Source organism: Gymnogyps californianus, chromosome 12 (genome assembly GCF_018139145.2).
Source record: "Gymnogyps californianus isolate 813 chromosome 12, ASM1813914v2, whole genome shotgun sequence".
In the NCBI taxonomy this organism is placed as follows: Eukaryota; Metazoa; Chordata; class Aves; order Accipitriformes; family Cathartidae; genus Gymnogyps; species Gymnogyps californianus.
In genome coordinates this window covers 10,236,831-10,358,263 of record NC_059482.1, presented here as the reverse complement: position 1 = coordinate 10,358,263, position 121,433 = coordinate 10,236,831, and the positions used below count along the sequence as shown (strand labels likewise).

General features: G+C 39.1%; 2 protein-coding genes across 3 annotated transcripts; both read right to left on the bottom strand.

Moving 5' to 3' along the window:
* Window positions 1-5,994: 5,994 nt before the first annotated feature.
* Window positions 5,995-66,073, bottom strand: BEAN1 (brain expressed associated with NEDD4 1). The gene is made up of 6 exons (XM_050903864.1): window positions 66,023-66,073; window positions 64,881-64,955; window positions 52,731-52,865; window positions 24,330-24,539; window positions 21,571-21,712; window positions 5,995-6,444 (listed from the first exon to the last, which is right to left on the bottom strand). Exons 1-6 carry the CDS (start codon window positions 66,051-66,053, stop codon window positions 6,096-6,098), a joined length of 942 nt encoding a protein of 313 aa, XP_050759821.1. The 5' UTR covers window positions 66,054-66,073; the 3' UTR covers window positions 5,995-6,095.
* A 23,332-nt stretch (window positions 66,074-89,405) lies between these two features.
* CDH5 (cadherin 5) lies at window positions 89,406-120,017 on the bottom strand. 2 transcript variants are annotated; one of them, XM_050903862.1, is made up of 12 exons: window positions 119,944-120,017; window positions 102,620-102,821; window positions 99,990-100,278; window positions 99,784-99,900; window positions 98,869-99,033; window positions 98,266-98,453; window positions 96,249-96,502; window positions 95,531-95,673; window positions 94,578-94,702; window positions 93,406-93,514; window positions 92,883-93,128; window positions 89,406-92,064 (listed from the first exon to the last, which is right to left on the bottom strand). In XM_050903862.1, exons 2-12 carry the CDS (start codon window positions 102,806-102,808, stop codon window positions 91,571-91,573), a joined length of 2,319 nt encoding a protein of 772 aa, XP_050759819.1. In that variant the 5' UTR covers window positions 102,809-102,821; window positions 119,944-120,017; the 3' UTR covers window positions 89,406-91,570. The 2 variants fall into 2 exon arrangements, with proteins under 2 accessions (XP_050759819.1, XP_050759820.1); XM_050903863.1 differs by lacking the exon at window positions 119,944-120,017 and adding an exon at window positions 109,210-109,262.
* Window positions 120,018-121,433: the final 1,416 nt, after the last annotated feature.

The following is a 121,433-nucleotide window of genomic DNA, read 5'->3' as shown; positions in this document are numbered from 1 at the left end:
CTGTTCTCTAAAAGGGAAGCTTAATCACTTCCCTGGCATGTGTGTGTGGTACCAATCCCATCCCTGCCAACAGGGCTGAGTACTCGCCTATGACCCAAGTGCCCAAAAGTCCAATTGCAGTTCCCTGAGCTATGTGGTCTCCCATCTTGCTCCTCCCTATTCAATGAGATTTTGAAATGTTTTGCAAAGAAGTTTTACTCTTTTCTGGGTGTGTTAATTTTGTTTATTACTGATTTCAGTCTCTTGCAGAAATATAAAATCCTGCTAGGAGCAAAGCTGTGACAACATAATTTTTACACGGTTCTTTCACTGCTTCATTGTCATTTGAATTTAAATTAAAAAAAAGTCTCTCCTTTGTGAATGTATTAGGTTCATTTGGAGTGTAACAGAAGACAGAATCTATCAAAAAGATTTTTTTTTTTTTTTTTTTTAAGACTACAGCAAGGCAAAAGCCTGGTCATTAGTCCTAGGAGAGAAGAGGAATTTAGTAGAAAGGAATGGCCACTTCCAGCTGTGCATGCAAACTGTTGCTATGTCCCTGGAGCTCAAAAGACACAATGCCAATATCTGGTGAATTGCTATACACCTGACCTTTTTTCCCGCCCCCCCCCCCTCGCAGTTGGGCTGATTTAGGCAGAAGAGAGTTATTGAAACAATATTGATAGGAGATGCAGGAGAACAAATAAGAGAATCAAGGCATCAAACTCAAAACATGAATAGACCACCATGGATGCCTCTAGGTTCCTTAAAGCTTTAACTTTGTTTGTGCCTCTGCTGGACATGGAAGCTAATTTGCTTGTTACTTTTTCTTGCTTTAATGGAAGTGAGAATATGTACACATATGGACCTGTCTGAAATCCAAGCTGTGAATTTATTGGACGCTTATGAGTTCAGTAGCTAGTGTTCAAGCATACATTACTGTGAGCTGAGGAAATGGGAAATGAATATGAACTTTGCTAGCTGACGAGAAGTTTTAATGCGTGAGATGCTGTTGGGGATTCAGAAAACACAGATTTAGTTTCTGATCTATCTACAATTCCCACTTCACATGTAGCACATCACTTCAGTGGAGCTAGAGCTGGAGGTGCTTGGATATAATTGTGGTGATGAGTATTTTCACCAAAAGCTTTTTGCTGTGACAACAGTATGGTGTTAGAAATCACGTAGTTCTCAGTGGGTCACTGATGTGGTCTGGGCTAAGAGAGTCCTCTTTTCCCAGAGGGCATTGGCAGAACGTCTAGGGTTTGGAGAGCTGCTAATATTAAGTGACAAAAGTACAACTGCCAATTCCCAGGCTGTGAAGCAGCACCAGACACTGTCAGATAGTGATAAAGAGAGGACATGGAAAGTTCCACTAGAAGGAGAGGACTGAAACTTGGCCTTTCCTTTCCCAGTAACGTGGAATCTTTCTTTCTTTCTCTACAGTGTATAAAATACTAATTCTCCATTTCCCCTCAGTTCTAATATTGCACTTCTATGTGGCAGTGGAGAACAGCTTTCTATTCTCTGTCATGCAAAACCAAGAAAAAAATAACCAGGCCTTCTAACTTGCTTGTTCCTTTTCTCTAGGCAGTCAGGTTTGTCAGCCTCCTTGACTTGTAGAGCCTCAGCCTGGACTCTTGTTTCCTAACAGAGCAGTAGCGAGTAGAGAGCTATTTTGAATGTTTTAAGAATAATAGCGCTGCTTATATTCCCAGGCTGTTGTTGTTCATTTTGCTTCTTTTTTCCTAGTAGTATGACATTATTGGCTCATAGTTAAGCCCATATTTGTCTCAGTCTAATTCTCAGACATTCTCCTGCAGTCTAATAGCTCACTCTGTGTCATGCGTTTGTGAATTTGAGCCTACATTTCTCAAGTGCAGGAATTGTATTTGCGTTCACTGAATTGTACCTCGTTCTTTCCAGGCTGTTTCTGTGTCTCTTCAAATTCCAGTCCTGCTCTCCTTACATACTCCTGCCTCTCCTAGTTTAATGTAATTTGCTGGTTTTAATAGGTCCATTCTCTCTCAAAGCTCTGAAATCTAGCAAGACTCAGTATTTTCATTAGGACCTAGGTGATGCCACCTGACACATCCTTTCAAACTAACAGAGCAATTGATAAGTACTCTCCTGTATGATGATTATTATTTTAATTTACAGAAGTCTGTGGTTATAATTTTAGGTAGAGAATATTTCTCTAGTTTAAGGAGAGGAATGATTTGTCAGACTGTACCATGACCAGTTAGATCAGTTTGATGTGGTTTCCATTCAGGAAATACACTGTTACTCACCTTGCTGTGCTAAAAAATTATCTGTTTGAGTGTTTCTGGGAAGATTGGCCTGTTATTTCCTGAATTTTCCTCTTTTTCCTTGGCGGTATGTTGCCATTTTCCAGTCTCCTGACCTTAGTAATTTTCAGAGGTACCTATGAAAGTGTTTGTGAGGGTTTCTGATGCTTCTTGAAATGCCTGAGAGTATTTCAAGGGTAGCAATTTTCACTGCACCAGACTTTGCAGACTCTTCCCTTCCTGCTCTTGCTGAGCTGGGCTGATCCTGGTTGGGCACACACTGACTCGTCCCCCTGAGCAGGAGAGACCTGACTGCTCTGATGGTTGCTTATTCCTGTGATCTCTGACAAATGTAAAATCCAAATGTAAGTGGCTGAAGTACGATGTTGCTTAGTCAACAGTTGCCTAATTGCCTGATTAACAGGAGGCTAAAGGCTGTGGGTAGTCCCAAAGTGATACTGATGCAATAAAAAGCACAGAAGCTATAATGAATACATGTATGTTCTTTACTAAAAGTTTTGTGTAAAGATCAGTATACTACAAATTGAAGCAAAGGAGATGACTACAGAAATACAGTATTGTTATCACATAGCAAGAAACGGCATGTCCAAACAATTTTCTTTCTGATATTAATCATGTAATAAATGAAAAGCCTGTGTTAAGCCTGTTTAGGACTGGCATTAAAATTATGCAAGAGTTTAGGATAAAATCTGATAGGAGGAAATGAATTTCTTACGAGGAGCATCAGGAGACATTCTGTCAGCTTTGCTGAGATTTATTTAAAATATTCTCCAAGAAATGAAAACAAGTTCTTACTGCATCATTACAAGAAATGTCAACACTGTTCCAGTAGTAGCAGCGGAAGCTGTTAGAGCAGCTTTCGAGCTATAAACTTCTCTTTCTAGTATTGTCTGTTTGCAGAGGTATATGGGTTGGATTTATAAGCTTTTTCCCCACAACTTTGTTGGATATCACCTAGTTAAAAAGATTAACAAGAGTAGAAAAGTCTAAGCCCCTCTTGCAAGTGATCGTGGTAAGGTATCACTGAAGGTAGCATACTCTACTTTTAATTCATAGTTTGTTTTTTAAAGATATTTGTTTATAATGAATGACATAACCTATGCATTTAGTGGTAACTTAGAAAAATGCTGCAGTATGGAAGTGTATGTTTTGGTTGGCTTCCATATCTGTGTGACAGAGAAGCTGGGATGATTTTGATGGACGAGTCCCTCATTGTGAACTCTGTGTAGCATGATAAATAGATGACTTGACTTTATAAAGTGGTATACCACAAGAGGGAGTAGATAGCTATTTGTAAGTAATGCTGCTACATACAATCCAGATCGCAATGCGAAGGATGCGTAACTGTTATCAAATGAAGAAAGACTTTGATTAGTTTTCTATAATCTTAGTGATGCATTTCTATCATGAGGTAAAATACAAATCTCCCATTTTCATCAGAGGCCTACTTAGAATTAGTGTATTTTTTAAACCACGGATAGAAAGTTAGTGGAAGGGCATGAAATCCCTGTCAGGTTAAAAGCCAAGCAGGTTGAAAGGATTCCCCAAAATGCACAGAAAATGTAATTATCTGTAACAGAGTAGAGGCTTGCCTTCCAGACGTGAAAAGCCCTCTGTACTTGTCTTCAGAAGAACCTTCAGGTTTGCCATGTTACAAGTAAAAGAGACTCGCTTTCAGAAAAAAAAATATAAAAATCACATTTGCCTTCTAATGTTTATTAGATTTCCCCCTCCACCTCCCTAATAGCAGCCTGAAGTAAGCAGGGTCTGGTCCCAGTGCCTTACCCTGGTCTAGGCAGGTCTCCAAGAGCTGCAGGAAGACACAGCTATGAAAGCATGTCCTATTCTGCATAAATAAACCTCTGTGCTTTCCTTCACTTCTTAATTTCCTGCCAATAAAACTGACTGGTACATTAGTATGTGGGTTTTCATTTCGAGCCCCTAATAGATGGTGTAAAGTTTTGTCTCTCTTATTGCAGGATACTTTGCACATCTCAAAACTGTGTACACTAGTACTTTATACAGAGGAATAGTTCTGTCTGTTAAAAATACAAATGTGAAATATAGCCTACATTCTGGCAATGCCTGCCAGCAGTTTTGCAAAGCAAAATTGTGAATTTTTGTTGTTTTTGGTATAGTATACTGAGAATATTGAAAATCTTGCTGAACTGCAAAAGAGTTCTGTTATTTTAGCAAAATACATATTTACTCTCATCTACTTAGCAAAAAATGCATACTTACCTTATCTCATCATGTGCATATGAGTCAGTAATGGTATAATTTATACAGCAGTAAGAACCATATAATTACTTCCCATCTAAGTGTTAATTATAATTGTGTCAATCTTTGGAGTGTTGAATGATGATTACAGTTGAAAATTATTTAGTATTTACAGAAAGTCTAAGTGCATTTTTATTAATTTGGATGATGCTTCCTTTTAAACACAGTTATATATTTACTATACTCATTTTTATATATCCTTCAGTGGGGGTAGTAAACTGAAGTCCATTTTATCAGTGTAAAAAATTTTTCTTTTTTCAGTGAAAATACCTTTAAGAGATTCAGTGGAGATGAGCCTCTGATAACTCTGCTAACTAGTACTGGTTGAAGATGTAGTTTAGTCCTTATGTGGAGACAGGGTGCTTGTATACCATGCAAGATTAAACTCTCACATCTGCATTTTACCTCTAGCTGTTACCATTTAGCTGTTCCTACTAGTGCGCATCTCCAATTTGTATGCAGTTATCAAATGAATGTGTGAGAAGTCCAGGTCTACGAACAAAGGCTAGATTTGTGGGTAACAAAATTTTGGTGAAAAGGATCATGCCTACTAAAAGACGTTTCTGCACAAAGTGAGGTTCTCTGTTACTATGCATGCCAAGTCCAGCATCTATTATTTACATCACACTAATGCAATTACTAGAGGTCAAGGTCCTTTGTAACACTACAGACTCCTTACTGAAGAAAGAGACCAGTTAGTGCCTGGAAATGCAGTCATGCATGGGAATTGGCATGAAGCATCTTCTGGGATTCCAGACACTGCCCTTCCCTTGGCTGTAGCAAGTCCCCGTGAAGGGCATGCAGCTCCCAGACCTGCACACAGCTGTAGTACAGCTTCTGTAAGTAAAGCCAACTGGTCTTTGGGGATCCACTGCCACCTCTCCATCACTTGCTGCTGGTTTCTTTTGAGGAAGACTTACAGCAGGCTTTGCAATGGTCTGGAAAGCCTGGTACTGGCCAGGCTTTCCAAAGGAAAAATGTGACTATCAAAGTATTATTTTCCTTTTTCATTTGCTCCTATATGGTACTGATGGCCATGTTTTGCAGGCAGTGTTCTGTCTCTGTCTACTGAAATACATATTTAGACAAAGAATTATCTAATTCTTTGTTGCCAAGACACTGAATGAAATGTACTAGTGACACCTACAAAGACAACAAAATGCTGCTCTTCTTCCTTCTGCTCTAAAACATGCAAAGTATCATAAAATCAACAAGTAGGCTTGACTGGATAACATCTATCTACATTAAGAGTGGCTGATTTCAATGTGTTTTGAAATGCTTCAAAAGTCAGATGCACTGCTTGTCACTGCTGCTCTTTTATGCTGTGTGATGTCATGGAACACTTTGAAGCACAAAGAGGCAATTTTAGGTAAACTTTCAAAATTCACTGTAAAAAATAAAATCCCATTGCATCGCTGTTTAAAGATATAAAATAGGTAAAACTTTCAGAGGTTTTATTCTTCCATTTAAATGTTTTTGTTGGTCTGAGTTCTTCAGAAGAATTGAAGGAGAGCGCCACTTTTATATTCACATGATTTGGTTCAGAAGGGTCTGATAGTCAGTGGAAGAATTTTTCAGTACTTCCATTGGAACAAGTGGGATGGGGATATTCTGTTCACACACCACCGTCTCGTACAGGGGAGCAGCCTCCAGAGTGAGAGACGACAGAGAGATGGATGAAATGGGCTGCTGCAAGTCCTGCAGCCTGACTGCATAATTTGCAGCCTGTCCTGTAGTCCCAGATGCTGCTTCCTCTTCCACGCTAATGTTTATAGATATTTCGTTTCTTTGATAAGGGTCCATAAGAGAATATGGGGGGGGATCATCTGTGGGAATATATATTTGTGTTGCTCCTGGCCCCACGCATTCATCGTAGCTGAAAGAAAAAAATAATTTTTCATTAGAGTCCTGTGAAAAATGCCACAGTACAGTATTTTCAGCATAACGGGCAGATAAAGTGAGAAGAAAAGGATCGTCTGGTGTTTTGTTCCTCAGCCCACATCCTTGCTTACCCTGCCATGTGAGACACTCGAGAGCATAATACTTAAAAGCACATCTCCAAATGCCCAAAGATAATCCTAGTGGTCTCAGTGAAAGTTCAGACCCCATCCTCCTGCATGAAAGTAACATCTGTGGCAGCACCGTTCAGCTGAGGTGCCCGAAGATAAGCCCAGCTCCTTACAGCTGGTTACGCAGGAGCGGGAGGAATAACACTGCTGGCTCACACAAAGCTGTGCATGCTGCACCAGTCGCCGTAAGTGCAACACAGCGGGGGTTCATTCCTGCTTTCAACTGCTTGTAAGTAGCTAAGTTAGAAAATGGCTGGGGAGAAAGGAAGTGGTGTTGCCATTTCAGTTATGAAATAAGGTATAGAGAGCTTTAGATGGAGTCTATAAAGACTTTAGATGGATCACATCAAATGCTGTCCTCCTGAATCAGGTGTCTGGTGCTCAGTCTGCAGTTACATGTGGTAGGTTGTCTGGGTTGCAGATATGTGCTGGCAGGGGCAGCAGGACTTCTTGCTGAGGTGCAGAGCTGTGATGAATAATCTTGACAGACTCATGCTGGTCATTCTGAGACTCGGCAGACTACCCGTCACGCTCCTCCCGCAAAGGAGGAATGCAAGACAGACCGATTTGTGGGTTTCTGTGAGGAGCCAGCCAGGACTATGCAGGCTTCATAGTTCTGTCTGTGCCACCAAGCTAGAGCCAGGGGAAACTATTACCTCCTCGCTCCACTACCATGCTCAGTGCTTGCTGTCTCGGTGTGAATGCAGACAGGCACCTTAGATTGGAGCTTGCACTGCACAGCCTAGGGAGGCGCACAAGGTAAATAATCAGCCTGGATAGACCTACGTGTCTTTGTCCTTGTGTCTTCCCATGTTCTGTGCTGCAGGAAGGGGATGGGAATGGATGGAGTGGACATAAGCAGGCTCTATGCATTTGTACAGTGCTGCGCTGGCACTGCCCAGCCCTCTGAGCCTAAGGGCTCTGCAGAGATTGCACTGTGGTCCCAAGGAGGGCTGAACCAGAACTGGTGAATCTTGTCTGTTATCTGGGTGGTCCACTGTCTGGCTATCCTAGCATCACCTGTTTGTCCACAAACTAAAGCTAACTCCACTTTTGCTATCAAACCAGCCCAGGTCTAGTGGTCTGAAGGAAGGTCCTGTTTTCCTGCCTCATTGGCTACAGGCAAAAGCGAGGAAGAGTCATAACATCATGATCTTAAATGTTGGACCTGCTTTGTTTGTGGCTGCCTTGTTTAACTGTTTCAGGATCATTTAAAATCCAATTCTGAAGAAGGGTATGTTTCCTGTAAAAAATCTTCACCTACTCAGTTAACCTGAAAAACAATTCTGCCAGAGCCAGACAAATTAAAAACCTATTTCCTCAACCACACTAACTGCAGAGCTATTAAGATCTAGGATATTTCCTGAAACTTAGGATATTTAGCATATGTCTCCCCAGTAGACTGCAGGCAGTCATTCTGCCCCCTGTAATTGCATTACAGCCAGGCTAAACCCAAGCTAATAAACCCTACTTGTAGATTATAAGTGGCTTGCAGCAGGGCAGCTTGCATTGGTTAGAGTGAGCTCAAATCTGCTGCAATCAACCATGGAGGCCCTGCCTTAGAAAAATACTTGGTTCTGCTGCACTCGTTCATACCTTTCCCTCAGAGCGCTCCTGATGATTTTGATGGTATTGTTCCTAGTCCGGGTGATGGCAGTGGTTTTTGGGGAAGGGAAAGGTAAGAAAGTGAAATCCTAGTACTAGGTTACTAAGTAACTCAAATATCCACAGGTGTTTTTATTTTTACCTCCTTTTATCTTATTTTTATATTCATAAGGACAATGGTTTTAAATTCAGACTAGAAAATTTTGATTTCCCCATCAGAAAGAGTGGTATTTAAAAACATAATTCTGTTCTGAAGATCCTGAATAGGGCTGCTAGATACTTCAGAAACAAGTCCCAGCACGTGGGAGGTCCAATTGTTGTATAGCATGTGGAAAAGATTTCAGTCCAGCCTCTACTAAGCCCACTGAAGCTTTCAAGCATACCTGATATTCTTTTAAAAGGTCTTAGACCTCACTCGGAGATCGAGGACCTGATGTCGTCATGTCCTCAACTCAACTCTTCATGAACTCAGTGAGAGTAAAGGAACAGCCGTTCTTTGCAGGATTACTTACTATGAGCTGCATCTTTAATTTATATTTTGCTGACCCAATGCCCAGTGAATTTATTTAAAATCTTTCCACGGATTTTGACTGACTTAATCAGGCTAATGAAGAGCACCTACTGGGTCCTGTTACCATAGTAAAAGAGCTTCAGTTTTGAAAAGCCCACAGTAATGTGAGTTTCAAGGTGGAAAATTTTGAATCCTTTTGCTGAGACACGAAAGGGAAGAAGCTTTGATCTCCTGATTCTGGGCCTGGGCCCAGCGCAAGGGAAATCTGCCACTCACCTACAGGAGAAATGGGCACAGTATGAACCTTCTACTTACTGTTGTTATCTGATCATCTGCACTTCTTTCCCTTGGATTTAATTTAATATCTTTCATGGACTGTAGCTCAGCTCTGTAGAACTAAAATGCTCGGTGGGATAAATAGCGAAATGATGTTTTGTGAAGGAGACTTTTAAGCATCAAGACAAATGGGTAGCAAATTATGGAATTCAAGACCTGGCATTTCAGTGTTTATTTCCAAATATCAATATATTAGTGTTAGGGCACTTTTTCTTCATACATACGATGGTTAAAAAAATAATTCTCTCTTTTTCTCCAAACTCCAATGCAAGTTATGTTCCCCCCTCTCATTTTTGGCAATTAAGATCACATTTTAAAAATTGAACAGGGCAGTGAAGAACACATGCCAGATTTTCAATTAAATAACTTTTTGGCACCTTCACAGCTGTACAGTTTGTTGTGGCCAAGGAGGCAACTACAAATCACTCAAATAGCTTTTTTAAAAAATAACTTCTTGTATTTCATTAGCAATTTATGATCTTGATACTCAGTTTCCCATACTGTCTTCTAAGCATGGTATCTTTGCTCGTAATGCTGACATTGCAAACAGCTATTGCTATGATACTAGTAGTGGAGGCTACAGATAAGGTTCCTAGCATTTTCTGTTGAGGATAGAAAGGAGATGAATTAAGGTCATACAAGCAACTTTAACTTTGCATTTTTTTCCCTAGCTTCCAAGGGTTTTGTGGTGTGGGTTTTTGTCTTGTTTTGTTGGTTTTTTTTTTTTTTACCCCTCCTCTGTTTGAAAGCACAACCAAATTACTGAGGCTGTTAGAGTGCTGTTATAGAGGTATTCCTGTAGTATAACTAATGAATTATCAACACTACAAGCATGAATTTTATTTTGCAGTTTCTCTTTGAAAGAGACCATAATATGTAAACATATACCTCTAGTCTTTACCAGATCTTTTTTTATTAGAGGATTCTAAGCAAGTATTATAAGAAGTAATACACAGTTTGACAGGCACCTGCTGTCTGTGTATGTTGGTGGCTGGAAAAATCATTCCTCAAAAGACTTAAAGGATTACTTATAAAAAAAATTGTAATAGCAGTTGTTTCTTGCAGTTAATTACCATGTATTGATGTGAGTGATACTGGACTAAATCCTTACTGTTGTCTTAAAATAAAGCTTCACGTTTGAGGAGAAGAGGCGAATGGACTCTTGCATTTTACTGCAGTGAGGTGTGTATCACGAACTAAGTGGTACTGTTAAGTTGTCCTACAGTGGGAGGTCTGCATCTTTGACACAGCTTTTAGGTTTCTTTCTTTTTACTTGCAAACAGCGCAAACTAGAATAGAATGAAGGACCTGCTTTCTCATCAGCTAGTATGAAGACCTCGATACCAGAGGGGCCAAGAGGTACTATATAATGATGGCTACCACTAAAAAGAACCAGCGCATCCATAACAATCAGTAATGATGATTCCTAATATTAAAATTATACTGTTACATTAAAGTCACTTAAGTATGGTAACTAATGCTGTTGATTTTGTCTGAGATGGTGGCAGCTGTAAAGCTCAGTGATGTGTAAAGCTGTGGTTTCAACATGAGCCAATGTCCATGTCATTGAAAGGAAGTGTCCCCTGCCCTGTTGAATACTCCCACTGTGTTCCTTGCACTACTTCCTCCAAACCATGATCCCCAATCTGGAGCTAAATAGGCAAAAAGGTTGTGTGCATGTTTTTTGTGTGTGTGTGTGGTTTTTTGGAAGTTTTTCTTGGTTTGTTTTGGGTTTTTTTTCTGGGCCGGATTTCTACTGATTTAGCTACCTGAGGTGGAAGCCCACGGTGTAGTCAGATGGGCATCACTGCAACACAAGGGAAATAGAAGTATAAGAGATGGAGGAAGTGTGGTAGGTCTTAGACCACAGCTCACAGGCAGCACTTCTTAGCCATATCATAAAAGTGCAGCCTCAGTAACTGCTAAGGGAATGACACCTACATATATATGTGTGTGTGTATATATATATGTCTTGCAACTGAAAATGCAAGAGCGTGGAGCTTACATAAGTGGAAAAACAAAAATACTTGCTAGTCTCTTGCAAAAAAATACGACAGTTATGTTTTACCTGAGAGATTCAGTTCTGTGAAATTATTGTACATGTAAAAAGTAGCTGATGCTTGAAGTTCAGTGAAGCAGTCACAGGAAAATCCTTTTAGATAAGAAAGCAAATGCTTTGAGAAGTATTATGTTACCGTAACTTAATAATGGACCACAGGAACTCATTACACCGCATCTCATGAATATTGTGCGTCTCAGCCCTGAAGAAAAATCCTTGGTTACAGTACTTGTGGTGAATTAACTTTAATCCATTATTTTTTAAAATTATATTATCTTAAGGTTCAGTGTATCTTACAGGCAGTCATGAGAAGGAAGGGGTTACTGACCATGAAATGTGCTGTTGTCTACGTTTTTTTAAATTTTTTTTGGCCTTGTTTCTTGTCAGAATAACTTCATTGTCATTGTAGACTATGCTATTGAGTTTTTAAGGGATATTTATACTAGGAAGGCAAGGAGGGCTGAAGTCTGTTAACATCATCTTACCGCATGTAAATGTGATACGCAAAGAGAAGAATGTTGCTTAAAAAATACAGCAGCTCTTCAAGCTGACCTTTTTGACTCAGAATGTTGGGTAGGGGGGAATAACTTCATGAATTTGTCAGGTCTCATTGCAGTAAGTATTAGGGTAGGTTTGTTGCTAAGGAAACCCAAAAGAACTTATTTAACTAGCTGTCATTCATAAATTATGACCTACTCTCTGGGGAAAGAAGAAGGTTCTACTTCCAGAATTTTTTAAGATGCAAAGAGTAGCTAGTGGAAAAAAAGGCAAATCTGGGGAATGAAGAATTCTTCTTTGTGAAATAGATGTCTTTTTGTTTACTTCGTTCTTTTGTGATATGTTACAACTCTACTAAAATTGCTCCTGTTGCATTGTTTCCATTTTGCTGATGACCTACTGTCTTCTTTTAATAATGGTAAACAGAATCACTAAATCTGGAAAATACATGTGCTGACAGGTTTAAGCTATGATGAAAACAACCCTAAGGATGTTGATATGATGTTGTTACCTAAGAAAGAAAAGCTGAAATTCGAACAAATATACTGTAACTCTCCAAAAGGAGGATCAAAGGAAAAATATAACGATGGGTTTGATGATCATGTAAGTAGTTCAGCTATCTCTGCTATCTCTAGTATCATGCTATCTCTGATCATGCAATCTACTAACAGCTGGGTTTGTAGGACAGCAGCTTGGAAATCTGTCAGTGTTTCCTTTGAGGTGTTTTTTCATAGAATACATATATTCTTTGGTGATGTGGAACTACCATGAGGAAATGTATTGTTTTTGACAGAACTGCTCTTATAGTGACACATCATGAGACAGGATATTTTTCTAGGTTTATTTTTGATACTGACAGTTTCCATTTGAGATACTAGGTGCATTTATTACCTGTATTTTGACTTTTCTTTTGCATGCTTTGTCAGTGATTTATTAAGCATTAGTTTAATATTTTCATATAATAGCAATCCATTCCATGTTACTGATTGTCTCAGTCATTTACTTAGTTTAACTCTTGGACAGTGACTTAGAATGAAGAGCTAAAACATCTTTCTTTATTAAAAAAGAAACACCCCGAACTGTTGGAGCCTAGTAATTAGGAGAATGATAGTGCAAGAACAAGCAAATGTAGTTAAGTCGCACCTCCTCCTATGTAGTTTCAGTCCTCCTAGTTATTGTGTTCATATGAAATCAAAATCCATCTGTCTCTGGGCCTGGATAATATTACGTGAGAATTTTTTACTATGACTGATCCCAAATTACAGTGGGTGAGGGGGTAAGTAACAAACACGTAACACCTAGAGATAACAGCCTGCAGTGTCAGCCAAGCCAGGGCCCTGAAGGAATGATCCAAGCATCCATAAAAATCACTGGACTATTTTCTGGGAATGTTTTGTCACATATGTTTGAAATGTGGCTATTTAAACAAGGGGGAGACTCTGGAGGTACCTGTCTCTTTTTATTAGCTGTAGAGCGATGCTGATCTCCTAACTTAATTGACTTTTAAGCTCCCAGAGGTGTGGTAAATGCACCTCTAAGGTGCCTGCCTGATCTTGGAGTAGGTAACCGTGAACAAATAACACCTTTTTTTTTTCTATTTTAATGTTTTTAAATAGTAAAAAAGGTAACCCAAGGTATTGTTCAAGGAAACATCTAAGGCTTAAGTAACTTAACCCTTGAAGAGACAGGAAACCTGACATTAATTTTTTTTCTGCCTTTTTTCTGTTCATAGTTATTTCTGGAATTTCCCATTGCCCACAACTACAATAGGAATATTTGTGTTAATAAGCACTAAAGTCTGGATCTTTGTTCTGCACTATGTGTCACGATAATCTTGAGGAAGTTGTGACTCTCTGATGAATAAATATTCCAGATGAAAAAAAGAAATTAAATGTAAACAATGTTTTCATGAGAACATATACCAGATAGCTTTTGAAACTGATATAATACAGTTTAAACATAATTGTGCAGCTTTGAACAATTAAAATAAATGTTTTAAATAAAACAAGTCATTCTCTGATGAAGATGTTATATGATACATTTTAGCTTGGCATTAATTTTATATATAATAAGAACCACTTGATCATAAGCAGTGTTTAGTCTCTGGATTTCTGTACCCATTATACAGTAAATGACAATGAAGCTATGGGCACTGGTTGCGCAATAATAGTCAGTTAAGACAAATTTATTTCAAAATAATGTCTTGTAGCCTCCCAAGCCATGGAGTTAATCCACAAACAGGGTTCTAAACAACAATACCAATTTTTGCATGTCAGCAGGAATGCTTAGGATCTGCTAATATTTGAGGAAGTTTGCCACGTGACATGTTTTAGGATCATATTCCTAGAAAGGGCTTTGCTTTAGTTGTTCTAGAAATGAATTCTGAGCAGGTGAAGGAAATACTAGCTGCAATATGCAACAGAAAGTCTAACTACTGGGAAATTAGAGAAAAATATTCCTTTTTTTCAGTACTGTTATCAATGACTTAACAGCTTTAAGTTGTAATTGTTCCGCATGGCACAATAGATTTCTAGTTAGAAATGCTTGGTGCCTCTCTTTCATCAGGTTTTTCTGCTTTCACTGCTGCAGGGGTTTTCTTTAATACGCAGCAGTAGTTTGCACTTCTAGAGTGAAACTGGGACAGGTGTAGAGCAAGGCTGGTCAGACAATACAGCATCCCAACAAATATTTTTGATGACAGAAAGCTAAGAGAACTTTGTGCCTTAGCCTCACAACATGCAGGCTGAGGTGTGAGAAGATTTTTTTCGACTACAAATACAAGAAGCAAGTAAAGAGAAAAGCATGGGTATTTAAGAGGAATGGAAATGCCACAAAAAGAAACTATCATAAAATGGCTGTAAACAAATTTAACCTGGAAATAAGAAAGTTGCCATAATAATTAGGAATGAGGTCTGTCCTTAGGTATTCTGGAATGATTATAATGGGGGCAAAAGATCCTTGCAAACTCTGTTATGGAATAGGTAAATTTCTATTAAAAATTATTATTTGCAGGAACAGGGGTGGGACTGGGTAACTGCAGAAGATCCTTTCAAGCCTATGTTCCTCTGACTGAAACCACTTCCTGAAGGACGATCTGTTAGTAGAAAATAGCAAGATGAAGGCAGTTTGAGGGAAAACCTGTCCATACAGCAGATATAACTTGATGGTGCTGCCACTGGTGTGGTGGCATTCACGTCAGTTGAGAACCTCACTAGGGCAGGGCTCTGTTTAGAGATACACCAGAGGCATCTGAAATACTAGTCTAGATACACTTGTTGGGATCTCACTTGCAGACTCTGACCTCTCAAGGGCTGGCTTAATGTCAGGCACTAAGGCAATCTCCCTGTGCTCACTAGATGGGCTGTGATGTGGGTGTCTTGTAAAAATCCCTTCACAGCAGAGAGCAACTAACTAATCAGAAAGCAATTAACTTGTTTCTATATCTAACAATAATTAGGAATAGCACTAGGATGTGAAGGGAGGGGTTTTTGAGGGTCTAGTTGCTCAGAATTTGGAGTTGAACAAATTGAGAGTTTTATCTCGTCATGATTTCCAGTGGATTTAATACTATCCTATTTTCAATGTTTTTTTTTACTTTACTGACTGAAAATCTCAGTGAGGGTATTCAAGTGAGATCTGAACTTAACCACAAATGTCCATCTCATGCTTTGCCAACTGTCATTGTAATGTGCCAAAAGCTACTTACCTTGCACGCTTGCAGGAAAAGTGGCCTTGGCAAAGGAATACAGCACGACATAGCAAGTCTTTGTTAGTTTCCTGCAAGCCTAATTCTGTCTTTCAAGAAAATCTAGGAAGCTGGTTCAAGCCTTCTTCCCTCTGATACAGCTAACTTTCTTCCTCTGAAGTGGGGGATGGAAAAGAATGTCTTAGAAAAGAAAGTACCTTAAGTAGTTTGGTTTTTTTGGTTTTCACATTTAGAGGGAAATTAGGGTCTGTCTTTAAGACATGAGCATTTCCTTTTGCCACTTTAAAGTAATTTTTAAATGGATTTGCCCGTTTAAACAATGCAGACTGAACACGGGTATTAAAAGCACTGGAATTTATCAAGACCATTTTCTCTAGAATTGATCCTGTATAGATTAGGCAAGATGACCAGATGAGGTAGAGTGAGCACACTTAAAACAAACAAGCAAAAAAACCCCCAGTGTGTTCTAATGTGAATACTAGGGATAATGGGTGACTAACAGGTTTTTATCATAGTGCGCCCTGCAGGACATGTTTCAGTGCGAAATACAGAGAGGACTTTTGTGGCTTCCATTAAAACTATTCCTGAAGCTAAATCTCTCCATGTTGCTCAAGAGTCATTCATTCCACAATGATGTTCTGTATTAGACAATCATGAGTCACAGATGAAAAAGGCGATAACCTTGGTTGCCTAAAGCTGTGTACATACCATTAATATCCAATCACTAAGGAGTGAAAAAGCACTTAGTCGAGTAGGGTGAAATGCATTTCCTCTGGCCAGAAGGTGAAAAGTTGATAAAATTCCTTTCATGCAGGGAACCTCAAATCTCCTCATTGTTAGGATTTCTGAGACTCTCATCAAGAAAATGCAATCATTTTAAATTTATTTGGTCCTTGATTGGTACTGTACTTCAAGCCATTTAAAACATGTAAGCTCAAATTATTTTTAAACAGCTTTCTTATTACATATATATATAAAGATAATTAGGAAAGCTCACTATAAGTGCATGTGTTATAATGAACTCTGGGCACAGTGAACATGAGCATGAGCCCGTGATTTCTATCTATAAAGGTATTATCCACACAGTGTCAACAGCATGTGTTTGGGAATGTGTAAAATGACAACTACAGCCATCTTGATCAAACTCCAGAAGACTCTTTTGATTAAAGGTCTGCTGCCTGCCGTATAATTCCAAATAATACTCTTGATTTTTTTTCTTCTTTGATTCTTCTTAAAAGGTTAAAGATACTAAAAATTCAATTAGATTATTTTACTCATACCATCACAGTGAATGTTGAACAAATTGGCAAATATTGGATTTACAGGCTTTCCAGTATTCCTTTCAAAGTCATATTTACTATGATGATAGTTAAGCTGTGGCAGGGAGATTGTTCTTATATGTCGTCCTGGTTCAATTTGTTCAAGTTTCCTAATTTGGAGGGAGGAGAATTCTGTGGTTTAGAATTGTTGCTAGATCACCTGGATCATTTTTCTCAGATGACTGAAGTTTCTTAGAAACAAATACTTTGCCATCTCTGGTAACACAGACTATGAAACATTAACTTAACTTCCAGCACTGCTACAAGTATATGTACGTGTTAGAAATAGGCTCTAAAATACAGACCCCAAATACCTTGAAACTGCTTAGTTCATACCCACTGTATTTTGGTTTTGTATTTCCCTTCTACACCTCATGTAAAATGAGTCTGACAGATGCTGACACAGATCTGAGATTCATTAGAAAGTCATTAATTATCCTAAAGGGATGTTTATGGATAGGAGCACTGTATCTTTTGGGCTGTCAAGACAAATTGACCAAATGGCTTCTCTGTAACCACCCTGCAACTATGGCAGGCTAGTGACAAAACTCTGTGCATGGTATTCCTCTAAATCGAATGTAAAATCTAATGTAAGAAGGTGGTTAGTGGAAGTGTCTATGGTGATAATCAAATTGAGCCTCAAATGAAATTTGTGATTTAGATATCAAAGCAATTAAATTATTAACATCCCAGGGCATTCTTCATAAATTAATTTCCCAATTAAAGTTTTTACATAAATAGTATTTTGTATTGGACCTCCAACTGGCGAGTCGAGAGCGGGCAGTCCTGAACAGTTAGCTCTCCCTCAGCCATAGAAATGGGTACTCTTAACTCTCTTTGTTTTATCAACCTTCCCCTAAAATTCCTTTTCCACTTATTTCATGGTTTAAAGCCCAACTGTAAAATCTAATGAAAACATTCTAGACTGATTATAATTACCCCCTTGGTGAAATAGAGGTGTCGTGCTTTCTACTGAAATCACTTCAGAAAGTATGGTTTTAGCAAAAATGGTATGTTCAAGAATGCTCAGCTCTGCAGCACCTAATATGCAGTGATGTAATGCTGTTGCCTCTTGCAGGCTGTATTAGAGCAATGCGGTTAAAGGAAGCTAATGCCTTGGTGTCTGCCTGTGGCAGCAGGACACTAGTTTTCACTCACTGAATTCTTTCACTTCAAATATGTGTTGAGAGTTACTTTCCAATGCAGTTGCTTTCCTCGCTGCTCTTCATTTCTGTTCTGTTTATGCTACAGTTGCATTATTAGCTTTTGGGCATGCTAGTTTAGCTTTAAATTACATTTTGCACTGCATGAATTAGGAGGAGGAACTGCATTAATTTAGCCAGTGCTATATTTCAGTAAACCCACTCTTCAAAACATTATCATATGTAACAAGATTGATCCCACTGAGTTAATATTTTAAATGCATAAGGTCAAGTATGTCTTGTTTATGCTTCAAGGCCGTGTCTGACAGTCAGTTTTCCTGCTGTTAGCACCCATCAGTCCAAATGATCTCCACGCTCTACTAATTAGAAAAAATACACTTCAGTGTTATGCCATGGAGGAGAATGTAAAGGTAGCTATAAAGAAATTTTTCAAGCTCTTACATAATGCAATGTATTCATACAATGCTTCTCAACCAACGCTCTTAACAGAAAGTTACAATGGACTATACAATGTATTAATAGTAAGTTTAAACATCTCTCTCCGTAGCTTTGCTTTCAGCCATCTGCTAAGCTCTACTTTTCCTGAAGTTTTCTCCAAGTTGGGTTGCTAAGATGTAAAACTTAGTAAGATTTTAATGATTTGCCAAAGCTACTTTTTCTAAAAGTTAACTATGGTAGCAGTGAGAAAACAGCAAAGCCATTAACAATAATCTTTACTTTTGACCTGTGATGCAGAACTGCACTTAATGGGATGAGCAGTGTTTCCTTGTGTATGCAGTCAGATCTTGGGCCCCTCAGGGACACAGTCCACTCAGCCCAGAATGGAATCTTGAGGAGGCAGTGGTTGGACACCTTTATGTTTCTCTGATCCTAGTATTGATGTCCCAGAATAGTTTCTTAAAACAAGGTAGGACACAAGACCGTTAACTTATGCCAGGCTTATTACACAAGTAGCTGGAAAATTTACAGGAAAGCACAGATCATCTAGTGCTATCCTGTATCACTCATGTATCTCCTTCCAAACAGAGAACTCCATAGGGGTGGAACATCCTTCACTGGGCCTGTTTCAAACTGGAAATGGAAGCAACTTTTTGGTTTAATCTTAGGAGACCTGTCTGCTAAAGAAATATGTTCTCAGAGCTTGTTCACAGGAGCCTGAGCTTGTTCTCAGAAATCTGGCCAAGTGCCCACTCAAGCTGTTGCTTGAGTGTCAGCTGGCTGGCTTTTATTAGTAAAGACCTGTAGGTGTGGGTCCAAAAAAACAGCTGAAATTTTAAAGTGGGTTTATGTGAAGTTCTACATATTTAGATGCCAGGCTCAGAATAATTTTTCACATGTGAGCTTTCCGCTAAAATATTTACACCATCTCTAAAAGCCCATTTATTATATAGTATGACTTTGTAATACATAAAGGGTTGCTTGTACAACATGCATAGAATAGAAAAAGCAAAGATCTGTATATTGTATGTTCATACTACTGACTTGCTCTATATTGCATATGTATACAAGCAGTCAGAAAAGAGCTGGTCTTATATCTGGTTTAACTCAAAACAGATGTATTGGGTTTGCGTGGCAAGGTTTTGGTAGCGGGGGGGCTACAGGGGTGGCTTCTGTGAGAAGCTGCCAGAAGCTTCCCCTGTGTCCGATAGAGCTAATGCCAGCCGGCTCCAAGACAGACCCGCCGCTGGCCAAGGCCGAGCCCGTCAGCGATGGTGGTAGTGCCTCTGGGATAATGTATTTAAGAAGGGGGAAAAAAAACTGCACAATTGCAGCTGGAGAAGAGAGGAGTGAGAATATGTGAGAGAAACAACTCTGCAGACACCAAGGTCAGTGAAGAAGGAGGGGGAGGAGGTGCTCCAGGTGTTGGAGCAGAGATTCTCCTGCAGCCCGTGGTGAAGACCATGGTGATGAGGCAGGCTGTCCCCCTGCAGCCCATGGAGGTGAACAGTGGAGCAGATATCCACCTGCAGCCCGTGGAGGACCCCATGCCAGAGCAGGGGGATGCCCGAAGGAGGCTGTGACCCCGTGGGAAGCCCACGCTGGAGCAGGCTCCTGGCAGGACCTGTGGACCCATGGAGAGAGGAGCCCATGCTGGAGCAGGTTTGCTGGCAGGACTTGTAACCCTGCGGGGGACCCACGCTGGAGCAGTCTGTTCCTGAGGGACTGCACCCTGTGGGAGGGACCCCACGCTGGAGCAGGGGAAGAGTGTGAGGAGTCCTTCCCCTAAGGAGGAAGGAGCGGCAAAAACGATGTGTGATGAACTGACCGCAACCCCCATTCCCTGTCCCCCTGCACTGCTGGGTGGGAGGAGGTAGAGAACTCGGCAGTAAAGTTAAGCTCGGGAACAAGGGAGGGGTGGGGGGGAAGGTGTTATTTTAAGATTTGGTTTTATTTCTCATTATCCTGCTCTGATTTGATTGGTAATAAATTAAACTAATTTCCCCAAGTTGAGTCTGTTTTGCCCACTGTGACAGTAATTGGTGAGTGATCTCTCCCTGTCCTTATCCCGACCCATGAGCCTTTTGTTCTATTTTCTCCCCCTTGTCCAGCTGAGGAGGGGAGTGACAGAGCAGCTTTGGTGGGCACCTGGCGTCCAGCCACGGTCAACCCACCACAACAGAGTCTGCTTAAAAGGAAGAAAAGAAGAGGAAAAAAAAAGGGGGGGGGGGGGGAGCACGGCTGTTCAACTATTATTTGCTTTTTGTAAGATACAGCACTACAGAAAGCCTGAAGTGATGTTCTGTTTAAAATGATTTCTGTTGGTTCATTGGAGGCAGTAACTGAATTCCTTCATTTATTAACCTCAAGGTGCATGAGGCACACAAAGGAGATATAGATGGCCTGAAGTGCAACTCTTGTCACTCATGATGGCTGTTCTTGTATCCTGTGAATGCAGGCACACAAACGTGGAAGGAACGGCTATATAATTTCTGGAATAACTGTCTTTGGAAAGAGCCTCTTCTGGCAACGTTACCTCCCCAGGCAATTAGAACTGCCTGATATCTGAAGGACACTTTTCTCCAAAGGTGCTACTACAATCCAGGCAACTATGGCTCTCCAGAGCAGGTTTAGGTTAAACAGCTAAAATGGTAGTTGTCCCCCTTCACAGATTACTGATATAAGATGAACAATCCCAAACAATTTTCTCCCTATCCTAAATTAGGAGGTTATGTACAATTACTAGGTACATCAGAATGGTATGTTTTCTTCAGTTCTGCTAATAGAATACTGGGATTAAGAAAGCTGAGAAGTGAGACTTGCTGAATAATATGGAAAGGTTTAAAGGCTTCTTGCACTTTTTTTCTTTTCCCCTTTTGTTTTTTCTGTTTACTCTGATCTGAACAGTCTCAAGGTCAGTAATAAATGTAACCTGAAGGTTCTTGAAAAAAGTATATTTTTCTCCTGGAAGTGAAACTTTGACTTGTAAAATAATTTCTTTCAAAGAAAGATGTTCATAAGTAATTTAACTTGTGTGTTTCATTAGTATGCCATCAACATGATACATTCTAGTGTGAATATTAGTAAATGAGAATTGGCTGTACACATGCCTTTATTTAGTAAAGATATATTCTGCTAAGGAAAACTTGAACTTAAACTAAACAAAGTCTGTCTGTATTTAGAGTTTGTGTGACTTGCATTTTTGTAGTGGGTATAGGTCTAGCAGTTTTATTTTCTTCTTTAACAGGGTTTTGCAAGTGCAGGACTATAACACTTAGAATCTTAGAAAAGTGCTTACCGTGGAGGTGAATCGGGATACATGACGTTGACCTGAGAAAGTGTATCCAGATAGGACCCAAAATCAAAAGCTGGGGGAAACTCCTCCATGCAGGTGGATCTCAGCTCTCCAAAAGAACCACCATAAGAGAAGCCATCGGGAGCTAGAAAACAAGCAATTAATACTTGCTACTCTTTTCCTCCATGGTGGATTCTCTGAGACAATATCACTGTTTATAACACTACCATAAATCAGAAAATAAAACCTATCTGAGGCAGAGGAATTACTGGTATTCTGGAACAATCAGATTTCACAGGACATTTCTATTCCTTTAAGAGCAAGTTTCAGGCTGTGGCACAGGGACTATATATTTAGTGCTGCCCTACAAGATGCAAGTGTCTAAAGCTTTTCTTGTGCCTCAAAGGTTGAAAAGGAGTGTCGGTTGTGCTGCATGGAGCTTCAAACATTAGCAGGATTGCTGAAGTTCCCAGGAGTCGCATACATTGAAACCTTGCCAATTCTGTGAAAGTTTTTGAAAAGAGGCTTAGGTGTTTGATTGTAGGTATGTGTCTTGAGAAAATACTGTTCTCAATAAAACACTCACAAAAAGGGGAAAAACTGGAAAATAGTAGAGAAAATCATCTTGCTGCCTGCTCCAGGGCTTGCTTAATGCTTTCACACAAGAGTTTCATAGCTCCAGAAATACAAAGAAGTTAGTGCTATTTTCTGTCTTTGAGGATAGTTAGTTAATGCTCAACATTCTGGGGTAAATTTTGATAAGAATGTCCCAAATTGTGGAAATGCAGCAATTCCCCCCCCAACCCCCCCCAATTGTCTTCCAAATAGTGATCCCTCCTTTTTCACTTGATGCATTAAAATAGTACCTGGAGAGAAGGGCCAACTTCTAAACTGACATTGAAGTACTGTCTCTCTCAAGAAAGGGTAAAGGGCAGGACTCACTTGAACTGCCTGTTCCTCCTTCTGGCAATTTTCACCTCTGCCAATTTATTCTCAAGGAATTTACCAGGACTAATCCAGTCTATCATGCACTGTGCTTTCCTTTTGCTTGAGAAGTGAAGGAAGCCAACTTCACAGTGACTCCCGCTGTTCCCATGCTGGCCACTGGAAGCATGCTGAGATATTAGGATGGCGTGTGCTAATGTAAAATTTTCACTTGGGTGGACTGGCACAATTTAGTTAAGATTATTCTTTTGAATTTCTCTGAAAATATCACCATGCTTTTCTTTTTCTCTGGCATTGTTATTTCTAACAAGCAGTTTGAAAATTGTCCGTTATGTTTTCGCCTGGCTTCAGGATTTTTAAAGGACCTGAAATTAACATAGCAGTAGATTTAAATGTAGTGATTGAATCTTAATGGTCAGTATTTTATCATGCCAAAATATTGCTGTTCATGGGTAAAACAGTAACTACAATTTGGGTTTAACTACTTAATCCCAAATTTAGCTGTTGAAAAGTAAGAAAAATAAATGTTACAATAATAGTTGACATTAGTTTTTTGATTTTTTTTTTTTTTAATTCCTTTTTCCCCTCTGTATGTTACCATGGGAGTTTGCATTTCACTGGAGTCTAAAATTTATTCCCAAAACATAGACGTTATTCACTTATCTGGATAAATGTTTCTAAGAAAGCCAAAAATAATTATTCCTGGCTCCAGGTGGACAAACCGATTATAGGAAATGTGTTTCTTGTAGACATGAAAATTCCTGGTCCAAATAATTAAATGAAGTCCAATTGACTTCAGTGGATACTTGATTTACCTCAGTGAAATCAAGATTTGAGCCAATGCATTTTTATGTGGCTCACTATTATTATCTTTATCTAGAAAAGAAAAAAACCCTCAACAATATGCAAAGAACTATACTCTCATAATAAACTGCAGATATAGGAGCTTAACCACAGATGACAAAAATTGTTGATGCTCCACTCAATTCATTAATCCATTTATCATTTGAATTTTTACTAGCTGAAGACTTACAAAGTAACTTTTTGTAACTGTTTTTTCCTTAAATATAGAAATTATCACATTCTGTCATTTCCTTGACAAAGTGGCTTTTAACTTCTGGTCAGCAAACCCAAAATTGGCCAAAAATATAATTCTACAATTAACTCCTTCATATTCCCAAATCCTTCTAAAGTATGGGGGATTTGTGTCAGGGAATAGGGCGATAGGAATTGGCACTTTTTTGATAGCAAACCAGTCTCTTTAATGATGATGACAGTTGTAATAACGTTGATGTCATTAATGACATCATTAATGATGATGACAGTTGTGATGACATTTTGATGCCCTGTTGTTCTGTTTATATCCAGTTATTAACTTTTGTGGTCAGAATAGCAGTGATTGCCCAGTCATTGTTGTAGGTTGGTGCACACTGCAGAAGTGAAAAGATTCCTGGCTTTCCAACAAACAGAAATTACATTATATGCTATACCAAGGCTATAACAGCATATGAAAATAAACTATCAGGAGTCTAGCAATGGAGAAGAGATCTTATACCGTATCAAGGGAAAATAAGCTGTTTAAGAAATGCTGTTGGCATTGGCCTTGTTTATGTTAACCATTAACTGTGGAGCTTGTACTATGTGAACTCAGTGCCAGCACAAAGATGCTACTAAACTACAAAGCTGCCTGTGACCTACTTATGCTATTTTTTAATTTTTTTTTTATTCCTTGCACAGCGGCCAGATGCTTTTTGTTGCCTGTAGCACCAGATTATTAATAAAGTTAAGCATTATCTTGCTATAACTAGCTATCTTACCATAAACAGCGTCTCTTCTCAGATGTGGGTGTCTTAACCGTCCGTCCTTTCGCAGACTGCCAACAATGATTGTAACACAGGATAGAAATAGCACGAGTCCAATCACTACTCCAGCCACCAGAAGGGGTGAAACAAGTAAACTGGTATCATTTCCGTTTTCACCGTAGCTGGGGAATTCACTGGTGGGGCTGCTCTGGTTCAAGTGAACTTCTGTACAGCAGAGAGAGAAAGAAAGAACATGTCAGTTGTGAAAAGAGAGGTTTACAAAGTGTGGTTATACAGATGCCAAAACTAAAGGCTTTCAAAGCCCTAAGAGACAGCCTGAGACAGATCCATTGTATGAATTCATGCTCTTATGGACAACCTATTTATTAGACTGATTTCTAGAGCTGTTGGTAACTGACCCTGGGGGAGTCACTCAGCAATTGTTTCCCTGTTATTGGGGAGTATTCTGCTGGAGTCAGTGATGTATGTTGTATAATTTTGATTTCTTATTCCTGGAAAGATTCTTTGTATCATGAATTGATTGATGCTGGAAGAACTTCCAGTGCACAAGGAGGAATGTGAAAACTCAAAAATCTGGGCTCCGAGCAGAACAGAGGAATTGCGTGTTGTTACTAGGTGTGAAAAGACTCCAAGGTTTTGCAGAGAAAGTTTTGGGCAAGAGTGAAACTGAGGAGCATGCTTTTGTAGCATAGGGCATGCTTTAGTTTGTGTGATGAGTCAGCATCCCAAGAAACTGATTTGGAGCAGAGAGGGGAAGAGACTCACTCAGAGTGGGATTCTTAGAGAGGCCCTGGATTTTCATCGAAGACATGGCTTTTTATTAGGCAGAAGCTTGGGCAATATGGCGGTTCTCTTGGCCATAATATCTAATAAATTGTTGAAATAGAAAACCATCACAATGAGCACTTAAAATTTACTCATTAAAAACCTGAAAGTAAAAAAACTTAATTTATTGCCCTTTGGGCTCCCCTGTGTGCTTAAACAGTAACCCAAGGATGGTGCCAAACCTGTGCTTCAGTCCAGGCTTTCCTAGTGTTCGAACTGGCTACATGCCTTGCGGAGAGGTTAGGTTTGGTGCAGTCATTCTTATTTCATCCTCCCTAGTTTGGCCTGATACTGTGTAAGGAAGGAGCTGTGTGGGTAGGCAGACGTCACCTTAAAACAGTGTGGAAGTATTGTGGTGCAGTAGGTATACCCTGCGTTTCACCATGTGACTACAGACTGAGCTCTATCTGGCTTCTGTGCCTTTGTTCCAGGCAAGCGGTTCTACACAGCAATATTACTACTCTTACTTCCACCCCATTTTGATTTTTTCAGTTGAAATGCACTCACATTGTATGTGGCAAAAACTATAACTGCTTTCCTCTGTGTTAAAAAAAAAAATAGTAAAACTCTCATTTAAGTTCAATAATAAATCTGCTTAAGGGAGAGAAGTGGAAAATGCAGGAATATCCCAAACTATGAAAAGTCAGAATAACTCCAGTAATTTATTCCCAAGTCAAATACCCTTTTGCAATAAGCTAAAAAGAGAGTACCAAAAGTTAAACAATAGGTTTCCTCTAGAAAAGCAATGGATGACATATGATTACATGTGAATTAGTTGCCCATAGATGTATTTATGGGGGATTGTACTACTAATGGAGAGGAGGTGAATGTTAGAAATGATGGGATAAAGGATTCAGGATTTCAGCAGATAGAATCCCTGCTTAAGTAAAAGGCTCCATAGGTTTATTTGTGGACAAAAGTTTGAGCATGCAGTAAAGGTAACCAAATTTGGGCGTAGGCCTTGAAAACAAGTTGCAATAAGCATCCATTTTCCTATCCTTAATCCACAGCTTATTAAAAAGTAAAGAAACAAACACCCCCCTGCCCCCCCGGCCCCAACTTAAAAACAAATCTCCCATTAGCTGCACAGGATCAGACTATGTACCGAGTAAACCAGAATTTTATTGATGCAAGAAATTATTGGAGATGCATATATACCAAGACTAGCTTTCAGATATGGCATGGATATATTTTTATATCTGGCTATATGGCAGTTGAACAGATAAATAATTTGTTTCCTACAGAAACTAAGCCTAACAAAATCTTGCTCCTTTGAATGTACGTGCTTTTGGAAGCGCAAGTGCTTTTGACGTGGATAGATGTTAGTAGATAGTTTTCAGCAATGTTTCTCCCCACTCTTTTCCTTTGGGATATACCACTTAGTGTCTTGCAGTCACAATAAACTTAAAAAGAAGATGATGGCTTCAAGCCAATGTATATTAGCATTGGCTAACGCTTGACATTGAGAGAACTGACTAGAAATATAAAAAAAAATGGGGAATTAGCATGTAATAAGGTTTTTGTTAATTTTTTTAGAAGTACTTGACTGTTGGCTGAGAATCTTTACGAGCAATTAAGATAGACAGCCAAGAAATGTGCTGAGCTTTTACACAGCATTTTATGCCAAAAGAGAAAACTGAATTTTCTGAAAATTAAACTGATTCTGTAGCATTAAATCAAAAGGGTATGGAAAACTGTCCTACTTAATACTCTTAGCGCAAAGTGTTTTCGGGTGTGGGATATATGTTTGAGGGGTAGATTCCGCTGATCTTATGGCCCTTGCATTAGAACTAAACTTCCTTAAAGTTTACAAAATTCTAATTGTGTTTCTCATTTGTACAGTTTTTTTAACTATCTCTGTTGGTAATGTGTCCAACAAGCGTGTACTCCCGCTGGCTTTCCATAGCCTTGTTTATTCAGATTTTTGCAAATTCTGTCTTTGAAAGATGCAAATATCACAGCAGAGCCAGTTAGTTTAAACCACAATTGCAGGGAATTGACACCTGAACTGAAAGTACTGGCAGATAATTTATTGGTAATTTTGGCTGACTTGCAAAGATAAAAAGGAAGAATCAACTTTGTTGCCATCATGATGAGAACATGAGCCTGAGGTGTGAGGCTGCTCCATGCACTGTCAGGCTTGTGGTCCTTGTGGTCTTCAAACTGAAGTCAAGTAGTACTGAAACTGGAGTTGGTGATAAACTTCCTGTCAAGTTCAGTGGGAAAGAAAAGAGGCCACAGGGAATGCTTTTGGATCTTTTGAAACTTGGACAACTTCTAAATAATCCTCTTAACAGGAAGGGACTGTCTAAAGAAGAGAAGACTAGATTTTTTTCTTTTTAATTTTTTTTTTTTAGTTGTGTATTGTTTAGCTATGGAAGCCAGCTGGTATCTTAACACATTGACTGTTTTGGAGATTCCTGTGGTGCCACCCAGTGTGAGCACTAATATTTGGTCCTATTTTGCTTTATAGAAATTTAACAGGTTAGCAGTGACTTCAAATAGAAAGCACTCTCTCTTATACTCTCCACTTGTACTTGAGGTGTTATTTTTTATTTCAAGACAGCCCATTTATCTAGCATGTTCTCAGGGCTTCCTTAGCTGTTCCAAATCTTGTCTATTTTATCTCTTGTTTCTCACCATCATGAATCTTTCTCTTTTTTTATGCTCTTAATCTAATTGAACCCAGTCTCTAGTAAAGACAAGATATATTGCAATATTGCTCTTATTAGAAGGAATGAATAACTCCCCTTAGCCTAGCTCCTAAAACAATATGCAGTTGATAAACTTCTCTTATGGTATTATTTTCAATTTGACACTGTGAGTCTAGTCCTCCAGACTTTACAGACTGACTTACTACTATAGGAATTGCTCAAGTGACTAACAGCTACAGAATGAGATGCTATGTTGATATAAATTCTTTGGTTTTGAATTTTTGGGGGCAAAAGAAGTTTACATTACTTTTGGCAAAAGAACGTCTTATAAATTTTTCTCCTCTTATCCAAATACATCTTTTGATAAACTGTACATTTCTGTATATAAAAATGCTATGTTTTTTCATTCAGAATAGAAGTACCTGGAAATTTATGTAAAGCCCATAAATAGACCAGCAATAGTAGAGTGCTAAGTTGTTTTTTTTTTTGAGGTAAGCTGTATTTTTTTCTATGAAACTGCAAATTGTAAACAATACATGCATAAATATGAATACTTTAGTCCTCTAAATATGAATTATATTGGATGCACAAACCATTGCTTTTATCTGGTGATGGGAGTTGTGTAACTAACCAGACACGGCACAAACGGAACATGGTGGCTGTTGCAGCCCTGAATACAATGCAAGGGGCACATACAGCTGAGTGAACACTTAATTTAGAATGAGAGTACTAGTGGAAAATTGCCTACACTATCCATTCAGTGTTAGACAATAAACTATCAATCTACAAAATCCCTTAAATATCACATTATATTTTACCCAGTGGTCCTGCATCTCAACAGACCAACTTGTAAAATAACTCCATGTAACTGAAGGAGGTGTAGTACAACTTGACTTTTTTGGCGTATGTTGTGCTTTCTCCTTCTCATTAACCTGTCTTTGAAGGGACACTTCTTATCCCTTTCTAACTTGGCAGTAAGTAATGTTGAAGTTTCAGCTGGGTCAGATCCTGTCAGAGTGAAATGTCTTGGTGTACACATGTCATGGGAGCTTGGTTCATCCAAGATATAGCCCTTTATTAGGAGTGGCTTCTCTCTTCTTCACTGGCTTTTACCTGCTTGTTTCCCAGATGAGACAGAAGGGAAGCACCACATATAAATGAAAATCACTTCTCTCCATACTGAAATAGTTGTGGTTTTTTGTTTGTTGTTTTTTTTTTTTTTTCCTGAAGGCACATCAGCTCTAGCCAAGCCACAATGGTCTCTGTAATTGATAGGGTTTTCTTTGTTCCCTTTAAAAACCAGAGATGATTTTAAGGTTGAATCTTACTAAGATAACCAAATCTCTTCCCCTGGTTTAAAATCTATCATCTTAATAAAGATGATAATTCATGTTATCACTGGTGGAGAGGATGAGACATGGAGTGGTTTGTTTCCCAGACTGAAATGTGCATGAACAGCTCATGAAGAAGTGCTGATGTGTTGTACTGGAAGGATTTTTTGTGCAGAATTATACATCTCTACATCCCTGCCAGCCTCAGTTAAGCCTTGCCTGAGGACAGAATGGGCTTAGTGATTACGTGCTGAAGCACACTGACAGGACGATGTTGTATTACATGTACGCCCTGGGTTAGTACAAGTTGTTTGGGGTTGATGATCTAGCACCTCCTATTATCTTTAAATATACTATATTAATAAAGCGTACAGGACTGGAAATGTGTAGGAGGAAGCTCAGTATAGGATAGTGCATAGTATGCTTTGATTTTTAAATAATCACAACCAAGTGTCTCAAACACTGAAGCAATTTAAAGCATGTTTCTGATATCCTTATTTTTTTAATCCCTGGTTGGGACAGTGTTGGAATATGCAGTCTCTTTATCAAGGGGAGGAGACCGACAGATGGCAGGAAGGAGTTGAGAGGTCCCAGCGAGGCACACAGGTAAGCTAAATTAGTGGAACTGATGAAGATTTTGTTGATTCTGCCTTTATGAACAGTTCCTGTTCAAAGATGATTTAGTCTGGCCAAGAGTGACCAATTGGATTCTGCACTTGCTGCTGTACTGTGAAATAAGCCTCTGGCTGCAGCTGCTATCAGGCTGCTATCACCCTGCGTGTTTCTGTAGCTCCCAGGCAGGAGTTCACAAAATGAGTAAGGCAGGTGCATTACAAAAACAAGCTGAAAAAGGTTTTGGATCACAGGCGCCGGCTTTCTACAGAGCATCACTGTAGCAAGGGAGAGAGGGATATTATTCAAGTCATTGAATGCAAAGGCCCCATAGGAGCTAAATCTTTAAAAAAAAAAAAAAAAAGTCTCTGGATTCAAAGCTATTCCATCTGGATCCTGAGGAAGGTTCTCACTTAGGCTAGATAAACGCCAGGATGTCATCTGCTTATGGGACTTATCTTGGTTATCCCAAGTATACATCAGGAGTGGCTTCAGACCAAAATCTGGCCTGTATTTGATTTACATTTATACCTTTTTTTTTTGTGTGTGTGTGCAAACAACCTGCCAGTTTTAAATGGAATGGCAATTTAACAAGTTTTGATACTACTTTTTTTTTTAACCTTTCCAATCCTTAGGTGTCATCAAAGTATTAAACAAATTTCAGTAATTCCATAAAAGGAAAAGCTTATGAGAACAGCTCAGCTCTGTCAGACATGATACTGAAATCAGCACATTTTCCATGGAACACTTTGGATGGATCTATGCTTTCTTCTGACTCCCTGGTTAAGAGTCCCACTTAATGATAAAACTGGAACCGAATGCTCCTCCTCCCCCCCTTATTAAAAAAAAAAAGAGGAAAATACTGTGCTTTTTACTAATTCTGACCAGTTTGGATAGGGAAGAAACTAGGTATGTTCTCCTCAAATAGCGTCTTGCAATCTACTTTTTGTCTTCTCACAAGACTACCTTCTGTGCCTCTGGTAAAAAGATTAATCTTGGCACACCTATTGTTGAGTGCTCCATCACGTAAGATCTACAGCAGCTGTGATGGCAACTTATTAAGGTAGGAATAACTAGGGACCTAGAAAGACTTAAAAGCTCAGCAAGTACAGGGAGTTTGTAGCTATCGTTAAAGTATGGAAGATGGAAAATTGGTCACTGAAGAAAGGGTTTTGTACATCTGGCTATGGCAATGGCCTGTGTAAAGTGTAATGAATTAGGTGGCACTGCCTTAATATTTGAATGCATTGAATGTTTGGGTTCTTGCCCTCTAAAACAGCTATACAGTAGCACGGACTGTCATGCTACAATGCAAACTCATATCTGTGCGTTTTTAACACCAAAAGAATAAAACCACTCAGCTCACCAGTTATACTCATTCAGCTATGGAAACACTGCGCATCAGATTCTTCCTATATTCTAGAGAGATATAGGAAGCAGATAAGAACTGCTACCTGAGCATGTTTAATGTTTAAATAGTGTTTAAAAGAAACTGATGATGCTAAGAACAGGCAAGGCTAGTGGTCCTTTTGCATTTACCTTATTATCTTGTAGCAAAGTTGAGCAAATGAGTGGAAGACTAGAATAATTTGAGAAATGTCCTCTCTATAAATCAGTTTTACAAGAGCCATACAAATAGTACGGAGAAAGAAATTTTCAGTTCAGGAGGCCCAGGAGCATATTTAATTCTCTCACACTGTTTGCCTCTGCTACCTACAGCCTAGGGGCCAGTCACGTGTTGTTCTCCTGTTGTGTATGCTTTTCTGATTTGTACACATAAAATTAAACTACCTCTTAAGCTACAACTGATATTCAATAATAACCATATAGAGATTGCTTCAAACTTTTACCTTAATGTGGCTTGTGAAGGGCATTGTATGGTGTACATATTCATACATTAAAGATTGGTTGATCTAGTTTAGCTCATGTATATTGCAGCTCAAACTTTCATCCACTTACTGCTTATGAGAGCCCATTAACTTGTGCTTGATGGTAGCTTATCTTCTGGAATGGTACTTAGTAGTTATTTGACAAAGTCGATGAATAAATTTATTTTTGCTGTCAATTGCTGCAACTGTGACATTTAAACAGCTCCCCAAACCAGATGATATTCATTATTATTCTTAAATTTGAGGTAAAAATCTTTCTATACCAATGGTTAACTAGTCTTGCCTGATTATTGCTACTGTGGGAGATACTTCAGCATAATCCAAACCCATATGAATGCCATTAACCAGGCAGGTCCCACAAATTTAGACTAAGTTTCTCTGCAGCTCACATTGCCTCTTTGATCTTTCTCACTGCATATATATGTTCTACTTATAATTAAAACTTTTTACTGATTAATAGTAAAAAATAAAAATCTTATTCAGACATGAGATTGTGATAGGGACATTTCAGTTTTATCTGATGCACTCGGCTTAAAGTGAATTTGGAGCATACTTACAGGTACAAAAGCCGTCCATGACCTTGAGAAGCTCATCCAAGGCAGAAAGGGTGGCCTTTCCTCTGAGATGCCTAACTCTGCCTTTTTATCATGTCTGCTGGCTATCAGATAATGACTTTTCTCTTCTTGCTTGACATCCTTATTATAGAGCCAGAATGAATAAGATTGGATCACCAGCAGCCTGCAAATTGAGAATGTCAGAAGCAAAGAGAATGTGGCTGCATAAGGGCTCAGAAAATAAATCTTTTCAGATGCTGTGGCTTTAGGGTATTATGTTGATGTCACAGCAGCATGTATAGGTGCTGTTTCAAATTAACAGGAAAAATCTTCCAATTTTCAGATCCATGGTCTATTTTATCAACATGATAAATACCACTGCAGTGAAACAAATCACTCTGGAAGTGTAACAGCCCACTTTGTGATGGACAATATATTTCTTCCCCTATTTTCTCATATACAAACAACTTTGAACTAATACAATTTTATAAGCAAGACTCGAACCTATTACTTTTTTTCAGAAACTCTGTATTAGGGCTTGGAAATAAGTATGATGAGAATCCTATTTTATCCATTAAAGTAAAATTACCTTCATAAGTTCAGATCCAACTTAGGTTGGTAGTGACTTGACCAGGGCAAAAGCTTTTTTTTTTTTTTTTTTTTATTGTGAGAAACTCTGGTATTTTCGCACATAAGCTTCTCATATAGAATTTGGAAAAAAAATGTAGCAATATAAGAATTTTTCTTTTTATTCTGAGACGGAAAGTTTTGAAAAAATGTAATTGGCAAATAATTCTATATTTTACCTCAGCAGTCTGTCTGCTTTAACTGTGATCTAGATGTCTCATGTCTTGTCTTTAGGAGGTTGAGCTCTGTCTGTACTATATCTAATGTGACCTAAAGAGGTAGCTATAGGGCAGATGACAGCTCATCGAAGAATTAGCTGAGGCAGGAAACCTAATCTATATTGGGGGGAAAAAAAAAAACCCAGAAGCCAAAACTTTCCACAGAAAAGTTCCATTCTTTACAAACTTTACTTTCCACCTCCACAGAGAAAATGAGAAGGCAATGATGAAATTCTTGCTAGCTCTTAACAGTAACAACTGGTGAGCAGCTGACTTCTGTTCTGTTGCCTGCTATATGCATTTATGAATCTGTAAAACAGCTATCCACTTCTGATTATTATTAAATTGGCTCAAATTTATGAGACTTTTTAAATTATGAAGTTTTGTATTTCCCTTGTGTTGCACTGAACTATTCAATTGGCTCTATTAACCAGCATCTTTCAGCAATCGTTAACCTGCTCACATGATTTGAATCTCTGGAAAAGAGCTAATAAAGATGATATCTGCAACAAAATTCTGAGATGGAACTACTAACTGAGCTTCAGGAATCATATCCACCTTATATATACCTCGAACACTCCTAGAGTGCTTTGGCTTCTTTAGGACTTTTCCTATCAAAATAATCCTATTTCTTTTTCCATCCTCATCTCCAGTCTTCAATAGTAGTAATCTACTAAAAAAAACCATGTAGAGGAATGATTGACATTTGCTGCTTAGAAAATAATGACAACTGAAATAGTGATCTAGCTAGTTATGTAAGGAACCGGGCACTAAGATAGAAACCTGTTAACAAATGCTGGAATCCAAAGATCTTTCTTTAAGTTGAAGTGATATCATATGTGATATATCTCAGTGTTTTGTTTCAAGGTGACTTGAATTTTTTAAATAATTAAAATGGCTTTGCAGTGGTGTTATGCACTTCCATAGGAATTATGGTGTTGATGTCACAGAGTATACAAAGCCTGTAGTATGACTTACATTATCATTTGTATCTGTAAAAGCTACAGCAGTATCTGCCTGCATAAATCAAGGATTTTTCTCATACTATTAAGAAGTGATTTCATTCCCTCAGATTTTGTCTGAATAGGACTAGAACTTCTGCGTAGACAGCTGCAGGAATGTCAGTAATAGCAAAACAGATATTGATTCTTGGGATGATTTCCATCACCTAGTTTCTTTGTTGCTAAAGGAGCCACCAAAATTCAAGGACACTGAAAGATCTATAGAAATTAAATTACTCAAATGTTACTATTCAAAAAACTGGGGGGGAAAAATCCCTTTCTTTAAAATCCCTATTGCTTACTATAGAAGACCTGTTTGGTGAAAGGATTGGTAGTTCGGAGTACAGGACTTGCCATACAGCTAAACACCATTCCATATATACGCTGTGCAGTGTCTAGGGGCTGCTTGGTACACATAAAGTATTCTGCCCTCTCCCATATTTATGTTTGGCTGGCAGAGCTGAGTCAGGCTTAAAGAGGAGATAAGACTCACACCACTGAAGGGCTGGAGAAAGTAACTTCCACCCAGCTGACAGGCAGTGGTGTTTCTCCAGGAGCAGCATAACATTCTGCTGCCTTACACATATAGCTTATTTTATAGGTTCCACATAGTTCCTTCTTATAAATAATATGATGTTGGTTGCTCTTCCATTTGAGATGGCAGAGGAAGGACTGAAAAACAAACAAACCCCCCCCCCCCCCCCCACCAAGTGTAGCCTTTAGGAAAGTACATTTATTCACCTTTCTATATAAACCACAGTGTGTATATGTGTGTATTTTAAGTATAAAATGTAGTTTCCACTTAAAGGCTAGTTTCAGCATAGAGTAAAAATTGATAGCTGCTAGAGATGAAGTACTTCCTACTTGCTGGGAAGTCAGAAGAGGTCCTGGGTTGTTCCCCAAACAGAAGACATATGCTAAGAAGGACTGATATTTACAGATGCCCTGAGAAACATCTGTGTATGCTGCACCATTTTCTCTCCAGGCAATTAGAAGTCTAGGCTGTGGGTATTCCTCCCTGTTCTTAAACCTAAGCTATTTATTATTTGCAAAGAGGATTTAAAAAAAAAATATTTCTAAAGGAAACAAATTGCAGTGTGCCTTGTTCTGCATTGCTACTGAATGAGATTGAGTAAGAATAATAATAGAAAGATGCAGAGTAAGGTTAGAACAGGAACTTTGACTTTTTCTGTGAGCACACTGTTTCTTAGATTAGACTCCATTTAAATAATTATATGTTATAGCAAATTTGATTAAATTTTGAATTACAAAGGTTTTATAAATCCCTTCGTAATGAACGGTGTTGCATGTAGGTTAGAACCTCTGCGATGCCCACAGAGCACCCTTGACAATGTCTTAACCTGGAATACTGACTGTTTTTAAGGCTAGCTAGTTTTTGTGGCCTTTTGAACAAAAGAGAGCAGAAAATGGTTCAGTCCAGAAAATGAGTGTACCCTGCAGGGGTGGTTCTAATAAGATTACCTAAATGAAAGCTCTTTTAGGAATACTGCCTGGAACAACAGGGAGAGAGAAATACCATCCACCTTCCACCTTCTTGCAGTAGTGGTGTTCACATCAAAGAGATGTGCTTGGTATGTTTAGTCTAATGTTAAAGGTCACTAACTTGTTCTTGCAGTTTATCAGATAACTGTGATTTCATCTCTGGACACAATTTACTATTTCGGATGAGGCAGAATGATCTGCCTTTGACTATTAACCCACCACTGTAGCACAAATTGACCCTGGATTGTTTCCTGAGCCCTGCTATTAACTCCTAACATGCCTGTATGCAAACCATCCTACCTCTCTTACTTCTATTTATATTCATAGTGGAAATGTGTTTGTTAAATTGTTCCCATTTACCAACTGGAGAAGAAAAGAGATTGTTTTGAAAAAAAGCTATGAGATATTTGGTGGAGAAACTAGTATCTAGGCTGATGTAAAATCCTCTTCTATCCCCTTTCAAGTGCATGGGCAAATATATGGAGGAAGATATAAACAACTTTGTAACAGAAAAGGAAGTTATTTCTGTCCCTGGTTATCCTGATCACACATGACTGCAAAGGGATTTTCATCTACATACTTGCTAACAGAATGGACTTTTACAATTGTAGATTAACAAATTAAAAAAGAATCACCAAAAAAAAAAGGGAACCCCTTCTTCAGTTTTCTCTTATCTGCCTTAATTATTCATTTTAACTATGTGCTGGCAGGTAAGAGTTACACTGTTAGGCTCATAATGAGGCCAAGTGGATTCACATGGTGTGGTCAGTTAAGGTGTTTCTATTCAAATTAATTAAACATACTACTTCACTACCAAAAAGGTACATATTACATTATAGTTTTGCAATACAGGAGAATTCAGAATGTCCTTCAATATGAGTGCAATGTAAAGAGTTCACATTAGAAGAATTTATCACCCTCTCAAAGAGATCGCTCAACTTAGATTTGTAAATTGTATGCACCTGCTCTTACGTGGACTAATATTTGCATGAGATAGCTGGATACGCTGCTACTTCAATTCTGGTGTGAACATATGAACATCTTCAGTTTCTTATGTGTGAACAATCAGATTAAAAGACATTTGAAGATTAAAAGAAAGCTGAAATTTTATATTCTTCGCATTAGCAGACAATGAATTTTTTTGTGAAGAAACTGACAGCATGAAAATAGCTTCTATTTTATACAACAGTAGAAATACAATGTGTGAGCTGGAGAAAAGTGAATGCTGTTCTGAAAAAGGCTTATTCATGAAAGTGAAGTAGCACTGAAAGTATTAAAAGGGGAAAAATGGTGCTCCAGGGTTACTAGAGAAATATCAAATCCTAGCAAAATACAGTGGGATAGGTATTGTCTGTGCTGGACACCATCTTCATGATGACTTTGCAATTAAAGGCTTGGGGAAAATCCCTTCCAACAGCAGTAGAGTCACAGAGCTTTGAACAGCAGTAAAAACTTGGTCCTTTCCTGTGAAAAGGTGCAGTGGCTCTTGGAGAGGACAAAGTAACAACAACTGTGATCAAACCCCAGGGCTGGAATTCACATTTTACCCCAGTGATCTCCACAGGTCACCTGTCCAAAGTCTGGTGAGACACACGGCTGAAATCTGAGGCCTCCCACCACAGATCACCAGTCTGTGTGAGCGTTAGCTGAATCAGTGAACCAAGTGAATGCTAAGACAATATGGAAGCCTTGAACTTCAATTGCTTAAAGCAAGAGCAATGCAATGACTGATTAATTTGCTGAAATTGAACAAAAATAAGCTTAGAAAAGGTGGCTGTTTTTTCTTTAAAGCTTTTGTGCTTTAATGTAAGCATGAACTCCTGATGGTTATTGTAACTGGAAAGTGAAATATGTAAAAAGCCGAGGTGAGCCTCATTAATTATTAAAAAGCTAACAGTGAGTTTTTGATCTGCTGTAGAGACAAGATGTAAACTCAGAATTACCCTATTGCCTCAAAGCAATTTTGAAATATGAACGTTACCTTGGAGTAGCAGGTGAACAGCTACTTCTCAGAATTTATAAAATCATGGACTTCACAGCATATCCTAAATATAATTGTACTGGCAAAATGCCCAGTTAGAATGGCAATGGAAAGTGGATGCTTTTTTGATTTTATTTTTTTTTTTTTTTTAAATCCAAACTGCCCACTGTCCTGAAACTTGAGGAAAAACATTAAATGGGAAAGGTTTGAAATCTCTGCGTGTATCAAATAGTTCCTTTAACTCCTCATTCTTGTCTTGTGCATCACAAGGTATCTTTTGAGGGGTCTTAATCAAGAGTGGTGGGGGGTGTCTTGAAACTGTACTACAGTGATATGTTGTTCATGACTTGGAGAAGGGAGAGGCCCTGCCTTCCATTGTAAATTGGTAAGAGAATGTGGTTTGAAGTTAGGTGTGGTTTTTTTGGTTTGATGGTTTGTGTGGGTTGTTTTTTTCGTTTGTTTGTGTGTGGTTTTGGTTTGTGGTTTTTCTTGTTGGGGTTTTTTTTGGTTTTTGTTTCTTTTTTTTAGCTACTGGAGATAAAGGGACAGATTGCACTTCTTTACCAAGGAAGGTATGAACGCTATGCAAAAATAAAATCCTGTTTGAACCCCTGCCTTCTTCTAGATAGCTTCTGCATTGGTATTAATTGGAGGAATCTGCTAGAAATGTTAACAAGGATAACCACTGTGTGTTATGGAGCTACACCTACAGCTTTATGACGTTCAGCTTGTGCATGTTGTCCTACTACAATTTGTTCTAAACGCAGTACTGAATATCATATATTGCAGGGACTTTTTCACTTTAGATCCTCTGATCTCCCTTGTGCTGACAGCATATGATACAAGAAATATCATGCTGTTTGGATTATTAAAATAATTGATGTATTCATGTTTACTGCGTTACTTGTTAATACTATCTGTTAAGTCCTTCTGGGGATGAGATCACAGATTTTTCTAACTAGCAGCTGCTGCATAGTTTCCTAAAGTACCAGATTTTAGGGTTGGGCCAAGGAAGACAGGGTTGATGATCAAAACAGATGGCCTCATTGCTAACAATATACCTGAGCTTGCAAGCACTGAATGCTTGTGAAGGTGTGGGCAACCTTGTTGATTCAGGAAGTGCTAAGACTGTTCAGTGAGATTTTTGGTTCTGAAAGGAAAGTCACTGCTCCTGTTCATCTCCTATGTTACTTGGAGATAAACCCTGTCTGTGAAGAAAGATTAGAGATAGCCTAATTATGCATATGTTTATTCCTCATGTTGCCCTTTATCAGCCTTTTATTGCCCAAAATCTCTGCAGAGAGAAATGTATATATATCAACCTTAGAAAATTACTGTGACTGAGATAAAAAGTAATGAACAATGTATAATGCATTAATTTACAATATTTGTCAAGATGATTACTGACTGTATGAATTACAGTCTTATTTCCTCTGATTAATTTAGCACAAGATTTCTTTTTTTACTCTCTCACTGACTATGAGGTAGATATCACTGATGAAGCTTGGGTACCCTGTAATTTCTTTTGCACTACTACTGCTCTATCCAAACCAGTCTTCTTCACCACCAGTTCCTGAATCATTATAGGAGGAATCAATACAGTGTCCAGTCAAATTATCTTGTGCACTGGCTCAGTTATCTGCTCATCTCTCAATTATTCCCAAACATGAAATCACAAAGAAGCAGACACTTCACCGAGGTAGGATTCCAAATGAGAAGGATGTCAGTAAGATGTGCTGGGGGAATGCTGTCTCTTTCAAAACTGCATTCATACCAGTTTTACATGTGCAGGTTTAATGTACAAGCATAATGATCATGGTATGAGATCAGATTAATTATTCATCCATGCAAGCATCTGTAAGTTAGGAACATAACTATAATCATTATTTGCAAGCTTAGTGAATTAGATTTGAAATATACTTTTTTGTTATGGGTGTATTTTTTTAATGAAGTTGTTATTTTTCTCCACTGGAATTCTGGCAAATTGTTTTTGATCTTAGTAATTTTTTTTTGTAAACTCTAAAAGCAATTTTAAGCAGAGAAATCAAGACGAGGCAAAACCTTGAAGTTGGAAGTAACAATTTTTAATTCTAATTACTATGTTCCTGTAAAGACAGTATACTTGATCTTCATTATTGGTATTGAAATACAAAAATAAATGTGGGAGAAGGGTGCTTGACCCTTGGAATAACATGTAGTTGATCTGTCACATTTGCTTTAGATGTGGCTTCTTTAGGGTGACAACACCTTCCTAAGTGGAAGGAGGAAATCATGGAGGAGATGGTAAGGAAACCCTCATCTGTAAGAATGGGATCTTTCTTTTCAAAGACCATTTGTACCAGTTGTTCCATTAAGCTTTGTCCAAATAAAAATACATTCAACTTACTTGTCCTAGTAGTTAATACTGAAGAGCCAATGAAAACAATAACACCTCTTCCTTCTGCCACAGCACCTTGTCTCTGCTCCTTGCACAGAACAGTTTGTTTAGGGTGGACAGGAAAAAGATGGAGCAAGTGCAGTCACTAGCCTGTTCAGCTAGGTCAAAGACTGATTTAAAAGGATTAGTTCCCTTACCACAAAAAGCAGTCCTGGGTGCAGTGTGCAATTTGGGGCTCAGGGGCCTGGGGAGAGAGGAACGGGTTACAGCCATGGGCCCCATCAGTATGTACATAACATTTGTATGGAACCTCTTTCTATGGTATGGATGTGGTGACATTTGTGATGGATGTCTTTGAATTAATGGAATATTTCACTAGTCTTATTTACTCTATAAACACTGTCCTTTGGACTCTTACTCAAGATAATTTAATATGAATACATCAAACCCATAAAACCTATGTCTGCCTCCTACAAATGTGTATATACATATATTATCACAAATAGTTGCTGTGCTATGATCCCAAATCAAGATTAATATGAAATCAGTTTGCCTAATGTCAGCCTTAATCTTAGCTTTCACTTATCATCCTTTATTAAAGAGCTCTTCTCATTCTTGTTGGCAATTTTTACTGATAAAATTAGGCTTTTTTCACTGCAACTTAGCAGACTGAAGCAAGGTTTTCATGTTTCCATAAAGTGGTAGGAGAGATGCTGACTTTAAGGCATGTTTTATTTCCATTTGGTGAATGCCAGTTTGCCTGTTCGTCATAACTGTGGAGGAGACAGAGGCGGCAGGCTTCTCACCCATCTCTTCCCTTCTGACTTGGATGAAACAACTGCTAAAGGGAGTGGATTGAGAGCAGAACTATCCCCATATAACTCTGGTGCTGCAGGTGCCCCATTTTTCTAAGTAACACGTGGCAGGGCATTGTGGTTCCCTATATAACAGGTCACATGGCTTTTGGTGGGTTACAGAAGGAAAATCTGTGAACTTATTTTGCATTGTGTTAGCTCCCTGTTAGGATAAAATAGTGTCCTACACAGTGGGGAGGACGTGGTGCTTGCTGGACTTTGCAGTGCAGTGGACAGCTACATGACTGGAAATCTACCACCTCTATATCCAACATAGTTTTTTCTGTCCCAGTAGAAAAGAGGATGTATCAGGAACTTGGCATCCAAAGTCTAAATGCTTGCTCCCTTTTCAAAGGGAAGGTATGGTATTAGTGCTGAAGAGTAGCATGTTACCCAACACCAAATCAGTAGGATGTTAGCATCTCTCATGAGACAAGTCAATTTCTCCAGCACCAAACAATAAACTAAATGTGCACAATTTTAGCACATCGAGACTGTGACCCTTTTTTTGGCTTGTTCAGTTGTGAAATCCCATGCTGACCTCTATTAGTACAAGTATGATCCAATTTTGTCAGAAGAACACTTTATTGTGTGCCTACTGAAAGGGCCGGCAGTGTTCAAATTGCTTTGCAGTCTTCTGAGGACAGATGGTTGCAACTGAGGCTGTGAATTGACACACCAATGCATTTGAGTAGAGTGGCACTTTAACTGAATATGTTTTGTAAGTCAGCAACCAGAAGGGCAATACCTTAACTCTGCTTTTCCTTGAATTGACTTGTGATTTAAATTAAACACAACTGACTTTCTGCGGCACATGATCTATGTCTTATGCTCTGCGTTAAGTCACGTTCTAATTCCGCATATTTTTCCTGCACTTTTTATGACCTGTGGAAGAGGGATGAATTACCAGCACACTGTTTCCTTAAGCTGAGCAATTACTTCTAATGAATATTACATGGGTTATGTGAAGATAGAAAATAGGAAACGAGACTTGCTATGGAAACATGGGTTTGGGTTTTTTTTTCCTTGATGCTTTCATCTCTTCTGCAGTGGGGATTACTGTGCTACTTATTCTTTATGGTGAAAGTATGGCACTTATGTCTGTTAGATTTTTCATATTTTGCTTTATATTTCTTAAAAAGTGGGCAATGTAAGTAACACTCCTGTACTATCTTCGTGTATTTTGTTTTTACCCTGATGATGTTTCCTTTCTCCAGACAACAAAAATTAAGATGTTGCATTATACCTGTCTCGTTCATGCATTTTTATCATCAGGTAAACTTTCTGTCCTTCTTCTTAACTCATGTTCCACGAGTATTTCCAGAATGGGGTTTCTGTAGTACTTTGCAAAGCCCGTGCTGACTACTATCTCCAGTGTAGTACTCGGGGCAAGAAAACGTTTGGCGCCCAACAAAAGCTTGTGGACTGACCTCACTGTATCTTATTGAAGTGATGAGTCTGTCTTGTATTTTCATTGACTAACCTCTTTGTTTCTGTACCAATTACGTACTTCTACATGTTTCTGCTGTACTATATCATATACTATATTCCTAGTATTTGAGAATCAGGATTCCTGCAGCAAAGTATGTGTGAAAAAGAGCTAGCTGACAAGCACAGGGATACACACTTTATCCTCTTGGTATTAAACTAGTTTCAAGAAAGAGAAATGCATCTCTGCACTGCTGACACTGAGCCAACAGTTTCAGTCTGAGAGGAGGAGAGAGAACAATGATATTTGTAATCCCCTGCTAAATGCAAATAAGTTCTGTGTCTCTTTCTTCTGGAGATTGCTTCCCTGAGTCATTTACATTTTGGTGACATCTACAAGAATTTTGCCAACACAGCTTATTACTGCAAACATTGTGTCAGTTCTGACACTTCTCTTTCCTGGGAAAAAAACCAGAATGGCTGTTTTTGTTCTTAGTAGCAGACTCGTGGCTTCACTAGCGGAGGCACACAGAAAGCAACACCAGCCTTAACCATTCCTGTCTCTCATCTGGTAGAGCAGATTCCCTGTGTTAAGCCACCCCAACTTTTTGTGGCCACGGTGTGAAGCACACTGTGTGGATAAAAACCTTCCTTTTATTCTGGAAGCAGAATCTGCACCCTGACCTTGCTCCTTTTTTCCCCATGTAACTGTTATGGCAAGTGCAGCGTTACAAAGATGGTGAAGGACTTATTAGCGTTTTAGGCCAGAAGCATCATCGAAGTTAGACCCTGAACTCTTTAGTCTACCTTTCACGTATCACTGGTTTGTGCATTTCTCTGGCTCCCCCACACAGAACGATTGAGGGGATTACTTCTACTTCTCTCCTCAGAGAAGGATGTCATCAGGGTTTCATTCATTTATAAACATCATTTACTAGTGCTGTGAATTACTGTTGTTTATGAGAGTCTCCAATGATGCTTAGTAAGATAGATCAGAATATTTTGTTGTCTACCATTACCTATTTTTTTTTCTACCCTGCTTATGTATTTATATATAATATGCATTTATTTGCCACTTTTCTCTCTGGAACAAAGCCTGGCAGCTATAAACACTTCTCTTGCAATGTAATGATATGAACAAGCCCCTTCTGTTAGCCACTCAGATGAAACCAGCCGAATTATTTCAGTCATGACTTACGGCATATTTGAATTTAGGATTTCACGGAGACTTTACGCCCCCTGGCCCTGCTGAGTGTTTTCTATTTGCTCTGTATTTTTCATTTTATTCTCAATTCTACTGCATATAGTGTTTCCCACTAACTCATGTTTCATAAAGCTAATGTGCCAAAAAGCTGGATTCTGCTATTAATTTATAAAGAGACTGTGGACAAAGAAGTTAGGCCTCAATTCAAGAAAGCGCTTATGTGCATACTTTACGCACTGTAAATGCATTCTTGATTTTATTCATACAAAATTTTCCAATTCAGGGAGCGCTGAGATACATGTTCAAAAACTGTCACTGTTTTACCTACTTACATTGTAGGAACAGTATTTGCCTAGCTGATGGGCTTTTTTCTTGTCTTGTCATTTTGAAAGTTTGTATTATAGAAGTGTTATAATAAAAGTTACTGAAATGTTTTAAAATAGCTTTTTCTGAAATTCATAGATTTCATATTACAGATGAAGGAAAAGGCATATCAAGATAACTTTAACTAAACTTGTGGGTTCACAGAGCAGCCTTTGGCAGGCTGCCTTGATAGAAACTCCCCTTTTAAACCTCAGCTTCTCTTCCTGAAAAAATGCAACCATACAAAGAAATATTTTAATATATTTCAAAATATAACAATAATACTGATCATTTCTCACTATGAAACTGAACTAGTCATTCTTTATATCCTATCAAATAATTTAGTATTATTATCTCTACCTTGAAAATAGCTGTATTTAGTAGAATTGAGCATTTTCTAAGTTCACGGGGCAAGGAGGGTCATCGTCAGAATGACTGTTCCATTTCAGGAAGACCTGGCACTGGCATCTTTGCTTGATAGTACCTGATCATACTCCTTTCTTAATGCTACTGATTTCCATTAGCCATTGCTAATTTCTCTAGCTAGGAGACAAAGGGTGCCAGAGCCATGCAGGCTTGCCTTTTATGTTTACTGTATGCCAGAATTCTATGTTTAGTTGGTATTTTCTAAATCCTCTATTCGTGCTTATGAAAAGATAAGTTGTCAAATTAAAGATGCATAATACAGATAAAACTTCTGTTCTAATTAACAGTTACTTGAGGGCTATTTCAATTATGTCCATTGTTCATTTCTGCTTACAAAAGTTGGTAGTATGTGAGTAGGATTTTTATATCAGGCAAGATTAACAAATACTGACCCTCAGCAGGCAGTACAATATGCATTAAATAAAACTTAATGTCAGCAAATAAAAGAGAAAAATATGTTGCATAAACATAACAGCACTGGAAGAAGCAGTCTTTCAAATTAATCCTTAGAAAGGATAAATAAAAGTTGTAAGAGAAGAGGATATTGTTGTCATTAGTTTTGATAATCCAGACTAAGGTAGTACATGAAACTTATAAACAAGTCCAGCAACAGCATTTTTGTATGCAATAGGCTGCATATTGTAACAGGGAAAGAGTAGACAGTAATTTCCACAACAATCTAAATTCTCCTAATAAAACAGAAATAAATTTCACGAATGCTCCAAAGAACTGAAATCTAACTGGAGGCCAAAGCATCTTCTTGTGACTAAGCAAGCAAAGAAGAAATAAAAATAACAAGTAGCAGTGAATTCAGAACTTAATTGCATGATAAAGATTGTTTAAACTATCATTACAGCAAACAATTTGATGTCTTAAGAAGCCTGAATTAGTCAGCAAGATTATAAGAACTGATTTACTAAGGTGCCCCCAAATTGCCTTTAATACTACTTTCTCATGGTTTCAGGGAAGTCTCTAGATAGATAATACAGCCTTAAAGAAAAAGCACATAGGTAATTTGAGACTCTAAAATATAGCTAAAATCTTTGTATGCATGCAAGCTTCTATGCTAAATGGTTGGCTGGAGGACTGGAAAAAGAGTAGGTGAAGGCAAGTACATCTTAAGTGCTACAGGTCAACACTATTTTGCTGAGTATATTTTCTGAGAAATGTATGGTTAACCCTTGAGCAAAGATTATACATTTGATTTCCTCTTATGGCAAGGGAAATATTAGCTTGTTTTCTCAACTGGAACAAATCCATGCATTGCTTCTCAGGGCAGCTTCCCTTGAGTACATGCAGTACAATGCTTTTGTTAAGACTTAGCAGTGGTTCTACTTCTGATTCAAGAAGATTTAACAGCGAAAAATTGCCGTCAGTCAAGTTAAGAAAAGAGAGCACAAGAAAGAAAGGGGGAGAAAGAGAGAGGAAGAAAGATACAAGAATGCATTTTTTTCATGTGGTGATTCTGGTTGACTGATACAGGAAGGAATAGGCAAATATATTCATACTTGAAAAACACTTTAAATGGTTCATGTTCTTTCCCATTAGGCTGAATTTCATGGTAGTTGCACATTAAATGAAAAACTTTTATGTCAGTGTTTTGCTTCTTAAATGCTAAAATTAAGCTCTCGGACTAATCTAAGGAAGTAACTATTTTGTCTCTGAAAGCCAAGATAACTATGGAGAGTAAAAATTAACTGAATTGTGGGACTTACAATCCTGCAATATGAAATTAATTCCTGTTTTATTTTTTCTTTCTATGTTAAGGCACCTCTTTTACAGAGCTGTGTTTATATATGGGTATGCACACATCACCTGTTGGTAAGCATATACTGTTGGTTGTGTAGATCATCTCTATGAATGCACACGTATAGCTTGTCAAGCTGTTGTTGATTACTGTTATGCCATAAACAGCCTTTTAGGAATATCAGAGCTATGGCGCAACACACTGACTGTTATTCTTTATTTATATTACCATAATGCCTAGAAGCCATGGTTAGGAAACTGGATGTGTGAGGTGCTAAAAAAAGAACAAAGACTCCCTCCTCTCTGAAGACCGTATCCTGCATTCTTCTTGTTTGGTCCACCACTTGTTGAGGCTCTTCCTGCCAGAACTAGACTATGGTTTGTGGCAACAGCACGGACGTTTTCCATCTTGTAGCAATATGCTAAACATATGATGGAAATCTCTCCTGGAATATAGCCTCACTGGAAAGTCTGCTCTTAGTCTCAGTAGATACTGTGGATGTTGATTTTGAAGACCTAAGACTTTCCTGATTCCCTTCCCTTCTCTGAAAATTCACTTTACTGTGGCTAGCTACAAAGCTTTTCCCATACATGCCTGGGTCTGAAAGGATGTATAAAATACTATAGCCTGTCTTTCCTTTATAACCACCATTCTGTGTGTAAGCCCTGTGGAATCTTTCTCACTGTCTCAAATAGGAAACGTTGAATGTCTCTGCTGTTTGCTCATAACTGGACAAGTAATAATGTCAAGAGTTCCAGTGTGACTGGACTGCCCACAATAGTAGTGGATATGCTCAAAGTACCATGGCCTCATTCTTGTCTTACAGCAGTGGGCTACAAGAGATTTCAGTGAGCTACATGACAGTAAAACCAGTGTAATATGGTTGAGAAAGAGCTGTCAGTTTTGTTTTAATGCTGGCATTAATGACACAGTGGGCAGGGGGTGATTTGAAAGTCATTTCCCTTTCACGCTATCATTAGTCTGCTTCCATGGCTGATGTACTGCCAGTGTTTTAAGAAGTAGATCTCATGCATTCCCCTTAGCTACCGACAAATCCAAAATCCCCTGGAGTGAATGTACATGCATAGTGAGCACATACAACAGACCGAGGAACTTGTCCATTTATTTCTCTGTTTAAAGAAAAAAGGCTTTCTCAGACCAAAAAAGAAAACTGTTGGACAAATAAACTTCTAATGGGTATACTATGGAAAAGCTTTTTGTTTTTAAACCTGCACAAAGCACAACCTTCCATGCTTTTGGACTCTACAATCTGAAGTTGTGTGTGTGTTTAAAGGCCTGAATACTCGCACCAGAGCTGCTAGTTTAAACCTGAGTACCATCAGAGAGGATCTAGTCCAGTCCAAAGCAAAAAATCACCATGCTTCTGTGATGCATTTTCAAGAACTCTAGTGTTGATAGGAATGATTGACCAGTTTTCAGATTGATGGGATAATTTTCTTGGGGCAACAGGAAAGACATCCCTTCCTTTTACTTTGGTGGCTGTATTTTATCCCGGTTCTTCTGGGTGACTGTTCTATTATATTAGTTGATAGACGAGACTGAATTGCTGTTTTATTCCAGGTTTGCCAAACGAAGTTGCATGTGATCAGCTTCCCTGGGAATCCCTGTATAGCTGTAGTCCACCAAAAATTCCACGGTCTCAAAAGCTGATGACAGACTTGCCTGTGAGTAGAAACAACTAAGTACTCAAGTCCTGACTGTAGGTACTTCCTGGGGAGTGAACTGTACTGCTTTTCAGAAGAACCTGAAAAGGTTGCTTTTCTCTTTTTCCAGTTTGATGCATTCCAACACGGTTCCAAAAGATATGTGTGTTCTTTATGGTATATGTGCTGCATAACCACTAGTTGTCATATAGAAACAGTACTATTTGTTTGAAACAAACTATGCTGTTTCAGCTTTACTAAAACGTATCTTGGGTTTCTAGAAAGCCAGAGGTGGGGGAAGGAAGTGGAACAAAATTAAAATAGAAAGAGCAAAACAAAATAACACAGTAAAGCATGTTATCAGCATTGAAAGTCTTTTTGGACTTTGATAAACATTCCATATAATGAATTTAAGAAACAGACCTCTGCACACTATGTGACAGTATCACCAGCTGCTTGGCAATGTAATTAACTGATCCCATCACAAAATTGCTTTGCTAATTACATGGAAAACAGTCTTGTGAGTAGTACTCAGAGGGTTCATTTGCTGTCCTGTTGAGTGCTGCAGTATGTTTGTATGTTCAGTCCTTCCATTAGAAGCAGGGATTGTGATCTGAACAGCATTTATGGACACTTCCCTCCTATATATAGCACAATATGTGGACCTCCTGTACTCAGGAATTTTTATGCTCAGGAAGTAATCTCGAGCCTACTTTCTCAGGGTCAAGCTTTCAACAAGCTATGCGTCAACCAGAACAGACGCTTGTGAAGATACTACCATCTTCTCTATGATAGTTTTTCTCCTTTTGCTGGGGGCTACTCTCCCCATAATTCTTGAGGCTCACATAAAACTTCCTAATATGCTGCTGGCAAAATCTGAGGAGCTGATTCAACCCCCCTATTTAAATATAAAGCTATCCTTCCTAGCCGGTGTTGTTTTTAGCACAGTTTAGGGAGCACTCATTTTAAGCACTCCATCAACTGGTTTATGAGGATGATTCCTTCTAGTTAGTGGATGGAGGTGAGCAACTGTGGTGGCATGATCTTTAACTGACAGAGCTTAATCTGGAGAAAAGAGCTTGTCTACAGCTGCAGGATACAAATGCTAGATGAAGAACTGTACACTATGGAAGATCCTCTCAAATCTTCATCAGATTTAATGCTAAGTGCTGCTTAAGCTTTTCACTGCCCTCTGCATAATTTCAGGCTGTAAGCATAAAATCATTGATGATAAAAACACTACTCCTACAACAAGTTACTTCAAGCCATAGAAAGAGATTTAAATCCTAGCATATCATGATTTTCAGTTTCCGTAACTAAGAATAACTTTGACAAGGGCTGTTTTCACAGACAACTCAAAAGGTGGAATATGGCTTTATTCTGTTATTTTTTTTTATGCTGAAATTATTCATTTGTAACATGATAAAAATGGAAATTTTAACCTGTCTATATACTAGTTTTATATTATGATTTATGATGAGAATTATAAACTTCCACCCCAATGGAAACTCATTTCAAAACATCTGCTTAGCATCCATTGAGGCATTTTTAGTCAAGGAATACCATATCGCATGGCAGAAATTTGGACTGTAGCTTTTGTTTGGGTTTAAAAAAAGCCCAGACAACAGCTGTCTTCTTCCTCTTCCTTTTCAGTTAATTCATCATAACTACAGGTAGTAACAGGCTCCATTGCACGCTAGTAATGTGCATTTATAAATACACAGACTAGTGATGATACTGCTGACTACCAGCATTTTGACTCAGAAAATACTATGTCAGCTTTTGTCCTTGAAGAAACAGAAATTTAGCAGAAGGTCAAAACTTTCACTAGGAATTTGTGTGCGTGAGTGTGGGGGAATGCAGATGTGGCCTCTAAATGTATGTGGGGAGATGATGGCCATACGTTTTTTACTAGTGATAGTTTGATAGCTGTAGCTCTATAGTACACTATGCTTGCCTGTTGTAAAAAACAAGTTTAAGTGACTTAAAAACCTTTTGATAAGTTGCATTAGGTTGTTGAAATAATCATATGAAAGTAAATTTCTACTATTTTTATATATATAAAAAAAAATCCTTTTAAATTAAAAAAAAAAAGTGACAATCCCCATGTCTCTGAAAACATCAAAATAAGAAAACAACATTCTTATGTGATACATCTATTTGCATTTTTAATCTGTTTCCTTAAACAGCATGACAAATTGTCCAAGGACACACAAAGTAAGTAATGGATAGGTTATATGATTGAGACAAACTTTAAAGATGTCTATTACTAGTGCTTTAACAGCAAAACATGCCATAAGGGAACTACACTTCCCTCTTGGTACCTGTTTTTTTATTATGTATGGATTTCATATGAAGTAGATGAAGTTTTTCTTGGTCAAAATAAAAAGAAAATTAAATTTCTGAATAGAGACGCCATTAACTGTAAAGTAAATGTAACAAATTTAAGATGAGAAAGAATAATGGTAACTAATATGTGAAAGCCTGATATTTTTATTCATGTTTTATGGCTCAAAGGTATAGTACTTTGAGTGACTATTGCCTTCAGTGGGCATCACAGGTTCTTGGATCCTGCCAGGAAATTCTAAAATGTATTAGGATGAAATAGACTGAATGAGCAAAAGTATTTTCTAACCTATGGGCTAAATGTTTAGATGTTAGTATTACAAAAGCAGAAATTTAGAAACAAGAACGATAAATAATTCAAGTGGAGTGCCTCTATCTTGCACGTATATAGAAAGAAAAAGAATAAATACGATACAGATATATTTATATATACGCACAACCCCTTATATACATATTATATAATGTTACCTATAGATTAGTTGCAAAGGGATTTTTTTTTTTGTACACAAGTACTTTTTTCATGTGCTCATTTAGCCACATGTTCAGACATGACTTCCCCATGCGAATGCTAACTGCGTATGGAAATCTATCTGTCAGCTTTTGAATTCCATCTAGCTCTGTCACTGCCTTGTCCTTTATTACTAGGTAGAAGTGCTATTCTGGACAGTATGAGACTGAATGAAATGGTACACCAGATCTAATTGCATAGTCATTCTGTGTAGATTTTCTGTTGATGCTGATCTTCTAACAGGTCTTGCTGTTACTCAGCAAAACCAACACGTGATAGAGGTGCTTTGGCGCTCGTCTTGTCTGAAACATTTCTGTGTGTGTGAAGTATGTATGAAGTGACAGATGTTAGTGCCTCGCTGGATGACACTCTGCTCTCGGGTTCATCTGTGAAGAGCAAATCAGTCTTTCCATTGAAAAATAATGAATTTTTCCTCTAGGCAATTTCTGATTTGTGTGTGCTTCTGTAACCATTGCAAATGATCTGTTGGTTTTGTGTTTTTGAGCCCTTAACTACTGTAATGTGTTCAGAGTAAACCTGTGCCTATTTGACTCTCTTTTGTCAGCTGTCATTGTAGTTTTTTCTTATTAGCACTGAACTGACAGCTTTGCATTTAGAAAAAAATATACATTTACATATATTAAAAAGAGTTTGTTGCCACTCACTACTTACTTTATGCACACCTTTATAGAAGGGCAGAAAATAATGTATACTTATGTGCGATGTAAGTTGCTGAAAGGTTTTCATGTGATCCAGGCAAGATGCAAGATCATAAAAACTGATGTGTTCCCATTAAATCTTCCACGACCACATGCAATGTTTTCTCAGAGAAAAAAACAAACCACGTGTCGAGCCTTAATCTCTGTTGATTAGATTAGGAATTAAGAGCATAAGAACCTGAGGTCTTGCCTAAATTCAGGTCTTGCGTGTCCTCCCATGCATGTTAACTGTAGCCCTTCTGAATTCTCAATTATAAACTCATACTCTTTCGTGCTCCATGGATCTGACCTGAATTCTGCTCTACTTAATGGACTGTGATCAATTCTACAGAGTGCTTGTGTTGCATGAGTGCTTGAACTCCACTGTAAAGCCAGGTAGCGGGTTGTGACAAGCATGAATCTGTAGACTAAACAGTTGGTGTTGAGGGCCTGCTGTCTACACTATGCAGGGTTTTACTTTGGATTAGCTCTATCTTGCCTCCATCCATCTGAATGCCCGTTAGAGGATGGAGTGTACTAGGCTCACTCCTGAAACTCATGTTTTGGTTTACTTTCACCTGAAGTGTATTGCCAGTAACTGTCAGTCTGCTCTCCCTGTCGTAACTTCTGGTCTCTGCAAAATTGCGGCTACGTTCTTCTGTGTACAACGTTGTGTTACCCCAAGTCTGCAAATATTTCTGGCAAGTAATTAGTGACAGCAGTATGTGATCTGCAGTATTTGTACTGTGTAGAATAGAGGTCCAAAAGTAATTTGCCCTCTTAGATGTTGCCAGTTACAACATGGGTATGTTAAAAGCAAGATTTCAGAGTTAAAACTGTAGCTTGAAATTAACAAGTAAACATAACAAGCAAAAAGTAGGAACAGAAAAAGCTGAGATGGTTACATCACCAAGTTTCCTAGTAAAGAGCAATTGCTGAGATTACAACACACTTTTGTTCATCAGAAATCCTCCAACTTATCTTTCAACTTATTTGCAACAAATCTGGTTCTAAAACAAATGGCTAAAACTATCTGCACTGTTTACAGAAGTTACCCTATGACTCCTTTAAATACGCTGGATCTCTCTGACTTGACAGTAATTCTTACCTCTCCCCTGCCCACGCATTATTTTAATCAGCTGGCAGTTTGTTTAATCACATTAACGTTTCCAAATGCAGAGTGCCTGGCCAGCAGTCACTGCTCTGCAGAACTGCTAGTGTCTAATTGTTTCTGGCAATGGCAACTGCCTTTTTTAGGCTTTTTTTTTTTTTCCCCTTCTCCCCCCTCAACTAGCATTTCAGAGCAGCAGCCTTCACAATACATTAGCTTAATGCATGTTGAGCTCGACCAAATCTTCCTTTCCTGCTACTGCTGACATTTCTACTATTCTACTTGAAATCAGCATGCAGTATAAATGATTTAGACATATGAATAAATAAACCTTTAAATATCCTTGCAACAGCAAAACCAGATCAAATCTAATGTTTAGAACAGTATATTGCTACAAACACTGATTCGGTGAGCAAATGGATTCACATTCGTAGGACGCTGTGTCATGATTTAGGAAAGTGAAAGGTAACTCACTTGAGCATGTTAGTTTGATGGACATGTAGTCTCTACCACAGTCCTTCTTATAGTGACAGCGCAGCCAGTTTAAGAGGCAGAGTCCGTCACCACACTGTAGTTCTTCTTTTTTACACGGCAGAATGCTCTGTTCATCTGAAAGGAGGAGAAACAATAGATGACTTTGTGTAACAAGCAACTCCTTCCCGAGAACAAAGCCGCATGTCTACTGAAAGTCAGTCTTCCTGCTTTTGAAAGCCCTGGGTGGATGAAAACACTTTCTCCTCTTTGTCAGATGTAAAAAGGGTCCAGACTCAAACAAATATTTCCTATACTGTTGTTGCTGATCATTTAAATAATGTTCAAGACAGATGAGGTCTAGGTGAAGCATACCAAAGAAATCACAAGGGTACCATGTCTCTGAGGCACCTAGCCTTCTGAATGACTTACATGCTTTAACATCCAAAACAAAACAATCCATCTTTGCCCCAGCTTAACACACAAAATGGATAAATGAGGGGGAAAAAAGAGATCTGCTATCTTGCACAAACCTGAAGGACTGGATTAAGGGCTTCTTAGCTGTAACTCTCTCACAATCCCTTTCCAGTTTGACAATTAAGGGTAGGAACTCAGTCTGATAGAGTGGGGAAGGATTTTTTTGACTTATCTTAATAAAGCCTTGGGTAAATTTATGGAGACGTAAACTCAGGTTTGGTTTGCAGAGACATTAAATCCTATATAGTAGGGTCTGCAGCTCTGCATGAAGCCAAATCTTTGGCTGGCTCCTCAGTTGAAAGATTAAAGCCACTTCCCAGGACTACTGTTGATTCTTGGAGGCTGAGTAGAAGACTGAATCACTCATCTCTGCCTAGAGAGGGGGAAAAAGAATAATTTTATCTTGTCCTTTGATAGCGTACTGTGGTTCCTTTATGCGTACACACATGCATGAACAGAAATTTCCTACTCTCAAAGGAGAGATGATACCAGCCAAAGCCCTGTAACTTAAGAAAAGCAGAGTTTCAGGCCATGCTAATATTCACCTGTGCAAAACATATTTGCACAAGAAATGGGAGTGCTGGTGGGAGTGTCATCACTTGTCATATCTCATCAGGATCACCCCTTCCTAGTCCAAAAGTTCTGAGGGTATGCCTGAGGAGAGAGTGGTCACTGCAAATGCAATGCCAGCAAGCAATAGGTGTTTAGCTTTCACTGGCTACTCAAAATAGCTGTTTTATTTGATGTCCATAAACATTCAAACAGCAGCTGCCTGATACAAAATTTAAAAAGGAGCTGGGGAATCTCTATGCAAGGAAGAGTATTTTTTTTTTTTTTTGACACATTAACTGCACAATACAAAATATCCCATGGAATGCCAGTGACCAGCCATACCATCTAAAACACTTTGAGCAAATAATTGAAAAAAGAAGTTGTTATGTAAATGTATTCCAGTTTGTTAGGTTAAAAATCTATTAACATACTATAAGGAACAAACATTCATGGAGATCAGGAATTCTGAAAATTATCCAGGAAAAGAGGGGAAAAAAATCTCCTACATTATTCAAAGAAGGTTTGGGTTGTTTTTTTTTTTTTCTTCACCTTTCACCAATGGTGCTATTGAAAGTAGTCTTGCTTTGATGGTAGATACAAGGAAACTATTTTCTGACAAGCGCATCTGAGTGCGCAAATGGATACACTGACATCATTTAGTTGCACAGTTTTGTAGGGCCTTCCAGTAACGACAAACAGAAGTAAAATAGACAGAAAATAGTTCATTAATGACAGAATAAAATTTTTTTTAAGTTTGGCAAGGAAGACCTTTGCGTAGAAAGACTCTTCGGAAATCACCTTTAAATTTCATTAGAGTACTAGAGCTGTATTCAGCTTACTTTATGTAAGCAATCTAAAACATTCCAGATACAGGCAAATAAAAGTCCAAGCCCAACTTGAAAAACACTAGCTCTTGAAAGTAAAGGCACAGAGGGCTAGTGTGCAAATCGATACCCAACAGAAGACAGGCAATTCTGCTACATCACGTTTTTGTTTGCTCTCCAGTGTTTTTAATTTGGAGCCTTTTTGTCATCCTTCGTAGCTGCAAAATCATGCAGTTTAGAGTAATTGTTCATGATTTTCAATTCTCCACACAGCCGCTCCAGTGGAAGATGTCAGTACCCCCAAATGCATTTATAAATATCACCAGCATTGATAACACACTGTTATAGTAAATCTTAGATTGTACGCTTGTACCTGGCAGCTCTGCAATCTGGAGGCCAATAATCAGATCATGCTGTTTTGTACTTTCAGAGCATCTTGCAGTAGTACGTTTCCCAAATGGCTACTGTATTTCTGGTAGGCATCTCGGACAATTTTGGGGTAAAATGGCATAGAATTCCCAGCAATTAAAGTAGTGGGGATTCCTGTCTGGTGTTTTTGGTTTTTGGTTTTTTTTTTTTTTTTCTTTTAGAGTTAAAGCATTATAGAAGAAGCAGCTAAGCAATAATTACTTTGTGTACCAAACATAGTCACTGTGTAAATGGGAACAACTTTAGACTGGTTACACAGTCATTGCAAATATCAAAAAGGAATTTACCTGCAGGAAAATGATGCAAAAGGAAAAAATAATATATTAGCAAATTTATTAGAGTAATTGGTCCTAGTATGCGTTGCACATATTTATATCTTCCATAAAGTCTGTTTAGTTTGTAATCTAGTTTGAAGTTGCCCTAATTATTTTAAATCTCTTTGAACTAGCTCCAGTCTACACCCTTTTGTATCTATCTTGTTCACTGTTCTGTTTTTACTAGTTCAACACAATTCTCCTCTATCACTGGCTACGATTTCACCAGTTTTTGGATGTAACAAAGTTTTCTACAGTTCCTGCAACATAAAATTCCTGTTTTACTTTTCACTGCTTTACTGGCTCTACTTTGAAGGTCACTTAAAGATAAATGCCTCTTCTCTCTCATCCAGAAAGTAATACTATGCTTTCTGTTTCTGCTAGTTGTTGTTGAACTGTGTAAGTCACTTAGGGATACAGTCTTTATGAAAATGCTAGAAAACCACTGCGATGTTTTATTATCTTCAGGGAGAACCATTAAGATTGTAAGCTATAAGAAATTATATGGGCAGATCCAATTTTTTTGGACTGAAAAGCAGTGGGGGACAATCATGGTTAAAAAAAAAAAAAGGTGTGCAAACCTATCCCATAAAGCTGTATTTCCCAGATGTAGCAAGAGCAAAATATGTCTTTTGTGAATCCAGATGACACAAGTCTTCCATCTATTCTCAAGGGGAGCTGCAAAATAACTGAAAAAACCATGAAGACTAAAAATATGTAAATGCTTTTTTGAGGAAGAAACTGAGGCACAGGCCTATAGTCATGCAGCAGGCAGGGACAGAGGTAGGCATCACATTCAGTGTGGTACTGACTGAACAAATAACAGTGTTTAAGTTCCATGCAATGAAAAGTCTTTTGAGACGGATAGTTTCGTTTGTGAGAAAATGTATTACTTTCCAAGATGATGATTCTATCTCAGTAGAGGCTAGCACAAAGTATTTTGTCTTTAAAGTGTGTTTTACCCTGAGGTAACATTGATTTGAAAACAATTTTTACTACAAATGACAGGGAGCTAACAAAGTCTCTTTTGGAGAAGCACTTCCCAGTTCTAAGTCCACCTGTTCCCAACTGGAGTGTGCCACACAATGCCATGCTGATGGTTTTCAAGGTTTGTATTATAAATCAGCATGCATTTGAATGAATTTATGAAATGTAAATTAGTAATTTAAGAACATCAAAATGATCATATCAAATTTAGGTTAAGGTGCAATATTATATAAATGTGATGCATAAAACTAATCCACAAGTTGAAAATTAACCTGCACCATTAAAATACACATAATAGTTTACAGCTATTGTACATTATCCAAATTTTTATTTTCCTGTGTTAGTAATACCACAATTTTTTTTTTATCCAAATGACCATTGAATTATATATCTGTTAAAGTGGGTATGCACTTCTCGCATCAACCACCGAGTCTGATAATCCACCAGCAGGAACTATTCTCTGCAACGTAACCCTTTGCACTTCGTAAGAATCATAGTCCTCCTTCTTGCCTGCGGCCTGGCTTTGAAACCTTTGTAGCCAGCTGTGGGAAGATAGTCGTGGTGAAGAAGGGTCCTCCAGTGACACAGAGATGATTTAACAACTCGAGCTTGGTGAGAGGATGAGAGAATAAACAACACATGGCACATATTAGTTTGATGCTTAATGCTCTGCTGTACTTATATGATTTAGATGAGCATGACACAGAAACCTACGCAAAACATGATATAAAGAAGAGAGATTCTTATCTCTCTGGTGACTTCTTGTGCCCCTCAATTCCTTAGTATTTTTGCATTGATGGCATCTAAAGAAATTTACAATAACCTTAAATCAGAGGACAGACACAAGATGTCATTTCTATACTATTAAGGTACCTTGATACTACCTTTAGCCCTGCATTTTACCATGCTGTCCTTGGCTGTATTTGGGAATCATCATTTTACATGTTTGAAATCTAGGAAAAAGTACTTATTTCTACCTCTACAGATGCTCCAGCACTCCTGAAGCAGGATCTTATGTCTCCAACTTTGGGAAAATTTCCAGTTTACGTCTTCCTTCATTCAGTAGAAACATTTTTTTTTTTTAATCAGAAGCACAGAAATGTAGCTCTGAACACAGCTTTTTTTTTTCTTTTTTATTTTAGACTTCTATCAGGTTTTTAGACATCTTTCAGGTTGGCTAATAGGATCAAGTTGCAAAAGTACAGTTTCCACTCATGTTTCCATTTAGGATTGTGCTGTTCTAAAAGCAAAGTCTTTTCTAAAAGTGTCATGTATATACAAAATCTTTGTTGGTGGTATTCTGATTTTGTGCTCTCCCTAAACATTGGGACAGTTTCTGATTGGGACTGATGCTAAGAAATGTACTATACAGCACAGACCCCAGCGCACAATAGCATGAATAAGTTGTAACTGCTTTTTCAATCTATTATTGAATGTCCCATATTCTTTCTAAAGGAACATCTGATTCCACAAACGTGTTTAGTGTGAGGAGTGTGACTATTAGCAAAGTTTAACATACTCTTCAAATAATGCATAAGTCATCCCAAATAGCTACTCTTTTTTGCTCCTCTTTGCAGTGTGTGTGTTCTTTCTCTAGCACCAAGTTCCAGGCCAAAACAGAAATCACTTTGGATTCATGTTCCTCTCCCGATGTGCCTCTGAGGCAGAGTTATAATTACAATACCAAATGACTAGATATTGTTGGGCTACTTGTCAACATGGCACCTGCAATAAACCAGGAGTATTAATTTGTCATTCAGAGCTTTTATTGTCTGTTCAAGTCTGTAGGTTTTTACATTTATTTGCTGAACAGGGAACGAGGATCGCATAGCAGGCTTGCCTAATCACTGCACCTTTAGAGGCAAGTTTCAGGGCAATACATTAAGATGACAACAAGGAAACATGGTTTACAAATTTCTAAAAACTCTAGTGTCTTCTGTTCTGCATTGGGCTTTCTATGACCTACTTTATTGAAAAAGTCTTTTACTTCTTGCCAGGTGTTTGGGCCAATGACTTGCACACGGTGTGCGTTTGGAGAGTGAAAATGGCCATTGTGTACCTCAGTAGTCTAACTTGTAAATAATCATAAATGGGGAGCATTTAGGCCAAAATATTGAACTTTACTAATAAGAGGAGATGGTTAAGTGTGGATTAGAAGCAAAATTCAATATGAGGTTGTCCTAGTAAGAACTAGTCTTCCAAATGGGACTCAATAGCTCGCAATCTGCTGGGTGCTCTGCCATGTACTGTATTACTCTCTCCCCGAGAGGATCTGGGATCTCTTTTGTAAAGCTCATCTCTTTAAGATCCTGAGTCTTTGCTGTAGAAACCCTGATTTAACCCATTTGGTAAGCTGGGGCCCGTTTTCAATGTTTAAAAATTGGAAGCAGCCTATTAAATGATTTAGAGTGTCTCAGAAAGCTGTTCTACTGACTGAAGTGTTTAACTTTCTGATGCAAAATACGTCATTTCTATATATCTCTTTGGTTCCCCAGTGGAAGGGAGACCCACCTGTACTTGTGATCTAACTAGAAAAACATTACAGGCCAGCTGTAGTTACTTTTCTTGTCCTAAGTAAGTAGGAACTGAAAGTTGAAGTTAAGTGTAAGTTCAGAATATTTCTATCAGGTCTGAGCCTGATGGACAACAGGTTGTCTGTGGACTATTAATTCAGTTACTTTTTCATATGATTATTTTATGTAAAAGCAGAATAAATGTTCTGGAAATTGTCTTGCAGCAAGTCTGTTCCTTCAACTCCAAGAACAAAGACAGATATGGGGATTGGACGAAGATAGAAAAAAAACCCATGCTACACGAGAAAATAGCTAGTGAGGTATCTTGTTAGCAAGAGTCAGTGCCAAGTAATGGACAGATACCAATCCAGGAGCCAGGAGAGCCTTGCTTTCTCCTTAAATTGCTATGTAATCTAAAGCAATTAATTTTTCTGCCAACCTTTTTTTCTCTTCCCACCTTTTGTGTTATTGAGACACTTGCAATCTGGAAGGACAAGGCCAGTTATTTTGTGCAGGACCTAGCGCGATAAAGCTTCAGTCTTAGTTGGGTCTTTTAAGTAGAAGTAATCCTGTAACAATTTTACAGCTAATTCAAAATAAAGCTAGGATGCTGAAAACCTGTAAAGATCAGATGCTTACAGAGCTGCTTCTCTGAAACCACGAAATTTAAAAAGATTAATTGCCAATAGGAGAGATTCAAAAGTAAAAAAATTTTAAAAACTGCATGTATTTCACTATTTCTTTTTATAATGCTTCTAATGAAACAAAACAATTGCTGAAAGGAAAATCCTCATTTTAATGATAGAAGTAAAGGGATTAACATGCTCGCAACTAAAAACAAGCAATTAAAAGATAAGAAACTTAGAATTAAGGAGGCCAAAGAAACAAAGAGTAATAGAAGCACTATTTGCATTAAGAATAGACAGTGATGGAGTGGCTTTGGCTGGAACGTCCTCCAGTGAATTATCTTCATCATTATCTTAGATCCTTAAGACTGTAGGTGTCTCATATGTCATATAATGTCATTATTTTTAAAAAACAGTTTGCGGGATTTCAGGAAGTTCTAGCAAGATACGTATTAAGTCTTGGAGCTAAAATCACTGTTTCAGTAAGTGCTGTCAAAGCCAACTGAATTGCTTGCTTCTGCCAGCTCTGAATTTGAGGGCAAATTTTCAAAGCATCTGAGGATAGAGACTCTAAGTAGGCTTTACAAAAGCTCATAATCAATTAGGTGTCTACCTCTCCTTGAAAGATGCTCTGCATAAAGGCGTCTGGGCATCCACTGCATTTTCAGGTGCTTGAACATATAGCTCAAATACAATCATTACATAATACTGAAATGTCAGACTGCAAGAGTTAATAGCGCTCAGCACCTCTAAAACATATCTCCCCCCTACTCTTCTCTGAGAGGCTTCTCAGTATGGCTGCTTGTACCAGTTTGATGAGATCCCCTTCAAAAACTAAAGCATCATTTCTATTTATTTGATAGGGAGCAGGGTTGGACTATAATCTGTATTTTTGCATAGTAGTTGCATAGGAATTAATTCTAATCTATTATTCCCTCCACTAAAAAATCAGGAATGGGAGGTAGGATTTGGGAGAAGCTGCTGAAACTAAAGCATAAAGTCAGTAGTTACAGTGGAAATGAACGACTTGGAGTTGTCAGCCTACATGCTCATAAACGAGGATGAGAAATTGTCAGGCTTGGAGAGAAATTGATACCTTCCTAGTGCAGATTCCAGTCTAATAAATGAGAAGGTGAAATCATTCTTGATGTAACAGATGATTTCAAGCCATCATAAAATAAACTGATGGCAGAAACATACTGAGCAGGATATGACTTATTAGGGGAGAAGAACAAAGAATTCTGAGGTGTGGTTCTGGAGGGATTTGAACATCCTTCCCTTCTGCACAGTTGGAGTCATTAAAGCCTGAAGTGCAATGTGGAAAACTGTAGGGAGATATGGGGTATGCCTTTAAGGAAAGGGAGATGGGAGCCTCTTTGGTGCCTTCAGAAAACATCCACACTTTGACAAAAAATCAGTGAGGTAAAATAAAGAGCAGATTATTCTGGGGATTAAACTTTGCTGTGCACTTAGAGAAGAGGGGGCAACTACAGTGTGTGTTTCCCTCACTGCCTGGCATCACAGACCTACATGGTTTCTGGCATTCTCTGTTAGAGAAGAGAGAGACTGGTAATGGGTGGTAGATGTTGGTGCTTTGATCACTGACACTTCTCAAGGCATCCCACAAGTGCAAGGGAATATACTGCTGTGGGATGCAGACGTCTTGGTGCAGATCTATCAGTCTGTCTCTTAAACTTCCTGGCACAATGTAACTCTTTCTAGGACACCAGCTCATGGCAAAGCTGTCACGCACAGGCTTAAAGCAATCGTTTGTCTTTCTGTGTGTCTCAAACCTGGTGCAGCCAATAGAACCACTATAAGATACTTGCACAGACCCAAAATCACCCCGTTTCTTCCCCTGTTTGAACTGAAGCACTGGGCTCCACCTGTGCCTGTGGAGTTATGTTCATTGAGTACTGGCCTCTAGACAACTCTGTTAAACTGGCTGAGTTTGGAGACTATTCTGGGAAAAATACAGGATTTGCCATCAAGAACAAGAGCTACAGACTCCCTAGTCTGTAGCAGTGGAGAGCATTTTATTCTTGCTGTGTACAGAAAGATTTCCTTGTTTCTGAGTAGAAGTTTATTTAACCTTCCACTGTTGTCCTGGGGTCTCAGAGCACAGCCAGCAGTGCTGTAGTCAATGACAACACAGCCGGCAGCCAGCTGTGCTGTTACTGTGTGTGAGCCGAATGCTGAGGGACAGCATCCAAAGTGTCTACTCAAGGGCCTACTGGTTTTAGGATCAGGATTTTCTGCACTTTTTCTTTGTAGCAAGTATGTCCCTGTGCCTGGCTTAGGTGGGTTTTCATGCAGAAAGAGGAGAGCCATAGTATGAATGCTTTTGTTCCTTCTTGATTTTGTGAGATAATTCTGTTTAGTAAGTTTGTAAGATCTATAAAGGTTATAACACAGGAATCTTAATGCTGTATTTTAAAGCACTGTCTGCATATTTTATAGTTTTGTTTTTCCTGATTCATGGATCCAAACGAACGTTTTACATATCTCTGGACATTCCTTGTGCTCTTAGATGTAACAGCAGAGACATAGTTCAATACGGCTATTGTAAAGATTTACTAATATTTAAATACACAACCAGATAGTCACTTAATAGTTGTAAAATAACTGTCTTTTTATAATAGCTGATACGCATTGGCAATCTGGATAATTGCAAAATCACATGCTTTTGCTTTTACCTGTGCTTACAATCCATTTCTTCAGAGATGAATCTCAGAACTGCTGGGGAGGAGGTGAAGGAGGCAGCGGCATGCAGGAAAGGAAGGCAGTTTGGGTAGAACCGTTTGTCTGCCTTTTTACTTCTCTGACAGTTTTGGGCCCCCTTCATTTAAGTATTAGAAACAGTGACTGAGGTTCCTGACTGCTGATTAATAATGATTTATACTCATTGTCATCAATATTTTCTGGAGATAAATTTTACTTTTTACTTAAAAAAAAAAAAAAACAAACCAAACATACCTGACCAAAAGCTACAAACACTTTGCAAAGAAAATCTAATGTTTCTCTCAGAAAAAAACATGTAAAGCAACAAAGCTAATAGCAAATTTTATTTCCAATCAGAAAGTTCCATTAAATGCTGAAACTGTCAACCCACCTTGGTACTGTGTGGTTGAAGTCACATAGCTCCATTCCTGAGTATTAGCTTGCCTGGACTTCGCTTGTGTGACTTTACCCCTTTGTCCTGTACAAGAGCAGTACTCCTGAGGCACAGCCAACTCTGTATGAGAAGAGCTGCAGTCCTGCTCCTGGGCCTTTGCACTTGCTTAGGAAATTGAGTGTTGGGAGAGTAAACAGGTCTAGTACCTGGCATACGTGAATTCTGTAAAGCTGAAGAATCCCCTATGTAGTCTCCTTCCTGTAGTACATAGTAACAGCCTGGGATAACGCCAGTCTCTTTCCATGTTCACTATAAAAACGTAATACAAGCCACAGTTTGGTTTGGGTTTTGTTTGGTTTTTTTTTTTTTTTGGCTAATGCCCACGTGGTATTGTGTTAATATTTATCTGTTATTGTCAGTAAAACATTTCGCAGTCTAGGCATTACAGTAATTAAACACGATAGCCTTTGCATAGAAGGCCAGAACATTGGGCCTGGCTGAACTGTACTCAGTTAAGGACAAAGTAAAACAAAAATATTGTCTTAAGAACACTTAATTTTGAAGAGATGTAGGCACCTATTTGGAAATTAGGGCAATACTCAGACTACTCTGCTGCAACAGTTCTATTACAAAACTCCACTAATCTAAAGTTAATGCAATACAAAGTTGTCTTGCCATGAAGAAGTGGTCTCTCTGGGAGGGGCAATGGCAGGGGAAAATCTGAGCTTAAGGGTCAAGGAACAGGAAAGCAAAGAATGGATAAGAAATCATGTTATTTTGATATGAATCCCCAAACTAAACATATACTGGCTACATACGTAATGAAGTGCTATGAAATGTCATTTCATGCCTAATGTAAACCCAACAGTTCTGTGAAAAAATAATCTAAACAGTATTTTTGTAATATTAACCTGTAACAACATAAGCATGTTACAAGTATTTTTTTTTGCCAACTCTCCAGGCAATTCACTAATAAATGAGTAGACTGCCACATGTAGCTATACTAATGTAAGCATTTACAATTTCCTGTCATTTTTGTATTGTTATTATGTATTTTCTATGACTTAGGGGATGCCAGTTGGTCATCTATTAGGTAGCCCGAGGGTGAACACTTTTAATCAGCAGCTACTAATTTTGCACTTGCTCTTGAGCCCAACTTTAACATGTTTTTTTCTAGGAGTTTAAGGGATTACCAGGCAATCTGAAAGAAGACACTTTGCATTTACTTGGTAAAGCTGAAGACAGTGCAAAACCAACCAAACTCTGCTCCTAGTTACCAAAGTTATCTTAGGGTTAGATCCTACAAATACCTAGTGTTGACAGAAGCTGGTCTTGACACTATGAATAATTTCTCCAAGTTGGCAGGTTGTGGCAGCAAACATTAAGCTTGATAATATTTCTAGTCTGTGAATGATAGTAGCTGCCTGACTTTGTTGTTCCTTTATGTATGTTCCAAAGTAAATAAGGTAAGTTTTTGCCTGTTCTTTCTTTAAACTTCAGGTTTAGTCATATGATTTCTCACCCATGATGGGCATCTTAGCTTGAAAGTTGTTACCGAAGTCATAATCTAGTTACAACATTTCAGCATGGCTTTTCTTGAGCTGCAGCACTTGCTCTGAGAGGTATCTTGGTTGTTTTAATTGTTGTGCATGTATTTTTATCCTTATGCATTCTTTCATCTAAGAGATTGGACATGTTACTCTGCTTCCCTGCATACATGTGGTTTTCTGCCAAAATAGGACCAGTGACATGGGCAGAATTGGCTCCTATAATGTTATATTTCCTTTTCAAAAAACTTTAATGTAATAACTACAAAAGTCAGTCATAAAAAAGAGAGTAGAAGGAGGTCATATGTCAGGAATTGTTTTATTTCAATGACTAGAAGTAATTTTTAGCCACATTTGTTTCACTAGTGAGTGCCAAAATGATATAAATTTTGACTGATGTCAGCGTGCTCAATTTGTAAATCAGTTTTAGCAGCTATGTGCTAATTTGTTGTTGTGGGAGAAAATGCTGAAAAGGAGGATTTTTTTTTTTAAAAAGGAAATATTGAAGTACTTGTACCTGACACTAAATTTTATGGTCCTCTTTCAGACAATTCTCTCACTCATTTCTGAGAGTTTTGTCTGTATAAAGATCACAAGGTTAAGTCCATTTCTGTTAACTCAGTTGTTTTCTTAGTCAGGAAGCTATTTGCTTTTTAATGGACTGATGTTTATCTGCTAGAGGACTTTAAATATAATATTCCTACAGCTGTACATGACTGCAAGGCATGCCATTAATGCAGTTAAAAAAAAAAAAAAAAAGACTACTTACAGAGATTGGAATAATTGCTGCCTATTCCAATACGGATGGAGCTTCCAGAGATGAGAGGAAGATGGAAGAAAAGAACTAAGGAGGGAAAAATGGAAAAAAAGGTCCTTAATAGCAGTTTGGTTTTGTTTTGCAACCAGATGTCAGTTGAAGACACAGTTTTGTTAATGTGCACCCACTCTCTCTGGGGCAGGACTATGTGTTTCAAACTGAATATACACACAGATGTAGCTTGAATGGGGGTGAAAAAACCAAACAAGTCATTGCTTCATACTTCCAGGAATCACTCCAGTTCAGGAAATGATATTATATATGCCTTTAATGCCTCTTACATTCAAAAACCCATGTATGAACAACAATGTGTTATACAAATATGCTAATTATTGTTGTTAAGTCATTCACCAGTCTCTGAAACAGGCACTTACCATTGTAAAACAAAATAACTGTTTCCTAATTTGTCTAAGTGCACCTTGAATACATTAGGGGTGTATATGTGTCAAACTTGGGTTGGCATAAATTTATGCTAAAATTTGATACATGTACTCCCCCTATGCATTTAAGCTTTAATATTTATAACTTGCACTTCAAAGATTTACACTTGCAGGCAACAAAATGCACACGAGTAAAACGTGTCCTAAATAACAATGTTTAGATTTCTTAAAAGATGGGCTTCTTTCCTCTGCAGTTGCATATAAAATGTGAGCCCCTGATAGTCAGTCGGATGTAATACAGCATTTGCACAGCGCTTTGCCTAGGCTGTATTTGCACCCAGATGAAGCACGCTGTCCCCCGTGCCCTGTGCCGCGGGGCTGGTCCTGGCTTCTGCCCCTCCAGCGGCCCCTCGTCGCTGATCTTCCTCAGCGGGTTTTTCCCTCTGAATCTCGTGCTTGCCACCACGGCCGCACCCCCGCGCAGCACCGCGCTGGGGGCGCAGCCTGGTGGGGGGTGCTTTGTCTTTTGTGGGAGGGGGTGCCTGAGTAACACAAAGTTTCCTTCCCCCGCCGTGGCTCGACGCCGCCCGCCCCGCGACGCCCCCCGGGGCACAGTCCTGCCCGGCTGCGGGCCCCCCCCCCCCCCCCACTCCGCTGCCGCCCGCGGCAGGGGCGGGCGCCCGGCGCGGCTCCCGCCGCCTCAGCGCGCCTTACCCCAGCACACAGCGGCGGCCGTTGTCTCCATGCGCCTCCGCCGCGGCTCCCCGGCGGCTGGCGGGCGGCAGCGGGCGGCGAGGCGGGCGCAGCCGCCGCCGGGAGACGCGCCCCGCCGCCTCCTCCTGCGCGCGGGGCCGGAGCGGCGGCGGCTGGACGGAGCCGGCGCCCATGGGCGGAGGGCGGGGGGAGGCGGGTGACCTCCGCCCCGCGGGGGCCGGCCGGAGCTCCCCCTCTCCTGCCCTGCCTGCGGCCGCGGCGGGGAGGGACGGAGCCGGGGCAGCCCGGCGGGGGGCGGGCGGCGGCCCGGCCTGAGGGGAGCGGGGCCCCCGGGGTACGGGGGGGCGATCCGGCCTGGGGGGAGCGGGGCCCGGAGGCGGCGGGGCCGGCGCAGGCCGCACGGCGGGCCGGGCCGCCCCCGGTGTGCTCGGGGCTGCACATATGTGGGGGCCTGACCCGGCCTGGGGGGGGGTGGGGGGGGGGTGGGTCGTGAGCTCCCGGGGCCTGGAGTAACCCCGGCTCCGCTCGTTCCCCTCCCTTCTGCAGTCCGTGGGGAAAGGGAAGTGAAAGCGTTAGGGACGCTGCGGGGATTTGCTGCTTGGATAAGGAGCTGTAGGCGGATAACGGCTCTTGAAAGCCGAGTCCAGCCCAGCACTTTGGCTAAAAGGGAGGGGACTGCCTGGGAATAAACCCGCGGGGATGGACGGGATTATCTGAGCAGTGCAGAGGAAATCATTCGCTGTGGCTGGATGGGGGCCAGGAGAAGAATGTAGTCCAAGTAAGAGCTAAAACCACTTTACAATAGTAAGATCTACTTGTTACCAGGGATCTTGGAAACGTTTCTCATTGTGAATGATAAATGCCCTAGTGCTAGAGACAGAGAAAATAGGGTTGCAGTAGGTACTAAAGCATATGAGCTTTCCTAATTGGTTGTTTACCTCTAAGAAAAGCATGTCATTAGCCTGCTTAGGTAAAGAATGCAAGAAATGAGGCCGTTTTGGTATGTCCTGTCAACAGTTTGGATTTTTTTAGGAGCTAAGTTATATTGGCAGTTTGTTTCTCCCGTGCGTGCATTAGCCCTGCAGGCACTTGCAGAGTGGTCCCACTGGTACTGCTTGTGAGTGAGGGAAATGGAAATGGATGGTCCAGGAGCATGTAGGCAGCCTTCTTTGCTTTCCTGCCCCTGGGTGGCTTTGTAGTCCGGTGAGCAGGTTCTCTCACATTGGAACAACTTCACGGTCAATATCTAGGCTGTTTAATTTCTCTTTGATTCAATAGTGATGGATTCAGAGTTGTAATGAAGTTTGGGGTGGATATAAAGTTTGTGAACTCTCTGGTAGTTCTGTAAGAAGTTTTCTGCTGTCATTGATCACCTTTTTTTTTTTTTTTCTTTTTAAATCCAGGCAAGCATTAAGCAAGTCTAAGGCAGTTGAAATGAAGGTTTACTGGAAATTTATAAGTACATTTCATTATGGCTCAGGGATACCTGTACCTATTACCAAAACTATAGTACCTTGGTTCTTAATTAACACATTCCTACCCTAAAATCCCTCAAAATGCTGATGCAAAAGTTATCTTGTGATAATTTCTTCAACTGCTCACAGTATTTGACTGCTTGAAAGGCTCCTTCTGTATTGTTTCAATAAATGGAAACTTTATGGCTTCATTTTAGGGCTCTTTGTTGTTTAGTTATGACGTGAAGGTGTAAATCTATATACACATCAGAAAAGCTGATTTTCTGTGTGTTGTTTTTCTCGATATGTGCCCCCTTGGCCTCATTCTGCATGGGAAGAGTCATGTACGCATGTAACACTATTAAAATATTTTCTCTACTTTAAATTTCAGGAATTTCTAATGTTTAGTGTTTCTGCAAATTTTGGTGATGGCATCTTTCCCAAACGGTGCCTTACATTTAGCCATAGTATCAGTATTAACTTTAATCCTGACAGACTTGGAGTCTTATGTTTGACTGAAAAATCTACGCTTAGACTATTACATAAGCTGACAAGCTGTGGAAAATATAGAGGCCTTAGTAACTGACTTTGAATGCAGAGGAATTGCTTAGTGTTTGGTAATTCTGAAAAAAATCCCTATCTCAGCCTGGCTTTAGACCCCTTTCTGTGACAGTCTTGTCCTTTATCTGCAGTGGGAATTGCAACTACTTCTGAGACAGAGAACATTTGTTTCTGGGTCAGACAACACAACGTACAACATACGATCCATCAAAGCCTGCAGAAACATCGTCAGAGTTAACAATAACTTTCTTGGTACTTATCGATACTCAGCATGCTCATCTTGAATCTACTTAAATGTTGTAGGTTTTGCTCACCCCACTGATTTCCAAATCCGCATCACATGCGTATGGAGATGGAGCAGTTTTTTACCCTTTTATCCTGTGTGTTTTTCAGCTTTTAGGGGTTCCTGTTTTTCTCGTTCAGTGGTGCACCTGAATGAAACCTGGATGTGTTGTGGAATTCAGGCCAGACTCTCATTTGCACACTTAGTGCAGTACCTCAGCAGTGATGTGTTGTGTCAGGATGATATTATGAATAGTTTACATTGTTATTTGTTTCTTTTTCTTGCATCTACTTTTCTGTTTCGGTAAAATAATATTGTATTAAAGAAAATTTTCCATAAATAAATGATTTATTACATAGGAGATTGCTTATGGACTGTATTTGGGAGAGCTGGAACAAAGATAAAAAATATTCAGAATTTGTGCTGCTCATATCTATTTACATTGGGTTAGCTTCTCTTTCTCATAACATCACAAAACAAGGAGAGCCAAAGCAGCATCTGTCTCTGGTGGTTTATGGCCTGTGTGTCCAGTCTGAATTCTGTCACTTTCTCAAGAAAGTTTTTTCCCAGCCTTTAGAAATAGGGAGTGTGACTGACTAGGAGCTCAAGTACGTTTAGGTAAGGTTCTGAATGGCATTCCTTATGGATGGAACTGTACAAAGTTGCCGTCCTCAGTGGGTGTTTCCCAGTGTACCGATAAGGGGAAATCAGTGAGAAACCCTTGCTGAAGACAGACAGTTTTATTCTTGGATGATTTTACATTTTCTTCAATCTAGGGACTTCATTATAAAACTGTACTGTTAGTACAGTCTGCTGAAGTGACAGACCTCCTCATCTGAGCTTACCATCTCCTGTGGTTTCATTTGAGATTCTTGGAGCTCAGTGCTGAACTGATGCTTAAGTGTGGTAGCTGCTATGCTACCCGTGTGGACTTTTTGTGACAGCCAATTTTTGTAAGGCAAAATAAATTTTATTGCTATAATGAGATCTCTTTTTGGCTGAGAATTTTTATGTATTAGTAACAAGACGTTTGGGGGATACTGTTCATCACTTTTTTTTTTTATGGAAAAGGTGGTAATGAAATAAATGTCAGTTGGATTATACAATTAGTCTTAGATAGAATGCCTCAGGATGAGCAAAATTGATTAATCGTTGTTTATGGGAACAGGAAAGTCTTTTCTGTGTAGAAAATTTTGTGCCTTGTTGGTGGTGATAGCATTGATCTAGTAGCAGTGAGATTTCATCAGTGCTAGCTGCTGTAGGAATCTCATCACTAACTGTATGCAGATATATTTGCCTTCACGTTACTTGGCCAGGTCTTATGCCAGCTCAGCTAGCCCTGCACCTGTGCTAGACCAGCAGTGCCAGAAGTGCTGGGCATTCCCAGTGCTCTGCCATTTCTGGGCAAGCTGATTACACCAGGCCCTGGGCTAAGGTAATACCTTGCTGGGAGTTTCCACTGTGGGGTGGACCAGGCTGTATAAATCTGCGCTTGCTGCTGAAAACAAAAGAGGTCAGGAAAAGAGGGACTGGAATTTGATAGGAAGCCTCTCATGCTTTCACAGCTCGCTGTGTTCTGAAAGGTAATAAAAAGAATGCTTTGAAGGAAATTTTTTCAAATTATTCTCTTTTGAAAAAAACCCAGACGTTCATTCTGCTTTCTCAAAAATTTACTTAAAATATGAAAAAAGACAGTAATTTTTGCAGAGAGTCTTAATGCCTAACTTTTATTTTCAACTTAATTTTTGTGAAAAGCCTCAAAATTTTTGAAAGTGTTTTTCAGATATTTTTAACTTCATTTTCCATTAAAGAATGGAGCAGCAGTACAAACTTCATATTTGTAGGCATAAATTTGTGCAGTAATTATTTTTTTGCTGTCCTTGCTCCCATCATTCAATTGAAGACCTTTCCCGTTGATCTCACAGAGCTGTGGAACAGTGTAGGTTGGAAGGGGCTTCTGAAGGTCACCTTGTTCGTCCTTTGACTAAAAGCAGATCCAGTTAGAGGAGGTTGTCCAGCGCCTTGTCCAGTTGAGCCATTGATATCTTCAAGGTGGGAGACTCAAATCTCTCTGGCCCCTATTCCCATGATAACTATCCTGATGGTGAAAATTTTGTCCTTGTATCTAATTCTCATGGTCTGTGTTGTAACGTGTATCTGTTGCCTCTTATCATTGTACCTCTGGAGAGAGTCTGCCTCCATCTTCTCTATATCCTCCTGATATATAGCTGAAGGCAGCAATGAGACCCCCCCAAGCCTTCTCCAGGTTGAAAAATCTGATGTGCTCAGTCTTCCCTTGTACAGAGACACTCCAGTCCCCTAATCATCTTGGTTACCTTCCGCTGGGCTCACTCCAGTGTATCAATGTCTGTCTTGTATTGGGGAGCCCAAACGTGCCTGTAATGCTCCAGATGTGGTCTCTCACGTGCTGAATCGAGGGGAATAATCACTTCAGTAGCAGGAAGGCAGGAATCCAGGTACGTACTTTTTGCATATCACTTTTCTTCAGTGATTCTTGTGATTCAGCTTCAGTTTCTTATTCTCACAGGAGAGACACGTTGTATTTGTATTGGAACCTGCTTAGATGACCTGAGCCCCTTCTGAAGAGTGCTTTGGAAAGTCTTTCTGTTAAATAACCAGTTTCACACTGAGCTCATTTCCGAAAGTAAAGACCCTTTTAAATTTCAGCGTAATGACTATAAGCAATATATATTTTTTGATGTTGTTGTTGCAATATATATTGTTTCATATTAATTACTGTGCTTACCACTGATGAGCCCACTTGCTGCTGAATTTAAATGGAAGAGGAGCAGTTCTGGCTGATTTCAGGTTCAAGGCAATTCCTGTTTGCCTTATGCAAGAAATTGTTTCACTGCCTATGGAGCTGCTTGCATGAGTATAGTGAGTAGGATTAGCCTCACGTGGGCAAGGATTTTACTTTATTTTAAATGAGAGAGTCTGAGATATTACATGCATGTTGTAGCTTGGATTTTAGCACAACTGCTGTATAATTCCCTTTGTTCAGGCCAGTCTGCATGTGATACTTTTGGATTTCTTGTACCAGTGCCCACATTTTCCTCATTTTTATTGTTTTTTTTCCATTTTTATGCTGTCTTTCAAGCAGGGGTAATGGGAAGCAATGGAATCAGTTATGGTTTTGAGATCTGTTGTGAATGGAATTCCTGAAGGGTTAGGATAGGTGGTTAGATTTTTAAATTCATTTGTTTATTTAATATTCACTAAATCACATTTCTAAGAAATCTTAGGGTGAAGATAGTTTTCAAGTTAGCAATTTTCAAGCAATGGATTTGAATATGATCAAAGCAAAATGAATTCCCAGCCAGATCCTAAAGATTTTTTGAGTTTGGACATATTGTAGAATTACTAACAAAAGGGAATTCCTCTGTGCTAAAAGCTGTTTTAATGAAAAGGATGGAATTTAAAATATGTAACGTTACTGTATAACATTTTTCAGCTAGCATTTATAAGATAGGTAAATTTATTTTGAAAAATATTTTCTAGAGTTTTAAATCAAGTGATTTAGTTCTTTAGGCATAAAATCTGTCAAGAGGAAAAATAATTTTAAATTATTAATACAGATGAAACATATCAATAAAAAATATTTTACAGCAGCACCAAGGCCCAAAGGCAGAAGTCATGTTCTTTTACATGCCATGTAAAGAAATGAGATCTAGAATGAAGAGGCTCTTCATTCTGTTTCTATGGTTGCTATGTCAAGAAAGTATTCTGTAGGAATTTTATGTCATGCCCAAATTCTCAGAGGCTATTTTTCTGATTTTTTAAAGCTACCAACTGTCTGTTTCTATGGAAGAAAAGATGCTCGTAGGCTTTGGAATGGGGCCAGATTTAGTTTCTTATTTATTCACCTGCTTGCAGACTTTTGAAGAAGATGGTGAATTATGCTGTCGTTGCCTTCTGTACATATATATGTTTTTGAATATGTATGTACGTGCTAGGAAATAATTGGGTCCAAGATTGTTATTGAAAAGCCAGTAATGTCATCCCTAACTGTCTGTGATTTCAGTCTTCCTGATGCCAACTAGCTAATGTTTAAGGATGTAGAATGGAAAATTTTATCTCAGTGTTCTTTTCCCTCTCATTCTGTGGCTCCTTAATTAAATTTATAGTTAATTATGCAATTATTTTGTGTTGACCTTTCAAGGACCTTAAAGCATCTGACAGTGAATGCAGAGTCTCAGTGTTTATTTCCATGAGTCCTTGTATGAATTTATCATAAATTTTAATGGTACTTTTGGAATTAAAGATGGCCAATGGATTACTAACAAATAATAACATGTGTCCCTGGAGATACATAACTATAAATATACACAAATATATAAAAAGAAATACTGAATTCTGTCATACACAGCATTTAAAATTAGGTAACACCACTACCACCAGTAATAATAGTAATCCTGCACGTCCGAATATTACAAAACATTTTATATGTCGTAGGTGCTCCCCTTGAGATAGGTGTCCCACTTGGTGCTAAAAATCCTGCATTTGGATGATCAGATCCACTTGTAGTCCCATAAAATACTGATACCTGTTCCTAAGGTGAGGGGTATCTGTGGTCTCGGGGCGGACCATACTTGAAAGCTGGTTCCTCAATGTGGAGGCCACGTCCTGTACAGGTGTCGCGGATGGAGTGACGCACTTCACTTGTAAGAGAGAAGTAGCAATATGTTTATTGATGTAAAACAGCAGTTTAGCAAAGTTTGATAATAAACGCGACAGTGGTTTAACAAGATTCGATGGCAAGGTACACTTGTTTATTTACTGCATAGAGGACAGGGCTGTCAGGGAGACCCTCCTGTTGAGTCATGAGGTTCATAAAGGACCCCCTTGCATTCTAAACTCCTCCTCAGAGGGGAGTGTAGGTGCGGCTGGATCCAGACTTGGTCAATGGTTGATGTCTAAAGGATTATATGTGCACAATCAATCCTTTATATCACTTAGTTAGGATTTCAAAGTTTAGCATGCTATTAATCACTTACCGAGAATCTGTTGCAGCAAGGACTCTCTCAACCTCGAGGAATAACCTTGAGAGGCATCCCTACTCAAGAGGAGATCCTGGTGTGCAGGCTGCTGCCGTGCAGGAGAGCTCAACGGGCCCTGGGCTATCCACTATTTATGGAGTAAGATAACTTACAGTCATCTTTACATATTACAGATGTTAGTTTCTTCCAAATTTGACTCGAGTCAGACATTGACCAGCACTGTGGTTAGGTGGGCGCATTGTTCAAATTAGCCCTTGGCTATTGTGGTGTTATCTGTCTCCCCCGAGTGAGGCTCCTGCCTGAGAGGAATTGCTGTGAGAAGCAGAAACCAGTGACAGAAAAGAACTTGCACAGAGGATGATTCAAATGCAGCCAGATTTTGTATGACACAAATTGAAAAAAATCTATCAGCAATCTCCAGGTTGTGATTCTCCCTGTATCCTGACAGACTGGCACCACTTAGGAAGTGAGACATATTTTTTTATAAACTATTAATGATTAAAGTAAGGATGTAACATGTTCTCTTGTTTAATCGTTCTAACCTGTGGTAATAAATGTGTAGTAGGATAAGCAAACTGGCAATTAATTTAAAACCTCAAGAGCAGAGAAGTTCACTTGCTAGGAAAGAAGCACAGTGATAAATGATTTGGAGAGGTGGGAAACCAGGGCAGTTACGTGTTTTATGCAATTCATTTGCAGAGAAATGTAAGATGAGCTTGGGGACAAAAGGAACAGAGCAAACCAAAGAAAAAAGAATGGACCCTGAGGGGTTTACAATACAAAAAGATTGTACTGGGGTTTAGGATAAAACTTTGTCTCTGACAGCTTGGGCATGGTGTTTAATGCAGTGGAAAGAGCAAACAGTAGTGTGGCACAAACTAGTAAAAAGAGAGCAAAAAGAAATCAGATGAACTGGGTTGCTGCAGCACTTGAAAGGTTGGTGAGTGAGACCACACTTAAGAGATCAGCTGCATCAATTTCTAGTCAACCTTTGTGTATCCTTTTGACAAAACAAGATATTCTCAAAATTGGGGATAAAATTATAAAGGAGCAGTTGTGAATGACCACTCTAGGGTGTAGGTGGGCAAAAGCCAGTACAACTGGCTTTTGTCTGAAGAGGGAAATTATGATTAAGTATCAGTGGAGAAAACAGAAAGGAATTGAAGGGGAAGGAAGCCGCAGGCTGCTTGAATTAGTGACTTGTAATCATGAAGGACACTTTTGTGTTCCTTAGTACTTAAAAGGACAATTGACTTTTATCAAAAGCCCAATAGAAAAAATGAAATGGTACGAACACATGCACCTGAGTTGTGTCTCTGCCACTCTTGCTGTCATTACTTTACATTATAAGCTGGACAGATGAGCATGGCTTTGTTATTAATCCAAATTTGCTCCAAGGTTAACTGAAAATGTACTGACTGTCAAACAGAGGCCAAAGAAAGCAAAGGACAGCTAGGCTTTATTGGGGTTTTTTTGCTTTTTTGATTGTTAGCTTGAAAATTGACTTTTTTTCTAATTCCAGTATGTGCTTTGTACTTTATTATTTGGAATGGGTTAGGGGCTCCTTTATTCAGGAGCTAGCTGTCATTAAAGATTAAAGTATACACAGGAACATAGTGTGCAGATTCTGACCTTGGTGTCAATTACCTCCAGTCCTACTTTGTTTCAGAGGTCTAACAAAAAAACAGATCCCAAGGTAGCACAGGTCTACAAAGTGTCCCAAGATGAGCATCTGTTAAATACTGTAAATGAAATATTCAGTTTGCCCTAATAGGCTTCAGAAATGAGCCTTGTCATGATATGTTAAAAGATCACTTCATTTCTGGAATTTTTGGCTACATAAGTCTTTTTTTTCTGTATGATGCAGCAGTTAGCTTTTCAGATCTGCTACTCAACAAGGTAAGCAAGTGCACTAGGAAAAAAAAGCTGTTGTCCCAGATGCCTGTATTTTTCCTTTCAGATCATCCGGCATCAGAAACAAGGATGTGATCCAGTGTTGACATGACTAGGAGCATAAGGCACCAGTGATATGGCATTTACTGATGCATTTCTGTTCTGTAGCATGAATTTGATTCCAATGCCTTACCTGGATCTCTTCCCAACAGATGAAGCTTGGCTGTGAGGAAGAGTAATGAGGGCAAATCCTATATCCTCTCCTTCATTTTAGGTTTTTCACTACCACTAGTATTTTAGCTATTGTATATCTAGAACACCTTTGGTCTTGGGAGCGTAAGGATGGTTGTCTTGGTAGAACAAAAAACAGTTCAACAACGAAGATATGGGGGACGTGGACAGAAATTCTGTGCCTTCTGTTTTCTCTCCACATTGTCTCCCCTGGTATTTCCCCCGGCTGTGTGTTCTGGTGGTGGCTGCAGCTGACAGCTGAGTACAGGCTTGTGAGTGATGCCTTCAGTCAGCATCCCCAGTCAGCATCGTTGTCTTTTCCGCTGGTGGTTACCTGTGTTTAAGAATATGAGCATACAGAGGGAACAAAACTAAATACAATCATAGTATGAACTGCTGATTTCCAAGCTAATCTAAAACTACCTCACAGTATTCCCTGCCTGTGCCAAAAAAACACTCAAGAGCCCATTTTATTATTTCTGAGAGTAAGTCACCTTCACCCAACCCATCATTACAGAGGAAAAGGACTCAATCTGTGCTGCCTTCTGCTTCTAGATTCTGTGTGAGACACTGTAAATGAGTCTGAGAGCCAGGTTTGTTTTTTTTTTTAAAAAACCAACACAATTATTCAGGCTTTGGAATATATTGAGAAGGTAGAGTCTTGCTTATTCTGGGGCACTTGAATTGTTGATACTACCCAAGTAACTGTAAGGGTTTTTACAGTGACACACCAAGAACTACTGCATTTTACCAAATCAGGTTCCAAAAGTTAAGCTGGTGTGTTCATCTGTGTGTTGTCTGTTGGTTATTTCTTTGTATCCGTGCTCGCTATGGGTAATGTGAAACGCCAGGTTTAACTCCTGTTTGAAGTTGGGCTTGTGACATATTGTGGTACTATTTAGGGGAAATCGACAACAGTATTGTCGATAGTAAACTGATTTCGGTGCCATCTGCTGTATTTCAGCTGCAACTGCCACTGTGTGGTGAATGAACAAAGATCGAGTTCAGCTGGTGCACAAGGAAATGTAAATCCTGTTGTGGTCAGAAGTAGTTATTTATACAATGGTAGACTTTGGTATTTTCTACGTAGTAAATTCATTGCATGTCAATCTTCTAAGTAATATCTATGGCCAAAATGAAGATAACACATTTATTTTAGTACTAAAGTAAGAGTCAAGATGAAAATAAACCAAATAGCTATTAAATCTTACCGTTGAAAAGACTTACTTATTTTTATATATATAAAAAATAATGATTCTATATGATCTCTACTACCAGATTTTGAGATAATCACTATGAAGCAGTTGTAGCAGATTGTAGCACCAGAAAGATTGGTTGTAAACTCCCAAGGTTTAAGAAGGAAAGAGAACATGTGGATTTTGAAGTTCCAGATGCATTTGCTGTCCTGACAAAGAAAATGCATTTCTTGTCTTGTAAATAAAACAGACATTAATAACGGAGAAAGAATGAATACAGAGAGTGCAATGCGGATTTATCTAGCCAGTTTCCAGTGACCACACTTTAAAATGGAAGAACATGTCTCCACTCTGCTCTGAAATGTCATATTAAATTGACAAAGATATTCCCATGATAACTGTCCAGAAAATAGCTAGTATCACCACTCTAACTGCTGCCTTTTGTTGATTTACTGTTATTTTGGCAACATGAAAGCCAGTGCCAGCTGACACACATGTGCATCTGGCATGGAAAATACTGATAAAAAATTCAGTGATGGGGCTTGATATTCAAGTCAAAATGAAAAAAATGTCTGTGAATATATAGAGAGACTGTCTCTGAGAAAGAAGAAAGGTGTGAAGAGAGTTGGTGCACGCTATAAAAAGATAGGAGGCCCTTGTTTGTGTTTTATATATGTTGAGATAACATTCCTTGCAGTGACAATGATAACAGAGTGACCATAGTTGTTGCTCACTCTTCTCATGCATCCACCTGAGAAGTAAGCATGTGGACTACAACATGGTTGTTGCCCAGAGCCCAGCAGGGAAACTTTCTCAAATTGTAGAGTCAGTGAGACTGTGGTGTGGGTGGAGCATCAAGGCCCTTGTTTCTCTGAATACTGCTAGTTCTTTGGGGTTTAGTTTAAGTCCCAGGTGAAGCAGGGAGAGTGCAGCTGAAACACAGTGAAATGTTTATGTATCGGTGATCGTTTCTTAGGGTGCAGATACTTCCTGCTTCACTGAAATCTTCAAAAAGTGTATCACATTGGCTGTGAAGCTATTAGAATGTATTATCAAAACAATAAATTTAATGTATGAAATGATCACATATTCAGTAAAAAGCACTAGGGAAATGCATTATTTAACACGCTGCCTCATGATGGTGTTTAGTGTGGAGCTAAATACAGCTTCAGTTGTAATTATATATGTGCTTTACCAGTGGGGCTCCCATAAATGGATTTCAAAGCCATGCTGAGGACAGTGTTATTACACTGATTTTCTATTACTTTCAAAATCATTTTGTTTCTGACAATGTGAACTGACAACAAAATGAAAATGTGTCCCATCCACTTAGGGTTTTTTGTATGTGTACTCTTTCTTTCTTTTCCCTTTAGTTGCCCCATGTGAGGGACTTGATGTAGATCTTACACTTACTAGAAACCAATATCCAGCTGCATTTAAATTACTGCAGACATAAGCCTGTGGGGCAGGAGCTCCAAGATGAGGGAGAGTAAAGAAGAGCACTCCTTTTGTTGATGGAAAGGGATTAGTGTTGCTGTGAAGAGATTTATTTACAGAGTCTGTCTATCCGGAGCGGCTCTTAGGCAGGCTGTACATGAAGTTGGATTTGGGAGCTGCATGATGCTTCCCTAGAAAGTCTTGTAAGCTGTATGGATGAAACAGGCACGAGAGAGAGGGAAATCCAGGGAAACTGGGTGTGTCACTGCTGGTATTTATGTGGGCTTGCATGTAACTTTAGAAGCTTACAGAAGGTACAGTAAAAGTATACCTTTATGTCTGACGTAATATTTCAAGTTTTATTACGTAAAGACAGCCAAGACCGGTTAATTAACTCAGAAATTCTTATCAAAGTGATCAGTTTATGAAAATTACCTTCCTGCCATGGAATGGAATTAATTGCTAGTGCAAAAAGAAGGATGTAACAAGACACGACAATATAAAGCTGTCATATGAATAATGTATTTTTACTGTATTTTGCTAAGTTAAGAAAAATTCAAGTGATCCGACCTTATTTATTGCTTAGAGAAATATAGGCCTACAATCATTACCTATGTTTTAGAATGCTTTATTAAAAAAATAAGCAATTAGTTGAGCAAATAATCTACCATTTTTTGACAGATCATTAGGCTGTTACATGAAAAACAGGATTACTCATAAGAAAAATCAGAATCCTAGAGAAGCTGTAGCTAGAGATGGGATTAAGCAAAATGTCTTAATATTTAAACATGGTATTAGAGGCTGAGGATAAATGGCAGACAATTGATAATAACGTTTGTATACAAATTGGCTTAGATCATGTCTTGCTATTGAAAATGAGTCAATCTGAAGCTTAAAGCTGATTGACACTGAATAGATCTGCTCTTCGCAGGTCAAATGTGTGCTATGATGCTCTGTTCTTTTACAGTAGGTACTGCTGTCACTGGCATTGGTGAATTTTATGTAGACAAAGTGGGCTTGATTTCCCTGTAGGCTCTATTGCCCTATCTTCAGTTGTAGAAAGTGTCTCTTTCTTGAGTTAGGTGACATGAAGTAGAATTGTAGAAAAACAAGGCAGATAGGATTTTATGAGTTTAGATAGGAACCTCATGGTATTATTTGTAAGGATGTGGGGAGGAGCGGGTGAGAGAATTGTTTGGATGGGTAAAGGTGTGACAAGAAGGTGGGTTTGGGATCTTGTTTGGAAAAGGCTGGGGTGTAAGGGATGAGAAGTGTGTGGGGGAGTGCGGATGGAGGGAACAGTTCCTAGTTTGGGAAAGTAGGATGAAGGGAAAACAAACTTGAAGCTGAGCAAGTCCAAACTGTGTTCTAAGAGGAGATGCCTCTCATTCTTTTTTTGGCATCCCACGATCTGATGTCAGGGCTGGGAAAACTGTTTCCCTAGGTGACCCCCACTCATACTGTCTTATTCCTTCCTTTGGCTACTTCTGTAGAAATATCTAGTGGGTATTTCATTTTCTCAGGCTTCTTGGCAGGTAAGTGTTGCAGCTCTTTATTACCTAGCAGAAAAGAGTTAGTTGGGTGCAGCACAATCACATGCTCAGCATTCAATAAGAACCCTTCAGTTTCCTCAAATAAATGAGATATGTGAAAAAGGTATGCTTATTTTAGATTGAGTAAAGCTCCTCTAAGCTGAATCTGAAAATCATAACTAACTGGAAATGGCAAAAAAAAGGCAATTGTGCTCTCTAGAGATGAGGGCAACTGGTAGGTGGAGCAGCAGAAAAAACCCTATTAAAATGAGTGCATTGGAAGGAATAAGATCAACTGCTGTAATGTTTTCTATGTTGCAGACCTGCTATTGCAGCTTGAACTGTTCCCATTACAGCAAAACACTATTGAAAGGACTTAAATAGCTTGCCTAGCAGAGCAGCATATAGTAGTATCACTGTAATTAAGCTTCCACCAGGATTTCTATGACAAACATATCTTCAGGGTCCTATAACCCAGCTTTCAAATCTTTATTTGGTGCTTGCAATATACCATGCTGTGATTTAACATTTGTCCAAAGATTATAATGTGAAACTGTGCTTTCATAGTGGTGGAGCCTTGTTCAGATCAGAGGCGCTTAGAGCAATATATATGTTCCAGAGTCCTACGGACAATGTTGACTCTTTGCAGACTGTCCTGCCTGTGGGAACTGGGCAGCTGAACATGTGGATATAGTGAAATCACAGCATTTGTGTTCAGTAAGAGCCTTATCCCTGCAGGATTAAGTAGTTGTGCAGTGCTCAGAAGAGGGCGGGAAAATCACAGTGGACTGACAGTCACAGTCTGATTCCTATTGCATCTCCTCTGCTTGAGGGGGAAGGTAGTCAGTGCCAGTTCCTTTCTCTCCATATGCAGTATTGGAAAGTCTCTCAGGGTTAAGAGAATCCAACAGCCACTGAACATGCATTAGCACATGTGGGTGGGCAGAAGTTTGGATCTGCATTCAAAATACTTCATCTGATAAGGGACCTAGAGAAGATTGCTAGTTCATTGCAGTGAGGCGAAGAAAGAGACTCAGTAAACTTCAATTTCTGCACACTCTGGGTGCTTAACAATGACTCAGGCAGGCATCCTCTTTATGAATGTCCTGTCTTTTTTCAGAAAGCAAGGAAGCCTCAGGAAGACTTTAGCTTCTAAAGGCAGCATGTTAACAAAACTCTTATACCCAGTGTGTGAATGCAAGGATGCTTTCCTGGGCCATTGAAAGTGCTTAGCATTTTGTGCTGTTTCTGAGAATTGGTGGATGTACAGTTCAGTTTTTCATCAGGAACTTGGTGCTATCAGCTTAGCTACCCTGGAGCTCAGTCTCTCCCATCTACTTTGGGATTAATATAGATATTTCAGAGTCCCAACAATAAATAAATAAGGTGTAATGTTCATTCAGGGTTTTTGCTAGCTGTAAGTCCAGAGACTTAAACTAAAGTCTATGGCAATTCTGGACTGAAATTTGCTCATTACTGGGCTTCATATGAATGGTGGTCTGTGAAGGCCTCTCCTTTCCTAGCAAAAAAGAAAAGTTTTGAGACATTGCCTCTTTAATACTGCCTGCTGTAAGCAAGTCTCTGAGACGAGTACCCTGTAAACAGTGCCTGTGTTACTGTGCATTAGGGGCATGTCATAGCAATTCTTTTTAGTAGCTTATGCAGCCACAGTTCCTATCGCTTCAGTGACAACTAGAAGTAGGTCCTGTTTATAGTGATGCAATTCTGGGCACCTTTGAGAAGCATCAAAATAAAATGCACTGCATAAACACATACAGCGTAGAACCTTGGTTGTGCATGTTACTTTTTGTTCTCTACCTAATTGGAGTCCAGTTTAGCCCCATTTGAAGTGTGTCAGCTCTTAAGTTTAAATTCTACATGTGAGTGCTTCCAAGGCTGATCCCTTGGATGTTAGCCCAAACAGCTGCTGTCATGGAAATGAAAGCTTGTCCAACTGTTCAGCTGTTCATTGGGGTCTACAGAACTGTCCTGGGATGAACTTTCCGTGGTCAAAGGAAATATTAACTAGAGGTGAGTGTGTTTCATGAGTCCTTTCCTGTGCTGTAAAGGATTTGAACCAGAGGGCCTCTGAACCTGGTGACTAAAAACATCAGAGGAGGGTAGAAATTAAAAAAGCTAATCTTAGAGTTATGCCAGAAGAACAGCTGTGTGTTGATTATTTGTTGTGGTCTAAAATGGGATAATTTGGGCAGCTGCAATAAAGGTCTGATGTAGGCTAAAATGAACATGTTTCTTAGAGGCAGAATTGAAGTAATGAAAAGGCACTGAAACTTGCCTCCCTTGACTAAATGTAAGTCTTTTTCCATCCCATATGGAGCCACATGAGGTATGTTGGTCATACGTTTAGCATCTCATAAAAATAAAATCTGTGCTTTAGTTCTCACCAGTGTTTTCTGCATGCAATAAATACTCTTTGTGGCTATGCCATGGATTTTAAATGCCTAACATGGTAATTTTAACTTCCAGATGTGTACATGACTACCTTGCTCTAACTCTTCCTCATATTAACTGTGTTACCCATCACTCTTGCTCACAGTGACTTATGAAATGCAGGTTCTACTCACACCTTATGCTACAGGTTCTCTGTTAGTTGCAATGGGAATAATACTATATACATCATGCAGAGCTGTAAATATGTGCAGGAGAGGGTCTTTTAATTATGAGTCTTCGTAAATCTTGTGCAAAATTCTCTTGTGCCTGGAATTGTGCTGTAAAATAATGACTAGAACTAAAGCTTTCATCCATAAATGCATAAGCATTGGAGAATGTTACTTATTCAGAATGCTTTTATGCATATTAACTAACCCTTGCGATGATGTGGGGAAGTGTGTATATATGGTCGCTATGGCACATGAAGGGGAAGACAATGACCAGATAACCTTTCAGAAGGGAGTCCCACTTTGAACACCTGATGTGTAAAAGCAAAAATCTGGGTCTACATGACGTACCTGAGATGAAAAGGGAAGTCTGTGTCACAGCTGGGATATGAGCCCAGAGTTCTGCTCTTGCAAATAGGCTTTATTAGTGCATATTGTTTGTAAGTCACAAATTTCCTCCTGAAATATGTCTACATCAAAGGCAGTCAGCTTTGCATAGGTCTATTTGGTGATCATTTCATGTTCTGCCAGATACCCTTCTCTTGGAAGGCCATGTGGTGCTTCCAGTTCACTCAGAAGTGATGTATGTGACGACAGATGGATTATACACAGCTGTGCACATAGAATGCCTTGTCTGTTTGCCAAGTACTTGCATCAACATCCAAAAAGATCCAGATGTTGCGACAAAATCCAAGAAACCCAGTTCTGATTAGGGTTGATGCTTAATCATCTATTTATAGGAAGGAGTTAATTGCGGAGATTGTTTTACGAGGATTGAAGAGAATCACTTAATTTTTCTAGCTAACTAAAAGCTCTTTTAGTAAAGGAAGAAGAGGAGGCTGGCTATGTTCTAACACTTTTTTATGGCTCTTCAGTAGGGGTATAACGCTTTTCGCTTACTCAAAGTGATCACTCTGCCTGGCTTGATGAGCAGTTTTGCCAGATCCCTGCAGGTACTGAGAGACAGATCTGAGTCTGTTCAAGATGTGATTACTCAGTCAGGTGACAAGTGGTCACTGCCAAATCAACAGAATTTTTGTCAGTATGAGGCAGCTCTGCTGCCTGGTATTTCTGACTACCCTCTGTCTAGCCCTCTGCTAGCTTTCTAGGTGCATTCCTTGATGCCAGCTCTTTTGCACGGTCAACTTTCTTGGTGGATCCCTGCTAGCCTTGCCTTCTGCTTCTGCTGTCGGTTGCTGTTTAGTACTAGAAGGCAGCACAACCAGGCATGGCCATCATGTGTTTCTGACCCTTGTCGGGGCTGGATTGGTCATAAAGGTTGTGGTTTTTGCTGCTCTGGATCCTTACCTGGTGGCAGTTGCAGAGCTCGTGTCATTCTCAAGCACGGTACTGTTAGGAGGACAGTGCACTGCTTGCATCTGCTTGCCCCCCGTGTTTGCAATGGCAAAATACTCCAGGTTTGGGAAATCGTCAAGACACCCAAAGCTGGAGTAGTTAGCAATGACATTTGGGAAGTTTCAGTATCCATGTGGAATGCTCTTTGTAGTCTCCCCAGCTGTGTTACATACTTGGATAATCTCTATCCATCCTCCCTCCTCTTCAAACAGTAATTCCTCAACCAGGAAGGCACCTACTCTGCTGTACACCAAGGCATGGTAAATCACAGGAACAACTTCAGTGACAGTAGTGCTGGCTGGTCTGGGAAGGTGCACGGAACTTCCCCTTGCTGCCCTTCGAGCAGGCCAAGGCTGTGCAAGCAGGGCGGCCTGCGAGTGGTGCAGGACCTGCTGACCTGGGTGGAGGCTTCAGGTTGTCAATTCTGCTTGGCAGTCTGCCAGGACCGCAGTTTTAGGAAGAAATCCTCAGTTATTGTCAGCTGCACATATTGGTGAAACACGCTCTGGTTCTCTAAAGGAGAAGGAGGCCTGGCAGGGTGGGACCTGCAGTCAGCGTGTGGTTTGCTCGCAGAGCCCTGGTCGCTGGCTGTGTTGTACACAGCACCTGTGGGAGGAAAGAGGAGCAGATGGCAGCAGGATGGGACCCATGTGCATCCGGGGAACAGATGTATGAGTTGAGCAGGCTGAGGTGGCTCAGCTGCTGCTGAGGAATGAGGAAGCCATGTCCCTGAGGCTAGTCTCTGCTTACAGAGAATTTGCTACAATTTGCTACTTGTATATAACATAACTTTTTGGATCAGAGGGAGAAATAACTTTTTTTGTTTCTCTCCTGTTTTTGATGTACAAATTCACGTGCTGCTATGTTTCTCTTTCCTCCTCTCTCCTCATCCTAGCAAGATTTGCTTGCTATTAAGGAGCTGTTTTGGGGCATATTCTTATGCAAAGTTTTGCAAAGTCACCAGGCATTCAAGGGGAGGGGTGGTAGTGGGCAGGGAGCGCAGTGGGAGTGCTAGGACTCCCAAGTCTCCTGCTGTGAGTGCATTGCAAACTGTTGCTGGCAATGGGGATTTGGGGAATCGAGTGTGACATGGATGGGAGGGCTCAGTCTGTAGTGTGGGAAAAAAGTAATTAAGGAGTGGTTGAGGTGGGACTGGAGAGATGGTGGCTGCTGCCAAGTCCTTTGTCATAGTGCTGCCAATATCAATTGTATAGGTGCTCAGAGGTCTGTGCATCTCAGCTGGGTCATTCTGCCTGTTCCTATGGGAGGCCAGCTCTCCTGAGGCTCTCAGTCAGTGTGGTGTCAGTGTAGTCCAGCACAGTTTGTATGTGGTTATGTGACGTTGGGGGTGACATGAAATAAGGAGTACCAGGCTTTTTGCACAACAGGGGGGACATCACAGCTGCCACTGTGCAGAGGGAGGAAGAGAGCGAGGCTGGAGCTGGCTGTAAAGAGTGAGAAAGGAGTAACCAGGAGAGGCAGTGGACTGGGAAGCAGCTACTGGAGATGGCTGTGGTAGAGACAGCAGATTGCAAGTGGGCACAGTCACTTACTCTGCCATAAACCTTTATCATAACCTTAGCCCAGTAAAATATTATAAACATATTTTAAACAGGCGTAGGCGTTTGCTTCTGTTCTTTGTGACTGACCAGCTTGAGTTCATCCTGAAGATCTGCAAACAGCATTGTTTTGGGTCCCGAAGGCAGAGCCTGCCTCTCCTACCATACTGCACACTGAGATTTGCAGAGCTGGTGGATCAGCAGAGTTACAGTAATCTGTCTAGAGGAGTAGGAGGAGGAGAGCGGATGAAGGCTGATTAAATTACTGATTACAAATACTGAATTAAATCCATTTGCAAGGAGTCTTTGACTTTCATGATGCCATTAATCTGTAATTGTGTGACGAGTGATTTCTGTGAATACTTTCAACTTTTAGGTGGTCACTGAAAGGTTCCTGCTACTTTTTTTTGCTGGTTTGTTTGTATGGCTACTTGGGAAAGTTTTGTTGCATGGTTGTAATATAAAAATAATGAACAAATAATGACTAGTGGATAATCCATGTGTTCATACACAAATATACTCATTCAAGGCAAACCCCAACTGTTTTACAAGAGTCACTGGAAATAAAAATTATTTGGTATTGCTTGAGAAAATCCTGATTAGCAGTTGCAGTTTGGTTGGAAGAATAGTCTAAAGAAGTAGGGTTGGACAGCATCTTTATCATCAAAAACAGATTTCAATGTCATATGACAAACTAGCAGGACTTAGTATTTGACTCCTTCTGGCAAACAGGCAAACATGCCTCAAGTAGAGTGATCTGGACTGACGTTTGAATAAAGGAGACATCTGGAGCTTGCATCCTTTCCGCAAAGCTATTTCCCTGCCCTTTATGCCCTTCAAAACTCCTGCCTGAACAAGATCACTACTTTTTCCTTTATAAATTCAGGCTTTGCAGCCTTTCTGGCTTCTGGAAAGGTCTAAGTATTTTTGTGAAGTCAGCGTTAAAGCATGAAACTGAATTAACCTGCTGGAATTATTAATTTTATTGAACATGAATAAGATGTTCGTGTGAGCTGATACAGCAGAGAACGGAGTGGGAAGTCAATAGCCAAACCAGATGTGTGCGAGTAGGGGACCGAGGCGCGGTCGGAGCTGTCCTTGCCGGAGAGCTGGCATCGAGTGCCACCAGGCGTTCGCTTGCGGCCATGGCAGCCTGTGGTCCCTGCAGCTGGAGGTTTGCTTTTTCCTTAGTTCAGTTTGTGAAATGGCACAGTACTGACAGCATTAACTCACGCTAAATTCGCTTGTGATTTCCTGCTATTGCACTAGCGTGCATTTTATACATCTGTGGTGTGGGACATATGGTGTGCAGTAAGTGTAGCAGTCAAATCTGGCGCTTCAGGTTCCTGTCTGGTTTTTGGCATTTTTAGGTTCTTTAGGTTTGCTCTTTAAATGGGCAGGGGAAAGCGTGGACAATTATTCAGCAAAGGCATTTTAAAATGATGGAATTTGGACTCACATTTCAGTCTGTTTTCTCTGTACTGCCCCAGTTGCATAAAAGTAGTTTGTAGTGGCTAGACGTTGTCCCAAGAAATATCTGCAATGTAGGAGGTTTTTTGAACCTTTCCATTTGAGAATGTACTGGTTTGTAGAGGGCATTGCAGGTCAGGCCTTGAGCTCTAGTGAGGCTGCCAGAAGAGCTCCTTGGACCACTTGCAGTCCAGCTGTTATTGACTTTCTGAAAAACCTTATTTGGCTTATTTTTTAGATGTGTTTGCCTGATGAACTCTGCCTTGCTTTGTTCTGCTTGTTTTGGTAACTTCATTCAGAGCACTGGGTTTCAAGTAGAGGTTCCTTTTCAATGAGGAGTGAAAGAATTGCAGGGATTTATGATTGATTGTGACATTGATGAAGGAGTTAACTAGAATGAATTAAGAGAGTCTTGTGGGAAAGCAGGTGGGACAGCCCCTCGCTGGGGATAAGTGGAAGGAAATGCTGTTTTTTCCCTTTTCTTTCAGGTCAGGCAGGAACAAAGTCAGGAAGCTGAGAGAGGTCAGCAAAGATCCATGGGTTTTTATTGCTCATAAAAGAGTTTTGCTGGTTTTGTTTTCTTTTCCTTTTTCTGATGCAGACTAAAAGGGTGTCTTTGCTGTTTTGTTTTCTGTCATACTTTTTCTATGGACTAGATTTAGGCTAAATCATCTACTTTGATCTGATCAGACTCTTATTCAGTTCCTGGTAAGACTTGATGACTTGTGCTACAGTAAAATTGTGATAGCTTCTTAAATGGGAAAGATATCACCCTGGTGATTTCTTTCATTCCAGGAAGCATGTGAAGGTAAAACCACAAGAGTTTTATTTCTTACTCCCTGAAACTTGAAACATTTATTAAAAAAAGTAGGAAGGAAGAATAGGTCAGGAAAGACGGCAATTATTCTTTTTTTCTGTCCTAGCCCCACCTGAAGTATAATGGAAATAAGTGTAACTATTATTTCTAGCCAAATAGGATAGTGTATCTGCATGTTTACTACCACCATGAGCATTTCCCCTGCATGTGACATATGCATAGGAGTGAAAACATTTACAATAAATGTATATAGGTGGATCTGTACTCCAAACTCTAAGCTCCAAAAAACCAGTGTGGCTTTATGTGACTCGCTAGCTACAGTTAGTCCTGGCTGGATGACAATACCCGTGCTTGAGCAGGTCTGATTGCTAGGTTGGCTGGTCCCTTCTGGTGCTATTCTAAGCCCTTGTTGCTGAAAGGAGAAAAGAGAAGAACCCACTAACTGAAGAACAAGAACTCAGGAAAGATTCCCCCCCCTTTTATAACTAATCCTTCTGTTTTCACTGGATTTGCTGTTATATTCTTCCTGACAGTGTATCAGTAGTAGTGGACTGTAATCAGATAATACCCAATACAATTGTTCTTTCTTTCTCTGAACAGTGGAAATTTGTTTGGATAACAGGACCTTAGCTCACCTGACCCATCTGGGAAGTGTGGCAGTGTGCCAGGTGTTAATATTCAAACAGCTTTTCATTGCTGCTTTGATACATATCAAGGATTCTGAGCACCAGTCATTATTTCATAAAAATTTCTAATGGGGTGGGAGTAAAAAACCTTTATTAAATGGCATGAACTTCTGCATCTGAATGTAATAAAATAATAATTTATTATATATTTTTAGGGATAAGAGATTAAAATGCATATTAATTAAATGAATAATGAAAACCTTTATGAGAATCTCTGCTACAAGTTGCAAGTAGCTATTTAATCAATTTCTTTCTATGGAGAAATGCATTTCATTATAACATAATTAGCACATCTATTGTGTTTTTAATACAACTTGTGCTAAAGTGTGTTTGATCTGGAGTTTGCCCATGGCAATTAGCAGTGAAGGAATTGAACTTTTTTGCTTTATTCCAGGCTTTGTAAATTATAAGTGCCATATCTGGGGAAAATTGATGTGACTTTTTTAAAGCGCTAGAATACTCTTGGGAATATATTGGGGTAGTTATTATTAGTAGCGAAAAGAAATGGTAAGAAACTGTGCTATCTAAAGCTGCAAATCCAGGGGTAATTTTCTTTTTCTGTCACAGGTGTGTACTGTTCTGTCATGTCCTACCTAAATCCTGGACTGTGAGAAAGCTGGAGCTTCTTGTGTACTACAGAGTAATCGTGCTTGCATATGTCTGTAGCAGCAGATCAGAGAAGAAGAAGAGAGCAGGCCAGGGGCCGGGGTGGTGGTGCTGGGGGTGTCATCCTTTTTTCCCATTGAGGTAACACTGATAGACCACTCAGGTAGTGGGCATATGTGTAGTTCCCCCACAGGTGGGTGGTATGTACTGATCCAGGGTGTTAGTACTTTCTATTCTGCAGCGTGTCCTTTACCATTTGAGAGGAGTACTTTTCCAGTAGGAAAAAAGGGCAGGATCTCAGTAAACATGGTGGTTCAGAATCACCCTCATGCCTGGCGGCTAAAATACCAAACATCTGCTCAGAAATTGAATGCATCCTGTAGCACTGGCAGACCCAAGTCCTCCAAAGTCAGAGCATTCAACCTTACCAGGTGCTGAACTCAGAATGCACCGTTGGGGCTTTTCTCTTCCTTAGCCCAAGAGCTTTACTGACAGCTTTCCAAAGAGTGGGAGAAAACTTCTTTTACAGAAAGTCCTTTGGTGAATTTGTGTCTAGTCTGAGTTTGCTTAGAGTGTAGATACCAGTGTTTTTATGGTTGAGTTCACTGTGGTACAAAGCCTGGTATTGTCTTCTGTGTGAAACTCGTTAATGCACAGAAAATCCAAACTTGAGATTGGCTTTTATGTAGTAAAAAAAAAAAACCAAAAAAACCAGTACAGGAATATAAAAAGAAACTATCCAGTGCAAATATCTTTATACAGTGGAACTTGATACAGTGTTCCTTAAAACAGCTTTATAAAACAGGCTTAAAAATAGCGATTACAGGTAATACTATCTGGATGATGCTTACCAAAGTACTTTACTTACTGCACTAAATAATTTTGTAACTAACTTTACTTGTTGATAGCCAATACCTTAGTTACTGATGAAAACCTTAAACTTTAAGTATTATTAGTTAGAATTCTTTATAATATACTAACATATGGAACCTCAATAGCATACACTGTTGACTGGATTAAGCAAAACAGAAGAGAATGAACACATTAAAAATAAAACCAAGGCTGTCATCCCCAAATGTACTTCTTTTGTAAAGGATGTGATCCAAAGCTGGTTTGACTGATGGACAGAATTCTACTTAGTATTCCTTTAGTTCATATTTGAAAATTTGAGTGATTGCATTATTGATAATAGTAGGCATTAGTGTCCAGCTAAGTATTGTATTGGACAACTTTTTACAGTAGTGAGGACTAATGTGAGACCATATTATAGTGCATTGCTATTTCCTGCCAAGAAAGCATTTTGGGGGAAGGGAGTGTAAATTAGAGATGACATGAATTAGTGAAAAGCAAATTTGTGAGGTTCCCCTATACTGGTTTAGGAAAAAAAAAAAAAGATTTAGTGTTATTTGGTTAGCTACCAAATTTAAATAATCAAATCAACTAAACTAATACATACAGCTCCAGCACAGATTCTGCAGAATTGAGTATTTGTGTGGTAGGGCTCTGTTCCTGTTGAAGGCAACGGGAATCTGCATTGCCAGAAGCCAGAGACAGGCCATTGTCCGAAGAGACCCGCTTTTTACAAAATGTATTTGGCTGGGTAACTTCCTGCATGGGAGGTTTCATTCTGTGGCTCTTCATCAGGCGAGAAACTAAACACACGCTTACCAGGGACATAGTAGTTGCAGCTCCAAAACCTTACTTACATTTGCAGTTCTTTTCTGCAGACAAATGTGTGGGTGTATAGCATTCTGGTTTGGAAGTCTACAATATTTTCCTAGGTGGAAAATACCCGTTTTACAGTACCTGCTTAGAAAAAAATCAAAACAGTTTCACAGTAATGAGATCCTTCATTTGTTTGTCCCTGAAAAAATACAATTGCTTTAATAATGTTGAATAAAAAACCTATTCAACCTCTTTAGTAATCTAGAGAGACCTATGTTGCCATCTAGAGAGATTTACAGTATTGGAGTCTTAACATTCCCCTGATCTCCACATTTCCTGCCCTGCAGGATATGTTCCATTGAGTAACACTGAGATCCTATTTACAGAAAGAAAAAACAATTTTGCTGTTAGCTAGAGCAAATTCTAGCATGCCAGAAAGGTGCCTGAAATCATCATCAGGCTGTTAAAAATGACAGATGAAACCAGATTGTGCATCTAAAAATCCTGTCTAATTTTATCTTTAGTAACTCATGTATGTAGTAGAAGACTATAAAGCAAGAATAATTAATAGATTGGAAAGAAGGAAAAATCATGCCTCTTTTTGAAAGTGATGGAATAATTTCTAATATTAAGTGATAGACCATATGTTCCTCCTCTCCTCTGCTGGGTAAGCATAAGCGTGGAATATCAATAAAGATGTTACAAGAGGGCCAGCCAAACTAGCTGGCTGGAGATACAGGCGGTTATTCAAAACATTCCTTCTCAATGCCACCAAACCTCTCTGTTCCGGTGGATGGTGACCTTGCATGCATGTTGATGAAAACAGTATAGGAAGAGGAATGAAGGAGAAACTGGGGACAAAACCACTTTTTAAGGAGAAGTGTCTATCTGGATAGGGAGAGGAGTTGTGTCCTAGAAGACTTGAGCAGCTCCTCAAGCAGCAATTTTGGGGAAAGAACGGAATGTTAGCAAGGATAACAGTGCTGGGGGAAGTCATGTGATCTGTGTGTTTCTTTTTAAGCCTACTGCTGTCAGGTTTTTTTCATGTCTGTTTGAAATCCTAGTACAGCTTGGGTGAAGAGCTGTGAGTTCTTCTTTGGCCATTGGCAGGCTCTTGATGTCTATCTGTAGTGGGAGGGAGAAAATTCATGGCTAATTTGAGCTTAATACACAAAATCTTCATTTGATTCTGATCCATACAGCTCAGCTAACATTTTAAACCTGGGTCCCCAGTCATTTAGAAAGTCATAATCAATATCTGAGTCTGAGGAGCCTGATTCCAAAGAACTGAGAGATTCTGCAATGGACTCGGCACCTTCGTAGCCATAGATGTGAAGTGTGTCATATGGCAGCAAATCCCTGTCATTGTCGGCTTCATCCTTCTTAACCTCAATCATCATTTCCATTTCTCCAGCACCAGAAGTTATATTTCCAGGAGGCTTTTGGACTTGTGCATATGGAGAGGGAACTGCTTCTGGCTTTATACCATTCTTGCGGACAGAGTTGAGTACAGATACATCATAGCTGGTGGTATCCATTTCACCACCACCTTCTTCATCATAAGTGACAAGCTGCTCGTGAATCTCTGCCACATTCCTCCCAAGACCACTCAAGTCCTTCTTGTGTCTCTTTCTTAGAAGAATTAGCAATGTGATTACTGCAAAGAAAACTTATATGAACATGTGTAAATAGAGAAGTAAGGAAGTAAAACAAATTCCATTTAAGATATGTAACAGTCCAAGGTGGTTTTTTTCCGGAGTGAGTTTTTTTTAACACATATTTATTAAAAGAATAGTTTAAAATACTGTTTAACTGTAGGATTTGTATGTTCTCAAAGCAGTTCAGTCTGTACAGGAATTGTATAACTGACTCTTGAGCTGGAATCACAAGTACAAATGCATAGTGTCACAAGTTCATTGAATCAACTACTGCCTTGAACTGGTAAATCTTTTAATGCCAGGCATCAAATGCTACTTATGTGGTAATTGTGAAGGAGGCCTCTTCTCAAGCAAGAAAAAATGTTGCCCCTTCTCTCATACATTCCAAATACAGCAAATAGGTACTGGTCTGCTGATTTGTTACAGATTTATTTACGTATGTATGTTCACTGTACTGTTTAAAGGGTTTCCAGACTAGTTCAGCCTTTGGAAACAGGAATCCTATTCTTATTGCCCCAGCACAAATTTCCTGTTTTATGGCTGCATGTGAGCCTAGTAACAGTAAATCAAGTATATTATGCATACGTACAATAACCTTTCCAGTGACTCAGCCTTTCCAATAGAATGAACAGCTTTGTAGCTGAAGCTATGCTAACAGGCCAAATAGAAAGAGCAAGTGAGATGAATCAAATAGTTACAGTATTTCTGCCTTTGTGACCATTTTATAGCCACAAAGCTTTTGTAGGTCTCAGTTAAGAAAAAACAAAACAATCCCCACATTTTAAGTCAGAGAACGTTACAAAAGTCAAATACTTACCAATGATTGTGATGATACAGATGAAAATTGCCACCAGTGCTTGTATACTAACTCCAACTTGTTTAGGTCTTTCCTCACAAAAAGTGAAGTTGCCTTTTTCATTACACTTGCAGACACTGATGACAAGTGTATTTGTGCTGCTGAGCTCAGGATCACCGTTGTCTGAGATGATGACAGGCAGGTAGTGGATTTTGGCAAGTTCACGATTAAACTGTCCATATTTGACAGTGATATTAGCTGTGTTATCTGGAAGAAGTAATGACATCTAATTAAGTGATAATCTCTACCAGATTTTCCTTATAGATTATCAGTCAGTTGGTACATCTTCCCCTTAGACAGAGCCAGCCTTTACGGAACCCAGTGAAACTTGGGAGGCAACAAACAACATTTTTTTTCAGTAAGTTAAGCCTTTAAAAATAAGCTGTTACTTAGCTCAGCTAGACCAATCATAGGTCATTGGTACAGCTTTTCTCCCCTGTGTCTCTTTGGCTAGCTGAGAAAATGCATTGCAGGGATACGCTACCATAGTTCTCAACCAAGGAGAAGTTGCTATCTTCTGTGGCCAGGGAGTATTTGAAGAAACCTCTAGGTGATATTTCATCCTTGTCAGTAGCTGAAATCCTGATGATTACCTACAAAGATCGAAGAGGTCATAATTTTCAGTATACATTGCCTCCAGTGATAAAACCGCTTACAGTATTTAAGTTAGAGCTGGGCTGTGTATCCTATATAACCCTTCAGTAAAGGGCAGGACAAAGATATCTTGTGGTGCTCCTCTTCAAGTTCTTTCAAGGCAAGTAATTTCCTTGTAGGTCTTCAAAAAGAGCAGTCTTTCCCCTTCATTCACAGGTGGGAAACAAAAGTGGAAGTCATGTGTAATTAAAGCATAAAGAAAAGTCATGCTCAAAGACATATGGCTCATTTAAATACCTAAGATGGCTGCCTTCTAAAGCGTTCAACTTACTTAGAAGTATGACTCATTCATTGAATGTCACTGAGACTACCACTCCTGAATGACATGCTTGTTTTTGAAAACCTCAACCTGGGGTAGATTAGATGTATAAAATATAAAAATGTATGATTATGTCCCAAAGGTATTTTAAAAATTAAATTAAAGGTGTAATAATACCTTGTGTGTTCTAACAGATTCCATCAGAGAGTCTGGTCTGTGACAAAGTCTCTTAACTAAACAAACTTTATATGTATGTGCTAAATACTTGTGTCTGAGGCCAAACATCTAAACCCACAAATACTAACACTATTTGTGTTTGCAGATACTTGCACTCTGATGAATACTACAATAATGTTATATGCAGCAATGTTTCTCTTGGTATTTTGAAATGGTTTCATTCTCAGTATCATGTGTGAACATTTGTGTGATAAAACTGAATTGCTGATTTTTGCTCTGCAAGGCTTGACTGTACTTCACAGTTCAATTGCTAATGCATGTACATACTTAAAAGCCTAGAGGGAGAGGAACTGTGCAGCCCATGTGCATAAGCAGATGAAAGTCAATATTCCAACAGTGTAAAGTTCTGAAGGGAGATTTCTGACCACTGACATTTTGGAAATCAGTGAAATGATCAGGTGCTTGGGTATGAAAACTGAGACTAACTTTTATTAAAAGACATCTTTCGCTTGAGCTTGCAAGTAGATAATTCAGGTTTAAGGGAAAAACTCTCCCTCCTGTCTCACCTTTCCTGGTGCAGCATTTTCACACACTCTGGGTTCCTCAGGATAAACAAGTTCCGGAGCGTTATCATTTTCATCAGTAACTATTACGTGAACTTGGGCATGTGATTCTCTGTCAGAAAGACGGCCTGAAATTACAACAACAGTAGTACAGGTCTCTGAGATGTCTGGAAGCTCAGTGCTGTCTGCCCCACCCCCCTTTCCACTGTTTGTGTCTACCTCTGTGCCTCCTGCATGATGAATATGGAGAATTTCTAGCTCCATCATTAATTTAAACTTTGACAGATTCAGATATTTTCCTAAAAACTCTCCTATTGGGCTAAATCATCAAGGATCTATGAGGAAGGAAGTAACAATTGCTTATGGCTTCCTGATTCTTCACACTGTGTGGCTATGGGATCCAGCATCGTTCTCTGGCACTAAGGCAACAGGCACAGAACAGGCCGTGTCTATATTATTAAATGTCTTTCACCCTCCAGAAAAGGCCGGTCTCCCCCAAACCTCCTTGGGACTGGCCCCTGGGCCTGCCCTGCTTCCTGAACCCGAGCAAAGCTATACGGGGATGCCCGTACAGCGATGCTCCCTGGGTGGCAGCGTGGGAGGGGGATTTTGTAACTCTGTGTAAGTGGGTGAAGCTGGCTGGGATGTTTCAGCTTTAACCACAGGCTTATCCCTGTTTCCCAAGCTGCTTCCTCTCCTCGTGCCCTTTTTATTCCTTGTTACAAACTGTGAATACATTTTGATAATAGCTAGGGGCCAAATCTTAAAACTGTATTTGACCTATTTGTAGGTACTCATTTGATTTGGAAGATTATTGTGCAAACCCTGCAAGCATCCCTTTCATTTGTAGCTTAGTGGAAACAGGCTGTCAGGTTGCGGCTTTCCTTTTTGATAAGCTACGGTCCTGTAAAGTTATATACTGATTTCTTTCAAATAGGGAAGTGGATAGCACTTACCATCTTCAAGGATTTCCTGAGCTGCTACAGTGATGTTGTATGAGGAACTGAATTCTCTGTCCAGGGGCTTGGGAAGCTGAATAATTCCAGTATCAGATACCCTAATATAGTCTCCATTAGGACTAGCTCTTCGTCGAATAAATCTGTTTTTTGTTTAAAAAGAGATATGTCAATGCAAGGGTGATAATACTGTGTTTCGCTTCAGTTCTTCATAGTGGAAGGTCAGAGAGTTCTTGTGTGACAAATTACATTAATATCTTGACCTGGCGGTCTCAGAATATTTCCCTAAAATTATGCAAGCTGTGAGAGCGAAATACATCCATCGGAAAAGTTTCCAGATTATTGTCTTTTGCTGTCTCAGAAGTCTATTTTCTTTTCAAAGCACATGCTTGAGAGAGTTATTACCATAAAAAATATAACAATAAATTATAACCATGTAAAGATATCCAGGACTATGCATTTTCCTGTAAATGTGCAAATGTTTTATCAGTAAGTTTATGTGGTAGTTACATGGGTAAATGTAATTGATATTCATATTTGTTGGTTACCATATATATCCATGGCTGCAGTGCCGGAAAAATGAAATTGGATTTTTTTTTTTTTTTGGCATGCAGATTCTGAAAAATAGGGGCAAAGTCTTAGTTCTTTGTCAAATTCTTGGAATCATTAACTAATTCTCCACTTTCAAATAGAATTATTAAAGCTGGTGTTGTGTTACCTGATTTTCCGTTTAGCTGCGTCAGGGTCGTGTGCCCAAACTGAACCAAGTGTTCTTATTTCTGGATCATTTTCCCTTACTTTAAATTCATATGGTAGTTTAGTGAAGACAGGAGGCTCATCAACATCAGTGACTTCAATGGTGACTGTTGAAATGCTCCTAGAGCCACCGGCTTTAAAATAGCGAAGATCAACTGTGGGATCTGTTGCTTCAATGTCAAACCTGTATTCTGCTACTTTTTCGAAGTCCAGGGGCTAGAAAAAAGATAAACACAGATATTCTTCCTTTGGGGATGTCTAAGTAAACTTTACATTAGCTATCTATGCAAATCTAAGCTCTGTGCTCTAATTCATATTTGGAAATATTACCAAATTGCATCTTAGCTAGACTCTTGGGAGAGCATTTCCAAACTGAACTTCTTTTTCATAGAGTGGCTTGGGCAACTTCTGGTTTTGAACAGATTCATCCAGTATTCTAAGTTCAGCAAGTATTTCTTGGTTTAAACAATTTTATAATTCTGTAGCTACCAAAACTTGTTTAGCTCCTTTTTCTCAAAGGTTGGGGACCAGATTCTCTTCTTCTTGGCTAGGCTTTCTGTTCTGAAGTCATTCAAGGCAGACTTCATAGCTGCACTGACTGATAGCTGGAGTATTTAGTGATAAACGAGATCCCCTTCCTTGTTTTTCCCATTGACTGAGATTATAAAAGGAATCACACAATGGAAGGAAGGCCAGGAGCTAGGGCAGTAAGAAATGCCCAAGCTATCGCTCCTTTCAAAGTTTGGGTCCCTTTGCACTATGGCCTGAGATTATAAAAGCAGTGTGAAATACACAGTAGTTAATTGTGGTGATTCTTGTTTTTGAGTAGACATTGCAAATGGTAGTGATAGTGCTTATCTAGCAGCTGAAATTTTATCTCACATGGCTGCATATTTAAAATTATGACATGTGCATGGCCAAAAGCATGTTACAAAACAGTGGGGTGAACTTTGCTCACTGTGTGTTAAAAGATGAGCTGACTCCAAATCACCCAGTCTGTGTATGTGTGGGGTCTCTTATTGCTCCTCTCTGCGTAGAAGTTGCAAGCAATGCATTACTCAGGTCCTGGAAAGACCAGGGGACGGGCTGCATTTGGTGAAGGAAAGCTGCTTACACCTAGGGTGACCACAGCTGAAGACTTTACTGCCAGTCTTGGAATACTTGGTACTTTTTTTCCTTAAAGTTTTCTCCTCTTCTTAATGACATTTCTAGTCTTAACAGTTAGAGAGAGACATTTGGAAGTGAAAAACAGATTCCTGTCAATCTGAGGATTACAGGAAGTGATTTATAGTCCTTCCTCTTTTTTTTTTTTTACTGTAAGTCAATGAAATCAATGAACTCTTAGCTTGGCAGTGCTCTGCACAATGCAGGAATGTCCCTTGGTACAAATCAAGTAGGTCTGAGAATTAAAAAAACAAAGGGCAAACCATAATAAAGGCTATGGAGAATCTGGGCCCTCTTTAAGAGTTACAAGGAATTAGTGGGGAAGCTCTGAAAACACCCTGAGGAAAGTAAGGGAGCTGTGGCTCACATTGGAGCAAGTGCCAAACTGTGAAGAGCACTTTTAGAAGAGTGATCAGGTTGACTTGTTCACATTTTCTACTTTGGTTTCACTTGGGCTGCAGAAGGGAAAGATTCTTTGACTTGGTCAGTTGGTTCAACTCTTAAAATCACTGACTCTTTGAAGCATCCAAGTATCTGAAGTTTGAGGGCCCGAAGTGCATAACCTGAATATCTGACATAGTCCTCATTGCACTCTGCAGTAATTTTAGATTTTCCCAGGGCTGGCAGTTGAAATGGACTAGTAAATCACCAGCTCTTCTTCTCACAGAGCTTACAGAACAGGGTTTTCAGGATGAATGTATTTCATGCTGACTTCCACGCATTTCCATTTTTTCCTGCCGCTAGTCCCATACTGAATCAAACACTTGTTACACATGGAGAAACAAAATAATCGTCTTTGTTACTGGGAAAAGTACCTTCTTTGGCCTAATGATTCCTTCATTTGTGAATGGATTTGCTACAATTTCAAAGGTGTCCCTGTAATCTCCTCTGACAAAACTGTATTTCGTATTTCGATGTTGTGGTTCATCAACATCTTCTACTTTGACTCTGCCAACTTCTCCTCCTACTGAAATGTTTTCAGGAACTTTAAAGTGAAATGATGCTGTTAAAGAAAAAAACCAAACAAAAAATAAAAAGTGTGTACATGGAAGTTAGAACTTAGTTAAAAATTGTTCTTAGTTTATAGACGTACAGAAAAATATTTCATTGAGAATTCAACATTATATATCTCTACAGACAGCACTTTGATGTATTTTTTTATGAAAGTGTAATTAATTCTCAAAATTCTCAAGATCTTGTACAAAGTGGTGACACTAATACTCATTTTTATTTTCTCCTCTAGGTGTGCACCACCCAGGAAATGTAGCTAGGGCTGAAATACAGACGACCTTCTGAATATGTAAGATTCTTTTGTCCACTTTTAAGAAAAGTTGAATTGTGATGAACTCTGACATAAATTCGTTATAGTTGTGTCAACCCTTGGTTTCCAAATGATACAGCGCTTGCAGGACACTTACAGTGCTTGAATACTGGGAAGTTGTCATTGATGTCGGTTAAAGTGATAATGACTGTAGCTGTGCTTGAATCCCCAGAAGACCCTGGAGCATCTTTTGCTTTAACAATTATTTCATATGTTGATTGATTCTCTCTGTCTAAATCAGCCCTTGTTGTAGAAATCACACCTTTGAAAAAATAACATTGAATATGATTAGATTTTGCTGCATGTCCAACATCTCTTAATTTTGCCAGCAAATTTTTGTCTTATGCCACATTTTCAGCTTTAAGTAGCAGTTTTACAGTGGTATTTTTCTAAGGCTAGAAATGTTAGAAATCTTTCTACATGACGGAATATTTGGGAGATTTTGTACAATACATTCCTTTAAACTGATCTTTGCTGCTTAGAAGCAGTCTAAGGATGTCTAAACTTGGTCACTATAGCATCTACAGAGTTTGAGCACCTCTTCATCTGAGTTATTTGCTCCAGAGGACTAGTATGGTTACAGGAGATACTGACATTACTTTTAAAACTGGGTGAAATTTAAACAAGAAAGTTTAGGAAAGCAAAAGGTTGAATGCTGCTTCAGAATTTATGTATTCCCTTTTCCTGTTTGGTCAAAGGAATGGTATCTATGCTAAACTGAAAACATGAACTTATATTAGCTCCTAGTCAGTCTCTTCATCAGAGGGGAAAAAATTACCTTTTGTCTTCTCATTTAGTTCACAGCACCTGATATCCCGACTTTATTAGTTCATTTCCAGATGCAGACAGTGGCATTGTGTGAGTGTGAATGAAAAATCTTTCTAAATTATGGTTAAAATTATATTTTTGAATTATTATACCCCTTGTCCAGAATGAAAAAGGCTTAAAACTGCGTTTTCTTCAAAGTCTAAGGTAAGGACAAAGTGTAAGGACTTTTGCGTATCTGACCTACCAGAGTCATCAACTGTGAAGTATTCGTCTCCTTTAATGACTTGGTAGGTAACTGTGGCATGACCTGTAACTGTTGGGTCATCAGCATCTACAGCTGTCACTTTGGTGACCGAGGTTCCTAGAAGAGGATTTTCAAACAGCACAGTTAGTATAAATTCTGCTTTTTCACCAGAGACATGAAGGGAAATGAGTGATGGAAGAACGTACCTACTGGTGACATTTCTGGGACAGATCCATTGAATACTTTTTGTACAAACACGGGGACATTGTCATTAATATCATAAACCTTGATAATGAATTTAGATGGGGGTTCCAGTGACTGGTTGTTTCTTCTGTCAATAATGAGAGCTGTCAGCTCATATTCTGCTTTCTTTTCTCTGTCTAGCCTCTCAAATGCATATACATCACCACTGGTTTCTTCCACTTTAAAAATGGTGTTGGCATATTCACCTTCAATAATATACTTAGCGTTGTTGTTCCTTACACTTGATGTGATCTAGGAGGAAAGTATAATTCAAAGAGATAAAAGTGGGCTTTGGCATTCGGATGCAACGCAGTTTCTACCAGAAGATACACACAATCTCTTCAGGCTCGGTTTGAAAGCAGAAGAGCCATCAAGACTTTTGACGTCAGCTGGAGTATTACTGAACAAACAGCACCACAGCAGCTACAACCAGGCAGGGCTATAGGATGAAACTTGCATCTAGGCTGAAACTTGCTTGCTTATATATCAAGAAGCATTTTTTTTTTAGATCATGTCTCGTATTTCCTAAAGATATAAATTGTTCATGCAGTTAACACATATGAATCATTGACCTCATTATGTCTGAAATAACATGTACCACCAGGTTCAGTTTGAGCTACTCTTGTTTGCAAGTAACCTCCTGAACTTAGCAGAGATTTTGCTTAGATTTCACAGAATTACAAAATCAAATCTATATTCACAGCTACTGACATTATTCAGCATTAGTCTCTATTACTTAGCATTTAGCAGAATTCCTGCCGTAGCTGACAGCTTTCTTGTGTTTAGTCACATGCAATTTTTTAATAGTCAGTCTTTAGGCTCATGCTATGGCAGGAAGATTAAATTTCTTCCCCATAGATTTTAAAATTTAAGATTATATGCAGTGAAAAAGGGATGGGGTAAAAGGAATGAACATTAATCAGTTTTAAAATGTAATTTAATCCAATCCCAAATGGTTTTGCACATTATTTAATCTGCAGATAATCTGATGATTCTTCCCTTTCTATACCTTCACCCGTCTAAGGACAATGATAGAAGGTTTAAACCACCATTTTCCAGGAACTATCAGCATTCTTATTTCAGCAAGCTATTTATCAATAATTGCTGGGTTTGACCAAGAATTTCTAGTCTTTTGTTACCGATGTTATCATAAATTGCAGCTGTTTGGTATTCAGGATTTGATTTATCCTGTAGTTGTCATTTACTGTTGAACATTCTTTCATTTCTGTTTTCTATGTTGAAATGTGTCATTAAAATTTTCTTCCCTCATTCCACATACTTAATCATGCTTCTGGCTGCTGGGGCTGCTGAAGAACAGTTTACAACTCAGAGATGTAACATAAGAAATAACCTCACCCTTGTCTCAAAGATAGTATAGTCTGTGTCTTCTTTCTCAATTTTTATTTTCTTATTCAGTGTAAAAGGTATAGACTTCCAAGATTGCCTTTTCTAAAACTGAGGATGAACGTACAAAGGAAAGCATCCAAGGTCATGACAGATAAAATCAAAATGTATCAGCATATTCCTGCAGCTGTCACTCAGTTCTGCCACGCTGCTTCTGTGGCCTTTTTTAAAGGGTTTATCAAGTGTTCAATCCTGCAAATGGAATGCACTGAACACAGCCATTGCAAAAGTAATCAGAAGCATTCCACTGTTGAAAGACCGTAGAGGACAGTACAAAGTGAATTACTCTTATTTAGGACAGCTCCAGGAATAGAAGCGTTCTCCTCAATCTGCTACTGAATTGGTCTGAAATGAAACAGAGGTACCCTGTGTTAGCTGAGAGTACCCTGTGGCCTCTTTTCTCTCTCTCTCGTGCTTTCTGCCAGTGAGCAGCACTGATCCAGAAAGGTCTGTTTCACTTTGCCGAGACAGCCTTGACAGATGCTGATTGTTGTACATGGGAGGAAAACGTACAACTGCATTTATCTGAAAAGTGTCAAAGTAGTTCAATTTGAAAGACTAGATTGGAAGAACTTTGTCTGGGTGATATGCAGTTAATCATAGGATTTTATGAGCACTGCCCTGAAGAAAATGAGTTTGCAAGCAGGTCAATGCCCGTTATTATTTTTAAAGATTATTTTCTTTCACTTTGTGAAACAAATTTTTTGATTGTGTAACAGTATTCCTAAACATAACACTTTTGTTTTGTATCCAAGCTGGGAGATGTAAACAGTATGGTTTTTAATGCATATGTTTTTATTAGCTGATCTCGTAGGTTTTTGAAAGAATCTTGAGCCGCCAGAAAAATATTGACATACATCAGCCGCCAGACTTCCTTCCTAACTGTGCACCTGCATGCAATGCAATTGTTTCTGCAATGCCATTGTTTCTGCACTGCAGATGCTCCATACTTGCCATTCTCTAAAATTTATTTGTATTCTTCAAAAGAATTAGAATCCCTTTGACATTATTCTTGATTTACTCTGTGTCCACATTCTTAAGATTTTAACACGTTAGTATGTTGGTATTAAGTCCCATTTCTATTTCCTTTTTTTCTATTCTGCCTAGACTGCAAACAAGTAATACTTTTCAAGATGCTCATTTGCTGTCTGCATTTCTAATTATTCATTGCTAACAGATTGCTGTTTACCTTGCCAACATGGTGTGGTAATGGTGTATCAATCTCTTCTTTGATATGCATTTGGTTCCATATCCAGTCTCTCTTCAGTCGTTTATGACTGGCATTGTTTGAAGAAAAGTTTTGGTTTGTTTTCTGACTTTCTTTGTCAGCAAATGCTGGAGCCAAGAACAATGAGAAAAGTAGAATAAGGCGGTTCATCTTCTTCTGTAGCCTAGAAAGTAATATAAAATATGAAAACTATCACAACAGAATCAGATTAATCAGAAAGCACACGCATAGAGGTGCAGATGGACTTTCCTTCTTATAGGAAGGTTTGATTACTTTCTGTATTTCTTTTCGTCTGCCTTAACATCAAAATTTGAAATACCAAGCTTCTTCCTTCCATGAAACAGTTTTAACTAGATGACAACTGTAAAAACCAACAAAAATATTTTAATGAAATAAAAAAATGTGCAAGTTTTGAGTGCTAGCATAAAAGCCAGCATCCACTTGAGCTACCATAGTTAATCTGAGGAGAAGATTCAGTAGCGAAGATCACCCGTTGTGCATTACGGAAAGTGTAGTCTGGCTGCAGAGCGTAGCTCATGGGGAGAGTAGCCATGGGAAGAAACACCAAGGCTGAGCCAGATCAAAGTTTGCGTTAGCTCAACTTGAAAAGAAATGTTCCAGCTTGACAAACCCAAATGCAATGTTTTGACTTGTCCTGACACAAAATATGCTGTAGTCAATATCTTCATATGGAAAGTATTGATTTAGAATAAAATCTGTTTTTTTGGTGGAAAAAGTGATTCATGTGAAATTTTCAATCAATTGCAAGTACAATGTAGCAAATTATCTTGCTCAGAGAGCTCATTTATTGATTCAATTCCTTGTCTTTTGAAATGTTTGAAGACACATATAAAGTTCCTTTATCCCCTATTCTCAGGTTTTACCATCTACAAAATGATAATTTGTGAAATTATTCTTATGTGAAACTATATTTTTGCGTCATACGTTAATATTAGCAAACTTTAGGCCTGACTTTCATATCAGATTGAGAAGTTAGTTTAATGTAGCAAAGCTGATTCATTTTCTTACTAAATTTCCCCTTCCCAATATAAAGGACTGTCAGGGAACTTTAACACTCAAATAATCAGACTTTAAATTACACAAAAATGACTTTCCATTAGCTTTTAGGAGCTGTCAGCATTCACACAAAAAATAAAACCGTTAATTGTGATAGAGAAGTTGACATCACACAGGTTGCTAGATGCGAGATGAAATTAATATTTTCGGCAGGAAGGTGCTGAGACGTTTCCAAAATTACTCTCTGGTAACTAGGCAATCAATGTTATCCCGTGGTGCAGCATCATTGTCAGTAAAAAGATTTTATTTACCATGAAATTTTGCTTTCCTGTACTCTTCTCTCTTGTACATTGTTGTACATAAGCTGAGGAACATTCCTTCTTCTTTGTGATTATATAGCAAAAAGACTGAATAAGGTGGCTTTGAAGTTGCTTTTTAATAGCTAAGCTGTGTTTTATACAGTTTTATGGATTCATATACAACTTTTTGATTTAGCTAGTTTTTTGTATTCTATGCACTTACTTTGGCTCTGAATATTTTTAGAAAAATGAGTAAGATTTAGTTGTTTTGCTTTGTTTTATTTGTGTACATGAACATTCTACAACTGGGAACTGGAAGGCATTGATATGATTCTGTTGTGATCGCATAAGTCTGTCTTTTATTCATAAAATTCCAAAACATGATAACCAAAGGAAACTAGTTGGTTAACGTCAACTAGTATAGGCTATAGTTTTGGAAAAAACAGACTGCAGTGTTTAAAAAGTCATTTTCTCTTGTTGCTCTGGTACAGTGGAGATCTCCTGTACTGCTGTAGTGAAGAGATTAGTTGGGAAAACTGAGGACAATACTGCCCACTTCAGTTGCCATTCATTTCACTGGAAGTGATACATTTACAAACATCCTTGCAGAAAGCATTTTTAACTTAAATAGTCAAATCTCCACTAAAGCATACTGGTCTCAGTATAAATCTACTTTGTACAGAGAAATTTTGTGTCCTCCCAGTAATATTTTCCTAGTATTTACCTCTCTGTTTATTAATGCTCAATTCAGAGCCTGCCATGCCCTCTGTCAAATTCCTCAGGGTACTTCTCTCGCTGTTGCTGAGTGTGATTACTAGTAACAGCAACTCCAGGACCTTTGGTATGCTCATACAGGGGCACTGCTTATCGGAAATTGAAGGCTCAAATTCATAACGAGTGTACAGTTATCTGTATAGGAGCTCTGGGACTGTGGTAATATCCTGATTATTCCTGAGGATCCACGCAGCAAATGCAAACTCTCCTTTGAAGTAGGTGGCCTGTACAAGTTTCACAGTTCAGGCCTTGTTTGAAAACTTGGCTATTAATACAGAAAGCGCTAGACTGAATCTTTTTAAATATATGCACATTTCGGCTGAAACTTAAGTTACCCCTTCCACTCAGCAGATCCATCTTTGTGTTCTTAGGTTTTAAGGTGGCTTCACTTCCTTTAACTCCTCATTAATGGATTCCTTGTTAATACTTGTCCAGCCTCCTTGGTAAGTTAACGGTTCCTTTGTGAGCAATTTGTTGGAGTTTGATCTGCCCTCTGGTATGCACTGTAGGTCAAACACAGACTGAGATAGAAGAGCCTCTTGCAAAAAATGACTTCTGCTTTGTCTTTGGCATCTTTCAAAATTTCTCGTTTTGGTACAAGTAACACTGCACACTCGAGCACTTTGCATGCTGTCTTTTCTAGGGACATTTGATGTGGATTGCTCCATAGGACAGTCTGACTCTGAGAAGACTTCCCCTACGATACCATGCAAGTTTTCCATTTGGTAGCTGGAAGTCCATTGCTGTTGAATCTGTAGCTGAATTCATCACAATATTTAAGAAGACCCTTCTTTGGCAGCACATACAAACGCTTCAGAAGCAGGACCCTGCCAAGCAGTAACTGGATAAGGGCACTGTCCTGGTGTGAAGGCCACGTTCCATGGATGTTAGCTCTTGACAAGCTGTGCTAAATGCTCTCTCTTTTTCTGGCTATGATTGTTTTCCTTTCCAGCAGATCTCATTTGAAATGCCAGAGGTAGTAGCAGAAGAGAGATATTGCCATGCCTGAGCAGGGGAATGCATTCCCGTGGAGTCAGAAGCAAGAAAGTTTCTGGGGAATGACAGGTGGATGACATGTAGGGATTGGCTTTTCGTTTCGTCTCATGTCTGCTGTGGCAGCCAGGACTGAGAAAAGGAAATAAGATGCACTCTTTCAAGCAATGACCCCCGCGGCCACACGCTTCCGGAGAAGGGGACAGCACAGCACGTGCTGTGACCGATCTGTCCCATGCGTGGCTCTCCCTGGCATGCTGCCCTGAGGTCCCATCGCTGATCTACCTTAATGTACAGTCTCCAGTTACCCCTCTGTCTCTAACTGATTAGACCAATAATTCAAACTTTTTTCAATTTAAGCAGGGACCATAAATGTTCCTTAAAGTTAGCAGGGAAATGGTTTATTCAAATAGCTAGGATTTTTGCTTTGCTCTTAAATTTTCTTTCAGCAAATGATGGGTTTTTCTACCAACATTATTCATTTTATGTGTTGAATTATTTCAGCAGATAACTCTTGGTCTGCAGGGTGCTATAGACAGTTAACTGAGAAATTCTGGTATTGAAACTGATTTATGGGACACATGACTCATATGGTGTAGTTTCTTCTCGCAGATTGGGAATAATTATTACAAAAATGTCAGGTGGAGATACAGACAATATTGTACTAATTAGAAGTTTGCATTTTACAAGTTGTTTTGGTAAGTAATCAACTGTAAGGTTGATGAGCAGCTAATATAAATAAGGTCTCCATGTATTGAAAACACATTTGATGAAATATTCTTATGAACATTTGTGGGTTTTTTTTCTGGTATTTGCCTCTTACCCAGTTTACTTCTCACTATAAAAATGTATATTGAAGCTTACATGAGGTTAGTTTACTTAGCAAAGAAATTTGTTCTATGCTTGAATGTTAAATAGAAGTTAAACCAGGTTTCTGTATGGAGACTTCGGTAAATGAGACAGTTGTAGCCAAAATGATGTATTTTTCTGGTTGATCGGACTAAAATCTTGTGCTAATCTTTGAGAATTGTTGTTTTTCAGTGTGTAAAAGACAGAAATAGTGCTAGAAATAGTGATAAGGAACATCCTAAGAGATAAATTTGGTTAAAGTGGCTATCCAGAAAAGAAATACATTTTAAAAGGTTTGTGTCCATATTGTTCAGATAATTTGCATACCTGATTGTCAGAAAAGCAAGAAACGAGATTATTATTGATGATTGAGATGGAAACTTAACGATTATTTTTGCTTACAGTATCTTGGTTGAAATCTGAACAATGTAAATGAAAATGAAAAATCCCATGCAAAAATGAGTTTCACCAAAGCAGAAAATATTAACAAAATTGCTAATAAATCAATACTAGAGGACATAATCTGTTCCATTCCACAGTACTGGAAATTTTGCTGTTTCTGGTTGTTAATCAAACCTCAGCTGTCATGCCTGCAGCTATGTAAATGTAGGGAATACTAAATATCTGAAATACTGTATTCAGTCAATTGGAAGAAATATGGAGCTTGAAGGAGGACGTTTGCTCAGCTTAACCTGCGCTTGCTGTGGGTGTGGGTGTGGGCCCTGGCCCTGCAGAGTCCTGGGGAGCGGGATGCCAGGATGGGTGCATGCCCGCAGGAACGCGCTGACTGGGCTAAAAGAGAAAGAAAACTAAGAAAACATTGTTCACAAAAGTTTTTTTCAAAAAAGTTGACTTTGGATAGCTTTAGTTTAGAATAAGTATTTTCTGACTGTCTTTCCCCCTCCTGTTTGCTGCACCCTCTCCAGTATTTCTAAGTAGCTCTGTGCAAAAAATTCTGTTGAATTTGCAGTGGATTAAACCCTACAATACGGAGTAGACAACGCTTTTTTTTCAGATGCAAAAAATTTACTTTGATACACCGTCTAAACACCTCCAAAATTACTATGCTCAATGAAGCCGTGATAGATATAAAGAGATCAGAATCTGACCTAGTGTCAAGTAACAAAATGATCCTGAACAACCCTACCATACAGAATCCATTTTTAACATTAATTTCTCATTTATATGATGTTTAAGACCAAAGGTAAATGTGTGAATGCAGTGAGCATTAAGAAATAGAAAGGTAAGGTACCAAACACTGGAGAGGGATAAATTATCTTTTTCTTTGCAATGCCTGTAGTTTTGGTAAGCAGGCAAAACATTATTAAAAGCAAATAGTCCTAGGGGTACTTAACACTGCCTTTCAGGGACCTTAAATGGCTGTGCAAACATGAATTGATAAAGCCTCCTAATTTCTCAGTGAAAAGTACTGCAGCTAGATAAAAAGCAGTATCCCTTTCAAAAGGTACATTTGAAGCACAGAGGACTTAAATGTGTTTGCCATCTCCTGACAGTGGGCCAGGGTCAGGAGTAACAACAGTCTCAGATTCTGTTCTCCCAGTTTCTTCATCTCATAATTAGACAACATAGCTCTAACCAGCTTCTAACAAACCCAGAGAAACGTGGCAGCAAAGTAATCACATAGGTATAATTGTTACCTTCACTCCAGTTTCTGCTTGGCATCTAAGTTGCAAAACTGTGATCCTCCTTTGCTCCCTCGAGCTTACAATGTGAGAAGAGTTGAGGGCACATAGCGAGTACAGTGAGAACGGGAACTAGGGTAGGTCTTCAAACTTTAGTAACATCACTGAAAAAAACTAAGTAAATTGTGCAACATTTGACTTGGAGCAATCATTTTTTTGTTGCATTTTCGGATATAATTTGTTTCGGGTGGTTACTCAGTGTTTCTCTTATTTCTTACTAAAGCTGTCTTGTCACGTGTCCTCAACAATGTACAGTGATTCATTTTAAAGTAGGCCTTTCCTGAGAACACTGTGCTGCTTTTTCGTTTCCAGATTATTGAGCTGATTTAAAAGGGCCTAGTGCCTGACTACCTGGTATTATATTTTTGATTGTCCTTATGTCGATTTTATGCATCTGAGAAGTGGTTTCCACTGATGACTAAACAGTCTGGAGTGCAACTGCCTACCTGAAAACTGATTATAAAATGACTTCTTATATGCATGATAGTACCTTTGAGTAAATAGCCACTTTGATGACTACACAGTCTGGAATGCAAATGCCTGCCTGAAAATGGATTATAAAATGACATTTTATACTTGTGATAGTACCTTTGAATGAATAGCCACTTCAGCAATATCTTAACTAAACTTGCTACTTTAAAAAAAACCCACACGTCACTCAGTATTGTGAGAGCACTCTTCCGTGCATTTGGTGCTGTTCAGTTCTTGGTGTTGATGCTGCAGCACTGCCTGTCAATATAGCTGAGGAGATAACTCAGCACTTCTGATTTTGGCTCTTGTTTTGGCTCCTCGTATTTTTTCCAGGGAAAAAGAGAATAATTCTAATCTGAAAGTTCTTTGTGATTTCAGCTCCAAGTTTCTGGTAGGTCTGGGGAAAATGTATTAATGATTTTTTTCCCCTGTTTGTTCAACTCACCAGAAAATTCTCTCCTGGATGATGCAAAATACAACTTCATCTCATGGGTGGATGGAGTTCTCAGCCAGGACAGATGCCTCTTTCAGAAATGAAGAAATTAGGTTATAAAAGATCTATAAATACTTACTATGTATACATTAAAGATTCATTGCCTGTTGGAAAGCAGGCAGCTAAATTAGTCTCCCAGTCTTTCTGTTATCTCCGATACAGAACTGGCTAAAAATCGGGGAGGCAAGCACTGGTTTGGCTTTTTTTTTTTTTTTTTTTTTTTTAAAAAAAAAGAAACAAAGCCACCCTCCAGGCTAGTCAGTGAGAGCTTGTGCACTGAAGATGGGTGAGCAGCAATAATGAAATGTACCTGAATGTCCTCCCAGAGCTTCCTGACACCTGTGCTTGCATTTTAGCAAGTGACTTGCTGATTCCAGGATTAAAGTGCTGCAGTAAATACTGAGAAGGGTATATGAAAAGGCTGAGTGTGAACTGAAAATAAGACATGTATGGTCTAAGAAGACATTTGCTGTAAACGGAATGATTTTAGAGAAATGAGTTAGGAAGAAAGTTGTAAGAGGTCACAAAGATCTCCTTTGTTCCTTGCCAAGAAGCTTTTATGGAAAAGGGATGTATAGATTTGCAGTTTGTTTGCTAGAAGTCACCTCATCACAGATCTGAAAGAGAAGCCGGATAAGTCAGGTGCAGGATCTGATCTTGCATCAGTAAATTCTCCTGACTGTGCTGTAGTTTGTTTTATATCAGTGATGTGCCTGATAATATTTTAGCTGGGTAGATAAACAAAAATAAAAATGTTGGCATGGGTGGGGAAAGACTAGCCTATAGCAGGCTTTGCTTATTTTAATCTATGAACAGTGCAGTACTACAGATGCAGTCAGCCATCATACTAGGCCAGAAATATTGTGCTTCGTGCTCTTGTCCATCTTGGCTCTGAATTGCTCTGAATCTGACCCATTATATACAGGCATGACCTCTGGGACAAACAGGGAAATAATTTCGTTGGTGGTGCTACTTCAGCTCAAACACTGTTCCTTACAGCACTAACCTTCAAAGGTACCCTGATAACCGTACTGGTAGACTCATAACATTTACTGCCTGCTAGCTGGGTGTGCAAGACATAATTACGATCTCACTTTGGCTCACAAAAATCCTTCGCTGATAAATGCTGATTTAGTTGAAAGAATTCAGAGGCAAGTCTATTGGACAGTCAAGCACCAAGGCCCAAAATCTCAAAGGCAGGAGGACATTTAACTTCTGTTGATTTCTCTCAATTTCTAGTTAACCTTATCTTAATGGGTATTTTCCAAAAACTTACAAAAACATGTTTGCAGTTTGGAGAGTGCTGTCTACGTTCCTACATGACTCCTATCTGATAAAGAATGGATTAGTTATAAAACTATTGAATGTGTATTGCTGGTGTAGGTTCAGATTCAATTTCCTGTTCACAAATACACATTTGTTTGGCTTAGATCTTGATTTACCTGTACGTAACACCCGTACAGCTCAGAATAAGCTCTGAATTTGGCTTCTGTTAGAACTCAAGAAAACCTCAAACAGTATCTTTTTCTGGGAAAATTTGGAAGAGATGGGCTGATAGATTGTGCCTAGATGTTCTGTGTTCTTTAGGGACTGGTAGCCTTTTGTGGATAGTGTTAGTTTAAGTATGTCTGGGGATCTGAAGCATTTCTGTTTGGGGAAATGAATCCCATACATGATCTAATAAAACATGTGACTGTATTTCTGTGTACCTGTATAGTATGTACAAAAGTATGCAACTTCCACATAGGTCGGAGAGAAGCTAGGGTTTTTTTTTATGTGGCACGTCAAAAATCTTACATGGTGAAGTTATCCAACCAAGAGGGACTGCTTCTGTGTTTCATGTGCACAAGCTATGCTTCCTATTCTAATCTTTAATTAAATAATGTTTCTATCAATCTATAGTAACCTGTTTTTTGTCTGAGTTTCTTACTTGCAAATCTGATAATTGAGAAGCAAATTAAATACATGTTTTAGTTACTGAGCTGGTCTCTTCATGGACTTTAAGGAAGCATTATTTTTGGACTAGATAATAATTCTTGAATCACTTCTATTGTTGAAATGACAGTGCACTATTTAAGTGAGGGTTGTTTGCTGTGGTGAGGGTGACGTGATGTAGGTAAAACAATACTTCAAAATCATTAAAATGAGTGGTGAGAGCACTGACTTTCTCCTCATCAGATCAGTTACGCAGTCTAATTGTTGTTTTAATGGATGACTCTTCTCTTTTCATATGAGCATCCTGGTATGTCTAGCAAGTAATCCACCAGTCTTAGTAAAACTGCTAGCCTTCTGCCTCGCCCAGGAGAGAAATACGTATGAAGGTCTATCAGAGCCACACTGAATCATTAGGTGAGTTTTAAGAATCTTCCTCATTTCACACTCTCAGCATGCAGATCATTTATCATGCCAGGTGCAGAATCAATGTCTTTTACTCATTTTTCACGATAATGTTATTTGTCACAGAGGCTGTAGAGATGCTTGAGAGCTGATGACAACCAGTTTGAAACTGAACAGATATAGTACATGAAACACTGAAATATATATATATATATATGTTCTGGTGCTGCTTAAGAGTTCTTACTCTGGCCATGCTACTGTAGTCATATAATACTTTACTACAGAAACTCTCCCTGAAGTGACCCCAAAATGGATGAGAGTGCTTTAAAGAAGCAGCAAGTGGTATTGTCCAGTTGTTCCATGCATAAAGCTTTTTACTTCACATACAAATATGTTAGTACAAAATATAACGGGATAAAATGTGCTTAAGCACAGTGCCCAGTATAAACCCAGCCACTAAAATATTTTGAAGCTCATTTGTGATTAAATTATTAAGCCAATTTGTGACACTGTTTCATAACAAATATATTGTCATAGACAGAAGATTTTGGCTTTCTCTTAGTTGTTGACAGCATGGACAGCATTGAGTTTAAGGTCATAAGCTACTCTCCTATAGCTCTTTACAGCTTCTGAGCTTTGGGAGCACATATATGAGGGCTCAATGACTCCTAAGGAGCAGGAGTATTCTGGTGTTTAGTGAGTATGCTCAAACCCACAAGCAGAGTTTGGGTGTTGGTACAGAATATCATCACCTCATCATCATCGTGGCATATAGATTCTGTGCTCTATTGATTTAGAGCGTTCCATTTTTTAAAATCAGGAAGCTCATAGTACCTATGACTAGTATGATTTATTTGCTTTGCAGATGTTGCAGGGGTGAAACTAACAATTAAATGACACAAAATTTGTTCTTGGCCACACGTCTTTTGATGACAGTTGCCAAATACTGTTGAAATCTGAGCTATTTTGGGGGGTTAACTTTGCATTAAATACAGCCCTTCTGTTCTGAAGTGAGCTAATAAGATGGGTGGGATAAACCCTGCATGCATAGTTTGAAACTGCAAACATTTTTCCCTAGGAATTCTTTGTCCAAAATATAAAGCTAAGAGGAAAATATCTTCCATCCAGATTAATTATTGATAAGGACAGATGCTGAAAATAGTGATGAAGTGCCAGTGTTACAGACAGGTGAGAAGGGGACAAGGGAATCCTCCAAAAGTTATTTGGCTCACCCCAGTGCAGAACTGGAACAGTTCAGGTATATTGGAGGTGTTTATGATCACTAAAAAGATTTCTCAAGCATCTCTAACCAGAAGCTTTGTTTCCTACAATAAATAGTGTGCACATTTCAGAGTTGATCTGTTTTGATACTGCCCCCTCGTTAGCTCTGCTGTACACAGAGATTAGCCGAAGCTGTCACTGAATGTTTAAGAGTTTGGCCAAGCTGAAACAAAATAAGGTACACTATGGGAATAATGTATTATAGAGCTTTTTCCACTTCCCCTTTGTTTCCAGATAAAGCCTTAATATCAGAGAGGCTTCCTTGCACAGAGCTCCGACTGAGTAGCTTTGATTAAGGAAAAGTCCCCATCCTTTGAGGAACTGCATGCAATAAATATGATTTTTTTTTTTTAAAGTACAATGTAGCTGTGTTTACAGCAGATAAGATTTTTTTGACATTTTCCTTCAACAAAAGCTCAAGAGCAAAAGTATCTGTCTCGGAACACAAGCATCATGCACAGGTCACAGTAATTGATATTTATTGCGCTAACAGTAATCTGAAGCAGAGAAATCATGTTTAGCTGGCTGTGTGTTCTGATTCCTTTGTCCAGGTTATTCTACTGGGTAACCAAATGCATTAGTATTTCCTCTGAAAATTAATTTTGTGGCAGATAAAAAAAGCATGTACATATACATAAATCTCTTGTTTTCTGGCTGGGCAAGAGGCTAAAAAACCAGGGTGTGTCTGGATGTATTTTGTTTGGTGATTAGTATTCAGTATTTTTCTCCCTTTTTAAAATGTCTAATTCAAATGTCAGTTCATTCTTCTCTGTTTCCTGCCCTTATTCAACTAGACTTCCAGACCAGGCTTAATTAACTTTAAGACCTTTTCTGCCCACTCCTATAGTTACAGTCTTTTCCTGGAACATTTCCATTGTTATAATCACCATGTGCTGTGAGATGATACAAATGATATTATTACTGCTGTTACAAATTTACAATAAGCCTTTCAATATTTTTACTTAGAGCTTAGCTCTTGTCAGGAAAACCTCATCTTCAAATCAAAATAAAACTAGGGAAGCAAATTTCCCGCTTACAGGGCTGATAAAGGGAAGCTGGAGGGCCTGAAAATTCAGGCCTCAAACATAGGGAAGCTTAAAAAGATGAGGAAAGCTGTTGTAAGTTTTGTGACTTTTTTTAGAGCTAGACTTTTTTTCTGTATGGATTTGTTTCCATGTGGGGTGATTGTGATTTAACACAGTGTTGTGTTGTGTTTTGCTCCATTATCTGTGCACTGGCTTAAGCAGGTCATTAGTCTGATGAATTTTACAACCCCAGTCCAGAGGCAATGAGGGAACCCACACCCAAGGAGAGCTTGCTTCATGAAACAGATTGCAACCGTAGCAGGTGCTAGTTCAATATGTAAGACATGACTGCAGGAGCGACACTGTTTCAAGGCAGGCCATGCTTTTCTTTACATGTGGTAAGAAGTCTTTGTGAAAGTGATAAAAGTGAGAGCCGGGGGCTTTCAGCTGGCTGACCTGGGGACATTTCTGCTCACAGGTCTTCTCAAGCCAGTGTCCAGGGTCTAGGCTGGTGGCTGCTGTTGCTGCCCTGCTGGGGCTCAGTGCGGTGAGCACTGGGGAGCAGCCTGCATCCTCCTGGGAGCTGACCGCTTTAAAGTAACCTGACTGTTTGGGAAGTTCTTATTCACAGCAGTGCTGCACTTGTAGGTTTGCTGCCTGAATCCGAAACACAGCTGGAGATATTTCTTAAGCTGAGGTGGGGATTTTTTTTTCTCCTTAGTGACTGTGTAAGTGGAACATTTATTTTTCCCACAGCTCATATTTTAATCACGGCCACTGAAAACCCCTTTCTTGTGCGAATGAAACCTTTCTCTTCATTTAAAGAAGCTGAAGATCAGTCCATATAAGGCAGGTAATACAGCTCACCATTTCACAGCAGGAAAATGACGCAATATATTCCAAAGCGAAATGTGCCTCTTTCTTCCTGTTTGAAATTTAAGTCATCTCCAAGTGCAATTACTGGAGGATTCAATATCTATTCTAATCCTAAACTTTTATCAAGGCTGCTGCTGGCAAATCTAGTGTACAAAGCAAATGTGTTTGTTAAATGGTGCTACAGATGATAGAGCTCTGCAATAGCTTTGTCACTGTCAAGTTCACATTATTGTCTTTGTAAAATGAAACCATTACAAAAAGCGTTCGGGCTTTTTGTGCTCTCTGCTTTCTGCCCTCACTTAATTTCTGTGGTGGATACGTGTTTTAGGTGGAGTGCATTGGTAATCTGGATGATACTAAAATGTGCATAGTGTAGCAATATTTGTTTATGTTTTAATGACAGCCTAAAAAACTAAAGTAAGAGTACTGAGCAAACAGACAATATATTCTATTTCATTGTAGGTTTGGATTCATAGATTAGGTGGTGAAAAGTCTGATACCTTATTAGTAGTATTGATTGGTTGGTCTAACCCTAATATGAGTAAACCGGTTCTCTTGCAGACAGATCATATATATCTAAAAGATAATGACATTAAAACCGAGTAAGATAATGCAGATCTCTGAATTCAGGTCTAGAACTGGAGGTAGGGGGAGGAAGTATCCCACAAAAAGAATGGAGAAGCTAACCTAAAACTCTGTGTCAATGGAGATTCTGCCGATGAAGCTGAACCTTTCACAGGAACAATTCCCGTCAATGGCAGGATTTCCTATCATTTGCATGAGAGCAGCATTAGGCCCTTAGTCTCCTCAAGCGTTGTAAGGTAGACTTTGCACTCCTAGAGGATTTCCAGAACACAAATTCATAGCAGATAGCATCATAAAAGGAAGGGGAAAAGGAAGACTGATCCTACCAAAGCATTGCTTAGAAATGTGGACAAAGGCAGAAGGAATTCAACTGTATCCTCCAGACATACTGTGGAAGTGGAATTTCCCTTTACACTGTCATGCATAATAAGGACAAGGGCCAGTGTGTGCTGCAGATAAGCCACCTTGTGCCTTGTGAACTTTGCCAGGTGTCAGGAGGACCATTCCAGATGTTGCTGGTGGGCTTGGGGAGAGAGAAGGATGCAGAGAAACGGATGTCTTCAGTGGGGGCAAAGCCAGATGAGCTACTGCTAATTTGTGGAGACTGATAGTAGGCTTTTTAAAAGAATGTGTAATAGAAACAGGGGCCTCTTTCTCCTAAAGTTGTGGCAGAGCATGGTGGTGAAATCCCACAGGAACAGGAGGGTTTTGATGACAACTAGACTGGGACAATAAAACTGACCTCTTTGGATTTTGAAAAATGAAGAATTTAAAACATTTCTACTTTTGGTCTACCTCTGACTATGGTGGTGCTCTGTAACTCCTTGCATTTCAGGTAGCAATGTTAGGGCAGAACACTCTTTCCTCTCCACTGGTCTTTTGGAAAGGTCCCGGTACAATTTCTGCAGTGTGTCCCAGGTAACCATGCTTGCCTTTTCTCTAAAATATCAGTTGTTTTTCACTATAAGTTCTGGACTCTTTCATGGATGGTACTTGATAACACTTTCGCATGCAGCTTCTAATCTTTTGTAAGACAGTTTTGTTGTCTATCTCACACAAAAATACTTGTCTGGAGAAAAGTCTGCCAGAGTATCCATCCACCTGCTTGACTCTTTCTGGTTTACTGATTGTAAATCTTTACTTGGATGTACTCAGAGTACCAAAACTGAAGTGTAGGCCATGTGAACACCTGCAATGGATGGACAAGTTTCCCCTCTGCCCTTCCCCTGTCTTTGCCCAGCCCTGGCAAACACAGCTCTTGGACTGTTCTCGTTCCTGTGAACGTCCTTGGGCTTTAACTAGCACCTAGGAGGGCTGGGCCCCAGATCTTCTCACTGCCTGCCCAACAGATGTGTATAGCAGCATATGTACAAAGTAGACTCATGGCACAAATAACATCCATCTCAGAAGTATGTTACAGAAAGAACTTACTTAAAATATTCAGCAAAATCTTACATTCAAAATATAGCTAGTTCCATGCTTATTGACAAATTTGGAATTCCGATCAAGATGAGTGAAGCTCAGGTTCTCATTGAATGAAAGGACTAATTTGTATTCTTGCACTGAAGAACTGTAAACAGGTTCTTCACAATTTTTTATTAATTTTTTTGTATTTTAAGATCAGACTCATTGCAGAATTTAGGAGGTAGATGACACATGTGTCAGTGAGTGATGTGCATTCATTTTGCACATCATTATTCCCAGCATTAGTCCTGTTGGTGGGATTCCTGGGTTTGCAGTGGGCTCTGTACTTGAGCCGAGGACAGGCCCTGGAGCAGGATGCCTGCAAGTTTCTTGGCAGCAAAATTGGTGGCTCCTGATCATGACTGTGGCACCAGAGTGTTGTCTGCTTTCTGTGTTTGCGGTGGAAATATACCTGCATAGGCCCTTTGAATGGAGCAGGGTGCTGAACTGAAGTCCATAGATGGATCAAGCAAACTGTCATCATGGATTAAACTAGTATCCAGCTCTGGATTTGCTAAGGTCTGTTCTCCTGGTTCAAATTCTGATCAGCTCTTCAAAGGCATGTGTGGGGAATCGTTTTACCTTAGTGATTGTGAGCTGGGCATCTCTCTGTCCTAGCAAATCTCCAGTTTACACAAATAATCACTGTCTGCTGTGTTCTAGGGTAGAAGGGAAAGCAGTCATGTCAGGGCTAAACTTTGAAGGATTTTTGGTTTGTAAACCCACAAGGATAACAAAGGGAAAGACATTTGTTTTAAAAGAAATACACCAAAACATTTCCATGGCCAACAAATTTCTTACAAAGACAGAGAACCTCTTATTTGCTTCTTGGCACTAACATTTGAACCTCTGAAAACTTCTAGAACCTGAGCAAAAACTGGAGTTATGAAAGCATGACAAAACCATGAAGATTCCTTACAGAAAGCTCAGGTGCTAGAAATAATCAGTTACCTCTATTCTGTGAACCTCTGCTTTTTTAGAAAATATAAAGTAGTAGCTGGCCTGATTTAAGCCTGTAGTTCTGTAGACATGTACCCTGACAAGAAAAAAGAATGTTTAAAAAGTTTTTCTATTTTTCATTTGAAATATTAATTGAAGTAATTGATTTATGGATGCACAGTGAAGTCCTTTGTTCCATAAGTGCTATAAATCAGAGGAGCTTCTAAACCATCCCCAGTGATTTTTACCTATATCCTGTTTTTGGTTCTGTTTCACTCAACAGAGGCAGGATGTGAAGCAAACCTGGCGACAAACCTGTTAACTGTTTGGGTGGAACTTTCTCTGCCTAAGCTGCCTCTTTAGCACTGAGCCCTGCATCTAGCACTCTGCAAGCTGCAGATTGCTGAGTGACGTGTAGCTATTTCATGGCATAATTTCAGTGTTAGCATTTATTTTAAAATGTTTAAGAAACAGTTTTATGATCTTATGTTAAAGAGCAAAGCGTTGGGAAATACTTCTTGTTGCAATACAGTGCAGCTGTAGCACTCCGAAAAATAAAGCCCAGGTTTGCGGACAAAGCAGGAATGATTTGTTAATTGAGTTTATCTTTTGCTTTCAAATTAATTTGTTTTATTGTTTGTAACTTCACATTCTTCTCTATAGTATACTGTACTATTCTAAGGCTTTCATATGCTAAATGATTCCTGTGTCCTTTTCTCCTGTTGGTCACCCTTTATTTAAGGATAAAAAGTAACTCCTGGAGATACTGCAGATAAATTGCAAGTCAGCATTTCTGTGATTTGTTTCTGGTATATTTGTTGTTGTTACAAGGCACAAATTAACCTAAGATGAGAAGCTTTTGTAAATCATTGGAGTATCCTTGCTTTTGTCTAATATTTTTTCCTACGTGAACATCTATAATACTGTATGCTTTTACAAATGCTGATATAATGATTTATAATCAGTGGAGGCAGGGACACATTGATTAACCATACCTTTGTTAACTGCAGTAGCAACCAACTTTTAATGTTTTTGGTAGCTAAGAATGGAACAGGTTTTCTCACAGGAATTCATCTTCTTCTATATCTTTTTTTCCTTGCATTTCTTTCCTTTCTTTATCTTTATTCCAGCGTGACAACCAGCACAGTAAGGTACTGTGCACACTGACAGTCCCACTATTGCAAAATAGAGTTCTTACAGAAAAAGCAATATCAGTTCATCTCTTATGCATAAGTGCTTTGTCTCTGCAAGCTGTACAGCAAACTTGGTAGCTCAGGGACTTGCTACACTATCTTTAGGATAAGATAAAGGCCTTTTCAACCAACTTTTTGTATCAAGCCACTGCTCATAAAATAACTTGTCAGAAGAAATGGTTCTTTTTGGACCACTGAGATCAAGAAACTTCTAAAATAAGAATTGCTGGTCTTTTAGAACAGGGGCTGTGAAACCTGGTAGTCCAGGGTTAGGGTGCTAAAGTACCTGGGCCACTTTAAACTTGAGATTTAGGAGACCGAGTCACTGATGTGTTTATGTAAACTCCCCTCTAAGCCTTAAACAAATCTCTTAGCAGGAGAGATATGCCAAAGCTGGCTAGTACACATGGTGGCTTTCACCTCCTCTTGGCATTGGTCACAGTAAAGCCATAGCACCTTAAAGACAGATACCGAGTCAACCCCCACTTTGATAAAATATATTGCATGAAACCATAGCACACCGTACACCTGCTCACTCAAAACAGTACTAAGCCTGTAACTGTCCACACTGCAAGTGAAATCCTAAAGGGTTTACAGGTACAATTTGCATTATCATTTCTGTCCCGTTTCCATTAAGAATGAACACCGGCAACATAATCTAAATATTATAAAACAGAACTACAAAAAAGCATAAAATATCTCTTCTTTTAAACAATCTGGGAATATTGTGGTATAGCCCAAGAAAGCCAGAGATTTTCCTCTTCCAGTGTCAATTGTAAACAGCTCTGCTGTTGTCTGCACTTAATTTGGTGTAAGTGCCATCAATGTTAGGCCCAAAGGATTCTGTAGATATGTATAAAATTCATAGCCTGTCTGCTGGTATTTCTTAAATCATTTAAGACATTAGAAGAGATTTTTGGTGGAGGTAAAAAACCTTTGAAATGAACTTCATAGCTGAAGGACAGCCAATACCGTTTATCCCTTACCTGAGTCAGAGTTGGTGGAGCTTCGGTTTGTTCTCAAATCAGGCAAACTAAAATCTACAGTATCCCAAAATGTTAAGCAGTATACAGAAAATGAAGATCAAATAGAAAAATCCACTTCTCTTTTCGTTAAGCAATACTGGGAGTGTTCAGCTCTCCAGTCTCCAAGGTTTTCCAGCTGGGAGTCAGCCTTTTCCCATCCTGCATCCCGGCATCCTGTTATTGTTCCAAGTCTTAGTAATACAGTGAGAAAAGGGCGTGGAGGAAACAAGATAAACTTAGCCTTATTACTGCTATACCTACTTATTTGTTGCTGACTCTAATGAGGGAGCTGAATAAAAGGAAATTGGCTCTGAGAGAAACACATAAGTTGGTATATTATTTAGTATCGTTTTATAAAGAGTTTTAGGAGTTAGCAAACATCTGAATGGTACTTTAAATAGTGTCTGATATTTGATCAGCACAGACTATACCTGTTTTGCACAAACAGGATTTTCAAAGCAGTTTGGAGATGTCCTATCTATAAGGATTTTTACACCTGCAAGCCAAAAAAGTTAGAGCTCTCATATGAATGAGACTGGGTTCCTGTAAAGCTCTGTCAGCACTGGATTTAAAAATGAAATTTAACAGTATTTTTCACAGGTAAAATTACGACCCCAGAAGCAAGACAGTGTAGGTGGGCCTTCCAGAAAGAGAAAAACGTTTGTAACATCTTGATTATGGTTAGTTTTAAGTCTTGAGACCACCCAGGGCAGACAGAAGGGAAAGATTCAGCATTTGTGTTACATTCCTGAGGCTGACTTGCTGGGCAGTGGCAGCCTGGAGGAGGCTCACCAAAGCACGGGCGTCAGTGTCTCTAATACTGTCACTCAGATAAAGCTTAAGTCAGGACATTGTTCAGTGAGCCCAACCTGATGAGCCAGTGGGCTTTTCTACAGCCTAGCCTGAGTACCCAAACCCTTCTGTGGGACTGTGATGCGTTCTTCAGTGCCTCCTGCCTTTTTCTGACGCCTATCTGCATGTTAAAACTGAATGCAAAGGTGTATCTCTGGCATTGTACAGTACAAATGGAAGAGGAATTTTTTTACTAAATAGTGCAGAAGAAAATCTGAGAAGTGTGGGACTTAACTCGAAACTCACTTTTTTTGAACCAGTTATACTAAATGTAGGCAAACGTTCAATGTTTCTTAAGTAGGACTTTAAATAATAATGTTCCACAGTTAAATACTCTCTTGCCCCTATTTGTCATCACAGTCCAGCACAGGTGGTGGCATTGATTTCCTGGCTTGCTAGAAGGCTGAGGTTGGTTAGATTGTTTCACATTTTCATGATGTACAGCAGGAAAGATGAATGGCTTTTAAAAAAATTTGGTACATTAATTATTCAGAAAAGTTAAGCAACTAATGAGGAGACATTTTTCAAAGTCTTACGTAAGGAGACCAACTAGAGTTAAGTTTCCTTACAAGAAAATAAGTTGTTCCTGTGTCATTGCT

Bases quoted from the DNA above. Each gene is read 5' to 3' on its own strand.
- BEAN1 (XM_050903864.1), bottom strand. From the start codon at position 66,053: ATGGAGACAACGGCCGCCGCTGTGTGCTGGG. The intron at 24,540-52,730 runs GTGAGTTACCTT...TCTGCTGTACAG, and splicing joins CATCAAACTAACATGCTCAA to AAGTTCACTTGAACCAGAGC. The intron at 21,713-24,329 runs GTAAGATAGCTA...CTTGTTTTCTAG, and splicing joins GAGAAGAGACGCTGTTTATG to CTCCCGATGGCTTCTCTTAT.
- CDH5 (XM_050903862.1), bottom strand. From the start codon at position 102,808: ATGAACCGCCTTATTCTACTTTTCTCATTGTTCTTGGCTCCAGCATTT. The intron at 99,901-99,989 runs GTACGTTCTTCC...ATCCTCTTCTAG, and splicing joins CCCAGAAATGTCACCAGTAG to GAACCTCGGTCACCAAAGTG. The intron at 92,065-92,882 runs GTAAGTATTTGA...TTTTCTTTGCAG, and splicing joins CTGTATCATCACAATCATTG to TAATCACATTGCTAATTCTT.